The sequence below is a fragment of the Salvia splendens genome, chromosome 16 (genome assembly GCF_004379255.2).
Source record: "Salvia splendens isolate huo1 chromosome 16, SspV2, whole genome shotgun sequence".
Classification (NCBI taxonomy): Eukaryota; Viridiplantae; Streptophyta; class Magnoliopsida; order Lamiales; family Lamiaceae; genus Salvia; species Salvia splendens.
The window spans coordinates 843,191-953,915 of record NC_056047.1 but is presented as its reverse complement, the minus strand read 5'-3'; the positions used below and the strand labels follow the sequence as shown (position 1 = coordinate 953,915).

At 36.9% G+C, this 110,725-nt stretch overlaps 17 protein-coding genes and 1 pseudogene across 26 annotated transcripts; 10 read left to right on the top strand and 8 right to left on the bottom strand.

Annotated features, from left to right (window-relative positions):
* Positions 1-3,125: 3,125 nt before the first annotated feature.
* On the bottom strand, positions 3,126-8,876 carry LOC121770032 (annotated as a pseudogene).
* A 3,257-nt stretch (positions 8,877-12,133) lies between these two features.
* Positions 12,134-14,732, bottom strand: LOC121772499 (translation initiation factor eIF-2B subunit alpha-like). Its single transcript, XM_042169624.1, has 5 exons — positions 14,115-14,732; positions 13,619-13,771; positions 13,400-13,541; positions 12,604-12,845; positions 12,134-12,524 (listed from the first exon to the last, which is right to left on the bottom strand). Exons 1-5 carry the CDS (start codon positions 14,538-14,540, stop codon positions 12,318-12,320), a joined length of 1,170 nt encoding a protein of 389 aa, XP_042025558.1. The 5' UTR covers positions 14,541-14,732; the 3' UTR covers positions 12,134-12,317.
* Positions 14,733-15,513: 781 nt separating this feature from the next.
* On the top strand, positions 15,514-23,292 carry LOC121769804 (1-phosphatidylinositol-3-phosphate 5-kinase FAB1B-like). Of its 4 annotated transcripts, XM_042166566.1 has the most exons (13): positions 15,514-15,858; positions 16,057-16,148; positions 16,265-16,952; positions 17,223-17,966; positions 18,118-18,271; positions 18,354-18,698; positions 18,786-19,589; positions 19,659-19,990; positions 20,093-20,216; positions 20,317-20,487; positions 20,574-22,085; positions 22,347-22,613; positions 22,699-23,292. In XM_042166566.1, exons 3-13 carry the CDS (start codon positions 16,339-16,341, stop codon positions 23,044-23,046), a joined length of 5,415 nt encoding a protein of 1,804 aa, XP_042022500.1. In that variant the 5' UTR covers positions 15,514-15,858; positions 16,057-16,148; positions 16,265-16,338; the 3' UTR covers positions 23,047-23,292. The 4 variants fall into 4 exon arrangements, with proteins under 4 accessions (XP_042022500.1, XP_042022496.1, XP_042022497.1 ...); XM_042166562.1 differs by lacking the exon at positions 16,057-16,148; XM_042166563.1 differs by having other exon boundaries at positions 16,057-16,952.
* Positions 23,293-24,899: 1,607 nt separating this feature from the next.
* On the top strand, positions 24,900-30,691 carry LOC121770772. 2 transcript variants are annotated; one of them, XM_042167545.1, is made up of 5 exons: positions 24,900-25,151; positions 25,254-25,824; positions 26,390-26,873; positions 26,950-27,031; positions 30,310-30,691. In XM_042167545.1, exons 1-5 carry the CDS (start codon positions 25,095-25,097, stop codon positions 30,559-30,561), a joined length of 1,446 nt encoding a protein of 481 aa, XP_042023479.1. In that variant the 5' UTR covers positions 24,900-25,094; the 3' UTR covers positions 30,562-30,691. The 2 variants fall into 2 exon arrangements, with proteins under 2 accessions (XP_042023479.1, XP_042023478.1); XM_042167544.1 differs by having other exon boundaries at positions 24,900-25,157.
* Positions 30,692-32,596: 1,905 nt separating this feature from the next.
* LOC121772556 (proteasome subunit alpha type-5-like) lies at positions 32,597-35,151 on the bottom strand. 2 transcript variants are annotated; one of them, XM_042169696.1, is made up of 10 exons: positions 35,073-35,151; positions 34,908-34,945; positions 34,733-34,814; positions 34,550-34,630; positions 34,048-34,161; positions 33,875-33,976; positions 33,422-33,480; positions 33,154-33,256; positions 32,968-33,033; positions 32,597-32,872 (listed from the first exon to the last, which is right to left on the bottom strand). In XM_042169696.1, exons 2-10 carry the CDS (start codon positions 34,919-34,921, stop codon positions 32,780-32,782), a joined length of 714 nt encoding a protein of 237 aa, XP_042025630.1. In that variant the 5' UTR covers positions 34,922-34,945; positions 35,073-35,151; the 3' UTR covers positions 32,597-32,779. The 2 variants fall into 2 exon arrangements, with proteins under 2 accessions (XP_042025630.1, XP_042025631.1); XM_042169697.1 differs by having other exon boundaries at positions 35,010-35,110.
* A 1,092-nt stretch (positions 35,152-36,243) lies between these two features.
* On the bottom strand, positions 36,244-40,485 carry LOC121771792 (alanine aminotransferase 2-like). The gene is made up of 15 exons (XM_042168674.1): positions 40,114-40,485; positions 39,556-39,606; positions 39,416-39,466; positions 38,927-38,992; positions 38,784-38,845; positions 38,481-38,559; positions 38,280-38,384; positions 38,076-38,186; positions 37,862-37,999; positions 37,710-37,784; positions 37,469-37,589; positions 37,228-37,382; positions 37,078-37,152; positions 36,723-36,926; positions 36,244-36,550 (listed from the first exon to the last, which is right to left on the bottom strand). The coding sequence occupies exons 1-15, from the start codon at positions 40,360-40,362 to the stop codon at positions 36,434-36,436; spliced, it is 1,659 nt and encodes a 552-aa protein (XP_042024608.1). The 5' UTR covers positions 40,363-40,485; the 3' UTR covers positions 36,244-36,433.
* Positions 40,486-40,938: 453 nt separating this feature from the next.
* On the bottom strand, positions 40,939-44,687 carry LOC121772599 (pectinesterase-like). Its single transcript, XM_042169763.1, has 3 exons — positions 44,133-44,687; positions 42,675-43,170; positions 40,939-41,854 (listed from the first exon to the last, which is right to left on the bottom strand). The coding sequence occupies exons 1-3, from the start codon at positions 44,658-44,660 to the stop codon at positions 41,163-41,165; spliced, it is 1,716 nt and encodes a 571-aa protein (XP_042025697.1). The 5' UTR covers positions 44,661-44,687; the 3' UTR covers positions 40,939-41,162.
* Positions 44,688-53,240: 8,553 nt separating this feature from the next.
* Positions 53,241-55,828, top strand: LOC121771871. Its single transcript, XM_042168760.1, has 6 exons — positions 53,241-53,596; positions 53,819-53,947; positions 54,021-54,070; positions 54,324-54,421; positions 54,495-54,782; positions 55,137-55,828. The coding sequence occupies exons 1-6, from the start codon at positions 53,241-53,243 to the stop codon at positions 55,611-55,613; spliced, it is 1,398 nt and encodes a 465-aa protein (XP_042024694.1). The 3' UTR covers positions 55,614-55,828.
* A 543-nt stretch (positions 55,829-56,371) lies between these two features.
* LOC121772154 (ubiquitin-conjugating enzyme E2 34-like) lies at positions 56,372-60,585 on the top strand. 2 transcript variants are annotated; one of them, XM_042169151.1, is made up of 10 exons: positions 56,372-56,603; positions 58,192-58,305; positions 58,422-58,476; positions 58,995-59,033; positions 59,218-59,281; positions 59,379-59,440; positions 59,540-59,579; positions 59,666-59,693; positions 59,836-59,927; positions 60,137-60,585. In XM_042169151.1, exons 2-10 carry the CDS (start codon positions 58,249-58,251, stop codon positions 60,411-60,413), a joined length of 714 nt encoding a protein of 237 aa, XP_042025085.1. In that variant the 5' UTR covers positions 56,372-56,603; positions 58,192-58,248; the 3' UTR covers positions 60,414-60,585. The 2 variants fall into 2 exon arrangements, with proteins under 2 accessions (XP_042025085.1, XP_042025084.1); XM_042169150.1 differs by lacking the exon at positions 56,372-56,603 and adding an exon at positions 57,052-57,254.
* Positions 60,586-60,834: 249 nt separating this feature from the next.
* On the bottom strand, positions 60,835-62,511 carry LOC121772153 (RING-H2 finger protein ATL3-like). Its single transcript, XM_042169149.1, has 2 exons — positions 62,381-62,511; positions 60,835-62,306 (listed from the first exon to the last, which is right to left on the bottom strand). The coding sequence occupies exon 2, from the start codon at positions 62,071-62,073 to the stop codon at positions 61,234-61,236; it is 840 nt and encodes a 279-aa protein (XP_042025083.1). The 5' UTR covers positions 62,074-62,306; positions 62,381-62,511; the 3' UTR covers positions 60,835-61,233.
* Positions 62,512-66,381: 3,870 nt separating this feature from the next.
* Positions 66,382-69,761, top strand: LOC121772589. The gene is made up of 7 exons (XM_042169743.1): positions 66,382-66,636; positions 66,779-67,234; positions 67,312-67,364; positions 67,807-67,844; positions 68,062-68,380; positions 68,494-68,813; positions 69,015-69,761. Exons 1-7 carry the CDS (start codon positions 66,624-66,626, stop codon positions 69,610-69,612), a joined length of 1,797 nt encoding a protein of 598 aa, XP_042025677.1. The 5' UTR covers positions 66,382-66,623; the 3' UTR covers positions 69,613-69,761.
* A 1,360-nt stretch (positions 69,762-71,121) lies between these two features.
* Positions 71,122-73,879, top strand: LOC121770798 (O-fucosyltransferase 36-like). Of its 2 annotated transcripts, XM_042167574.1 has the most exons (4): positions 71,423-71,544; positions 71,621-72,660; positions 72,751-73,000; positions 73,344-73,879. In XM_042167574.1, exons 2-4 carry the CDS (start codon positions 71,621-71,623, stop codon positions 73,518-73,520), a joined length of 1,467 nt encoding a protein of 488 aa, XP_042023508.1. In that variant the 5' UTR covers positions 71,423-71,544; the 3' UTR covers positions 73,521-73,879. The 2 variants fall into 2 exon arrangements, with proteins under 2 accessions (XP_042023507.1, XP_042023508.1); XM_042167573.1 differs by having other exon boundaries at positions 71,122-72,660.
* A 1,980-nt stretch (positions 73,880-75,859) lies between these two features.
* LOC121770582 (uncharacterized protein C23H3.12c-like) lies at positions 75,860-79,488 on the top strand. The gene is made up of 8 exons (XM_042167319.1): positions 75,860-76,256; positions 77,140-77,204; positions 77,365-77,463; positions 78,139-78,186; positions 78,471-78,540; positions 78,643-78,714; positions 78,832-78,960; positions 79,119-79,488. The coding sequence occupies exons 1-8, from the start codon at positions 76,062-76,064 to the stop codon at positions 79,260-79,262; spliced, it is 822 nt and encodes a 273-aa protein (XP_042023253.1). The 5' UTR covers positions 75,860-76,061; the 3' UTR covers positions 79,263-79,488.
* Positions 79,489-80,139: 651 nt separating this feature from the next.
* On the top strand, positions 80,140-83,427 carry LOC121772069 (26S proteasome regulatory subunit 7-like). Its single transcript, XM_042169014.1, has 10 exons — positions 80,140-80,299; positions 80,861-80,942; positions 81,032-81,123; positions 81,199-81,276; positions 81,508-81,569; positions 81,686-81,830; positions 81,939-82,157; positions 82,250-82,431; positions 82,773-82,948; positions 83,037-83,427. Exons 1-10 carry the CDS (start codon positions 80,213-80,215, stop codon positions 83,192-83,194), a joined length of 1,281 nt encoding a protein of 426 aa, XP_042024948.1. The 5' UTR covers positions 80,140-80,212; the 3' UTR covers positions 83,195-83,427.
* A 328-nt stretch (positions 83,428-83,755) lies between these two features.
* On the top strand, positions 83,756-86,531 carry LOC121770028 (desmethyl-deoxy-podophyllotoxin synthase-like). Its single transcript, XM_042166822.1, has 2 exons — positions 83,756-84,782; positions 85,733-86,531. The coding sequence occupies exons 1-2, from the start codon at positions 83,883-83,885 to the stop codon at positions 86,375-86,377; spliced, it is 1,545 nt and encodes a 514-aa protein (XP_042022756.1). The 5' UTR covers positions 83,756-83,882; the 3' UTR covers positions 86,378-86,531.
* A 4,179-nt stretch (positions 86,532-90,710) lies between these two features.
* On the top strand, positions 90,711-94,665 carry LOC121772724 (putative late blight resistance protein homolog R1A-3). 2 transcript variants are annotated; one of them, XM_042169924.1, is made up of 3 exons: positions 90,711-91,344; positions 91,996-93,400; positions 94,224-94,665. In XM_042169924.1, exons 1-3 carry the CDS (start codon positions 90,747-90,749, stop codon positions 94,330-94,332), a joined length of 2,112 nt encoding a protein of 703 aa, XP_042025858.1. In that variant the 5' UTR covers positions 90,711-90,746; the 3' UTR covers positions 94,333-94,665. The 2 variants fall into 2 exon arrangements, with proteins under 2 accessions (XP_042025858.1, XP_042025857.1); XM_042169923.1 differs by having other exon boundaries at positions 90,711-93,400.
* An 823-nt stretch (positions 94,666-95,488) lies between these two features.
* Positions 95,489-96,721, bottom strand: LOC121771276 (telomerase reverse transcriptase-like). Of its 2 annotated transcripts, XR_006043974.1 has the most exons (5): positions 96,694-96,721; positions 96,429-96,509; positions 96,080-96,129; positions 95,800-96,010; positions 95,489-95,712 (listed from the first exon to the last, which is right to left on the bottom strand). XR_006043974.1 is itself a non-coding variant. In XM_042168059.1 (3 exons), exons 1-3 carry the CDS (start codon positions 96,480-96,482, stop codon positions 95,830-95,832), a joined length of 273 nt encoding a protein of 90 aa, XP_042023993.1. In that variant the 5' UTR covers positions 96,483-96,656; the 3' UTR covers positions 95,489-95,829. The 2 variants fall into 2 exon arrangements, 1 of the variants encoding a protein (XP_042023993.1); XM_042168059.1 differs by lacking the exon at positions 96,694-96,721 and having other exon boundaries at positions 95,489-95,998; positions 96,429-96,656.
* A 5,783-nt stretch (positions 96,722-102,504) lies between these two features.
* LOC121772159 (tyrosine-sulfated glycopeptide receptor 1-like) lies at positions 102,505-106,160 on the bottom strand. The gene has a single exon (XM_042169156.1). It carries the CDS (start codon positions 105,839-105,841, stop codon positions 102,659-102,661), a length of 3,183 nt encoding a protein of 1,060 aa, XP_042025090.1. The 5' UTR covers positions 105,842-106,160; the 3' UTR covers positions 102,505-102,658.
* Positions 106,161-110,725: the final 4,565 nt, after the last annotated feature.

Below are 110,725 nucleotides of genomic sequence, written 5' to 3'. Positions count from 1 at the left end.
TAAAGATGAAGGCAATGTGCTACATAAAATACATTAAAGTATTAAACAAATATTATGCTTTAACTATTGTATGAGAAGAAACACAGATAGCTTTTATGTCTGATTTATTTAAATTCCCCACTTATTTGTAGGAGTCCACAAACAAAAAATATAAAACCTCAAGTTATGATGGGTCTTGCCAAGTAAATGTGGGTGGATATAGTCAAATTTAGAGCATCTCCTATGGCGCCCCTCCGGTAGGACGTCCGGTCGGACACCGGGAAGGGCGACGGGACGTCCGCCGTTGGGAGGTCGGAGGTCGGATACGGACGTCCCGTGAGGACGTCGGGTGTCCTCGGACATCCCGGCGACGGGCGGGCGGACGTCCGCCACTGTGGCTTCAACTCGGACGTCCGGTCGGACGTCCCGTTTTTTTTTTTTTTTTTTTTGAAACTCTATATATACGGCTCGTTGAATTTTATTTCATTCGCACCACTTGCGTTAATAACAAGTTTCTCTCTCTACATCTATAATCTCAAGTATATCTAGAATGTCTAGTGAAAGTGATAGCGAGAATGAGTTGGAGGTCGCTGTTTCAGGTGCTATACAGAGGCTGCTACAACAGAGGTTGCAGCGGCGGCAGCAGGCGGCGGTACCTCGGCCGATCCATCGTCGAACTCAAGTACCCCGTGACCACATTGCTGCACATATTCGGTTGTATGCGGACTACTTCGCTCCGCAACCGCGTTTTGGGGAAGCCTTATTCCGGCGACGCTTTAGGATGCATCGTCCGCTGTTTCTGCACATCGTGGGTGCTTTAGAGAGTAGATACCTGTTTTTTAGGATCAGAGAGGATGCAGCTGGCAAACCCGGACTCACGCCCTTGCAGAAGTGCACTGTCGCAATCAGACAACTGGCGTATGGAGGCGCGGCCGACATGTTCGACGAGTACCTCCACATTGGCGAGTCGACAGCAGTCGAGTGTCTGCAAAATTTTTGCGCGGGCGTGAGAGCGATATTCGGGGAGCGGTATCTTCGGAGTCCGAGCCCCGAAGACTGCCAGATGCTGATAGATATGCATGGGTCGGTGCACGGGTTCCCTGGGATGTTGGGCAGCATAGATTGTATGCACTGGGAGTGGAAGAACTGCCCCGCCGCCTGGAAGGGGATGTACACTACCGGCTTCAAAGCCAAGCATCCCACGATGATCCTTGAAGCTGTAGCTGACTACCGGTTGTGGATATGGCATGCTTATTTTGGAGTCGCCGGGTCCAACAACGACATCAACGTTCTCCAGTCGTCGCCCCTGTTCAACGATCAGTGCAATGGCGTTGGTCCCGCCATCAGTTTCGTCGCCAACGGCAACCAGCATAATATGGGGTACTATTTGGCAGATGGGATATACCCAAACTGGCCTGTCTTTGTGAAGTCAATCAAGCATGCGACCGGACAAAAGAAGACATACTTTGCGAGCCGTCAGGAAGCAGCGCGCAAGGATGTGGAGCGGGCATTTGGTGTGCTCCAGAGTCGGTGGGCGGTAGTGAAGGGTCCTGCACGGCAGTGGTATATTCCCAACATCGGCGATGTCATGTACGCATGTATCATAATGCACAACATGATTGTCGAAAATGAAGCTGCGGAACTGACTCAGTGGACCAATGAAGATGATACGGGTGCAGGTCCAAGTCACGGCGTGGCCACCGCGAATGTGAATATGGGGGTACCTCATGGAGAGGTCGAGCGGCTGCGTGCATTTGCCGACATGCGGCAAACAGATGCCCATATTCGACTTCAGCAGGATATTATCGAAGAGGTTTGGACTCGGAGGGGTTGACGTGATAATGTATGAATTTTTTTTTTATTAGTGTGTAATTTTTTTTTTCGAATCATGTATGTTTTTTCCGATAAAGTTGTTAATTTTTCCCGTTCGTATTCTCGGTCAAATTTTATTTCCGTAAACATAAATTGTTTTATTTGTGAATTTATGATTTTTTTTATTGCGGGATGTCCTAGTGGGAAGGGCGATGGGAAGGGCGGATATGCATGGGATGTCCTAGTGATGTGGCAGTGGGGTGGGATGTCCTAGTGACGTGGCAGGAGGTGTTTTTGGGATGTCCTAGTGGATGTCCGAATGGGATGTCCGCCCACTGGAGATGCTCTTAGAATTTTCATTTTTTATTTCCATAGACAGACTAGAGGTGGGACTTACATAAATTAAAGCCTTGATTTAATAGTGTGGGGACTTATATTATATGGGAATATAGATCGATAAAGATATAACTTTGAAGGCCCCTTAAAGTAGGATTTCAAACTCAAAACTACAACTTTAATCATTACAATAGTATGCCATTAAGTTTTTTGAAAGCAAGTTTTTAACTAAATTTTATCTACTTTTGTTTGTGTGTGTCAATAATTGCTCTTATTTTTTTGAAAAAAGTAATCGAATTGTGTTCCCATCTTCTTTTTTAGCGATCCACAATAGTAAAAACTAATGTAAGATTGCTTTCATACTTTCGTAGCATATTTACCATTTGTTGTAATTTTATAACTAAAAACAAATACTTCGGAGTAGTAAGACATTTCTCTTGGCCACGATAGGAAAATTGAAAATAATAATTAGTGAATTAAGTAGAGACTGAATGAAAGAAATAAACAAAGATATAATAAAGTTGAGTGTAAGATATTAAAATGAACTATTGCAAAAAGATGGAATGACCCCCTTAAGTGACACTAATACCCCTAAAAAATAAGACTCAATTACTATGAAATTGAGGAGGAAGTACTAGTTTGATTTCAAATATTCATAAGAGATAATCTTACATACTAATTACTTTACAATTATCTGCTATACTATTTAACCCCCTCAAAATTATAACCATTAATGACATATCTTAGTTATTAATGATAACTTTTCATATTTTTTCTCACTCAAATTGATGAATCAGGAGAAGAAGCAACCTTGTGAAATTATAAGAACTCTATACTGACCCAAAATCTTTAGAAATGATAAAAGAGAGTTCATCATTTCATACAGTATAATACTTTACTTGAAAATTATACTACTCAGGTACCCACTAAATTAAATACTCCAAATATAATTCACCCAAAAAGAAATCTTCCTAACTTAAAGAGAGGTTTCTATCAAGTGCATTTGGAACAGGTGTAAATAACATTTTCCAATAAAACCACAAAAGCTACAAAATATCTTGGCTCAAAAACCATATAATTACAAATTAAGCAACTAATTTGGCTATTATATCCAATTAGCCCCCACAAATTTCCTCTTTTGGGAGCACTTCCTACCACCTAAATTTTCCCCAAATTACATTTTCCTCAAATTACATTTTCCTCCCCACCATGTATTCAATATTTTGCATTTCACCCCTTTCCGAGCAGGTCTTCTCTGCAGTAAAATGAGAGGGGAAAATACATTTTCTCCACACAAAATAGAGTAGAATGTAATAACCCAAAATATGAGGGGGTCATAAAGAATTATGGAAAGACTCAAGAATATCCATTTCCTGATTTGTTCATCCTTTTCTTGTAATTTGAAACACTGCATTGTAGGCATATGTATTCCAGTCCATCTGTCTTGGCATAATCCTAAAAATTCAAGAAATTGTATGTTTTAAGAAAAATACAACCAATGATACCATAAACAATGAATTGGTCATTGAGGATTGGAGATGTTACTTTGAAGGCGCCCAAACCGGGGCGTTGGTCGCAGCCGAAATGCGCCCACTCCCCGCACAAACCACAGTTGACCCAATCTCCCGGCGCGCTACTGGTGAATGCTTAAAAATGTCGAGCATTAGTGATCGACTCAAGGGTTACACAAAATCCACAATAGCTCTGTGTGCACGTTACAAAGTATCGACAATGCTCGACTCAACTGTTAAAAATAAAGTGTAGTGCTTCGTACACACACGAAGGCGTGTGTGTGCGCATATTTAGGAAAGCGAAATCAGGGTGAATAGTGGCAATTGGCGGATACTTTAGAAATATAGAGGTTTAGTGATGGACTCAAGGGCAAGAGTCCGTAGAAGGCGCGCACGCGTGCACATACAAGTCCACGTGTGTGTTATGAAAAATCAAGAAAAGAGAAATAGGGGGACTGTGGAAGAACCTGTGGCATAATAAGCAGCACTCGCCATCCACATCGTCATGAGCCAATTCGTATTCTAAAAGGTATGTTTCATAGTGCCGTTTGAGCGTATTTCCGACCCCCTGGTTCAAGAAACGAATGAACACCAAGTTTAAGTAGGAAAAAACACATATAAGTATCAAAATCAAGAAATCGAGTTTTGGGGCGTACAGTCATTCTATTGGTGACCGTGTGATTGCGCATCTTTGAGAAAACCTGTCCTTTCCAGTTAATGCCGTTCCCGACGTGGAAACCCCCTCGTGTGACAACCTGATCACGAGCCGACAAGCTTCATCAAACTAGCTACTGGTTGTTACTATTCTGATCCTTCAATAAGCATTACTAGAGAGGAGTCTCACCTCCCGGTACAGGTTAAACAGGTCGAGGCGCTTTGCATTTAGTATGGCATCTGGGAACTCGGCAATGCCCCCTTGAGGGATAAGACGAGTATGCCCTCGAAGGATGAGGAATTGCATCACATCTTTGAGAAACTCCTCCTTCGCAAAACAAGGAGCAAAATGATGAAAACTGCGACAATCGAAAGAGAAACGAATGGCAATATGTACATTGAAGAGCTATTTACCTCAGAGCACACGTGCAACGGGCTTCTCCCACAACCATGCTTCTTTAGAGGGAGAGGATTTAAAGATATGACCTGCTTAGCTAATGAAGTTGAAGTTGATTTCCGGTGGGAGGCTGGTGTCGTCCCAGCATTATGTTTTGGCGGAGGAGGAGGCAAGTTAGCCTTCACTGGGCCTCCATTGTGCACATCTGCCTCCGAAATTCTAGAAAACGGAAGCATCTTTTGGTGACGAACATGAGGGATGGGCCTCAAGGCAGCTATCTTGATTCTTTGTCTATGAGTCGTACTTGGCAAGGTGACTCTGTTGGATAACACAAGCTCATTCTCCTCTTTTTTATGAAGGTCCCGTTTGCGACGCTGGTGTTTAGTTCGTGGCATATAGAGGGCCTCTTTCGACTAGGAGGAGGTGGCTTTAACCAGGAAGGAGGGCTTCGGATTTTTAGATTATTCGAGAAACCATTCTCCCCAAGCCTCGAACAGAAAAATAGGAGCCGTTCAGCATCTTCTCTCTCGAATGAAGCTACTGCTAATCCCTGGATGCTGGCAATTCCAAGGACTACTAAATTACGATACGAAACATCCGGTGCTAGTTGCCTCAAAATCTGAAATTGAAACCAAGAAGCAATGAGAAAAAAAATGTGTTTTGATAAATCAGACGCCGCTGTGTATCAAACTGAAAGGATCAATATCGGAAGACCAGCGGTTACTAAAATTTAGTACCTGTGAAGCCCACGACGGGACCTTCATACAGACTTCAAATACTGCTGCTCCACACGCTACCGAGACTGACCTTCGAGGCTCGGATGTGGGCGGTTTGTTTTCGTCAGAATTCGGCAGTGCGTGGATCAGCTCGCTCTTGTCAATGATTTCACTCTTTATATGATTTTCCAACAGCTGTGAGAACAGGTCGAGTATCGTCCAAATTCAGCCAAACTACATAAATAATAAGGCAAAAAACCAGCAAAGCCAGTATTAGTTATTAGAAAAGTTATAACACATCACCTGATCGTCAAAACATGTCTGAGCACTCCCCGATACCAAAAGAGAAATGTGAGCTGAACTACTGGTTGACAGATCACATCGCATTGTCACGACACCCCGAGAAAATGTGCCAGCTTGGAGGGGTGGAGGAAGGGCACTATAATAAGATATGGGTTTTCAGAACTCATCACAAATACAAAAGCATGGATCCAATTTTTTTTCATTTAGAAACGCATGAGGCTCGACTATAGCAGGTCTTGCGGCAATCATTAGGTCAAGTTTCCAAGCTATGTTTAAAACATAGGTGTACGTGTAACAAAACAAGATGAAAAGAAAATCGAAAACAAACAAATTTGAAGACAACTAACCTAACCCGATTGTGGAGTTTGCTCCCTCGCATCTGAATTAGCACAAATAACAAAAGTACACCAAATGAGTACTCAAACAGACCATCATTTCAAGAACAAAACTAGCAATAACCGAAAAATGAGTTTTTCCATCATTTTTTAGGAGGATGCTTACTTCGATACTGAGGAGGGCATTCAAACCATCCTCCAACGGACTCAACAAGCAAGCATCCTGCAAAAATAGTAATCAGTGAGTTCACAGTTTTTCTTCTCTTTTCAAAACGACGCTTAGTATATTTAAAATTTAGTGCCATTACCAAGGAGTTAGCCACTCCGCAGACGAGAAACCTCATTTTGACATCATCGTCATATATCTTTATCTCAGGAAGGGAACCAGAAGAGCTTTCTTCATCTTCCGCTGCATCCTCAATCATAGGAACGTCGACAGTGATCCTAGGAGGCTCCCCGAAAAGATTAGGGCCCAACTCATCATCGACCTCCTTGCCATGAGGGAGGACACAATTATTGCGAAGGCAGTAAAGCCGAAAGGAGGCATCAGCTAGTTGAAATGCATCCCATGTATGGCACGATGAGCTACAGTAGATAAAATAAAATTAGGTCAAGATTTTATGCACGAGAAACCTAGTTCACGTGAATACACCAAAACTTCAACGCAAACAAACCATAAGAGGTGGTGGTGTGGAAAACATAATTGAACCATTTAGCGGTCAAAACAAATATATTTACCTTTGTATTACGGATAATAATGCATTGCGGAAATGGCTAGCTGCATAGCACGAAAATGAGCTCTTCCAGTACATTACATAAGGAACGCCCTGCGCAGACAGAGAGTGAGATCGAAGCAAAATCATCGGTGAACTATTCACAAGCTTCTGCATGCATGTTTCTTTTCTTGTCAAATATTGCAAACATCTACAACAATCGAAGCTACTCCTCTTTGCTTACCTTTGAATGTAGAGACTTGGCCAACTCTTCACCATTTGGAACCTCCAAATAAACCTTCAAAATAAGGGTTTAATCTCAATCAGACTTCGAAATAAATTTGATTATGCAAAGCAGGACATCAGAAAAAAAAGAGAAAAAAAAAGACACTAATAACAAGAGATTCGAGTTCCCTACTATAAACTATTCGTTGCGGTTAGCCTTTCTCATATTCTAGAAGTCATAATTCTTCCGTTAATTATCTCACTCTCACTCCACAAAATCATCTAAGGAAGCTGATAAGAAAATAGAATATACTTTCAACGGGTTTGTCGTAAAATGACAACTCTACCAAATTATATCATGAAACAGTTCTGATTTCAATACTTCCACTAGCGTTATCACTTCTCGGGCGATAATACTACAAAAGTCAATAGACCTAATCCTGAAATAATAGCACTTTCCATGAGTGGTTTCTTGAAATCCTAAATTCACATTTGAAGTCGACCCGTAGGAAATACTCTGAATTCAAATAATTGATCTTAAACTCCTAGGAAAAGCCGTGGATCAAATATAACTTAAACTCAATCAATAAAAGGATAGAACACCCTATGTGGATAAAAGCTACAGAACTTATCCAGAAGGTAATAGCAAAAACGTGGAAACATAATGACAACTTGGTCGACAAAGCAACAACATACAGTAGTCGGCATTGTGGAGCTAAAAAGTCCGGAAACAGCTTCAGGAGAGGATAAATCCACCCCTCCCCACGAGATTGACCCAACTTCCTCATTATCCAGCTGTTTCCCTTGCAAGTAGACGAGATTTGGCTGCCACAAATCAAGAGACTTGCGGAACTCACCTGGTGTCGGATTCTTCAACGTTTGGACCTAACAAGGCAAACATAACAGATGTAAAACTGCAGCAAACAACATCACATTCGACTATATGAGTTAAAGAGCATTGATTTTGCACCTCCAAACGCCCCGAAGATGCAATTTCTGGGAAAGGGAACCTCCTCCTCTCCTCCGAAACATCTTGATTTCGCGTACTCTCTGCTGGCTCCGAACACAAGACGGCGAGGAGATTGCAGGTGTGTTTCAGAGCTCCTTGGGTGTGGAACATATCCAAATCAGTGTCTCTTACTCAAAAAGTGAAGGGAAACTTATCCAAATCACTTATCTCTTCACAAAATCCACTTCAAAAACCACATGATTAATGAAACTTCACTTCAATTCTAGCACCAAATTCACAACTCATTGCAAAATTCAGAAAAAACGATGCTTGATCTGCAGAAAAAATCAAATAAAGCAAAGAACTTTTTCAGCAACATCACCAAACACAGCTTATAAAAACCACACAAGAATAACTTAAAACTCCAACTCTCAAACTCCACTCAGAAAACCCAAAATCAGCAGAAACAGAAACAAAAATTCAAAATTGTGAACACCCAGATTAGAAAACAAGCAAACTTAACGACCCAGATGAAGAAATTGAGCAACTTACACAGCCCAGATGGAGAAATCAACAAAGATCGCCGCTTTCGCAAGAAAACAAATCTCCTATCGCACAAAGAGGGAAGAAAAAATAGAAAACCCTAATGCCACTGCCTTTTTATTAATTTCAACCCCAGCCCAATAAAAATCAACACATAAAAGAAAAGGAAAAGGGGAAATAAAAGAAAAATCGTGTGTTTCAAGAATCTTTATCAATTGATCTTGGAAACGAGTGATGGACTATCTCTATCCACCGCTAAATCATCGCCATCCAGAAAATAGTTGAAGTCTTTAATCATTTAATATAATGTGGCAATAAACTAAATTTCCTTAACGATTTGTTAAATCTTGAATCCTGTTTTTGTTAGGAATGTTGTGTCAGCTTTAATTGCAGCAATTTCCTTTTGTTGGATTATCATAGTCAATTACACTTCAATTTTCAATCGGTAGTTGTGTTTTTTAGTTTAAACACTGTTTAATTCTTCCCCTTTTTAATCATGGTTTGATCGATTTGTTATTACTACAAATTAGATGAATTTTGAATGTATTTTCTGGGCGCTTTGTACGAGTGTCGTATTGTTCTTTTTGTCTCTATATTTCCTTCATTTTTGTTCCTTTTAGAAACAAATTATTTTACTGTATTTATTTTCAGTTTATGTTGAGTATATCTTTCCTCTTTCATCTTATTTATTTTTTAAAATTATTTTAGCTAGTTTGTTTTATAAATTTATGTTAATCGTTGCGTAATTCATATAAACTTGCCTTCCTTCTGTAATACTTTGTTACCTAAAATAGAAAAATGCAATATATTATTTAAATTAATGATTTCATTATGTGATTGTCATTAATTCCAGTTAAAAACATAAAGAACGACTTATTTGGCGTCTCTTACATATACTATTATTCATAGAAAAAACCAATAAACTATGGTTTTTCTGGACTTTTTCTATATATATCAAACGCATCCTAAAAGTATTTCAAATTTGGCAATGGAAATTATATATTATTTGATTTAAACATGGATAAAGTATTCCATAATATGTGGTCGAAGATGAATACTCATAGCTTTAACTATAAATTAGTCGATTTTTAATGTTGATGGAAATAATACTATCGAACAATTTTAAAAATAAATAAAGTTATTAGTAGTACATTTCATAATTTGTACATATTTTATTGGGCTTGGATTTGATAATATATGGCCCATTATATATACGCTAGAATATGTTTTTATTTTTTAATGTGGCACACAGCACACTAGCAAGATTAAATTTATAATTTATCACTTTTAAATAATTATAGATACAACATAACCATTACCTTTTTTTTTTTATCGAAATATACGTTAAAGAAAAACGTTAGACATTGTATATCAAAATAAATTCATATTAAAATAAACTAAAAATAAATAACGTGTTATCGGAATAATAAAAATTTGTAAGAGAAACGAAAACTAACCAAACACTATGATCACAACATTTATTGCTATTAGTATAACATACTCCATACTAAGTAACATATGGCAAGAACCTTATTCCAATTTGTCATTGGAAATACTGTCATAGACAATTATAATTAATTATTATAACGTACTCCTACTTAATTTATTTGTTCCTTATAATGGCTCGAGGATAAAATGAAGTTGGTAAATAAATGGGACTTTGATTACACAATATTAATGTCATCTGCAATATTATTATGATACTTATTATTCAGCAAAAGTTGTGATTTTGATTAACCAAATTATGAACCTTTATGATATCGGGTATTTACGTAATAAATTCATTTGTTTTTAATAATGATAAATAAAGCACCAAAAGTTGAAATGTATATTAAACAAGTAAACAACTATGACATAACTTATTTATTTAATATTTTAAATTTTAATGAATCCTAATTCAAGCGGCAGAAGTGCAAACTAGTTGAAGCACCTTAATTATAGTCCTACACGCAATTATAATAAATCACTATTTTATTAAAGACAGATAAAAGTTTTATTTCATTGTATCAGAATATATGATTTGTTCTTCCTCCATCAAGTCCCATTCTCCGAATGGGCAAGTTACATTTAAATTATAATTAAAAAAAATAAGATGCTTATGGCAAATAGTAATTAAGGTAGAAAATGCACGTGATAATAATAGGAAATAAATTTGAAATTTATGAAATGGATTCTTCGAATAAATCTTGTCAAATCCAGTCTAAATAGATGGAATATTAATATATTGCATTAAATGTACCAATTTTTATCATCTATATATACATAAACAATTTCTTGTTTAAACCCTAGAAATTCAAGACAAAATACATAGCCACCTCTACTTTTTTTCTGAAGCTATGGCGAAGATTTCCAGCAGCCTTTTCTCGATGAGGCAAGTATTAATTAGTTCTCTAATACATTGCAATCTTCCTCTCTTTTTTTTGAATCTTGATTGTTTGTTTGTGTTATGTGTGTGTGAGATAGTTGTGAGTGTGTTCGAGAAAGAGAGTAGATTCATTAGTTCAAGAGAAATTACATGGTCGCGTGATGTTCGATTTGATAGATTAGATAAGATTGAATTGAGCACCACCCTTATACATTATCTTGCACGAACTTATGAATCCACTATTCCAAACCAGAAAAGGGTGGTGGTGCTCGGTTAGATAATCTTGATTGTTTGCTTGTGTTATGTGTGTGTGAGATAGTTGTGCGTGTGTTCGAGAAAGAGAGTAGATTCATTAGTTCAAGAGAAATTACATGATCGTGTGATGTTCGATTTGATAGATTAGATAAGATTGAATTGAGCACCACCCTTATACATTATCTTGCACGAACTTATGAATCCACTATTCCAAACCAGAAAAGGGTGGTGCTCGGTTTGATGAATTAGATAATCGTGAATATTTGTAAGATGAATGTTGTTATATTGACTAAATAGAGTATTGGGGTTCCCACTATCACAAAATTGACAAAATTAATTTTGTATAATCTCATACCAATTCAATCTCAAAATAAATTAATTAGAGCAATTTAACAATTTTTTTCAATTAGAGAACATTTATTTGTTTATAGTAGAGCGAGTATACATAGTTACAATCATAGGAGACATATATGCCCACATTATTATGTTTGGATACACGACATTATTATATTTTACTTTGCAACTTCTCATTCGGTTTATTTAGATGCTTGTTCCTTGTCTGCTTAAGTTTTCTTGTTAGCTTGTTTTATTATTATTTATATTATGCATCTCTTGTTATGTTATTGTTTATATGATGAACCTCTTTTTTATGCTAGCTAGTTATATTTTTAGTTTGAGCATTTGTACTACATAAAAATAATCACATGACTGAACCACGAACTTAAAAAATGCAGCAAGAGGGCATATTCCGTGGCGGCCGAGAACGTCAAAGTCCGTTCGACCGCACCACCCCTCATAAAGGCCGCAGCCGAAGCTGCCAATGCGAAAGAAGCAGCATTCTGGATGAGAGACCCCAACACAGGAAACTGGATACCTGAGAATCACTTCGGAGAAGTTGATGTTGTTGACCTCAGATCCAAACTCTTGTCCAAGAAGCCAACTTCTGCATCACCTTCCAACTAAATATTTCTCTATTTATTAATATAGATGAATCTCATTTTCTTTCAAGAATCAAGTCTACATTAAAGCTGCAATTATCATTTCTGTAACTCTACTTTATTATAAGTAAAAAAAGGGATTCATGTTTCACACTGTTATTCCACCAAGACATCAAATATATTCCAAAGATGTCATCAAGAAAGACTATTTTCAGCAATGGTAATCTACAATCTTGAAGAACCGATAGAAAAATGATGTAGTGGCGAAGCGAATTGTGCAATTAGTCTACAGGTAAAGTTGGATGAGCTCGTCGCTTACAACAGACGGTGATAGGACCCCAAGATCAGTAAATAGCAGGGTAAGATACTGTGGGGGCGTGTAGTCACGAGCGGATGTTTCAACCTCCACCTTTGATGGGATCGGTACTCCAAAATCAATGGGGCGTAGGGCTGGCACCATGTCTTTCTGATCCAACGGGTAAAGGCGCGCAAACTGCAAGAACAGGCGTGCATATGTTACAAAATAATCCGAAATGCAGAATGATTTAGTCAGTGAGGACTGGATTAATCACCTTGTAACTTTCAGCAGCAACGTACATTGGCTTGTTCATGGCTTTGGCAACCAATGCGATTTGGTAGGTTCCCATCATGTTTATAATGCCTCCACTTTCAACAACACCATCTGCTCCTACAAGCACCATGTCCACTTCATCCATGCTGTATGCCACAGCAGAGTCGATTAAGAGCTTAACGGGGACATCCAGTTTGGCGAGCTCGTTGGATACGCGTAACCCTGACCTGTCGGGCCTTCCCTCTGCATTCCAGAGGCATCTCACACACTAAATACCTTGCTTCTATATTGAAATGATAACATAAAATCCATCCTTTCCATAGAAACACGCATTGTTCTCTCCTTTTCTGAATCTTAGATATGCAAGCCAGTTACTACTTGCAAAAATACTTGCACTATTTATCATTAGAAAGATACTCCTACCAAAGATCTTAGTAAATATATATTCATCCTATCATTTTCACCACAGATGAAAGAAAGCCATATGACTTTTGAAATGATAACATAATATCATCCTTACCAAAGCAACATGTATTGTACTTGCACTAATTATTGTTAAAAAGAATCCCAAACATCTTAGTAAAATTGTATTCCTTCAATCATTTTTGCATCGGATTAAAGAAATCCATATGACCTTTTTCAAGTGCTAGGCACTTGGACAAAGGAAACCAAGGATCAAATTCAAATCTATTAATAATAAGGTGGTGTGATGAAGTAAGTCAAATAATTCACAAAGTTGCTGAGTCAAGTCAAGAACTACTCATTCATCCAGATAAGTTACAAGGTTACAAGGTTACCTGTGCAGAGAACTCGAAACACTTTTTTGTTCTCAACTGCTGTTCTCAAAGCTTCGAGCACAACCCTGGAGAAGCCATGGACCAAAATGGTGCAGCCATCAAATATAAAATCTTGACTGAGCATAGCTATTATCCTCCGCGCCTGTCATGAGAAAGGTTCATTAAATCTTTCAATTCAAGATGATGCAGAAAACGCAAAACTATCAAACAAATGAACACCTTATATGATATCTCGCCAAACTTCTCAGCACGCTCAAGTAGTCGGGACTTGGCTGAACCGAAGTCTTCGCGATCTAAAGCTGAAGTTCTAGTCACATAACGCATGAAAAGGTCACAACCAGCCGTTAAGGAGATTGAAGTAGCGTCCCATGACTGCATAAAAATGCAGGAATTTGTAAACATTGTGTACTCCATATGATGCTGATCACACTAAAAAATGATATATCTAAACTCATCGTTTCATTAATCTAATCGATTCAAACTAGTCATTTGCTACTTCTTATGTTCTAAACAATTAGATTAACATTACAAACTCAGCTGCAGAAATCCAAACATAATAGAAACATAACAATTAGCTCAACAAAATTGAGGCAATATGCATTTTTTCAGATACTCAAGACGTTCTTGAGCTCAAATTCATCTCAAGTGGTAAATTGATGCCAATAATTGTTTAATCATCTATCTAATCGATTCAACAGATAAAACATACACATACTTTAAGAGAATCGGATGCCTTTTTTAGCTCAATTTCAAGCTCCATCATCGTCTTGGCTTGGCTGGACCGAATCGCCGAAGCTAAAGCCCTAATCGCCGCCACAGCCTCCGCCAAATCCGGCTGTTTCCGCCAATTGTTAAACTCATCCACCACCGAGAACATCTTATCCATCTCCTCGCCGCCGGAACCGTTGCTCTGCGCAACGTCGTCGTCCGAGTTTCCGGCGACGGCGGTCTGCGCCTGAGCCAGCCAGTCGCTCGTCACGACGCCGTGGTGCTCCGCGCGCGTCTGGTAGTACATCGAGACGTTAGCGCTGGGGTTTTCCTTCATGGCGATGGAAGCAGGGGAGATCGGTCGGCTTTCGGCGGCGTCGTTCCGCTGCTGCTCCTGCTTGTCGAGAATGAATGACGCTGATCGATGCCACATCTGTCTCCTTTCGTTAAATTAAGTACGTTTTTGAGGGGTCGATTCGCAATTAGTGGAAGTAGTGGTCGGGAATTTGTGCGATTCCGCCGTGAAAACGACGTCGCCGGCGGGGGTTTGGAAGTTTCCGGAGATAGGAATTGAGTGGACTTTGGGAATAGTTCTCTACGGTTCGATAATCAAGTGGTGAGCTCCGGTGCTGTCGCCACGTCATCATACTGTAGGGATCGATGGTTGGACGTTTTCAATGTTTAATTTATCTCTGTTTCAGTAAAAGTGGCAATTTTTAATCAAAGCTTGATTTACTGTTTTATTCATTTTTCTGATATGGTAGAGAAAATAAGTAAATTGAACTTTTATTTTCATAAACTTTATAAAATTCAAAGTTTAGAAAATATTTTTTAATATATTATAATCAAATTAAATACTATATAAAACAAACGCTAAATATGCTTCAAATTAGAGTGAAGCTCAAATAATATGTAACATATCATTTCTTATATATTCCCTTATATATTCCACACAGCTAGTATTGACTGTTTACATACACACACAAATTGAATTCATTGGCAAGTTTTATTAAATTCACAAAAGTTAGAACAGCAATGAAATAGGTAGCAAAATTGTAAACCTCATGCAAACCTTGTCCATGAAATGAAACTTCCAAGAACCTTATATACTCCACAATGCATTATCTATTTCATTTTCCTGATAAATTAGAAATAGATTAAGAAGAATCTATAATTTTCTAGTCATCAAGCAATTATTGTATCAAATTGAACTACTTAAAACAATTTTTTTTATATTGCCGAATAAAACAAATTTAGTCAACTTTTTTAGGAAAACGAAGGAAATATATAATCACATCCAATTGGCTTCACACACTCTCACTTTCAAAACTTAATAGTGATATTAAAATAAAAGTTTTAGAACAAATACGATGGTGAGAAATTATTATTTATTTTAAAAATAATGCACACACCATTTTCAGTCGCTTTTCCAACCTTTTTTATAATCATGTAATATCTGACGAGGAAGAATCATTTCGAAAAATTAGTTAATTAATTGTATTAATTCAGGCTCCAATTATGATTAATTTGGTGATTCAACTTCCGATTTCTCATTTATTTGAGGATCAAGGAATTAGGGCAGACATTCGGTGATTATCTTATATGAGAAGGGAACAGCTGCACCCCGAAATCCCGCGTTTTTTTCAGAGTGAATTGTGTGACAGAGAGGATACAGATTGATTGATTAATTTTTTTAATCCTGTGATTGCGTGTTTCTCCGAATTCCCGATTCGGAGGTTGTATGTATAAAGGTTCGTTTTTTCATTGCTCTGTTTTATGTGAGGGATTGATTGATCGTGGATTCCTTTTAGTTATTGTGATTGTTGTAGCTGTGGAATATGTGTGGGTGGAGTTTGAAGTTTGGGTTAGCCTGTGGGTGGAGTATGAAGTTTAGGGCTATTAGATATTGATCAACGAAAATTCGATTATGGGATTTAAGTTTTGTGCAGAATTTTGACTGGATCAAGTTTGTTGCAGCTGTTTTAGTCATTGAATTTGAGTGTTATGAGCTGAAGAAAGCATTTAGGTTTGGCGATTTTGGGTAACTATTGTTTTAGAATTTGCCAATAAGATTGGATTAGTTTGTTTATACTACCTGGGTTAATTTTTTGTGTTGAAGAAGATTCATTATTAATTTCTTGTGATTCTATGTGTCAGGGTTGGGAATGGATGTTTGAGTTGGAAAGAAATGAGTATGTCACGATGAGAGGGGATGGAGGGTTGTTGAGTCGATGGATGAGCCTGATAGGACATTTTCTGCTCTGGTAGGCTTATTTAAATCTTGGATGTCATGGTGGTCGGAACCGGTACATGTGTCGAGGGATTTCTGGATGCCCGACCAGAGTTGCAGGGTGTGCTACGAGTGTGATTCACAGTTTAACTTGATTAACCGGAGACATCATTGTCGTCTCTGTGGCCGGATTTTCTGTGCCAAGTGTACTTCAAATCGGCTTCATAGTGGACATAGTGGGCCAAAGATTTCAGCAGAAGACTGGGATAGGATTAGGGTCTGCAACTACTGTTTCAAGCAAAGGGAGAAAGAGCAATGGGGAAAAGAGTTGATTGTGGCAGCTGATGATGGGCGGCAGGTGGATCTGCCCATCGCCATCTGTACTTCTCCATCATCAGCCAGTTTCCTTAGCACCAGATCAAGTGGCACCTGTGGTAGCAGTAGCACTACATTTCTGTCAGTGTCACAGTCGCCTGCACCCAGCCCGATGCAATCACCGTCGACTGAAGCAGATTTAGATAGGCAGAATGCCGGAGCACCAAAGATCAATGATGCTGATGTGGTCTCGGAGGAGCGAAACCTGTGTGAAGACCAATTTGATTATTTTCGAAACAGGTTATTTCTGATCTTCCTTCAATAATTTTATAGATAGCACGTTTATTTGGGAGCATATAAAGAGATTTTATTAAGTCTGAACAGAGGGAGAGGAGCTCAAATTTAATTTTTGATGAAGGAATTAATTTTGATTACATGATGGTAATGGTGGTGTATATATGTGCATAATGTGGCCAAAATTTTAAGACCATGAATATAAGCAATGAAATCAATGGTTGATATTTCCTGTTGACACTTGCTATATGAATCTCATCATTGTATGTTTAGCAGGAGTGATGACGACGATGATGATGAATATGGAATATCTCAATTAGATCCCATAGCTAGTGACTTCTCCCAGGTTAATGGCTACTATGGTCCTGTTAAATTTGAGGACATCAACAGTGATTACAACTCACGTAAAGTTCATCCTGATGGAGATGTGGTTGATTCAAAAAGTACGACCAGCTTCCCGTGGCCATATATTAATTCTGAAAACACTGAAGAATCACAGCAGATTGCCGAGAAAGATGCTGAGCACGACTTTGGTGACGAATGTGAGGCACCTTCTTCTATATATGTGGCAGAAGACGTCAATACCGAACCTGTAGATTTTGAAAACAATGGAGTTTTGTGGCTCCCTCCCGATCCTGAGGACGAAGAAGATGAAAGGGAAGCACTTTCATTCGAGGACGACGGTGATGGGGATGCTGCAGGAGAATGGGGATATCTGAACAATTCAAACAGCTCTGGGAGCGGGGAGTTTCGTAGTCGGGAAAAATCAAATGAGGAGCATAAGAGAGTCATGAAGAGTGTGGTCGAAGGCCATTTTCGGGCTTTAGTAGCTCAACTCTTGCAGGTAGACAATCTTCTTTCAGAGGATGAAAATGACAAAGAGAGCTGGTTGGAAATAATCATTGCCTTGTCATGGGAGGCTGCCACGTTGTTAAAACCAGATATGAGCCAGGGGGGGCAAATGGATCCCGGAGGATATGTCAAAGTAAAATGTTTAGCTTCAGGGCTTCGAAGCGAGAGGTAAGTACTTTGAACTATTTTTGGATTTCTTGCAAGAGTCAATGCAGATGATTATGGAGGTTGAAAGTAGAACATCATTCTTGTGTATATGCTGTTGTATCATTATGTTTTTCATAGTATTCCTCTGATGGTGACAATTTCACCTTATCAGTTTGGTGGTCAGAGGGGTTGTTTGCAAGAAAAATGTGGCTCATCGACGGATGACATCAAGAGTAGAGAAACCTCGCTTACTGATCCTCGGAGGGGCTCTTGAGTACCAGCGGGTTTCTAATGCTCTTTCTAGCTTTGATACGCTGTTACAACAGGTAAAATTTATTTACTTCACTTCTGCTTAACCGAGTGCATATTTTCCTTTGTCATAGCATTTGACATGTGATTTTTTCACAGGAAATGGATCATCTGAAGATGGCCGTTGCAAAGATAAGTGTGCACACTCCCAATATTCTCCTTGTTGAGAAATCTGTTTCGCGCTACGCACAAGAGTACCTTCTTGCAAAAGAAATATCACTTGTTCTAAATATTAAAAGACCACTTCTGGAGCGTATAGCCCGTTGCACTGGTGCTCAAATCGTTCCTTCTATTGATCACCTATCATCAGAGAAGGTGGGATATTGTGATATGTTCAACGTAATGAAGTTTACGGAAGAGCATGGTAGTGCTGGTCAGGCTGGAAAGAAGCTGGTGAAGACTCTGATGTATTTCGAAGGTTGCCCAAAGCCACAAGGATGCACTGTAAGTTTGGGACAAATTTATCATTTGGAAAATTCATTATTTAAATTTAACTGTCTTAAGGGCATGATGTGCTGTTGATTTATTCAGATAATACTTCGAGGCGCCAGTGGGGATGAATTGAAGAAAGTGAAGCATGTCGTACAGTATGGAGTTTTTGCGGCTTATCACTTGGCTCTGGAGACGTCTTTTCTTGCTGACGAAGGTGCTTCCTTGCCTGCACTTCCGTTGAACTCTCCTATCAAGGTGGCACTACCAGATAAGCAATCGACAATTGACCGATCAATCTCAACTGTACCTGGTTTTTCAGTTCCGTCTGGGGATAAGTCTCCCGTACCACAATCTGTTGGTGATCCACCGAGGTCGAGCGATTTACCCCCTTCAGATCTAATCAGGGAAACAATTGCATCGGTTCACGAATATTCAGACACACATAATCTCCCTGCTTCTTTGAGCTCTCAGTATGGCGAGCCTCCTATATCATCTTCTGCTGAAGAAAAAGCTATTCTAGACTTGGGCTTGTCCACCGAGGCAAACCCTAGTGAATTAGACGAACCTGCTGGCGCGGCTGTTGATATCCACTCCTCTAATCATTTTGGAGATTCACATGTCAAAATTATGGAAAGTGATGACTATAACATAGATACTATGAGCAAAATTTCAAATCTGGCATCTTTGCAAACGGATGGTCTAAAAATTCCTGATGAACAATCTTCTTTGAAAGAAGAATTTCCACCCTCTCCCTCAGACCATCAAAGCATCTTAGTCTCGTTGTCATCGAGATGTGTATGGAAGGGAACTGTCTGTGAAAGATCACATTTGTTCCGGATCAAATATTATGGCAGCTTTGACAAGCCACTAGGCCGTTTTCTACGCGATCATTTGTTTGATAAGGTATCTCTCTCTCCCTCTCAAACTGAACACACTTTTCAGTCTTACTGATAGATCTAACATATGCAACAGAGTTTTGTATGCCGCTCATGTGAGATGGCTGCCGAGGCTCATGTTCAGTGCTACACTCATCGACAAGGCACTCTGACAATTTCAGTGAAGAAACTCCCTGAAATTATTTTACCTGGTGAACGGGATGGTAAGATTTGGATGTGGCACCGTTGCTTGAGATGTCCTAGGGCTAATGGATATCCACCTGCAACTAGACGGGTTCTGATGTCAGATGCTGCATGGGGGTTGTCCTTTGGAAAGTTCTTGGAGCTAAGCTTTTCGAACCATGCAGCTGCGAGTAGAGTGGCGAGCTGTGGCCATTCTTTGCATAGAGACTGTCTTCGGTTTTACGGGTATGATCCATTTCTCATTTTCCTTAATATAAGTACCACCCTTTGAGCATCATGAACGCATATTGGATCTTTTTACAATCAAGTCCACTTGGGTTGATACAGGTTCGGACAGATGGTTGCTTGCTTTCGTTATGCATCGATTGATGTTCACTCGGTGTACCTACCTCCCTCAAAACTTGATTTCAACTACAAAAATCAAGAGTGGATAGAAAAAGAAATAAATGAGGTGAAACAATTGTTGTTCTCTCTTTCTATTCCCTGGGGATCTCTTGTCTCCTGAGATATATCAAATACTCTTTCGTTTACACTTCCTAACTATCTCTCAGGTGGTTGGGCGAGCTGAACTTCTGTTCTCCGAGGTGCTCAATGCTCTTCGCCTCTTGGCAGAAAGAAAATGTGGTGTAGGTGCGGTGAATAGTGTCACGAATGATCATGAATCTAGGCACCTGATTATAGATCTAGAAGGGCTCTTGCAGAAGGAGAAGTCAATATTTGAGGTCTGGTTTCATTTTCAAATCAAGAGTTTCATTTTCAAAGCAATGTTCATGTGCTTCTTATGTTCAGTTTCTTTTTCCTTTGTCAGGAAATGCTCCGGAAAATCTTGAGAAAGGAGGCAACAATAGGGCAACCACTCGTTGATATTCTTGAGCTCAATCAGCTGCGCAGAGAGCTAATCTTCCAGTCTTATGTGTGGGACCGGCGCCTGATATATGCAGCTAGCCTAGATTCCAATAGCAAACCGAACAAGGTGGAGGTCTCCACTTCTGTGGCTGTTCAGAAATCTCTCGGTGACACTGAAAGAATTCTCGATGTAAATGTCCCAGTTCCGACCAGTAAAACTTTAAGCAGTTCCGATTCAACTGCTGTTGATGCAAAGCTCAAAGAAAATCCTGATCATGGCCAAATCGGTCTGCTCAACAATCACCTTGAGGTGGTTCCACAAAGAACTGATTCATCCTCGAATCTCGATCATGGAAAGCAGAATCCGCTTGAACTCTCTCATGAAGTAAGGTTCACTGATTTAACGGATCCTCTGGCTTCGAGTGTTAACGAACATAGAGCTCACTTAGATGGTCAAAGTCCTATATCTCTGTCGGATACTCTTGATGCTGCGTGGACTGGTGAGAGTCATCCAGGTATAGATGTCCCTAAAAAGTGCAGTGTGTCGGAATTAGCTGAAGTTGATATTTCATCTGCTGTCAAAGGAGTTGACAAGTTGGATACAGAGTACGAGAGAGAGGACTCGGCTTCCGGCTCGTCTACCAAAAGTTCTGGTGATGTGGATGACGCTGAAAGCTGGCTGACCACTCCGTTTTCTATCTACTACCGGTCACCAAGCAAGAATTCCTCATGGCCGGACCTGAAGCTGGACGCGTTGGGTGGATATAATCCAGTGTACATTTCCTTGTTCCAGGACCCTGAACTCCAAGGTGAGGCCATGTTACTTCTCCCGATGGGGATTAATGAGACTGTCATCCCAGTGTATGATGATGAGCCAACAAGTGTTATATCCCACGCCCTCGTTTCTCATGAATACTTTGCCCAAATCTCTGATGAGCCCGAGAAACCCAGGGACACTGCAGAACCGATGTTTTCAATGCACTCCCTTGATGTCGGTGCCTTTCCGTCGTTATCATCTTTGGACGAGGTGATGTTGGAATCGTACAGAAGTGTTGGCTCGGGAGACGAGAGCATGCTGTCAAGCTTCCGTAGTTCCTTGAATTCGGACCCAGTCTCGTATACAAATGCTTTGCACGCCAGAGTGTCGTTTACAGATGATGGACCCCTTGGGAAGATTAAATACACGGTCACCTGTTACTATGCAAAACGTTTCGATGCACTGAGGAGGATAAGTTGCCCATCGGAGGTGGATTTTGTCAGATCCCTCAGCCGTTGCAAGAAGTGGGGCGCCCAAGGTGGGAAGAGCAACGTCTTCTTTGCAAAAACTTTGGATGATCGGTGTATCATCAAGCAAGTGACGAAGACTGAGCTGGAGTCGTTCATCAAGTTCGCCCCGGGCTACTTCAAATACATGTCTGAATCAATTGGGACAGGAAGCCCTACCTGCCTGGCAAAGATCCTCGGTATCTATCAGGTATTTCTGTCTCCATCCAAAAAGCTGAATCTTTATGGCTGAATAATTTATCACTTCCTGATATTTGCCACGAATGAGCTATCGAGCTATCTCTGGGGTTCGTCGCTAGTGTAGACAATTTCTTTCAATGGTACATCATATACAGTATATGCTAGTCGAGAAAAAGGTTGATCTTTAGTTTTCTTGGTTTGAAAATGGTTATGCTTCTAGTGATGGAAATCTTGGTAAATTATAACACTATGCTTGAATTTTGTCGAAAAGGTATCTTCAAAACATCTTAAAGGAGGGAAAGAAACCAAAATGGATGTGCTGGTGATGGAGAATCTGCTATTCGGAAGAAACGTGACGCGTCTCTATGATCTCAAAGGTTCATCCAGGTCGCGATACAATCCAGATTCTTCCGGAAGCAATAAGGTGTTGTTGGATCAGAACTTGATCGAAGCAATGCCCACTTCTCCCATATTTGTCGGAAACAAGGCCAAACGAGTACTAGAAAGAGCGGTGTGGAACGACACTGCTTTTCTCGCTGTAAGTTTCCCATCTCCTCTCTTTAACATCCACAGACTCGCACCACCTTGACTTACATTTCATTGCTTCCAATCTCCGGCTGCAGTCTATAGATGTGATGGACTACTCACTACTAGTCGGGGTTGATGAAGAGAAGCACGAGCTTGTCCTTGGAATCATCGACTTCATGAGACAGTACACGTGGGACAAGCATCTCGAGACATGGGTGAAGGCATCGGGCATTCTGGGCGGGCCCAAGAACGCCTCACCAACCGTGATTTCTCCGAAGCAGTACAAGAGGAGATTCAGGAAGGCTATGACGACGTATTTCCTGATGGTCCCGGACCAATGGTCACCTTCTATGATCGTTCGTAGCCAGTCGCAGACGGAGACGCCAGAAGAGAACTCACAGTCACAGAATGCTGCACATATTAGTATGCCATCTGCTGAGTGAAGAAACCTCGTTTGCTTGTATATTTTGAAGCTCACTTCTTCATTCTATTTTTTTTGTATATCTATTCTTCTGTAAGAAATGGCCATTTGAATCTTATTTTATAGGTAGATTCATTATTTTTTTAGGGAAAAATATATTAAAGTCCCTCTTCCTTGTACACATTTTTATTGTGTTGCTCTTGTTTTCTCCCATGAATTGGAAGAATTTGAAGTTGTGGAATATATAATATATCGATGAAGTTTTGCAGATCTCTGGTTTTTCGATCTTTCTCATAAATACTTCTTGTTTAAATCTTGTCAAAATATAGGCAGCTCTTTCTCATCACGCTCATGAAGCCAACATCTTTGAAGCAAGCCAACTCTCTCAGCATCTCCACTGTCAATTTTCAATAAATAGTCAAGTCAAAATACTAGTAGAGTTACTAAAAAACCTACAACGAATTGATTTTTTGGGGCGAGTTTGAACGGCTTCGGACTCAAACTCAAACTCGAAATCGAACTCTTCATGTCTTAAACGCGTGAAATAAATATTAGTGTCACAAGCGCTATGTACATAAGTGTTATGTTGCCTTGAAATTGAATTGCAAGTGAGTCCTGAAATAAATATTAGTGTCACAAGAACGGAATAGAAATTAAGGATTTTATATTTTATATAAATATAAGCTAGGTTATGGTTTTCAGACTTCAGAAGATCGTTTCGATATCTCTGGCATTCTCTGTAAACTACATTGAAGAACGTCTTTGATGGTCTGGAAGATCCATAACCGTTGTAAAGCAATTCTACCATTCAATTTAATACTATGTATTAAGGTACACTTCTCCTTCTTCATTATTCTTGGTTAATCATTATCAAAATATTTATGTAATTGTTCATTCAATTATTTCAACATTTCATATTCATTCACACACGAACGAAGTGATTATGATAACTAATTGATAACAAAATGATTAACCACTAATAAAATTACACCATTAATTGTAAACAATTGATAATGTGGAAAAAAAATGTTTGACAGGGAGAGGAAGCGAGAGCCCAAATCATTAAAATTAATTCGTATTGGGCCAAACACTTTTAAAAGTTATAGGACTTCCCCAAATATTCTGTAAACTATTGATGGACTGTTTCTTTTTATAAAAATAACCATGAACTTTTATTCATAAAAAATCTCTAAAGAAAGAGCTAATTCATTATGAACAAAAATATGACCAAAAATCTGTACTAGATAGACTACATGCAAATTCATTATATACAAAGTTTTCTATTTGTAAATGACAAATTAACAATTATTCGGCCGCCTATTGATGAATTTATACATTGGAATTTTAAAAATCGCGTTTACAAAGGTACTTATTTGGCATCTAATGAAAAGGGACTTGTTCCATCATGTAAAAGTAGTGTTAACCGGTGGGCAAACTCGTAATTTCATAAAAATATTCTGTAATGAAGAAAACAGCCCAAGGCTATGTTTGGAACTTTGGTGACAAGCAGGATAAACTAACCAAAACTTAAGAAAATATATATACAAAAAACAACACAAATAAAAAGAAGCTTCTCAATTCTCAAAAAATAATTCCTCTCTCAACTCCCAAAGCCAAACCCTTAATCTTATTAACAAATTCCATTGCTAAGCCTAAACACAATACTAGTAAACAATAATTGTACCTAAGAAAATCAAATCTTCCTCTAATCAAGATAAAATATTTTATTCCCAACTATACTTCAAACACCCCCTATCTGTAAGACTAATCACATAGAGTTGTAGTAGTATGATTTAGGGGAAAGAGCTTTGGTCTGAACAATTTTTGTCCTTTTTTGCATGTTAGTGATTGTTGAACAGTAATTTAGACCAGCCTCATTTTTTGCCAGTAGTCACCACCCTTTTTACTTCCTCCTCCTTCAAACCTCCACACTCAATTTTCTCTTCTTTTTTCCTTGTGCATTTTGCATAATTTTGAATAATAAGTAAAGCATGTAGAAGTACTAGGAGTATTTATTTTCCCACCCAAATACAGCTTAAAAAAGCTCAAATCTTGACAAGTTTTGCTGCCATGGATCTCAGCAGCACCAAGTATTTAGAGCCTGCAACCTTGTTTTCATGTCAAGGGGTAAGGGTAAGTTTTTTTTCATGCTTGTCATTGTTTCAAGAAATGTGAATTTTGTTCAAGAATGGATTTTTTTAAAGAAATACTATAAATTTGAATTTTTAGGGAGAAGGAGCAATGGAGGGGAATAATGGGTTGTGCATGGGGGGTATAAAGAACCCATTTTTGGATTCCTTTTCTGATCCTCTTTGCAAGCTGAATCTCAAGGAGACCTCGGACTTTGTCAAGTCATTTCCAGTGGGAAATGGGGCAGAAGGCAGGGGCATTTCTGAGATTTCAGTGACAAGGAGGAATGTGGAGGCTCCTCCAACTCCTGGGAGGCCTGTCTTCAGCTTCAGCAACACTTCAAATTTTGCAAGAAAGAGCTTCCCTTCAAAATGGGATGATGCTGAGAAATGGATTCTTGGTGGAAGTTCTTGTAATGACTCCCCTGCTAACAATCATGGCTTGTTCAAGTCACTGGATCATACTACCTCAAGGATGTACTCCAGGCAATGCAGTGGGTACAAGCCTAACCTTGGTGAAATCTGTGCTGAGAAGTCAAGGATCACTGAGGAGAAGGTCTCAAAGGTGATTTCATCTTTTCAAGGGCCTCTGGTTCTTGATCACCATCACAGCAGAGGTGGACCAGTAAATGGGGTTGCACTTTCAGCTTCAGAAGATATACTTTTAAAAGGTTAGAACTTAGAACCCATTAATTCTTGCCTCTATAAGCTCTGTGATAATTACATTGGCCCATGTGTTGCTTCTGTGTATTTTTGGAGTTTTGCTTGAACAAAGCTTAGTTCTTGAAAGTGAAATGTAGCTGTGTTGATAATGAAGTTTGGTTTTTCCTTAAAAGGGGAATCCACCTTTATTGGTTGGGAGATTTTTATTTGATGTTTCTGTGTTTCAAGATTCAGTTTTTATTAGTACATTGCATTGGTCATAATAAACACATAGCCCTTGTGTTTCAAGATTCAGTTTTTATCGCACCCAGAAAATTTACTATTGTGTTTTGCAAGGAAATTTTTAAATAAAATAAGGGCTTGGCTTTGGGAGTTGAGAGAGGAATTATGTTTTGAGAGAATTGAGAAGCTTCCTTTTGATAATGATGTTTGGTTTTTTTCTTTAAAGGGGGAATCCAGCTTTATTGGTTGGGAGATTTTGATTTGATATTTCAGTGTTTCAGTTTCAAGATTCAATTTTTATTACTTTGAATTGCTCATAAACAACATAGCTCATGTATTTAGCCAATGCAGATAAATTCCCAAATGAATTGAATCAAATAATCCCCAAATTTGGATGCTCTGAGCCAATGCAAGAAGGGTTTCTATTTGGAAACAGTTTCAAGAAATCAACTGAAATAACAGAGGAGGTGAAACACAGAGACATTGGCACAGAAATGACTCCTCTTGGCAGCTCCACCACCTCGAGGTGCCCGACTCCGTTCAAGAGCACGTCCCCCGCGCGCCACACCACGCCCGCCAACCGGTCTGGCCCGTTGGCCCCGGGTGGCGCAGACACCATGGACATAACTCAGCTGCAGGAGTGCCATTTAGCAAAGCTGCACCTCGGCACACAGTTTGATTCGGTCGCCTCAAATTGGAGCTCGAGGGAGGAGGAAGAGGAAGACGTCTCGAAGAGCTTGAGGCACTTCGAGATGAGCACCGAGTGCAGGAAAAGCGTATCGGAGTCCAGGAGTGCCGGCTGGCAGGAAGAGGAGAAAACCAAGAGCTGCCTTAGGTGTGGAAATGATGGTTTTTCTTAGTTTTATCATATTTTTGGAGTTTGGTAGCATTAAAATGAGGTGGGATTTCAGGTATCAGAGAGAAGAAGCAAACATTGAAGCTTGGGTGAATCTACAAAGTGCAAAAGCAGAAGCTGAATCAAGAAAGCTTGAGGTAGCTATTTACTTCATGTGTTCTAGAAAATTAATAAAGGCATATTCATGCAATTTAACTCATGAATTCAATAGTATTTTTTCTGCCTATGTTAGTTCCAATAGTTTACATAACCACTCATATGTACCAACATTAATGGTGCAGTGGGATTCCATGGCATCATGTACTGATACAAGTAAGTACATTGGAATCAAGATATTTACCAACAATAATGGTGTAGAGGATGGCCTAGAATTTTATATAATCTATATGCACAAGAGGTTCTTTCATCCGTAATTATGCTCGGGCTTAGGGATGTTTTTCCTTCAATTGAGGCGGTCGTCTTAGGTTCTCGAGTTTGGTTTCTTGGATCTTACTAAAAGCTAGAGTTAGTTCTTAATTTTATTTAATACAAATAGCCACGAGCTAAGAGATCCCTTCTTGCTCATTCCCTCCAATTCTCTAGTTCAAGGTAATTTCTCTTTCTTTCTAGTGTCCTGGACCACATGCTTCCTACTGAACCGGACTTACGGGGATCGTAGTCTTGTATCGACATTTGGGTGGAGGGCAAAATGGTCATTTAACAATGCTCACCCTTCACCTCTCCCCTTTAATTAATCTCAATATTTCGGGCTGGATTGACCATATAGTGGACTTTGGAGGCTTGTTTTTGTCTTCATTGACATCGAGCCCCCCACCGGACAACGACACCCTTTAGTCCCGTGCTGAGCCTAATTTGTTTCTCACCATAATTTAATATGCTTGTGCTTCCGAAGAAGCAAGGAAAGAGCAAGAAATTGTCAGCATTTTTTGCATTATCATAATATTTCTTGCAAGGCCATTAGGCCATCCACAACGCTGTCTCTATACCGTCTCTTAAACCGTCTCTTAACTACTATTTGAGCACTATTTGAGGGCCCCACTGTCCTTTTTTCCTCCATCTCTTAACTAAGAGACGGAGGCTGCAACGCTCCGTCTCTTAACCGTCTCTATACCGTCTCTTAATTACTATTCATTCAATTTAATTTATAATTTTTTTTAAAACCCAATTCAATTTAAACAAACACACTTTATTAAAATTAAAACAAAATTAAAAAACACACAAAATAAAAAAACACACAAAATAAAAAAAACACACAAAATAAAAAAACACACAAAATAAAAAAACACACAAAATAAAAAAAAATTAATCGGAAGGGCTAATCATCCTCCGGAGGCGGTCGAGGTTGAGGGGGAGTCGGAAGGCCAAGTTGCGCTGCCATATGCACAATTCCATTCCACCAGGCCGCGTATTGGGAGTGCGAGAAGCGGGAAGTGTCCGCCATTGTGGCGGTCATGTACGCCACCATAAGTGTGTCCGAGCCTCCTCGCGAGCCCGATCCTGAGGCCGGCTGGCTTGATTCGCCTCGGCCCTTCCTTGCTCTAGCCGCTTTCGCCGCCTTCGTCCCTTGCGGCCGACGGCGCGTACTCGCGGATCCTCCTGCATCGCCGACCGTACCCGCAAACTCCTGGGATTCAGCATCATGTTGGCTGATGCCTTCAGCAGTGTCACCACCAGACGCACCAGCACTAGACGAGTATTGGCCACTCGCCGTATGCTTCGTGCGCTTCGAGTTTGAGCCCGAGCTGGAGCGGAAACCGCCGGCCCATCGTTCCTCGTCCTTGACGGCGCGCCAAACATCAACAAATCTGAATTGATGTCCCTCGTCCTGGTAGTAGGCGCGCAAAGCGGACGTCAAAATGTCGGTGGCCGTGGCGCCGCTTTGGTAGCGCGCCTCTTCCGCCGAGTAGATGCCGCAGAATTTTTTGACCTGTCGGTCGACTCGGTCAAAGTGACAGCGGATCATTTTAACTGTGCGCTTGCGGGAGCGGTTCGGCTTTATTTGGTGGTAGACCTCGACAACCTTTTCCCAGAAACACTTCCGGGTTTGTTGATTCCCGACGATGGGATCGTACGAGACCGTGATCCAGGCGTTGTACACCGCCATCGTTTCGAGGTTGTTGTACGGATGTCGGCCAAGATCCTCTTCCTCTTCTTCCTCCTCGTCCTCGCCCGTCTGGGGTTGTACACTGCCTCGGCCACCTCCACCGCCTCGGCCACCTCCACCGCCTCGGCCTACTCCCGGCGTGGGATCAACTGGAAAATCCTCCCGGATCTGGGATAATCCCTGCGAAAACCGCGGGACGTTGGGACGAACATATGCATCAAGGTCAAAATTGGGTGGTTGGTACCCCCCGGCGTCGCCGAACCCTGGGTCCCCGGCGTTGACGAACCTCCACCGCCCAATGTGTTGATCATGTTCTCCCAATCGCCGAATGAGTTGAGATCCCACCCGCCGGAGCCGGAGCCGCCATAGTTGCCCTCGCCGTCGCCGGACATCTTGAGTTGGGTTATGAAAATTTCAGCGAAAATTTGAGAGAAAATTTAGATGATATGAAGAATAGATGTGTAGTTGTGTGTAAATGAGGATGGGTTTAGGAGTATTTATAGAGTAAAAAATTTAATAAAAAACAAAAAAAATATAAAAAAAAAACAAAAAAACGGTAATAATACCGTTACAAAATTTTTTTTTTTTTATTTAAATTCGATTTTTTTAAAAAAAAAAATATTTATTGCGTCAGCACGTGACGACGCCCACTCGCGGGCCGGCGAGTGGGCGTCACGCACGACGCCGGGCTGCGCCACGTCGCCGAGGCGCGTGGCGAGCCAGCTCGTCTCCTGGCTCGGCGAGACGAGTCGCGCGACGAGACGGGACGAGATGGAGGCTGCAACGCGTCTCGCCGGGGTCTCGTCTCGCTGAGACGAGACGCGAGACGCCGGCGAGTCCCGTTGTGGATGGTCTTAGCATTGGAAACTTGGAACTCATGTGCATTGCTGCAGAACTCTATGCAGTTGGTGGTTTCCACTTCTCACATTTACTCTCTCACTCTCTCACACATTAGGATGTGCATCTTCACACACACACACAACACGCATTATTCTGCATGAATTTTATAATGAGCTATTCTTGTCTCTTGCAATATGTTATCAAAGTGGCTCCAATTCTTGATTGTGTTGCTTGTTCCATACTATATTAGCTCGTCGTGTGGATAAAAGTCGCTGTCGGTTTCTTGTCATGAGCAAAAAAATGCAATCTTTAGAGATCCCACATTTTTTAATTAGACCATTTTTACGCCTTTGCATCGTCTTTGGCCACATTCTTGATCTCGATATCCATGTTTGAGTCGTGTTCGTGTGGATGACAACTAGACTTTTTCCAAGATTCAATTTTTTTGCTGCTGCATTGGTTTTGCATCAGGTGAAGATACAGAAAATGAGGGCGAATTTAGAGGAGAAGCTGATGAAGAGGATGGCGGACGTGCATAGGAAGGCGGAGGAGTGGAGGGCCGAGGCGCAGTTTCAGCATTCAGAGCAGGTTCGGAAAGTCGGGCTGCAAGCACAGAAGGTGATGAACAGAAGGAAGCATAGCAAAGACAACAAAAACAACAATAACTCTCATTTCTCAGGGCACAAGTCTTGTGGCTGCTTCCCTTGTAATAACCATCTATAGATGTCAAATGAGAAGAAGTAAAAAAAGATAAATATTTTAACTTTGAGAGAATCTTGTAGTTAAATGCAAAATCTAGGAGGATGGCACATGAATATTTTTCAGTAAAAGAGCATCACTTTTGTTGATGAAATTTGATAATTTTTTGCATTGATAGGGAAAGGCAAATTAGTCTTTTACACAAGTTTACATGAAATGTCTTGCAATATGACAAATTATTGCAGGACTTAACTTGATGGAAAAGGGCAAAAGGTATCTTCTCATGGGGCTTCTTGTCAAAATATGTCTATAATTGCTATTTTCACTTGTCTAAAAATGTAGAACAATTTTAGTTTGACTAGAAAGAGTGACTGATCATATTTAGTTTCAGCCTTCAGGTGATGATGGGTAGTACTAATTGAATACTGTTCAAATTTTGGTCTTTACTGACATAAAAATCAATGTTCAGCTGTACTTTCCTCATTTATCACTGCATTTTATTTTATTTTGCTAATTTCATTATTGTACTTAAAAAAACAAACTTTTACCCCTTTTATTTATTTTGACATTTACATTTTACTCTTATGTCTTTTTTTGCCACTGTTCCAAGAGCTAAAATACAAAAAAAAAAACACAACTTGGTAAAGTGTGAAAATAAACAGAAAATTTGTAGGTATAGGGGGAAAATGATTGATTGGGGGTAAAAATAATTAAAATAGACGTGCAAAATTGAACAAGAATGCAGTAAATAAAGTGCGTGGGGTAAAAAATACTTACTATACTCCCCTGTCTCACCCGGTCTCATGTTACTTGCAATTTTCATTTTAGGCCGTAAATTTGAGATTATTTTTTAGTGTAATTAAAATAGAATGTGAAGTGTAACGAGACATCACTTAATAAAGGACCTCTTAACTTAATATAACATATTAATTAAATACATTAATTCTAACTTCAACTAAAAATAGTGTAAGTAGTTTGTGATGAGGCAAAAAATAACAGTGTCAGAAACATGGGACGGAGAGAGTTCTATTAAAAAGAAGGTAAAGAAACCCAATTATTTTATTTGAAATACTATTTCATTCGATTATTTTACAATGATAAGTTCCTAAAATGATCTTTAATTGGGAAAGGAGAAAGGAAAAGCTTTTGAAAACAGGTTCTAAATGTAAAAAACAATTTCTAGATGTGTTGCATTGCAAGAAATACACACAGTTCACACAGTGAAAAATGGAGAAAATGACAAGAAGAAGGGTTTGGATAATAGGTGTAATCGATATTTCTTGCAAATCTTTACGTATGAAGATTGTAAAGCTTTAAAGCTGCAGTCATCATATCACTACTAATACTATACTCTATAGTAGTATTTCTTTTTTGCTTTTTTTCCCTCCTTTTGATATATCAAAAGGCTGCATTTCCTGCATTGGATTGTTTGGACTTTGGACAAGATAAAAATCTCTTCTCTCTCACACACACACTACGTTTTCTTGATATTGCATGGTAATTTGTACTAGTATTTTTATTTAGATTGTCCCACTTTTTCACTTTATTATCTCATCATCTTTATACATTTTTTTTTCTTTCCTACTTAATTTTCTCTTCCCTTAATTCATTTTTACCCTAATTTTTTAAATTTCGTGCCAAAAAAAAATGCATCTGCTTCAAAATGACGGAGTGGGCATATGTTTTTTTTTTTTCATTTTCATCCAGGAGTGGGCATATGTTTTTGTTGTTTAGTGTTGATAGAATATGATGGCATTTAGTAATATGCATTTCATGCAACAAAAACATAGCGAAAAAGTGGGGTTGCTTGAATCATAATTAATAAAATGGTGATATTATTTTACATGCATAAACTTTGTAAAATTCAGTTCAGGCTAGCTTCATCAATCCACACTTTTTTCTAATACTTGATTAAATTTTCGTTTTTGTTTGCTTTCCATGTTTGGGTAATCTTATAGGAGTAACAAAATGTGAGTATTATACAATAAACAAGATGCATACACACTTTAATGGATATAGAAATGTGAGTATTATAAAATACCAAATACTACTAGCTTAGTTGATTCTTAAATTTTAGATTGATATGAAAAAGTAAAGTTTTGATTTTAGAAATGTAAGATCACAATGTAACCCCAAAAATAAAAAGTCACAAGAACATTGAAGTTGAAAAGGGAAAATAAAGGTTTAAAACTAACTTATTGCAACAATAGAAAAGCCATCAGAAACAGACCAATCCCTATCCTCATAGGCGACCGATGACTTCTTCAACTTCTGAAGGGGAGTAGAGATGGTATTTTGGCGAAACCTTAGCAATATCGACATTGTTGGCCGTCACCTGAGATCAAATGACATGGCAGTCGAGAAACAATACGTGAGAGAGGGAAGCTTATTCGATGAAACTGATGAGAGAGTAGTATCCATAGTTATTACCTTCTCCTCCATGACTTGCTTCAGAATGGAGAGTGCAATGGTCTCAGCTTCCTTGAGGGCCAGTTCCTGCAAGCATGACGAATGAATCATGTAACGAAAGAAATCTTGATAACCAATTGAGCAGATAATTGTGTTTCTGGGATTTATCTTTGCTGCTTAGATGTAAAATGGGGAAGAATTAGATACCTTGTTATACTGCTCCTGCAAAGAGCTGTCTGCGCCTTCAGAACCTGACCCGATGGCTTTTGCATTGCATTGCCAGAAAGTGCCGGATGGATCAGTGTAGTACCTGTGTGTAACGCAATTCGTGTAAGTTGTAACGAAGGAGAGCTATATTCATCCCCAGTTAGCAAGTATAGAGTGGCACAACCACTTTACAAGCAGCATCATCTTTCGCAAAGGCCATAATATCCGACATATAAGCTGATCCTAATTGAATAAAAACAATACTTACAAGCAAGGGCCATTCTCATCATGACCAGCAATGAGAAGAGATACACCAAAAGGTCTGGACTGCACGAAACAGAGATAGGAAAATTAGAAAAGCACAAGCATATGATTTGTAACTTAATTAGCATAGAAGTAGAGCCTGGCTGGATCATGAACACTTTGACACAAGTACTCCTCATATCAAACATTTAACTTTCATGACACATAAAACAATAGGCATTTATACTGTCGAAAGGCATTGAGATGACAAGATAATCCGGTGATATAGTAATAGTATAGAGAGTACTTTAGCATTCAACTCTAAGATTTTGCATCTTCAAGAATATTCATGTGAAGAGCAATGAATTTTGAATGCTGCAACTGCACCACCTTAGGGTTTCCCGGATTTACAGATAGTAACAATTCTTTGAATAAATCAAGATATCAATATATAAAACTTGCAAGTTAAGAGACTAACCATTGATTCTTCATCACCTTCACCAAATCGCAGAGCAAGATCACAAAGGGCTTGAGTAGTAGACTCAACAGTCATTGGCTCACCGTAAGAGAATCTGTGGTTCTGGAGGATGCAAGAGATTCACATTAACAACTAAGAAACCAAATCACGATAGGATTGTGAACTAAGGGTACCTGAGTTTCAACTCGTGCATGTTCAACAAGTGTGCGGGCATCAGCAATTAAGCCACTCATGGCACACCCTATATGTTCATCAATTTCCATAATTTTCTCCACACTGCTTGGCTCCTATGAGCAGTAAAATGTGAAATCCATTCAAATAAGTATAGATTACCAAACATCACAGAAAGCCTCAAAAAACAATAAAATTCAACTTGGTTTTCAAAAAGAGTGTAAATAACGTGTTCGAGCAAGATTAGATGGTGGAGGAAGCTAAAGCTTTGCCCAGTATCATTTGATATTTCACTATTCTTACTTCATCATTCTTGACTTCAAAGCTACTACTACACATAACAAAAACAGCTGACTCCTTCAAGCATTCAATAATTTACAATATACACTTATTTTTTTATCGAATATAATTCACATAATGATAATATAAGCTCAAATTAGCTAAAACTAAAGCTTCCAAAACAATGATTCCTTCCTTAGTCTTAACAAGGGATGCTAAACATACCAGCAGCGGGGAGGTAATCCGCTTCTCGACAGCAAGAACAACTCCTTCCTTAGTCTTTACACCAATTGCAGTTGAACCCAACTAAAAAAAAGCACAAAAACGACCTTCTTAATTCAGAAATTACACACACACAAAATCATTCCCAGAAACACAATTGGCGGGTTGAAATCAGCATAATAATACCTTAATCGCCTCAATTGCATATTCAACTTGAAACAATCGCCCTTCAGGGGAGAAAGTATTGACTCCTCTATCATACTCGGTCCTAAAATTTTATATAAAAAAAAACTCAAATCAATATTACAATAAAATTAGCTCAAAAACCTCAGTGAAACCCTAAACACCTCATCCTCATCACCTTGTGAGAAACATTTTCGATTCCAACCTCAAACTTTCCTGCAAACAGATCAAATCAACAGCTAAATTTTGATGAATCAAGCAGAAGAGATTGCGTTCTTACAATAACTAATCTTGGCGATTTTAGCAGAAGAAAAAACTTGAAACGGATCTAAATCCGACAAACCTTATCCCACCAAATGAATTTGGATTCTGATAAATTCGGAGTGGATTTCACTTTTATATTTCTGCAACTGAGCTTTTCTCCTTCGTGTCAAGCAAGAAAAATGAGATGATATTCGGGTTACCCGGAAGAGTTACCCGGGTTTGGGCTAAACAGCCCGTTTGTGATATATTTGATCCGGTTCTTTTCGGCCCATTTTTATGAATGTTGGGAGCTACTGGGCCTAGTTAATACTCCAGTCGTCATCACGATTAAAGTGGAGAAAATTTTCTATTTTTAGGAAATATATCACCATGAATAGGATGTCACATAAAGAAAAATGAGTCATTTTAGTCGAAAGGTGGGAGTATTAATTAAAATTTGTAGCAACTTAGTAACTTACATGATTGTTAGTTGTATTAATGGTCGAATCTATCACCACCTTTAGTAAATTTATTGAATCTATCATAATTTTACTCATCTTGATTTCACCGAATTAACAATTTCAATAATTTTATTGAATCTATCATAATACTACCCATCTTAATTTTAAAGGTATTCACACACATTGGTAGTATCACTATTATATATGGATGAAATAACTATATGAATGAAAAAATTAGTTAAATGTCAACTGGTTGTAACACAGTTGGTACACCTGTAATTAAATAAAAGAAATAGTTAAATATTTTAACTGTGGTCAAACCCAAAAAAAAGTTAAATATTTTAACACATTCTTAGCATTATTATATATACTTTCTTCGCCAACTTTGATTTGATAGGACTTTAAAAATGTGTAATGAATAAAATAACTATGTGCATTATAAAGTTAGTTAAATGTAAATTACCTTTTTATAGTAGAATAAATTACCTGTATGTAAAATTCAGTTACTAAAGATAAACAAAGTTGAAAATTTTAAGTTGGGACTGACAAAAAACGACGATTAAGGCTTTTAAGTTGACGAAGAATGGTTAGATTTAGACACATTCTTAGACTTTATAAAAGGATTAGATTTAGACACATTCTTAGACTTTATAAAAGGAGAGAAAATAGTAAAGTGGTGGGTCATGTAATTAAAAATTGAAGGAGATTAAATTTTGTGGACGAACTAAAATGGGAAAATAAAACTATTGGCTTTGAATAGATGGAGTATAAAATATCGAACTAATTCAAACATGAGTCGATATTTCCAAGTTAAAGAAAAATATCAAACATCCAAGTCGAATTCATTTATTACTGTGAGTCAGGAAACAAACAATTTATGAACCCAAAATTCCAAAAGATAATGTTGAGCTACACAAATCTAGCTCACCAAAACCATTTTGTATGGTCCTAAATTGTACAGATATAAACTTGGTGCGTAGAATTCGAAGTACCGAGCTGCTCAGTCGCGATACTCGTTCATGAACGCTTTGTGAAACTCCGTGAGGCGAGACACGATGGCTGGAATCCTGTCCTCTTGAGGTAAAATCGTGCACCTGAAATGCCACGTGCCGGGAACCTACAACGAGACAGGTGCATCAACTGCCAGCAGTCGAAGAGGAATTCGCAATAAAAGAGGATGACATTGCTATTATATGTCGCATTGTTTGGAACTTTTATGGATAATTTTGATTTGTATACTCAATCGAACGTGTACTCAATTTAAGATAAGTCGAGTTACTGGTTGTTACCTGTCCGAAGCCAGAACCAGGAACGACTACCACTCCGGTGGCATTGAGGAGGCGACGGGCATAGAATGCGTCTGGGGCAGTTTTCACTGCTTTTGCAGCTTCGATTGCTTTGTTTGGCAAGGTAATGCGAGGGAACAGATACATTGCTCCTTCGGCCCGGTTGCAGGTTACTCCTTCCAAACTATTCAGTGCATCTTCAAGAGTCTGAAAATGCACAAAAATCAGAGTTAAAATCGAATCTTTACGCCTATTTCAATCGTTACTTGCAAGTTTTATTCACATCTCTTATATTGCTTGTGTTTCTTTCAGGTTTTCATTGATGTTTCATTACTAAGATTCGAGACAAAGGGCTAACCTTGGCCCGTCTCGCTAGGGAGGATAAAATTGCATCTCTCTCAGCAGTATAAGATTCATAGGATTCATCACCGACCTGCATTGCATCAAATATGAACTTCTTGATACAGGGCGCACATGAAACGAGCTGCAATGTTGCGAAAGTACTAACCTTTGGCGGGCTCATGACGAGGCTTGCAAGAATCTGACCGGATATGTTAGAACAAAGATTGACTGATGCTAGTTTGTACATCTGCTCCCTTATCTCGGGAGCGAAACCAGTTACTTCCATGTAACCTCCTCGTTTCCCACATTCTCCGTAGTAACCTAGGAGCATCGAGCAAAAATAAACACATACTTCACTGAGAAAGCTCCTTATAATATCATGATACTAGGTGTGCTCGTCGTCGTACCTTTCGACACGGATTGGAACGAAACTAAGGAAATATCTTTCTCCCCGTAGCCCATGGAACGTGCAACTTTCTTGAACGAATGAAAATGCTTGTCGGGAACGTATACATTTTCTTGGTATACCTGCAGAGGCACGGCCCACATCAGCAAATGACTATTCTTATTTGTAGTTCATTGTTTTCAGCCCAATCAGGCGTGTAAAAGTTGACGAGAAGCAAAGTAAAATATGAATAACAAAGTCACCTCATCGGCCAAAAGAACGAGTCCTTCCTTCTTGCAAAACTCGACAATTTGCTGTTGGTTGCTCTCAGCCAAAACCTTCAGAGAAAGCGATAAATATGGGAATCACGAGCGTCGATTAGATTGAAGAAACACGAGGATCAACCATTTTTTACCTGCCCGGTGGGATTGCCAGGATTTATAACGACTAAAGCCCTGACGTCGATGCCCTTTGATCTGGCAGTTTCCAACTGCTTCTTAACATCAGAGACTTCCAAACCCCATCCTGTTGCCTCGTCGAGATAATAAGGAACCTATGAGACAAAAAAAATGATGTGATGACTTTCTATCATCCTTCATTTTAGAGAAAAAAAAGTATGTGAAACATACGAGAGAGCCTCCATGCAGGGCAATCGAAGCGGAATACAGAGGGTACTGAGGAATAGGACAAAGGATGCCGTCATTTTTCGATCTTATCAATAGCTGCATCATCATATGCACCTGAAAATAAATGCAGACATCGTTGTATCTAGAATCAGTACCCGTTTCGTCTCAACGGTGATAGAATATAGATATATAAGGATTTGTGAATACCGCAGGGCTTGCACCATCTGTCAAGAAGATATCATTTGGATCAGCTGGGAATCCATCACGAGCTTCAATGCCAGCGCATATTGTGTCGCGCAGGCCTTTGATACCCTATTTTGATGAGTACAAGACAATAAACTTCAATATATCAGTGAATGAGCCATAGATTCATCTGGTGAGTTAGGTCTCAAAAGTGCCCGTTATTACCTGGCTGTGGCTATAGGCTCCAGTGGCTCGTCCAGGAATCTGGTCAAGTATCTGAAATGCCCGCTCGATGGAATCAGCGCTAGCCATCCACAACATAGATTTTGTTAGCAAATCGAAGATTCTACCAAAACTAAGTGCTTCACATATATACATTCGAAAAAAACAGTGCTAAAATCTCGTTGGAACTACACATATCAAGATACTTTGAAGAGGGCAGACGCATAACTTAAACAACTAAAAACTTTAAAAGCATAACAAATCTAACCAATAAATGTTAGGTAGATGCAGTTTTGACAAATTTACCTAAATATCCCCTGTGTTTCACCTTTATCCAAAATGGCAGGATGATCACATAAAGCAAGGACCTGAAATAACAGATGATATGATGTTTTAAATACAGTAACGACAAAATTTTGAAGTTCGTTTCACCATTACAGTATACACACCTCTCTGAAAAAGGTGATTGGCTGCTGGCCAAGAGATTGAGGGTTTCCAATATTGCAGTATATGATCTGCGTAACAATGAGGAAAATTAACAAAATCAGTTTTTCGATCAGAGTCATTGCGGTTCTAGTAAACTGTAACACCACCAAACTTTTGTGGAGATTATAATCACCAAAACAAGCACTAAAAATCACCCATCATATTCTATAAACACATTCAAGACCAAAACGTTCGATCAGATGAACAAAAGCAGTTTTTAGATCAATTTCATTGTGATTCTAGTAAACTGTAACAGCACCAAGACCTTCATGGAGATTATAATCACCAAAGCAAGCTTCTACAGTCACTAAAAAACACTTCATACTCTAAAAACACATTCAAGAAAATTCGAAGATCCTACTTGTTTTATCCTCGCTTTTTAATTCATACAACAAGTGGATCAAATTTCTAGCATACTTCACACATCATAGCAACTCAAGTAGGATACCCACCTCATCGAAAGGATGAGAATCCGGATTGACCTTCAAATCTTCTTGCAATTTCTGTCAAAAGGGAAAAAAAATAACAACCAGGCTCAGAGTTCACAGAAGAGATGAAGCATCGCAACACGATAGGGGGCGAACTCGTTTACCTGGGCAAGGTTCACGATTTCACCGCGGACTGCATACTCACACTCCAAAACCTGGTAAAGAAGTTCAATTATTAGTACAAGTTTTCCACCAACATTAGTATTTGAAAAAGCAATTAAATGCAGAGACACTAAGCAACCCCATGAAAAGAAAAGGGAACAAATCTGAGAGACGGTATCACATTCTTTGCACACAGTCACACAGTGGATATTGAATCATAGAACACCTAATTCACCTACGAAACGCTTAGCACTCAAGCCATAACCAATTAACATGGACAAAAGATTACTTTTTTAGTGGAAAGTGATAGTCCAAATTCCAAAAGCTCAGTTAAACAAGAATCTGCAGAATCTAATCAAATTAATCAACCAAGAAAGTAGAAAACCTGTACAAAATAAAGCGGATTGAGATTAGTGGTCAGCTCACTGTACCTCAACACAAAAACAAAGTCAACTCAACTAAAAATTGGCACAAATTCAGAATCATCCCCAAAATCCAAAACACAATTAATAAAACAAACACCAAAAAAATAAAAATAAGGGGAACCCCAATAAAATCACCTTGGGATTGATGGAATCAATCTTCACAGGAGTGGAGGAATAATCAGAAGACATGGATTCAGAAGGGGCAGGGGGATTCGCAGCAGTAGTGGTCAGTAAACGCAGGAGAAGCGACGAATAAGGCAGCAGATTATGATGTGAATGTGACGAGACGAGTGAAGAAGAAGCGGTGGGATGCTGCAAACCGCCAGCCAGGAATTTCCTGTGGGCTAATAAATTTTTGGATTTTTCAGCGGCAAATTTCCTCATTTTGGAGTTTGCGTGACAGGAATTGCTGGGGTATTTCCGCTGCTGCCCAAAGATTTAATCTTTTTTGCCACAGATGCCGAAGAGTGATGAATTGTTTATGGATTTCTTGCCCACCAAACTTGATACCGCTAAATATAATTTTTCTTTGCAGATATGGCCTATAATTTGGGTCCCACTTTTGGTTATACTATTGATATGCTGTGTGTGTTAAAAAACCTTTTTCTACTATCAATATCATAGTGGTTTTTCTATTAAAATATTTGTGAAAATTTATTGCAACTCTATCTCTAAACAAGAGTTATTGGTTTTATACATAAAACATTTTTACCTCACAAAACATGATCCCACCTCAAATATTTTTATTTGGTTTAATTTTTTATAGTTTTTGATAGAGATGTAAAAAATGATCAGATCACTAACCATAAATTGGTCCATGGTGGGCCAAAAAAAAGTCCATATTGTAAAAATATGGGCTTGGATTGGTCCTTCAAGAATTGTACTCCTATAGTGTTTAGCGAATTTTGATGGCCTTTTGGAACAATACTCCAATTAATTATTTCAGTAACAAGATGGGCCTTGAATAATAAACTCACATTTTTTAGTACTCCGTATGTTTATTTTTACAATCCACAAGAGTACAAAGTTATTCTTAATTTTGCCACAAAGCCACTAAAAAGTGAAAGTGAATATACATACTTAGGATTATTAATTCAACTCAAAAAGCCCTTAGTTATGGGCAATATATATGGGCCACAATAATGAAACAAGTCTCATCAAATAATATTTCACACACACAATAATCACAGCCCTAGTGAATAAGGGAAGGTAGTTGAAGGCAACCAACTCCCACCGGCGACGAACTCCCCCGGCGTGTAGCCCTCCGCCTCCGCCGTGCTCGTGATCACTTTGTACCCTTTCCAATCAACCCTGTCCGACGTGGATGCCCCCGCCCCAGTGTTTTGGTACTCTCTATAAGTCAGAGTGTCAAGGGCAAAATCGCCACTCCACACGTGCCACCCGACCGGGTCTATCACGTCCGTTATGGACGACTGCATGATGATGGTCCTAGAATATTCCTTCCACGGTCGTCCCAGATACGTGGGGAAGCTCTTCTGGACGGATTGCAAGTCCGAAGTCGCACCAATCCTACTTTTCTGGATCACGATGCCCGTGTTCTGGTTTGGATCGGTGCGGCCATGGGCTGTGACCATGTTCTTCTGGCCTGAATTAGGGCGGCGGGCATGGATGTCACAATCTTGAAACACAGAGGCTGCATTTCCAAAGATAAAGTCAACCGTGCCGGCTATGAGGCAGTTTATGAAGAAATTGCGATTGGAGTGGACGTAGAGCGTGTCTTGGTAGGCTAATATGTCGCATTTGTAGAAAGCGGATAGATCCGACCCGACACGTAGCGCCACGGCTTGGTGCTTAGAGGGCCCGGCCGTGTTTTGGAAAGTGATGTCTCGGGCCAAGAACTTTTCTCCCACTACCGCTGCAAACCAACAACATTTGAACTGAAAAACGTTAGATTATATTTCAAGAAACTTGTTAAAAAATGGATATCACCTCTCATAAAGCAATGTCATTAACTAAAATGTCTAAAGCATTAAAGCAGGTTGAAATGCAAAAGTATGACATCATAGTAGTACTTACAATAACTCTAAGCATTTAGACTATATATGATGTTGCTAATATTACCTATTTTACATGAACATAACCTATTTTATGCGATTTACATATAACAATTATTCATGATATTACATGGAGTATAATTAAGTTACATTTAAATGTATCGGTATTGACTTTATGGTAAATAGCTATATTTAAGTTAAAAAATCTCAGATTTAAATACATCCCTAAATTCCTAATGCGAACTTCATAAATTACGGACAGTTACGAAATTATTTTAGTCAAACAAAGCAATCAAATATTTTGTGTCGGTGAAATAGGTGGGGCCCCGGGTTTTAAATGTCAATTAAAAGCGTAATTAAAGGAGGGAAATAGGCGAAGAACATGTTTAACTTATGAATCATCACATTGACAAATATATTAGTCTACACCTAAAGTAATGAAAACGAAACGCACGTCCAACTTTATCAATTCATGCATATACGTATACAATTCTAAATATAAAAGAAAAAAAAGAAAATGATAATTGGAAAGTGCAAACATAAAATATGAAAAAAGAATAAAGACAAAACCAAATTAGCAATAAAAGCAATTGATGCTTACCTCCCAAAGTTGGTGAAATATGATAATGCATGCACCGCGCGATACGACTAATAAACAAAAAAGCAAGAACCGTAACTCACCAACTGTAGCGGATTTAAAAGTCGTGCTTCCATCGACAACATTTTTACTGGCGGTGATGATGGTGGTGGTCCGCCCATCTCCGACGAACATTATGTTCGTCTTCTTCTTCGACACCTCCACGTTCTCTTTGTAAACCCCCGCCTTGATCCTAATAACATACCTCGTTTTGCTCTTCTCCGGCGCCGCCGCGACGGCCTCCGCCACGGTCTTGTAGTCTCCGCTGCCGTCGGCCGCCACCACCACGTCTGGCGTCACGGTGGAGGACTGTAGCAGCCGCCGGTCCCCCGCCGACAGCCACTCCGGCCAGCCCCCCTCCGCGAGCCTCCTCCCGCGGTTGAGCTTCCTCTCCTTGTCGATGTCCTTCCTCGTCATGTTGGTCAGCATCGCGAGCGAGTTGCTGCAGAGCTTCTCGACGCGAACGACCTGCCCTCCGATGAAGACTTCTCGTACATGCTTTTCTGTCTCGCTGTACGAGAAGCCGTCTAGGCAGGTCTCCTAAATTGAGAAAGAAAACTTTTGACACATAAACTTCTTGGTAATGAAGATACAGATTTTAAATGTAAAATTGGTAAAATGAGAAAAACAGAAAGAGAAAAAAAAACGGCTTGAAATATTTTTAATTACAATGGATATAATTTCATTAAAGAGGGAAACTTATTAAAAATAAAAAGAGATTAGTGTTTATTATTACCCAAAATTATAAAACAAGAATATTAGTTATGTACTACTCCTACATAAGAATAAAAATTTTAGTCCACATATCAATGTGTGTGGTTTTGACACAACCTTATCTTAGTTTAGTTCATAATTTGGAATAATAACTCGAAATTTGTTGAGCTTTAATCAAATTTTGGTTTTACAACTAAATTTTAAAAGTTGTTTAAGACTAGTACTTACTATAAATATGAGTTTAATACTATTAATTTTCTACCAAGCATAAATTTAGATTTGCGAATCAATTAAAAAGGTCTATTAATTCATGAATATCAAATTTAATATTGTTTTCATAATGAAACATGATGGATGTAAGTTGATAATATGCATGTCAGCTGGAAATGATACTACTAATATTTTGGTAATTAACGTCAACTAATTTGTCACTACACCATTTTCAAGCGGTCATCATTAAATTGTAACAATATTCAACCTATTTGAAAATTTATAATAAGACATTGCTTTAAGTTAGGTGCGTCATATAATTTAATTTCTTATTACTACGAACGACCGCCACTTATATAGGCGCGAATTAATTTCACTATAGTTGTAATCATTAATATCCCAACAAATAAAAACATTTCGGCCGTCGGTAATAACTAAAATTTCCTAATTTTGATCTAAAACCAATTTAAAATTGAAATATCAAGTAATTTTTCTATTTTTGTAATTAGACTATATTCATGTTAGAGTTCATAGTCGATTTTTACAATTTAATATTGCAATTACAAAAAAAAACGTACTTGGTTGGTGATCGCGGAAGAGAGTAGGGTTTTGAGGTCGTCGGCATGTGCCTCGATCGACTTCTTAAACGGATACTCGTTGAGCTCCTTAACGGCCGTCTCAAGCTCGTCCAGCGTTTCGTCGAGTGTCTCGAGGCAGTCGTTCAAGGCCAATTTCTCCCGCTTCGTGAAGTTGCTCTTATTGTCGGCGATCAGCTTCCCGATGGCGGCGTAGTTGCGCTGCACGGCGGCGATCGTCACGTTCAGCGACAGAAATATGACGTCTTTGCCGGATTCCACCTTCTTGCCGCCGTCGATAGAGGCGGCGATGGCGGAGTAGCAGAGCTCGGGGTACAATGTGCTGCTGCAGGAGGATCGAGCGAGGGTGTGGGCGGCGGAGATTTTGAGGGTGGCGCTGTCGCCGGCGGCGGCGCCACCAATCACGGCGGAGGCGAGTATGATTGCGGCGAGGAGAGGGAGGAGTTTTTGCCTGGTGGTTTTGTCGCCGGAAAATGGCTTTCCGGCGAAGAATTGTTGAAAGCGGAACATTTTTTTAATTTGAAAAAGTGGATTTGGTGTATGGATAGAATGAGTGAACCTTTAATTTATAATGTTATTTATACTAATATTTTATAGTATGAAAAGTTTATAACGGACCATTTTGAGAATTGGATTGTTTATTGTAGAGTCGTGTAATATTTTCTATAGTAGTATTAGAAATTTAGAATACATTGTATTTATATGATTATGAAAAAAATATTAAAAATTTATTGAATTTAAACAACAAAATATGACGAATTTGATTTTTCGTGGTAGATAAATGATGAGTGTTACTAACTGAAAAAGAGAAATGACGTACGTAGTATTGATTTATCTAGTTTTAAATATTATAGTGAGGTTTAAATTCTTTGAATAATTTCAAAATATATATATTCTTCGAATATGGAACAACCTGATCAACTTAACAATGCATGTGTGATGACAATATCAATTGTCTATTTGACAATATTCTTCGAATACATGCACCTTCAAATATTTTAAGATGATAACGAATAGAATAATTTAATTTTTATAATTACTTAGGTTGTGACAAGGGTGTGGTTCCCTTATCAAGATCGGCTATGATTAAGCAGATATTACGCCAACCTGTTAAAATTTTAGCAAATTTCTAATTATATCCATTTATGAATGTTGGGGACATGCACAAAATATTTTATGTGATATTTTGCTTAAAGTTTATCTCTGATGTATTGTTAGTTGATTGATTGTCTTGAAATGATGGATTAATAAAAAGTGTTACTGGATAATATTATAATAAGAACCTTTACATAACTTTTTTTGACTGGCTGTTAAATACAAACAATTGTTTTTTAACCCTTTTAAGTAAATCGTAATTTATAACTAGTAAACTGCCTATGGGACACATGATTATGTTTAGATTTGGAAACGTCGCACCTTTTAAGAACTGAAAAAAATGCAATAATCTACAAATTATATGAATAAAATAAATCACACTTAAAAATACTATGATTACTTACTCGTTTTAGCATAAATCAAAATTTATTTTAACTACTATACACTACACGTCTACACGTCTACACCTTTTAATCATGACCAAAAACGTTATTATAGTTCGAATTCGACTGATAGCAGATTAAGAATTTAAGATAAGTAGTTTCAAAAAAAATTTAAAATCAATCACCATGTAAATGATCAAGTAAAGTTAATTTTTTTGTACGCTTTCTTTTGTTTAATGCCTCATTTTCGGCACTATATATATGTATGTAGCTACCATATATTCTTCGCATTGTTAAATTGGCGTATAAAAATGCTTTATTCTCCAAGCCGATTTATAGATAAATTTATTTGGAAGTGTGTATGATTAGTGTACAGCTATGGTATGCTGAAAGAATATATGTTTTAATTTTATTCAATTTAAATTTAATTGTATTTTGAGGACATTTAGTCAAACCTTCACATGCATGGGGTAGTTGAATAGTTGTAGACATATTAATTAATTATTAGACAATATTTTTAGTCATGGCTAATGATTTTCTCTGTCTTATCTCCTGTCTCTGCAGTTATAATCATGTATTAAATTTATTATATGGTTTAAGGTAAGCAGATTTATTGGTACAAATTTAATTTACAATAAATGAGACACTACAACAACTCTCGTCCAATTGATTATAATCGAAATTATTGTTTTTGAAAAAAACGTAATCGATTTTTAGATATTTAATAAAAATTGCTCAATTCAATTAATTAAGTTGACAATATTTTATTAAGGATATTTTGTGCTTTTATCAGCTTTAATTTAAATCTTTATATTATGTTTTGTGGTTTTTCGGTCGCACCAATCACGGCACACGTTGAATTAATTAAATGGATTCGTTTGCCACTGCCCACTAATAAAGCCATAAAGGGGATTTCCTTTATTCGGATTGTAGACTTTAGTGATAATCATTCGACTCGTCATACATAATGTATAAATGGATTAAAGAAAGATCATATACTTTAAATTATAAATTTGCAATTTAAATTTCAAAATTTTAACATAAAAAACAGACCCAATTTTCGAAAGTGTTAATAGTAATTTATAGATCAATGTTATTCGGCTTATAGATATAAAATAATCAAGTACTAATATATTCCCAAATTTCTCGGCATGTTTCTATTGGAAAAAATATATTCCTATACGGCTTTGAGTTTTTTGCTCACAAATCGAATTAATTCTAGAATATATATGATTATATGAAGAATTTTCGACGATTGAAATGGTTTGTGGGTTCTAAACAATTACGCGTTTTCATTGTATTTGGTCACGTATTCTATTTATTTCATGGATTGATCCAAAACAATTATAAACTCCATAAAATTGACCTTTAGCCTAAAAATGACTAATTATACTATTATTTTTATTTTTTTTAAATTTTGTGTACGAACAATAATTTAGATTTGAATTCCTCTTCATTATACAAACTCGGCTTTTAGTCCAAAACGGCTTATTTATTTTAAATCCGGTAAAATAATAGTGGAACAATATTTGTGGTTTTCAGCCAACTTTTTTTAAAAATAATAGAACGAAATTTGACCAGATTTTATAGTTTTTTTTAGGTAACTTGTGTAATTATTATGAGAATATAGTGAATTTTATCCCACTTTTTTATTTGAATCACACATCTAATTAAACAAATTGAAAGTCCCCTAATATGTTACCTATCAAACGTGACCCATTAATCAATAATGGATAGACTTTGGGCTTGTAGATGCTATCGGCCTCATTAATGGGATACTATGATTTTTAAGGAAATAAAATTTAAATATTAAATGTGAGTAGAAAAAAAAAGTCAAATGAGGGCCAAATTTAGAAATTTTGCTGAAAGTTGATTTCTGCTGAAGAATTTCATTTGAATTGTTCATTATAAGTTTTTAACAATGGTTATTTCGAATGACTTTTTCCATGCAGAAAGTATAGGGCTTGCAAAGGACTTTGGGATGTTTCTTATGGTCCGTTGGAAGAATAGAAGAGCGGGTGCTCGATGAGACGGGAATTGCATACTCGCAGAGATGAAATGATCGTTACGAGTAGCCAAAATAACATGACTCATACACATTACATTATACACATTCAAGAGAAGTTGAAGTAAATTAGGAGTGTCCATTTAGTCTATTAACTTATTTGAGATACGTTTCCTTACAATGTAGTCAGTGGCGAAGCCATAAACTTTACGGCGAGACCCAACAATCATTAAAATTTGTTGATTGTGTTCAGTACTAACGACACAAAAACAGCTTGGATGTGGGGAATATAAAGAGCCACGTATGAGAGATGGATAATGAGAAAATTAATTAGTGAATAGATTTTTTAGAGCCAATTTTACTAATAATATGGAATATGATATATTTACATATTTATTAGATCAAATAGTTATTTTTATAATAAAGGACATCACATTAAAATTGATTTTATTATTATAATATAATATTTTAAAAAATATTTATAGAATCAAAGAATAATTTCCTATTCTTATATTATAAAAATCATATTTTATGAACACAATTTAAAATGATTTATATAAAGAAGCATATTACAAAATCTTAGAATACTCCAAGGGAGATTCAAATTTGGTACACGCAAATAGGTGGCTTAAACTCAGACCAACTGCACTAGCATGCTGATGCACTATTTTTTAGCACTACAACTACTTGTAAGTATATAAGGTAGAAATAGTATAGCTAAAGGTCAGTACCGGGATATCGAACTCATGGAATATAATTGCAACTGACTATCATATATACTAAGCGTCATATACCATTTAGAGAAACAAAGTTTTGGATATAAAAACATAAATGAATAAAGAAACAAAGCTAAAATTAAATAATTAGGCAAATAGAGAAATTTCATGGATAATAATTTCACTAACTCTTTAGTTATTCTAATTAGTTCTATGTTCATCCAACTCAAGTTTTACCACGATTTCTCCATATCATGCATCAATACTAATGTCACAATTATTGTATGAACATATAAGATAAACCAATCGAAGCTATCACCGATCAGAGATTGACAATAATCAAGGTAACGGCCAATTAGTCGAACAAAAGCTCAAGAAAAATCAAGTGAAAACGAGTTCTGAGCATTAAACATAAAAAGAACTACATAAAAGTCAAATACTATCAAACCTCAAAATTCTATTGTTTAGCAATCCATAGACAGATGAATTAAAATAATAATTAAAGTACGAGACATGAAATAAACAAACAAAACCCAAGGCTGAATCTTGAAGTCTTCAAGCTCCTCTTGCCTCGCTTCAATCTCCAAGAATGATGGAAGAATTAAAACATGGAGTAGAGAGGGAGGAACCTTGGAGGCTCCCCTTTTGGGGGCTATGGATGGGTGAATATTAGGAATGAGGTTATGAGGTATATATAGGCTTGAAAAAGGTTTAAACACGATAAAAGGTGTCATCCAAGTAATAGGAAAGATGGAAATTTCGTGCTCCATAGGTTAAAGAAAAGAATTAGCTTAACAAGGTAATAGTTTCTTTCCTTCCTTAAATTCTCGTCAGCACTTGACAACATTGCACAGTCTTCGTAGAATGAACATAACTTTCTCCACATAACTCCGATTGAGATGATCTTGGTACCAACGTGAAGCTCTTTAAAAGACAAAGAGAATGGTATGTAGTAAGCACTGATATGACTTCAGACTCAGCGGAAAAATGTGTTTGAACACAGGCTGTCGTGTGTGATCGGGCCCAGCGGGCCGCTAGACAGCTCCAGAACTCTCTGGAATGGTTATAGCGACTGTTGCATTGGGTCCAGCGGGCCACTGGGTTGCGCTTCAGTTCCAGCTTCCAGAATTTGACATTTTTATGCCATTTTCAACTCTATTTTGCACATTTATCACAAAACACGTCAAAATACCAAAATGGATAAAATAGACAAAATATGGACATGAAATGTGATTTTGACATTAAAAACGGACCAAATAATGACCTTAAAACAGTGCAAAATCTGAGTATATCACATGCTAATATGTTAAACATTGCATACATATAAATATATAGGAATTATCCAAATGGCCGAGGGGCTAAGGGCCCCCCTGGTCTCACCATGGCTCCGCCCCTGAGTGTAGTTTATACAACTGATCGCTCTTAAGTATCAGCATCCTCATTGGTCATGATTGACTTTTTTCCTGTGCCATTAGTCAAAGTTGAATCCCATATGTTCTCATTGTTATGGCCAAACTTGTCATATTTGACTCTTTTCCTAGTCCCCATTTTGTGGTTCACCATTCTAAAAGTTGTCTAACTTCTCATTCTCTTAATTCACGAGCCCATGTGGCATTATTTTGAGTTGTCGGATCTCTTAGTGAAGTTGTTTGTTGGCGCTAAGTCAATTCTATAACAATTTATAAACTTAAAACGCAAACACAAGAAAAAATAAATTTTATAACAATTAATATAGAGACATTATGGATTAATGTTTTTGTAAAAAAAAAAACAAAAGGACGACAATTTAATGAGAAACAAAATTGTAAGGAATTTAACTAAATTTAAGCGGTAAGGATATAGTTAACCAATTTATTTAAACATCTACACAAATCGTCTACGGCTATAATCGTCTTTCCCTTCCATTTCATGAATCATTTTAAAAATTAATCGAATTAGTATCCTGGGTGCTGAAAATATCGATGGAAGTTGAATTCTGTTGAAGGCTTTTCGTTCAATTGTTCGCTTAATTTGTTGGTTTTCAAACTCCGGTATGGACTCAGTATGTACTACGCTTTTAGGCTGTTTTGATTTTTCGATTTTTGTTTAAATTTCTAATTAGGTTGAGATATTACCGATTTGTGTAATTTTCTGATTTTGATTGATAATCGATTCTGTCTGTGCATGCGAAATTGGGGTTAGATCAAATTGGGAAATTATATCATCAAATGTTAGAAATGCGAGCATTCGTCCGGGAGTGTTGGGGAATAAGTTTTATGATCTTGATTGGATTCTAGGAAAATATTTGCTTATTCATTGACAAATCTTTGGATTTATAGCCATTGTAATTGTAGAGCAGAAAGTGTTGTGAACATTTCCTCACCATTTTTTGCATCAATTGATCGATCTTTTGTGATTCCTTATGTTATGTAGCTATGCTTTCAAGGAATAGAGATGACTTTTGATGAATACTGATCAGGATGGCAGGGGGATTAGTTGGGGGCAATGGCCCCATGATTAATTTCTTTGAATTTTTACTCGAGACGTAAGAATCTTTGAATATTTGCGCCATTTCATCTTTTAGGGAAAAAAAGAGGCTTTGCTGCTTAATCTTGTTTCGTTCAATTTGAGGAAAACCCCTTTTGGGTATGGACGCAAGAGGTTCCGATAGCTCACCGCTTATGGTAATTAAGAGAAAAGTCAGAATAAGGGTTTAAATTCGCTGACCTTTCGTAATTAGGGATTCAATTCGCTGATCTTTCGTAATTTGGGATCGTTGCATGCGTATTCTTCGTAATAAGGGATTTATGATATTTTAGCTTATTTATGTGTTTTTTTAATATTATTTCCCTATAACTATTTATCAATTGTCTAAATTATCCCTTCAAATTTTTAAGAATTGAATGATCCCTTCAGATTTAACGTCAAAGATCTATGTGATTTTCACAACAAACGTGAGGGAAGTTTTGGCTACTTTAATCCTTTGTCATATTTCTTCACAATAAACTCGATATAAATCCTAAGCGAAAATAAACGAGCTCATTTCATTTTCATTAAATATAAATTTATTATTAGGTTTGATAAATTCAAACGTAGAGTTTATAATGTTTAAAGATCCTAGTTTTTTAAACTCAATTTTTAATAAATAAATATTAAGTTGGTCCCTATTATTTTCTCATATCTGATCGGTGCAAGTCTTAAAAAATTATTTGACTTTGTAAAGGAAATTGAGTGGAAAAAATTAGTGGATTGTGAGACATACTTTTACATACCAGTTTTATATTGAGTTAATAAAATATGAGATCCATTAAAACAAATAGTAAAGTGATATGTGACATTTGTTCGGGAATTAAAAATGAAATATGAGATATTTAATGGGACATAAATAATAATTTTATATGATGAGAAGCTAGAGATTAATTTGATCAAGTAAAATACATGTGTTTGATGTTGATAGTTTTATTTCAAAAATATTTTGATTCACGACACAAAAGAGTAATGCGAATTTAACTAGAAATGAATTAATTGATGTGAAACGAGAAAAAGAAACAGCACAGTATACAAACTGACACAGTAGTGGGAAGATGTTTAGATATCATTTTTAGGTAAAAATTTGAAGAGGGTAATTTAGACGATTGATAAATTATTAGGGAAAAATAATATTAAAAAAGCACATAAATAAGCTAAAATATCATAAATCTCTTGTTACGAAAAATACGCATGTCTCGGTCCCAAATTACGAAAGGTCAGTGAATTGAATCCCTAATTACGAAAGGTCAGCGAATTTAAACCCTTATTCCGAAATTTCTCCGGTAAGTATCTCCTTTTTGTCGTTTTTTTGTTAATTCTTTTTCGTTATTAATATACTTTCAATTATAATTTTAATTTGTTTCTGGATTGCAATGAAAAAGGGAAGCGCCACGGCGGAGGGAGACGATCATCCAGGGATTCCACAATTATTTAGCTCAGTGCCATCTCTGAATGAGGCGGCGGCGTATCTCGCTGGAACCACGTCGATTTTCACCCGCTGTTTCCCTGATATTTCAAGTAAATTCTTAATCGCTATTGACATAGAATTTATGAAGTTGGGATTCAATTTTGTTTTCTTGTTGCTAATACAAAGCTATGTTAGTAGGAAAATCTTGGCACTAGTAGTTATGTGGGCTAAATACTAGAGTTTGATTGTTGAATTTCACTGACAGAAGCATGGTTGCATGATTTTATGATGTTCACTAGACAAGATTTTTGTGTTAGGATGTTGTGTGTTGATTCGGAATATGTTTGTGATAGGATGCTACAGAACATGTTTGTGATAGATGCAACCTTAATGAGAATTGATGTTTAATAAGGAGGCATGGTATTCGAATACGATATCGTGCTAGCAGCATGAGCTAGACAAAAGATGAGATTTGTGTGAAGTTTGAGTCGAGGGATGAAGGATGCTTGTCTGATGCGTCGTCTGTTTAAGCTTTTAAGATGGATAATGGTGAATCTTTTGTTTAGTAGTAACAAATTCCCATGTGTTGTGATTTTGCTATCCCTTACCTTGGTCAACTCAACTAGTTCTTGTAAGTTTTTCGTGCAAGATTTAACTTAGATGACAGCTCCTCTATCTTTATATGTTTCTTGTTGCTCAGAACCCTCTCTCAACAAAAACACAAAAGATAAAAAATACTCTCTCAGTCCTGAAAAGTATGAACTATTTCCTTATTAGTCCGTCCCTGAAAAGTATGAACTTTCTAATTTTGGAATAGTTAACAACACATTAACCCTGCATATCATTTTATTTACAACTTATACCATTACACACTGGTAATGATGTGGAATTCACTCTCCACTAACAATACTTACAGTACCCTTTATATCTCTCTCTTGCTTTACCAATTATACATTAAAATCCGTACCAAACCAAATGATCATACATTTCAGGGATGGAGGGAGTACTTGCTATGTTCATTATACATATCCTAGTCAAACTCTGTCTGGTGCCACATTTACTTCCATACTCATTGCAGTAAGCCCTGCATCTGAAGAACCTCTTGGAAATGAAATAGTTCAATTTGCATCGGAAGATGCTTTAGAAGAGACCAGATCTTTAATAACTAACAGAAATGTTTCTTCAAGTGGACATGATTTATCTGCTTCCGAATTTGATGCTCCGTTAGTCCATGGTGCAATCACTAGGGTCTCGGCTCGAGCGTCTTCTCAAACTTCTAATGCGATTGTGCCTGCAAATACCAACCCAAATGGCAATTCCATTTTTCAGGGGTACATATAGTTTAAACCCACTTGTGGATATAGTATCTTTTATTTATGGACACGGCACTTAGGAGTCTGTATGTTGGCATGACATGCTAAAAACCAATATCTGCAATTGTCCTTTAAAATTGTTTCTAAATAGCTATCTTGGATGCTTTACAATTATACCCTGTTACCATATTATCTTGTTCCTTCGGGGAATTGATTTCTCTAACTATCCTCTGCTACTAGCCTCATTGAAAAGGTTAGGAGGACAGTTCAGGGCTCTGCCGATGATATTGGCTGGCTACAAAAAGATCCAGACATGCCACCGGTTGAAGATGGAACTGAAAGATTTATAGAAATACTTGATGAAATACGGTATTTAGTCTTAAATCTGACAAGTTAGTCCCATAGTCCAACGTTATAACAGGGTGTTGGCCTTGTGAATCAGACATGGTGTGCGCCGGTTGCCAAACACAATGGTTTACTTGTTAGTCCCAGGTACTGATGTTTCTCTCCTTGTATTCACTTTTTCTTGATTTCAATGCAATTTATCAGTTCAGTGTCAATAAGAAAATGATGAATCTTCAGTTTCTATTATATGGTTGGAAAATTGGTCGAGAACGAAATCTGTGAGGACATTGTCAACATTCATACTGTATAAAAGGCTAAAGATAGCTTCTCTCTTGCTGTTATATCATAAAATCTGTGAGGACGTTGTCAATATTGACTGTAGTTTTGCGCTGGTCCTTAGGTCTCTTCAGCAACCATGGTCCTCTTTATTTCATCAGCACAAAGACAAGTTTTTTGAAGATGGGGCTCACTTGTCGTATAGCCAAAATTCACAGTGAGGTATGTCTGATTAATTGTGATGTCCATTGTGTGCTTCTTAGTTCTTCTGTTCCTTGATGAAGTAAAGTTTTAGGCTTCAGTGGAAAAGAATGCCAAAGAGATAAAGGACTATATAGAAGAAATATATCGGGGTTCCAAGAAACGTGTGTTGCTGCTCGGTCATAGTAAAGGCGGAATAGATGCTGCGGCCGCTTTGTCCATTTATTGGGATGAACTGAAAGACAAGGTTGTTGGATTAGCGTTAGCGCAGAGTCCATACGGTGGTAGTCCAATCGCTTCTGATATCCTCCGAGAAGGTCAACTTGGCGATTATGTAAACATGCGTAAGCTGATGGAGATCCTTATATGTAAAGTAATCAAGGTATGGAAATTATACGTATGATTTTAAAGACTTTGGAAGGCTACACCATGCTTGCTCGTATGGTTTAACATTGTGCTACAGCTACTTACTCGAAATGCATTTTTTTAGCTCATCTCACTTTGTACCCGAATAAGTGTCCCATTTCAGAATACTATGGTAAAATGATGCTTAATTTCTCCTAATAATCACAAATTCTATCCTTTTTTTCAGTTTTCCATGCAATAATTTGGGGTAACAAGATTAAAATTAGACACTTCGTAGGTATATGTGTTTTGACAATAGGGGACATTTATTCAGGAGGAGATGGGTAGATCATTGTAAATGTGTGCTAATGTTGCATGTGTTATTATATAGGGCGATATGCAGGCTTTAGAAGACTTAACTTATGAGAAAAGGAAAGAGTTCTTGAGGAAATACCAATTACCAAGGGAGCTGCCCGTCGTTTCCTTCCACACCGAGGCGAGGATCTCCCCTGCAGTTTTGGCCACACTATCTCGTGTTGCTCATGCAGAGCTCCCCATGTTCTCTGGGCAACCTACAACGCTGCCAGTGATCGTACCTCTGGGTGCTGCAATGGCTGCCTGCGCACAGCTGCATCAGAGTAGGTATGGTGAGAAAAGTGATGGGCTTGTCACTTGCCGCGATGCAGAGGTTCCTGGCTCAATCGTGGTCAGGCCAGAACGCAAGCTAGACCACGCCTGGATGGTTTACTCATCATTGAACGATGATCCGTCAGAAGCAGACGCTTCTCAAGTGTGCGAAGCACTTCTCCGCATGCTTGTGGAGGATGTGAAGAAAGAGAGAGACGAAGTTGCCAAGAAGCAGGAATGAGATCTGGTTCTGGACTTCTGGTTGCTTCAGTTTTACTAAGTTTTGCTCTCTTTTGTACCAGTAGGTGATTACAGTCAGATTAAAGTTTTTGTTACTTTCTTTCTTTTCTCGTTTTGAATTGGCTGTGTTCAGCTAATTATAAATTCAAGCATGGCTCACATTTTGTAAAAAGTACATATACTAACAAAATATATAGAATTTCCACTTCACCAAAACATGAGCAATTGATTGATTCTTCCCAACTCAAATGCCAAAATGGCTACTTGCAAACAACCACTCGATTTTAGGATTTATATTCAGCAATGATGATTTATTATACTCTACTGAAATACTTGCGTAATTCTAAAATTAGTACTACTAATAGTAAAAAAACAGACGATGACAATAAAATAAGTAACAAAAGTTTAGGGGCCGGTAAAGAATTTAACTAAACTTAAGGGGTATGTTTATAGTTTACCAAACTATTTAAACCTCTACAGACTACAAATCGTCTAAGAGAAATTTCGGAAATAGTGATTAATTTCGCCGACCTTTCGAAATTTGACATTAAATTCGCTGATCTTTCGAAATATGACATCGTGGTATGCGAATTTTTCAGAATAAGAGATTTTTGTATTTTTTTTGTTTTTTCTCTTTTTTTTTCTTATTATTTCCATCACAACATTTATTAATTGACCAAACTACCCTATAATATTTTCCTACCTAATTCCAATACCTTTGTTTATGAAATCATTCCTCTCGTATTGATTTTGACAAGAGTGAAATGGGAAGTTAAGCTCTGAAAGAGGGCAGATCGAGTGCGATCACAGCCATACATGTACATCGATGCACCACACTCCGGCAGCTTCCGGTAGCCGTCGCCGCCGCGCATGTGGTTTAGGCATATGGAACAGTAGTGCTCAGTCTCTGATCTCTCGTGGAATACGGAAGCCATCGGCATCTGCTCCTCTTTGCCGGAAAATTTCTCAAGGAACGATCCTATGTTTGTTGGTAAAAAACTCTTTTCTTTTACTTTTTGGTGTTGTAATGGAGCTTAATTGTTATTGCGCATATATAATGGTGAGGGCATTAGACTAAGATTGTTACAAACTGGAATTAATTCAAAGGTAAAACTAAATTCATAGATTAGTGGTAAATTATTTAGAAGAAAATACAATGGTGATTTGTGAATGGGAGATGATCAAATAGAGGTACGTCATATGTGTTTAGGAAATATGAGTGATATTTCTTAGCAATTTGAGAGGTTAAACATAAAGCAGTCATGAGAATTGACAATTGACATTTTCCAGAATTCAAGGAATTTCATATTTCATTTGAGATATCAAAGCAGGGGTGAAAACTTAATAAGAAAAAAAAGAGTGAATAAAAAAATACAAAAACACTTTATTCTAAAAAATTCGCATACGTCGATTCTATATTTCGAAAGGTTAGGGAATTTAAAATAATCCATTTTTTCGAAATTCCTCACAATTTAAAGCCCAAATATTTATCTTCCTCCCAAATTCAACGCGTAGATTTCTTGAATCATTTCTCAAAATTAATCGAATTAGTATTATTCGTGCTGAAAATTTAGCTGGAAGCTGAATTCTGTTGAAGGCTTTTCGTTCAATATTTCGCTTAATTTTTGGTTTTCAAACTCCGGTAAGGACTCAGTATGTCCTACTGTATTTGGCTGCTTTGATTTTTTCGATTTTGTTTCATTTTCTAATTAGGTTGAGATATTACTGTTTTTCAATTATAGAATGAGCGAGAAATCACCGATTTGTATAATTTTCTGATTTTGATTGATAATCGATTCTGTTTGTGTATGCGAAATTGGGGTTAGATCAAATTGGGAAATCAAATCATCAAACGTTAGAAATGCCGGCATATTCGTCCGGGAGTGTTGGGAATAAGAGCTATGATCTTGATTGGATTCTAGGAAAATATTTGCTTATTCATTGACCAATCTTTGGATTTATAGCAATTGTAATTTGTATGGCAGAAGGTGTTGTGAACATTTCCTCATTGATTTGGTTTCAGGCTGTGTAAACACCATTTTGTGCAGCAATTGATCGATCATTTGTGATTCCTTATGTTATGTAGCTATGCTTTCAAGGAATAGAGATTACTTATGCTGAATACTGATCGGGATGGCAGGGGGATTAGTGGGGGCAATGGCCTCCTTTAGTGGGGGCTTAGTCCTAAATCACGGGGTTTTAGAGAATAGGAGCAGGTTGCTTAAAATAATGGACGATAGCTTAAATAGGTGCTTGGTGTAATTACCGACATTGCCAAATGCTCCAGTGCACTAAAGGGTTTTCTCTGTACTGTACAATGTGCTTGGTTTGTATGTATATGTATAGAAAGCATCTGAGTTTGATATTCTTCCAATTTGGCAACTGTTTTTTTGTATGTGTACTATCTTATTTTGATTTTCTGATTTGTTGTTTGTATCATGGAATTGCTTCATTTGTCTTCTCTTTGGAACACCTATTGTAGAAATTTCACAGAGTGTCAGTCTTATCGCCTATTGACAATTTATAGAAGAAAGGGAAAAAATGTTTTCTAACTCTAGAGATAAACTTTCATTTTGCAGTGAACAACCCATTAGAGACAGTGGCAAGATCAATATCCCCTGCAAAGCTACCTTAAAATGGGCGAAAAAGCATGTTTAAAGCGCCTCCAAAAGGAATATAGAGCCCTATGTAAAGTAAGTTGTCTTTCACTTCGGGAAATGTTTGAAATTTCAGGCCTCAGGCTATGCGTATTCTTTATGGTGAACTTCATTAGTATTATACGAGTATATTCTAATAATATCACATGCAGGAACCTGTCTCCAATGTGGTGGCACGCCCTCTGCCAAATGACATTCTTGAGTGGCGTAAGTTTCTCCCAGCCTATTCATTTAATTTGACCTCTATTTTTTTGTAATTTTGTAATAGGATGTGGTTCCCAACTCTTTCTGAATTTTCATGGTCTTGTTATCTCTCTATAAATTACAAACATGTTCATAAGCATTGTTTGCTTTCGTTTTTTTCTCATGAATATACATTAGTTTATTTCTCATTTATTCGACAAAATTTGTTTGGCCACAAGTAGCATGGCTAAACTATAAGATCAGCTAATAATGGCAGCTCATCCACATTTTCCTGCAGAATCATATTAGTTGATGGGAGGTTATTTCCCATCTTTTATTCTTGTCTAAGATGTTCTTTATAGTACTGACTGTCGAAAAGACGAAGAGGTTATTTCCTGTGTGATGGGTTTCTTCTTTTCAATTATATGCTCATTGAAGTTTAGAGTTTTTGATGTTGATTATTTTGTTCTTAACTCCTTATGATATCTTATGGCTGTTTCATCTACTAATGATACGGCTCTGGTTCCTAATACTGTGTTCAGATTATGTTTTGGAGGGAAGTCAAGGAACACCCTTTGCAGGTTTTGGCTCTTAACTTTTTTTCATCTTCAGCATGTCCAAGTCTGGATAAAAGTTATAAGTGGGTTGCATGTGTATCATGTTTATCTGCAGATGAACTACTAATTCTTTTAACTCTTGAACGATTTATGTCTTTGTACTAAATTATTGTCTTTGATTTTCTATTACAATCTCTGACCATTCAAGGTGGATATTACTATGGAAAAATAAAGTTTCCACCAGAGTACCCATTTAAACCTCCAGGGATCACGTAAGTTTTTGTCATTATACCATGTGTACTGCTTTAGGCATGATCTGGAAATCTACTGTTTAATATTTTAATATGAAATGTTCTCTATTTTCTGTAGCATGACTACTCCAAATGGACGCTTTATGACACAAAAGAAGTTATGCCTGTCCATGAGTGATTGTAAGTTACTCAGGGTTGAATAGGCATATTATTCCTCGTGTTTTTGGTACTCATTTGGTCATTTTCTTGTGTCACACTACTTACTTGATTCCCTTTCAGACCATCCTGAGAGTTGGAACCCAATGTGGTCTGTCTCAAGGTAAAGGGTAGTCGAGAAAAATATTGCACTTCATTTTCTCTACCAGTTTCAAGTATATTGTGCTGATTTTTCCCATTTCTATGCAGCATACTGAATGGGCTCCTCTCATTCATGGTGGGTTCCATACGAATTTTAGAGGAGAGTTTGTTCATTTTATTATGTATATGTTTGACATTTAATCCCTTACATACTTGTAAACTAGTTTCCACAGTCGAAATTTACAACCAGGTGCTGTTTGTCTCCTATTTTGTTTCAGATGGACAATAGCCCTACCACTGGCAGTGTCTCAAGTACAGAAGCGGAGAAAAAGAGGCTTGCAAGTGCTTCTCTGGCTTTCAATTGTAAAAAGTAAGTCTTACTTAAAGCGATCTTTGTCTGCATAAGATGAATTGGAGGTTGCCACATGTAACTTTCATTTCGTTTGTTGTTGGTAAATCATTAGCTAAATCTGCACTGGTCCATCATATGTTTAGGGGAATGTGATAATTCATTCACCATTATATTGCTATTTTGTGAGAAACAAAAATTGCTTGTTTTAACATCTGCATTCAAAACAGCCCGACTTTTAGGAAACTATTTCCAGAGTACCTAGAGAAATACGAACAACAGTTGGCAACAGAGCAATCTGCAAATCAGGCAGCACAAGAATCCTTCAGGGATGAAAACCCCCGCCCCACTTTAAAGAAACGCGGGTCCAAGGTGGACCAGAATAATATAGATGTCCCAAAAGAGATGAATAACCAGCAGAAACGCCGGTCTTTCCCTACCTGGTTGTCGGTGATGCTTGTTTGCATTTTTGCTGCCGTAATGGCTCTGCCCCTGCTTCAACTTTGATGACATATGACCATCTTGAAAGGGATATTTTGAGTGTGATTTAGGTGTTATATTAGCATCTGTAATGATGTCGCAATCTGTCAAATTACTTGATATCTTATACTAAGCGTAAGGTACCTAAACAGGACCTGTACAGTGGTCGTGCAAATGAAGAAAATGTGATTTGTATCCATCTCCATACTCGTATCGTCCGCCCCAATTTTCTTTTTTTGAGTGCATGTCTGTGCGTTGTTCCTTTCGTTGGGACGAAGCTACTGCACTATGGGTTAGCATGGACACTGCCGAAGGGGCTGATCATCCTCTGATCCCACCTATATCTGCCATTGATTCCGATCTTTTATTGAGCATGTGGTAAGAAAAATTATTGTTCTGTAATATGCACCAATCTCCAACAATAGAGCATGAGAAAAAGAGACGAGGATATCAAAGATAAGGCAAAGAATCAAACTTGAATAATCTTGATAGATATAATAAGCTCTCTGAATTCTTAGATAGCTATTACATTGACAAGATTTCTATCCAAACACTCTCCTGTAAGAGGATGAGGTGGCAGCATCTCCCTCCTCAAACAGAGAAGCCAACCTATATATTTATACAACAATTTAGCATATTCCAATTCATATGCTGCAAGAATCAAAGGACATAGAACAAATTATCCATCTCAAAACCACTCCATCATCAACAAATAGTGAAGCCTCTAAGCAAATCATAGTTCAAATTTTTTGAACCATAATCATATCAATCAATCAAATAGTGAAGCCTCAGTCTCCAATTTGATCATAAAACCAAATCAAAGCTCATTTCTTGAACCATATATCGATCAGCTCAAGCCTCTAACCCCTTGTTCAAGATCAAGATTTCTAGGACTAGAAGGATTCACCCTTCTACTGCCACTAAGCAGCCTCTTCAACGACCTCAGCCTCGTTGGGACTGCGGATTTCTGCTCGTCTTCCTCAGCCCCACTACTGGTGGAAGCCATTGAAGACGAAGACGACGATGATGATGAGCTCGAGGTCTCTGCATTGCCTTGATGGCCCTCTTCAGCACAAGGGCCAAAGGTGCTAACTTGAGTCTCATTCCCCCAAATCAACACATTGGTTGGGAAATTAGGTATCTCAATTGCAACAACCGAATCCTCCACCACTGGAGCTTGAATCACACCCTCCTCGGCATCCTCCGTGGCGAAATCTGAGGTGTTCGCCACGGGGTTTCGACAGAGAGGGCAGGTGGAATGTGATTGGAACCACATGTCAATGCAATCAACATGGAATCCATGGTTGCATTTGGGCAAAAGTCTTGCCTTTTCACCCTCACATACTTCACACAGACACACAGCGCATTCCAACCCCTCTTTGAACTCTTTTGGATCGAACATTGTGATGGGTATGGTTTTGAGGAGTGAAGGGTCCAATCCGCTGCGGAGTGCGGAGGGCGGCGGAGGAGCGTCGTGGTGGAATTCGAGGCGGCGGCGGCGTGTGGCGGTGGTTGTGCTGGTTTCTTGGCGGCGGTACCAGAACCACTTGGCGTAGAGGTGGAGGCAGAAGACGAACACCACGACGAAGAAGAGGAGGACGATAGCAACCACCAATATCTTCCCTGTCAGCTCTATCACTCCCGTGTCTCCGAATCTGCCGCCGCTTCTCTCCGCCGCGTCGCCCATTTTTTCAAGAATTGGCCCAAGATTGAATCTTTTTTGTGATGTGATGGGAGAAATGAAATGGGTTTCTTGAAAGATTGAGAAGTGATCCGAGAACTCAAAAGGTTTCTTGAAAGATTGAATCTTTTTGTGAAGTGATCCAAGAACTCAAAAGGGTTCCTTCAAACGGCTGAGGGGAAATGAGGTGAGTGATTCTTGAAATTGAGATGAGCTCTTGAGGTCAAAGAGGGTGAAAACTGAAAAAGGGGCATAGAATTTGAAAATGACGTTTGAAAATCCAGTTAACTAAAAAAATGCGATATTTTGCTACCTGAAAATCTGATCTTTTGAGGAATGTGACTGGTTTCTAAAAGAAGCTGGGAATGGAAGTATTGAAGGTGATAAAATGGTGAGAGGCAAAGATGGAGTAGAGAGAGAGAGAGATCGGCGCCTAGAATAGGGGCCAAAGACCAACTGCAATTTTGAAGAATGATTTTAAATTTCTAATTGCTGTGATATAGGATGTGTATTACTCTTATTACTCATCTTAATTTTTTTAATAATATACTCTATTCGTCTCAGCTAAACATATTTCTTTTTTGCATATATTTTAAGAAAATAATAAGAGTACTAACATGAAAAACAAAATAAAATAAAAATAATATAAAAGAGACTAGTATTATTTTTACTAATTTTATTTTATCTCTATTTAATTATTTATTATTATTATTATCATTGTTTTAAAATACGGGCAAAAAAAGGTGTCAATTTTAGGTGAGAGAGATGGAGTAATTACTAGTACTAATTATATGAAATGTATGTAGATGTATTTGAGATAAGATTATGGATCTTTTTGTATCCAATAATATTAAAGTTACAATAAATTTATGGGTTTTTATCACATGTACATTTATTACTTCAAATCAATATATTCATATGCACGCAGCACGCATCCCATCATGACTTCAAAGTGATAATATAGAATATATATTGGGGTGTTAGTTTGGTTTTTATGGGCGGATTCAATAAAATTGAGTTTTATTTTTGTTATTCGCTTAAGTGATAAAACTAATACTACTTTCTTGTAATATCGATTTAATATTGACCAGTCGAATACTTAGACCACCATAAAAAAATACAGAAAACAATGCTAAAGCTAAGGTTGGTATAACTCAATAGAATTATACATAAATAAAAAACAGAAGTCATTGAAAAAAATATTTGTGGAGATATCAATTAAAGATAATAAATTTGAACTAAAGTTATTTTCATCAAAATAGCAAATTTCCATTACGATGATGAATGGTGATTCTTGACTTATGCATGGTTCATTACACATAAATTGAGATTAATTATCTTGTTATTAGTAATATCTAGAAGGTTGTTGATAACTAATCTCGCCAAATTTGACAACGACAAGCATACTCTTTTGGCTTCTGCATTGTTCAACCACTCAATTTTTGAATTTTCCAAGATGTTGACATATTTTTTTCAAATAGAAATATTTTCATCAAAATTTAAAATATAAATAAATTATTAAATAGGACAATTAATACTCCATTATAATATGAATGGAGTATAATTTTTTTGTTATTTAAACCTATTGAGTTCGAAACCCATTTTTACCTAACCTATCCCCTTGAAAACTTAATTTTGATATAAATAGTTATTGATATTGCTTACTGTGACCAGAAAAAAAGATATAAAAAAATGATTGTGATCATTGTCTCAACTTATTCAGCCATTTACCTATCATTTCCCCCATAATTTAGGATTTTTGGTCAACAAACTTTCCAAAAGTTTCATTTTATTTTCTCCCACCGAAAGAAATATTTCTCCTAACTTAGGTAAGGTAGACAAAAAAGTCAAAAGTGGTGCGTATATATGAATTCTTGAAATTTATTACTCCATATTAGGACAAAATGATGAATATGAAATCATTTTCCCTTCCCTCCTAATTAGTATAATCATATCATTTTTTTTACTTACTCTTTACTTGATTACGATTTGAATTTAATATACGTTTAAGTACCCTAGTCCATAGCCTAATTATTTAAGTTTGAATAGGAACATGCGACAAGATCTGTGATTAATTATGGGACGAATAGATGTGGATAGGATTATAATAGTTAAAAATGATTCACCTTTCAAATTTTCAAAATAGGGCTAAGCAAATTTTATATGCTAATTTAATTTAAAATTACATTGAAAAATTTAACTGATATCATTATTTGAATTCATAATCTTTCAATTAAAAGGTCATAGTATGTTTCATCGGTGTGTTATAATTATTGTTTGGAATATTTCAATAGCTAAAAGCTGTCGTAAAACAATTGTTACTATCTGTCATGGATGAAATTGACGGATAACACTAGGATATAGTACTATGTGTTAGTGTTGGCCATTTACTCTCGTTTTTTTGTATCTTGGATGTTTTTAGACTATTATATCCCACATTGAAGTTGAATAAAAACATATATTTATCGCATAAATTAAAATTTACCAAAAGATATGAGTACTTTTTATGGTTAATCATATTCCGACTGCATGGCTTTATTCAATACTTACATAGTTACATATGCGATGTGCATTGATAAATGAAACATAGAATACAACATGAAAATGCAATAAGAAAATCGATCACGTATTATGAAATAATACAAACTTGTCATAATGTATAAAGTCAATTTTGTCGACAAGGGTAAAAGCCAGCCCATAAGATGTAATGATAAATCTTAAGCAATGGTTTTGCGACTATAATTATGACATATTTAGTGTATGGTAGTTGGGACAAAATTATAGCATTCTCTTGTTTCTTTTTTTTTCGATTGTTTACTTCTAGGTATTGTTCCACACTACGATTTAACTATAATAAATGTGGCACACCAAAAAAGGTTTCAAATATAACAATTTTGGAAAAAAGTTTCAATTATATCCCAAATCATGAATTTACTTTCAATACTAGTAGTACTAGTATTAGGTAACACTAAAGTATTGTCGAGTAAAAAGTTAATTTTTAGTCCTTTTAATACAAGATTTGTTCAAGTGGTACATGCACTTAATCGACCATATTGAGACGATAGTATTCACAACCTTCTTCGATAAAATTTGTATTTACTACTCAATCAAAATTGACTAGTATCATGTTCAATTTTTTACTTAACATTGCCAATAAAACTTATACTTCAATTAAACGAATCTTGTTATCGATAATTGATCTTGTTAATTATAATTGAAACGAAATCGAAATTGAAACTATAAACCAAAACTTAAAAAAATCGGATAAGCATTATTGTCTTCACGGGACAAGTGACAATAAGCATTAAGCATTAATTACAATGTTGGCAATAAGCATTATTCGAGAAATTATATTTGTAAAAAATTAATGATGGTATGTTGGTTAAAAAATTTTAATGTTTAGACAAAATTAATGTGTATCTCTACATGGGAAAGTGACAATAATCGATTGATGTTGTGTTGTAAACTTTTTGGCATTATACCTTTTTCACGATTTTTATTCGTATATTATTGTCTTCACCCTCTAAATTTGGAGACGTGTAATAATGTCCAATCGAAGTATAGTGGAGTATAGAAAAATGAGTCAGTTGCTCGAAACTAGGCCCAATTAACCATGTCTCTTTATTTCAAGCCCAACTTAATATTGTGAAAAAAGCCCATTATTTTTCAGTTTAAATTAATAGGAGTAACTTGCAATCATTCCTGTACATCCTTATTTAGGAAAAATTAGCTTCAACAATTTTTCATAAAATTTGTTACTTTTGGATCTTATGACCTTAAATAAGTTATTCATATTAATTACTACTATCAAATGATTGTTCATACATTTTGTGATGATATATTTGTATTCCAATTATGACCAATACTAATAATTTTCTCCATAGATATCAACTCGAAAGAACAAAAATATACCCTATAATTTGATTTAATAAACGCCAAATTCTCTCACTTAAATAAGTAGTACTGTAATTATTACTGTATAGTTTTCACAAATGAGGTATCTATTTTTTTTTTTGATAAATTTTGCTTAGAGCTAAAAATTGGCATACCACAGTGTGGACTGTGGAAGCAATCACATAAGTACTAGTAACAAAAATAATAATGAAATTAATGAATAAATAAAAATAACTATTCTATGCAAAATGATTACAAAAAAATATTAGACGAACACAAAAGAACAAAAATATAGAGATAATATATATTCTGATATTATCAGCTAACCTCATTCATTAAAAAAATCAGATCATTAGAAAAACTACTGTAGTAAAACTTTGTAGAAATAACAAAGGATATGAGATGATAAATAAGTAAAAAGATATTATCATTATCCACCGCCGGTCTCCCACACCAAAACAATCACTGTGTGGCTCTCACTTCGCTCCTCCGTTTGATCATATTCCACTTCCTTTCTCTAGCAATTCTCCAACTCTTTTACTTAATTAATCCGAATTCCACTCTGCTTTTCCGATTTTGAAGTTATTGCATGGAATTCCATCAACCGGCGGCGATTTGTAGCTGTACAGTGAGCTTCGGATTCCCGACTTAATGAGCTCCCCATGCCTTTATTAGGTAAATTGACTCGAAATATACCCAATTTATTGTGCTTATGCAGTTGTGCAGGTTTTGCAATGCTTTTGTTTTGGTGATTTACAACTGTTTGTGTAATTGCTTGAATGAATTTGAAAACGTAGAATGTCTGTTTGTGTTGCAGATATTGCTATTTCACAGCCTTGCTCTTGTTTCCTCAACAATATAATAGCATTCAGGCCGGAATTCGATCTTCGTAAGAGAATTGTAGTTGGGAATGATAAGAGATTGGTATTGGCATCCACATTTTCGGGGAGGAGCTTTTGTAATGGAGGAAAATTTGGTGGTGGTTTCACCTCGGGGAGAGCCGGGGTATGGCGGGGTAGGTTGATGATAAAGGCCGTTGGTACGCTCGAAATTGCTAGTGCACCTTGCAAAAGTGGAGGGGTGAAGAGGCTTCAAAATGTGTTGATGATGGATGTTGATTCAGTGAGGTCGAATTCCACTGAAATTGAACCGCCGCAATCTTCAAGTGAAGACTCAACAGACGTGGACGAGAGGGAGAGGTTGAGACGGATGAGGATTTCCAAAGCGAATAAAGGGAATACGCCGTGGAACAAAGGCAGGAAGCACAGCCCAGGTGATGCAATGCTCAGCATTATTAAGTGAATCCTATTATTGAATCGAGCAATGTTTTAAATTGTTGTTTATGTGCAGAAACCTTGAGGCGGATAAAAGAAAGAACAAGGCTTGCAATGCAAAATCCTAAGGTGATGTCATGTAAGAAACTGAGATAGTTCTGTGATAACATCAATATAGGAACAAGAAAATATGATAACCAATTTCATGGTATCATAGTTAAATAAACTTTCTAACTAAATTTTATCTGATTGGTGATAATTTGGTATATATTTGTTTATATCTCTTTCTTAATAGACTTGGAAGTTGTCTTGAATCAAATATAAATCTAAAGGCCTAGCAGTTTTAAAACATCATGTCGATGTGGTTTAATTGTTGTCTAATGGAGTATATAAATCTTTTGGTGATGCGTATATAGAGTACCTATTTCTTGATCACTGCATTATTGCTTTCTGTTGCATTTCTTTTGGTAAGGCATTCTCTTTCATTCTTAGCTTCATCTATTCCACTTATCAGTTCTATCATTAAGTTATCTATTGATTTATGACATTCTAATGATTTACGACAATGTAGGTCAAAGCCAAATTGATTAACCTGGGGCATGCTCAAAGGTAGGCTAATTTTCCTGTATATTTCGCACATTCTTTGGTTCTAGCATTTTAGCCACTATTTTTATTTGTTATCCTTTAGGCTATGAAAATGAATGCCTTAGGTGTTTATGTTAGAGTTCACATGATTTGGGCTGCATTTGATAGATTTAAGGAAACTGATCTCATCTTGTATGACTTCATTGGCTTTGGAGATAATTGCTTTTCTGCATCCGTGCAGTGAAAAGACGAGGTTGAAAATTGGAGCTGGTGTCCGACTTGGGTGGGAGAAGCGCCGTAAGAAATTGATGGTCCAGGATACTTGCTACTACAGCTGGCAAAATCTAATTGCAGAGACTGCCCGGAAGGGTCTTCAAGGGGAGGAACAATTGCAATGGGACTCGTACAAGATCTTGGATAAAGAGCTCCAGCAGGAATGGCAACAGAGTGTTGAAAAAAGAAGAAGCATGCCTAGACTGAAGGGAAGCAAGAGAGCGCCCAAATCTGCAGAGCAGAAGAGGAAGATATCAGTGGCCATAGCTGCAAAATGGGCTGATCCTGTAAGATCTCCGTTCCTTCCATCAAACTTCTGTTTTCTAAGTTTTGTATATGTTTTACCGCATGTCCTAAACTAGCATCTGAATCTCGCATTTACGTTTCTTGTATAAATTAGGAATACCGGACTCGGGTTTACTCTGGTCTAGCGAAATATCATGGCATACCAGAGGGGACAGAATGGAAGCGTAAGAGAAAACCTCCTGGTGAGAGACAGACTCAAAACAGAGGTCGTAAAGACAAAGACAATGACAAAGACGAGAACAATGATGCTTGCAAGACGAAAAACGTAAACCAACGGATTAGAGCAAAGAGAAGCAAAACACCATCATACAAGGACCCACTGGCAAGCACCAAACTGGAGATGCTGAAAAACATTCGAGCAAAGAGAGCTGCTGCTGTTGACGACCCAAAAACTGAAGCCGTCATGAAGGCCAAGTAAGTTCTTATATCCATAGTTGATTGCTTCTATTATATTTCTGGAAATCGTGTATAGTTCGTTATGTGATAGATATATTTATATGTGGTTGTGTAGATAATACTTCTATTTGTTTGTGTTAGGTTAATTGATTTTATGTGTTTGTATAATAAACCTACCCTCGTTTGATCCTCTCTCTCTGTGTGGATATGTATACGCAGGTCGTTGATTGCAGAAGCTGAGAAGGCAGCCAAGGCGCTTGAAATAGCTGCTAAGACGAGCCCTCTCGCGCACGCTTCTTTGATGGAAAGCAGGATGCTGATCGCGGAAGCACATAAGCTCATCGAATCAATAGAAAGCGAAGATGCAACAGCATCCGTTGAAGAAAAGGGAATTCAAAATCTTGAAGACGAAACGTATGCAGACGAGCAAAATTTGGAACTCATAGAGCCAATGAAAGTAAACGGAGTCCACAGCATCTCCGAAGATCTTGAAGAATCCAACAGGTTCAGTTTTGATGAGTTCATTTTCGCAGATTTCATCAACGGCAACTGCTCGAGTCCTTACCCTCTTGAAACAGAAGAAGCAACCGGGCCCAATGGCTCCATCTCATCAGTTTTGGATGGCATGATCAACGGCTCTGGTTCGACCTGCACTGATCATAAACCAAACCCTAATGGGATCTCAGCTCATAAACAAACTCCGGTCGTCCACTGGCTGGAGCCAGAGAATGAAAAGGTGGCAAAGAAAGAGGCGAACGTGATCAAGAAATGGGTTCGTGGGAGGCTTGTTGAAGTCGAAGAGGAAGAAGCAGCCTAGGTTAGTTCTAGCAAGTTTTAGAATTCATGCATAGTTCATATACATTTGTGCTAGGAAGTATAGTGTTTTCAATACTAGGTTTTGATGTCCAAGAATCATCTAAATTTTTACTTAAATCTCAGTAAAAGCCATGAATATGATTCATTCCATCTTCATGTTTCAATTGAAAGATTAAGTAATGCAGAACAGTTTATTGCAAGTGTCAAAATATCATTGCAAGTAGTGTGCTCTTTACTTAGAGCACACTACTTGTTCAAAGTAGAGTAGTGGCCAGTTTTTGAGATGGGAATCAACTGTATTTTCTATCTCCCTTCTCTTTCTTGTCTTTTCTTCTATAGATTTGTGGATCTCCATATCCAATTCCTTCTCCTGCAAAAGCTCACTATGATTAGTAGTATGAAATATGCACTGCAAATTAACTAAGGAATGGTAGACAAAAGCTTAATCAAATGTTTAGCTTGTATGATAACTCGATTTGAATTCAAATAATTTGAACACCATTTATGTCATCCATCAAACCAGAGTTAAAATCTAATACTTCCTCTTTCCACCAATAAATACAAAATACTATACTTGTTCGTCAATAAAAATCTCATTTTGCATTTTGATCCACCAGCCAATAAAAACCTCAATTCATTTTTACTACGATGGTAAATAGATCCACATTCTATTGATCTATTCTACTCGTATTTTATCATAAAATTAATATATTCACGATCAATTAACCTTTTAAACTTCTATTTCAAGAAAATTATATAATTAGCTCCAAAGCCAAAGGTATAAACAAATTTGGATTTATGAGCCGTAAAAACTGAAAGGCAAAAAACTCACCGGAATTGAATTAGGCACCGGGAGCTTAGAGCCGTGGACGGCGGCGCGGTTGGCTGCTTTGCCAACCATCCGCCGCTGCCCGAGGCGGAGCACGGAAGCTCCGCCGTGGTTTCTGCTCAGCACCTTGGTTATTCCCAACATATTTTCGCCTTCAATTCAACTAATTAGTTGCATGTTAGGGTGGGAAAACAATCATAATATTAATATAGTACAAGAGAAGTAAGTAGTCTGGTCTAGAGACATCTGGAATATTGAAAACTGCCACATGGCAATCCCACATTCCCACCGATGTTCAGGATTATGTCATGCTTTTTCTTTTTTACAAATTTAGTTTATTAAAAATTTTAATTTTGGTGATAAAAATAAAAAAAATATAAGTCTGACAGTGAATTTTCCATGAATTTTAAAAAAAATCGAATTCGTACCTAATTCACTACAACGTTTAAGTCTATAAAATTTGAATAAATTTTGAGTTTGTGAAAAATACTCCCAACTAGAATTTATATATTAAGAACTAGTAGTAGTAAGTGTAGTGCTCCCTTTTTAAAAACAGAATAAATTCCGTCATGGGCCGATAGTCTTAAAAAATATGAGCCAAGAAAGCAAAGTTTTGGGCCGATAAATGTAAACAAAGCCCATATAAAACGGGTAATGTAGCAGCTGGCTTATACGGTTGCAGGTCACTTTCCACCGACGATCTTCTTCTCCGATCAACCAGTTATGCAGAGTTTGTTGTGGCTTCTCACTCTTCCCTTCCAACCAAACACGCCTTAATCTCTCTCTCCCTCTCTCTCACACAAGAACGATACGTCTATTACCGGAGAGATCTACACAGCCGGAACTGTCTAAAGCCATAAGCATACAAGCCTAATTGCTACTTCTACAGCCGCATTTTCTCGATTTCACGCCCACTGCGTGAATTAGTGTGTTAAAATTGATGGAGAGGGAGCTATCGGATGAGGAGGGGGATCGCGAGAATCTGATTTCGCAAAATGCGAGGCAGGTAAAGTCACCCGATCACCATAATCACCGCTCGGCTTTCCGAATCGAAGACGAATTGAGGGGCAGAGTCTCCGGCGCTGCGCGCAAATTCAATAAGAGGTACATTCTCGCGATTTTTCTGCCCCTGGTGATTTTGATAGTGTATTTGACTACCGATTTGAAGAACGTGTTCCAGATGCGAGTGCCGTCGATTAGGGATATTGGGGGTGGTGGTCTTTTGGTGAATCGAATGCGTGAGTCTGAGTTACGTGCTTTGTATTTGCTTAAGCAGCAGGAAATTGAGCTTGTTAAGATGTGGAATTATACTACATTGGTTGGTGGATCGAATATTAGCTTGGTAAATGGTAGTGGTTCAGTGAATTTGAACTCTGGTAGTGATGATAGCGTGTTGGAAGACTTTAAATCGCGAGTTTTTGGGCAAATTTCGTTGAATAGGCAAATTCAGGGGACTCTGTTGTCAGCTCATGAGAGTGAGGCTTCTGTGGATTTGTCTGCAAATTACACGGATTCGAGTTTGTCTGATTGGACTAGGTGCAAGAAGGTGGATCAGAGATTGGCTGATAGGAAGACAATAGAGTGGAATCCTAAACCGAACAAGTATTTGTTTGCTATTTGTGTGTCAGGCCAAATGTCAAACCATTTGATTTGTTTGGAGAAGCATATGTTCTTTGCGGCCTTGTTGAATCGGGTTTTGGTGATCCCGAGTTCAAAGGTGGACTATGAGTTCCATCGGGTGTTGGACATTGATCACATTAATAAGTGCTTGGGGAGGAAAGTTGTGGTGACCTTTGAAGAGTTTGCGGAGAGCAAGAAGAACCATTTGCATATAGACAAGTTTATGTGTTATTTCTCGTTGCCACAGCCATGTTTTATGGATGATGAGCGTGTGAAGAAGTTGAAGGGGTCGGGGGTCTCTTTGAGCAAGGTCGAGGCTGTTTGGAAGGAGGATGTTAAGAAGCCAAAACTGAGGACAGTCCAGGATGTTTTGGCAAAGTTTTCTTCAGACAGCGATGTCATTGCAATCGGAGATGTGTTCTTTGCTGATGTTGAAAGAGAGTGGGTGATGCAGCCTGGAGGTCCGATAGCACATAAATGCAAGACTTTGATTGAGCCTAGTAAGCTTATTTTGCTTACTGCTCAACGTTTCATACAGACATTCTTGGGGAAAGACTTCGTGGCTCTTCATTTCAGACGCCACGGCTTCTTGAAATTCTGGTACTTTTTACGCTATCTTTTCAGGCATTGTTACATGTTGGTTAATGATTCTATGTGACATGTAACATGAATTTCTGAATGGTTTCTCAGCAATGCCAAACAACCGAGCTGCTTTTATCCTGTTCCGCAAGCTGCAGAGTGCATCAATCGAGTTGTTGAAAGGGCTAGTACTCCAGTAATATATCTTTCTACCGATGCCGCAGAAAGTGAAACTGGTTTACTTCAATCACTTGTTGTCTTGAATGGGAAGACTGTACCACTTGTTCGGAGGCCAACTCGTAATTCAGCTGAAAAGTGGGATGCTTTATTATACAGACATGGACTTGAGGGAGATTCTCAGGTGGGCTTACCTTTTTTCGGGTTTCTTTAATCTTATTTCATTCCATTTAGTTGCTTCTATCACTGTTTTGGTCTAGTTTCAAACACTTGTCTCACTCTTAAGAATCAATAACTAGGTACTTGATCTTGAATCTATACATACTTGGAACCAGCTTTACATCTTCTTGGTTATGCATGACGTTGTCTAGGGGGTGGAATTTCGTTTTGGTGGATAGGATTGATAGATTTGGAGGATAATTAGATAATCAAACCCAACTTTGGAGTGATTAGTGAGATATCAGAGAGTTTTGGATACTACTATTTGAATAAATTTACCCAACACTGTAATTCTCAAATGTGTGAAGGTTGAGGCAATGCTGGATAAGACTATTTGCGCTCTTTCTTCCGTCTTCATTGGATCTTCTGGATCCACTTTCACTGATGATATTCTACGCCTCCGCAAGGACTGGGGATCAGCATCACAGTGTGACGAGTACTTGTGCCAGGGCGAGCTTCCAAACATCATCGCAGAAGATGAGTGAAACTCGAATCTTGTACATCCATCCCTCCCTATGAAGATTCTTCAGCTATCTCTTGCTGTTTGACATGCCAACTCCTCAAAGTTGAGTCACACTCTACTAATCTAATAGCTTACACTGCTGAATCTTTATTTATTTTTGTGGAATCTGTTGAATATGCTGCCATGTGAAGCTGAGGGTGACGGACGGCTATATTTATTTGGACACTGAATCTATGGTGTAAATGTGATCTTACCTGATTTATCTTGTTCCATAAATGTAATAAGAGCTTCAGCCTCAAATTTTTACTACTACTTGCTATGCAGTTTTGTTCTCTATAATTCCTTAAGAAAGTTAGCCTTAGTTGGAGTCTGTTAGTTGTATACAGTGCGTCAGTGCCATTTAATGTTTAGCTTAGATCTACTTATGTATATTAGAGGTGATGTTGAATATCCCTTGTGAACTACTCTCTATAAGCCAAATTTTGAACTACTATGTTCTCTTGTCGATGCTATACTTGATCAATTTCGTTCGATGATGCGTTTATCGTCTATCTACATGTAAATAGTTTGTGTGAAGAATTCATCGATTATAATTAGAGTGGTCAAATATGGTCTAATTCGAAAGTTCGGTATGTTTTGATTTTGAAAATTTTAGGCTGGCCCGACTTGATTCCCTAATTTGGCCCAACAAGCTCGGGCCCACCCAAAATTTATAGCCTAGAGAATGTTCTCTTGACGTTGCTCATCTGACTCATTTCATTGCTCTTAATATAACAAAACGCCTCTCCAGTCTTCACCCAGACTGCAAGTTGCTCTATGCATTAATTCAATCAATCGATTTATATAATAGAGTGAACTATTCTAATAGTCTCTAATCTGGTCGAAAAATGCACCAATGATCCTAAATTTTTTTTACAGCCTTTTTGGTATCTAAAAATCACATTTTTGATACATGTTGGTCTTTTATACCCCCCTACATTTGAAAAATCCCCTAAATGTCATTGAGGACATTTTTAGTATTTGGAAATCACATTTTTGGTACCTCTTCATTCTTGCAATTTTTTTGAACATATATAAAAAGCACATTTTCGGGCTATATTTTTTTTTACTTTTTGGTACTAGTTGATTTTATATTTTTACAACATAAAACATTTTCTTTTGAATTATAATTCACTTAAATTTTTTCAATAATTACTTGAATAACGTATAGATTGAGCTTTATAATAAAAAAAGTTACTTTAGTTTACTTTAATATTTTTATTAAAAATGTTTGCAAGAGTTTGCTTTAATTTACGGTAGATATAATTCACTTACATTTAAATTGTTATACTTTAAAAACATTGTCTCACTATACTATATTTTAATTAACGTAATTAAAATATTTATTTTTCACATAAGTATAGTAACATTTAAATATTTAAGTAACATTTTTTAAATAAAAAATTTGCTATAGTTCACTATAATATTTTTTCTTCTCAAATTAAAAAAAATTAATTAATTTTTTTAAGTGAAAATAAATCACCGCAAAAAGAATTTTCTATGATTCACTTTAATATTTTTATTAAAAAAAGTTACGGTGAGATTTATTTTTTCCTTCATATAGATTGAATTTTATAATGAATAATATTTAATTTTAAAAATAAATAAAGTATAATTAAACTATTTTAAAGTTGTATTTATTTTAAACTCATAATGGCAATAAACTATTTTAAGTAAATAAAAATATAAAAATAGTATACTAGGAGTAGTATTTAAGGAGTAATTAAAAATACAAAAATAGTATACTAATATTTAAAGTCTAAAATGCCCTCAAATATTAAAAATTTACATTTTTGGTGCCTAGAGTCACTTTAGTCTTATTGTACCAAAAATGCTATAAATTTTTTTAAGGACCATTGATATATTTTTCGACAACATTATGGACTATTAGGGTAGTTCCCTATATATAATAAAATGAAAAAAATGAATAACACACTATCACAATTCATGACGTTTTCCATTCAGAGTGAGTTGTTCACTCTCGTTTACGAGCTTCCTCAGCCACAATAATGCCCCCTTGCAGGGAAGTCTCGTCCCTCGTTTGCGAACCCTTTTCCCGGTGTATTGTTGATGCCTTCGATTAAACTGTTTTGAATTGTATATACGTATTTACTACTTCTTGATTTATGTACACATTGCTTAAAAACTTCAATTGAATTTTTATTCTTACTAGAAAATTATGTTCATATCTGATTATTTTTAACCACAAATCTGAATATTGAATAGTAATAAAAATGACTGAAAAAAATACACAGCATATGTAAAAATGTATTGACAGGAGTCCACGTGGATATATCACTAATTCAGGATTTAATTATATTTTTTAAGCACTCAACAACCGCCGCCGCTTAATTTTGTAAATTTGCAAACATTTTCGCTTTCAGATTTCATTTCTCTATCAGGAATCGAGTTCTTCGTCTCGAATTTCCGATAACAACGTTCCCTCACCGTGAATCTCTTCTCAAACACAAATAGCTCCAATTTCAACGATTGTAATTTATTTTTTTCGTCGTAGAATTTCAAAATGAGGGCTAAAGTTGTGGTGTTTCCGATCAGAGGAAGGAATTGGTGTTTCAGCCGATCGATTGATCCTTCTACGGCCGCCGCTCAACCATCCACCGCTCCGTCGACGGTGAAGGAGCTCTGGAGCAAACTCTCCAGCAATAAGCCATCCGAGGACTCGAAAGTCGAGCTCGCCGTTGATTTCTTCGCAAACAAGGTCTCCTCGTTAGCTTTTGTTTGTTTCTGATCTGCTGCATTTGTTTCAGTTTCATTTTGATTTGTGCGGAATGGTTTTGTGGTAAATGTTCAGCTAGCTGAATAGTTTTGCATTTTGTTTTGTTTGGCGTTAGTTATACTTACTTGCGATGATTTACACTTGTATAAGTGGATATATCGTCGCTGTTGCTTTATGCTGCGTAGTTTATTGCACACTTGGTGTTTCTAGGGATTTTTGGCAACTAATGTGAAAATGCGTGGATTTTTAATGAGTAATGTGTAGAATGTAGATGGTTATGGTCATATGCTTCTACTTGTGTACTGGTAGTACTTATTAACTAAATCAGTTTCCCATTGTTGTTGCTTGACATGCCAATATTTCTCATGAAAATACAGTACTGATATTGCATTTGGCTGGAAATGTATAAGGAGAAGGTTTGTGTGATTTTGATTGATTGCATGAATTATTTTTGGTGAATGATCTCACTGGTGATTGGTGAGTGATAAGAGTCACATAATGCATTATGATTGTGGCTCTCTGAGTTGTCATTGATTGATTTTGGGTTGTTATCTTACTGATCAATGTATGTCTATCTTCTTTGTTCACGTATCTTAACTAGAATACATCCCTTCTTCTCCATTGGATATTGTTGTTCTCATTGAGTAATACTCCATGTAAAAGTTTTTCACATAGTACTATGCAAGATCGGTTTCTATAAGAAGTTAAGATAACATATTTGACATCTCAAAGTAGAAGTACCAACAATGGAATCTTGATATGAAGTTTGAATGGATTAATTAATGTTTGGACAGCAAGTTAGCTATTAGTTGTTACTAGGTTTTGAGTGTGTCAATCTAACTGCTAGCGTTGGTAATATATATAGATGAATGGAGCTTGGACTAAGCTGGAGAAGGCGCCTCAAGGAACTTTAAAGAGTAAACTTCATGGGTATATTTACATGCATGACATTATTCGTGGTCTTTCCTTTTGAGTTTTGATTTGTTGTGAATTATTTTTGCAGCTCACTAGCCACTAAGCTAGAGTTTGTGGAATCGGCAAAATGTGTTCTCAGTAACATTTAAATTTAGCTGATCTTTCTAACATGTAGGTTGGGAGTGAAGTTATTGTCACGTGTGAAGCCATCAGAAATTTTCTTTAAATCTATTCCAAAGGAGATTAATAGAGTGGATATTGTGTATCCATCGAGGTAATCTGATTCCGTTGCGTGTATGATCATGATGATATCTTTAGTCAGTACCCCTCTCTTCTCCACCTATTTTGATGCCGGCCAAAAAACTATGATAAAATGAAAATGCAAAATTTGAGCTGCATGCCTTGCTGGAGAACAGTATGTGAAATTTTGTGAGATCCTCTTTTTACTCAAAAGAAAACATTGGGGAAAGACCATTATATTGGTGCATATTCCAAAGCCCATTTTCATCAGTGCATACTGCTATGCACCTCACAAAATGATAGAAGTAGCAATTTTTAGAATTTAAAAATTCAAGCAACCAGAAAATTATGGGAAAACAAAATTAGTTATTACTCCCTCCGTCCCACAATAATTGTCACTCTTTTCCATTTTGGTCCGTCTCACAATAATTGTCACACTTCATTTTTACCATAAATGGTAAGTAGGTCTCACATTCCACTAACTCACTTCACTCACATTTTATTATAAAATCAATATAAAAAACGGGTCCCACATTCCATTAACTTTTCCAACCAACTTTTCTTTACATTTCTTAAAACCCGTGCACACAATAAGAGTGACAATTATTGTGGGAATGAGGGAGTATAAGATTGAAATGCCATGCAGTTGTTACATGATTTGATTCTGTGGAGATATATTTTCTTTATACTCTGCTTCTACCCGTGGCAGTTTGAATCCAAGACTTGTTCGTCGAAGAGTCCGACATCTAGCATTCAGGTAACTTTATTGAATCTTATGTGATAATTTTTGCAAGCTTGATCGTAATCATCGGTTTTTAGTTGAATAGAAGCACTATGTCTCATATTTTACTCTGGCTTTATTGTGCAAGGCATGACTATCATAAATGTAGCATGGCTGCTGTGCCTAGGTTTCATCGTCTATAGACGTCTTGCTTCGTCATTTTTTTGCTGTTATTTGGTTTGGTTGTTAATCTTTCTGGCAATAAATGCCTACCCCATAAACATTTATCATTCGAATAAAATGGGAAACATGATTACCAGGGGATCGGTTATTCACACAAAATACTTCTACTGCTCAGCCATAATGGTGCCTTTGACATCAGTTTTCATGGTATGCCACTGCACCTAAATATGAATTTGATTTTATCTTGTGCTCTATTTCCAATATTGAATAAGTCATTCCTTTTCATCAAATCTTGGTAATCACATGCAGGTTCTTCCTTTGCCTAACATCCCATTCTTTTGGCTCTCGTTCCGTGCCTATTCTCACTGGAGAGCATCACAGGTATGGGATCATCAGAAAACATTTTGTCAAAATCACAACCTTTTGATGCTCTTTAAGAGCTTTAGTACGTAGTACGTACCCTTTCTTTATTTGCTTACAACTTTTATTTTCCTTTAGGGAAGTGAAAAGCTGATGCACTTAGTTACTGATGCCTCCTATCGACCTAATCCTTCTGATCAGACGTCCAAAACCGAAGATAGTTCCACTCAAGATAAAAACAGTGAAAATTCGATGACTTCTATATTCGTAAGCATCATTTCCAACTTACCTCCACATCTTGGAATAAAAATTTATGCCAGCCAAGTAAATTGATGTTCATTTTTTGTGTGTGAAAGTTTGTAACATGTCTTATTAGGTTCCTCTAGAAACTAATTTCCTCTGGGATGTTTTGTTATCTTGCTTAGGTTTTTCAGCCGTCGGAAGAACTGGAAAAGCTTATCCAAAAGAAGGACAGCGATAATGGTCTGAGTGATTGTGCGATATCGAAGATTTGCCAGAAACACTACCTGATAGCTGCAGATGTGAAGAGATACAGAGATTCTGTTTAGTCATCAGTTTAGTTGTTTTCGTCTGCTACTTTCCAGTTTAGTGAATTACATTCATTCTTGATAAATTCTTTGCTAATTTACCCTTGTTTTCCTGGTTAGAATTCGAGCAAATCTGTATATGTTCCTTGTAGAAAAAACAATAAAAATTGCCCATTAAGTTAAGGCAATGGTGCAAGAAACTATAAATTCGGGCAAATGCTATGGATTTGTTATTTTAGATATGCAATTCCATTTTTGCCAATTGCTTATTTTCTTATTTATTTTCAGTTCATGAAAGAATATCAGTTACTACGTTTTAGTTTAAATGGAGAAATAATGCATAGAGCGTTACTGACAGAATTAGATATTCACAATACAAAAAAAACCATTGTAGATGTTGGATGTCACTCGACATTCTCATTTTTTTGTGATGATTGAATTCAATATGTCTAACGTAAAGTCCACAAGAATGTCATGTTCTAATATACAAAATCAATTCACAGCTAAAAAAACCAATATATATACCGGATGTTACTCAATATTTTTCATTCTTTTGTGACGATTGACATCCAACGTAGCCAACGTAAAGTGCACGGGAATGCCATGTTCCGATATAGATTCAAAGCTTGTATTTTAATTTCTTATACTTGCAAAAGATTCAAAGCTTGTATTTTAGTTTCTAACATTTCCAAAATCATAATATGTGATTATGAATTTAGTAAAGATTGTGTTAAATTTGACGATAAAAAAGTAAAACAAAAAAAACCTAGAATTTCCTAAACTGGGCTTGGGGATATATTAGGCCCATATCATATTGGGCCTGCAATCCGGCCCATTAATAATTTCACATTACAATTCGAATAGTAATAACTTGTTTTTCACTCCTTAAAATTGCTCAGTTCTTCTTTCTCTCCAAGAAAAGTTTCACTTCACCGAAAACCTGAAGAAAATTTTGATTAGAATTTGGGGAGATGGCGCACGATCCAGAGGATGAGATCAAGGACGAGAAGAACCCTAAGCCACTCGATGAAGATGATATCGCCCTCCTCAAGACCTATGTAAGTATTTTCTTTTCTCTCAATTTTGTTTATTAACCCTAATTTACCTGATTCTATTGCTTGTCTGCCTGTATTTCTGGACATTGAATAGCTGAACTTCGGCGCTATTTATCTTTGTAACTCATGCTTTTTTATTTTTGTAGACTGAGGCAATTAGGATCTAGATGATGAATGTTTTTAGTGGAAATTGGATTTATTTAGTTTTCTCTGAATTTAATAACTGATGGTCGGACTAAACCGTAGTTGGATTGAAAGTAGTTTTGATGGTATTGATGATGTTTCGTTTAATTTTTGGTTCTAAACTGGGATGTGCTGAAATATCCGCTTTTTGCTAATTTTTTAGCACAATTAGGAAACTTTCTTTTTCTGTTTTTTTATCTCAATAATTTGTAATTCACCTACTCTTGTTATTTAAACTTGGTTTCTTATGGGAGCTGTGTATTGCACTGGGCAAGTTTTTTTGAAAACGTGTAAGAAGCTGTGACATGCGGTTGGACTTTATATTGTACGCGTGGCATGTTTTGGTGTGGCTATTGAAAGTGTTTATGTTGGTATATGCAGGGTTTGGGACCTTACTCGAACAGCATAAAGAAAGCTGAGAAGGAAATCAAGGAAATGGCAAAGAAGATTAATGATTTATGTGGTATGAAAAAGTACTGGCTTTTGCTCTCATTTATGCGCCTAGTTAGTATACTATTTTGATGCTAATATGCAGTTTTCAATTCATAACAGGTATTAAGGAATCAGACACTGGTTTAGCTGCACCAAGTCAGTGGGATCTTGTATCTGATAAGCAAATGATGCAAGAGGAACAACCTCTTCAGGTATTACTTTCTAGATGCCTACTAAACATCCCTCTAGACTCATATCTTAAGATATAGTTTTTTTTCTTGGAATAGGTTGCACGATGCACAAAGATTATTAATCCAAACACAGAGGATGCTAAATATGTTATAAATGTCAAGCAGATTGCCAAGGTATGTTCCTCCCTTGTTCATAAATTTGCCCCAATGATATTTTATTGTTCGTCCCTGATTCCCTAGAAAAATGAGAAAGAGATAGGTTAACACCACCATATCTATCCAGACATCTAACCTCTCTGGTATATTACTTTATACATGTACTTGATCGGCATTTATGCCTTTTCTCCTTGTTGCTAATGTTGTGTGGTCAATCTTGTTTATCACTTGTGTTTTTTCTTGTTGCAGTTTGTTGTGGGACTGGGTGATAAAGTTTCACCTACTGATATTGAAGAAGGCATGCGTGTTGGGTGAGATTTTCCATCTTTATGTTCATTTGTCTTTCTTGAGGCAGAATGTTAGGTCTGAGATTCTGATTGCTGGTCGTGTGGGCTTTTCTTATGTTTCTTTTGCTGTTTTCTTGCAGTGTGGACAGGAATAAATATCAAATTCAGATTCCTCTGCCTCCAAAGATTGATCCGAGTGTTACAATGATGACTGTGGAGGAAAAGCCAGATGTTACATATAACGATGTTGGGGGATGCAAGGAGCAAATTGAAAAGATGAGAGAGGTTTGTTATATTATGGCACTTGAATGTTGTCTGCATGCGCTATTGTTATAGGTTAAAATTATCAACTGCAAAATTGACCGGATTTGTGAATAATAATTTCATCCTCAGGTGGTTGAGCTGCCTATGCTTCACCCTGAAAAGTTCGTAAAGCTGGGGATCGATCCTCCAAAGGGTGTTCTGTGCTATGGTCCTCCTGGAACTGGCAAAACTCTCCTAGCAAGAGCTGTGGCTAATCGAACTGATGCATGCTTTATCCGTGTTATTGGTAGTGAGCTTGTCCAGAAATATGTTGGTGAGGGAGCTCGTATGGTTCGTGAACTATTTCAGGTGCCACACCCCCTGTCTTGCTAGTTTCCATGTAGATTATCATCTTAATTCCAAATTTACCTGATGTATCTTTTCTCTGTTCCCCTCTGCAGATGGCTCGCTCCAAAAAAGCTTGTATTGTATTTTTTGATGAAGTAGATGCCATTGGAGGTGCACGATTTGATGATGGGGTGGGTGGAGACAATGAGGTTCAACGCACCATGCTCGAAATCGTGAATCAACTGGACGGATTCGATGCTCGTGGGAACATTAAAGTTCTTATGGCAACTAACAGGTTAGTACTGTATTTTGGCTTGATTTGTAGCCTTTTCACAGTGGACATCACTTTTGGCATGTTAGGATCACAACTTTTTCACTTTGTAGGAGATGTACTTACACTGGTTCATCATCCCTTCTCCATTTGATGAATCATAACAAGTTATAGCTTCTTTATGAACTTTTGAAGCTGGAGCTGTATGTTTTCTTAAATAAAGGATAGAACCCACAATTAAATGCTTTATTGACTGAAATCTTTGATAAAGCAATATGTTTGAACATAATATGATTTCTTTTGGTCATTGAGCTTTGCATAAATTTGTCAAGCACTTCTTCAGTTAACATGTTCTCTCTATGCAGACCTGACACCCTTGATCCAGCGCTTTTACGTCCTGGACGACTAGACCGGAAAGTTGAATTTGGACTGCCAGATCTAGAGAGCAGGACCCAGATCTTCAAGATTCACACACGCACAATGAACTGTGAGAGGGATGTTCGATTTGAGCTTCTTGCTCGGCTCTGCCCAAATTCTACTGGTAAAATTTTAACTAATGCTTGCATTGTACACAAAATAAAGTATATGGCATTGTCATGGATGCTAACTGGTTCTCTGTCAACATTCAGGTGCCGACATTAGAAGTGTGTGCACAGAAGCAGGAATGTATGCTATCCGTGCTAGAAGGAAGACGGTCACCGAGAAAGATTTTCTGGACGCTGTCAACAAAGTCATCAAAGGATATCAGAAATTCAGTGCTACACCTAAGTATATGGTTTACAATTAATCACTCTATCACGTTACTCTTTCTGTATGGTACGAGATACACAGCTGGAGCAACATATTTTTCGATCTTGGCTGCCAATTTGAAATGGTACGCAGTGGCAAACTCTGGCTTTATTCACCTTTATTTCAGTTGACATTGGCATTTGGTATCTCTGCTCACTCTGTACTGAACTCTTCTTGTTAAAAATGTAATTTGATCAGAATGAAAGTGAATTTATTTTGTGGATTTGTTCATGATTCAGTTTATTCAGCCAATCTATAGCTGCTATTCTAGATGGTTTGGATGAACATATCTAAGGCTTCCAAGTCAAAACGTGTATGCTGGGGTGCTACTTAATTTATACAAACTATTTGACCAAACAGATGCTTTGATTTAGTCTTTTACTTTGATAATAAAACAATCTTTTGTCAAAGCTACAAAATAGCTAGACACAAATTTTATCTTCTTTGCACAACTAGCTTTCACTATAGCCAAGACATTCAATCATCACACCTCCTACTTCAATATTAATAGTATTTTTTTAAACCTTAATTTTCACCCATCTTTTAACAGCATCTAAAATTGTCAACCAAAACACAAATTACCAACTAACATGGTGGGACATATTTAATCTTGACAGCTGAAATTTTCTACTAGTACATAACAACTACTACTTCAACTCAAACACGAGAAGTTTGAGCACAGAACTATGGAGTTGAACATTCCATCAACACTCATACCTCTACTTCCCTTTCTCCTCTTCCTCTACATGTTTATCAAATCTCAATCAATCTCAAAATCAGCAAAGAGTTACTCACACTTCCCAGGCCCCAAACCCCTCCCTCTCATCGGAAACCTCCACCTCATGCTCCGCGCCTCCTCCGGCCCCCACCGCCTCTTCCGTGACCTCGCCGCCGCACACGGCCCCCTGATGCATCTCCAGCTCGGCGAGCTCCACTTCCTCATCGTCTCGTCCGTTGACTTGGCGAAGCAAGTGATGAGAACTCACGACGCCAACTTCGCCAACCGCCCCGCGCTGCTGGCGTCGGAGGAGATCTCCTACAGCAGCACCGGCGTCGGGAGCTCTCCCTACGGCGCCTACTGGCGGCAGCTGCGGAAGATCTGCAGCGCGGAGCTTCTGAACGCGAAGCGCGTGCAGTCGTTCCGCAGCATAAGAGAGGAGGAGAGCATGAATCTGTGTGAATGGATCGGTTCCCGCGATGGATGGCCGATTGATCTTTCGGAGAGGCTTTACTTGGCGCTGTACGATATTACATCGAGGGCGGCCGTGAAGGCCAAAACCGGAGAGCGCGAGGCGATGGTTTCGATAATTGTGGAATCCTTGAAGTTAGCTTCGGGATTCATGATGGCGGATCTTTATCCTTCCATTAAATTGCTGCCGTTGATCAGTGGAGCACGGTTCAAGACCCGACGGATGCGTCGCAAGTTGGATGAGGTGCTGGATGGCATCATCCAGCACCATAGAGCACCACGAAACTCCGATGATGATGATGATGATGATGCCAAGTTTGAAGGTTTCTTAGATATCCTTCTCAAGTTTGGAAAAGATGGGACTATAACCACCGACAACATCAAAGCAGTGCTCCTGGTATGTGTTTGAAGGTTTTTTAGTCAATGATGCATAAATTTAGAATTAGAATTTAAAATTCGAATACCCCTCCCAAGTTTCTTGAATCGTATTCTATTCCAGGCGTATCTCGTTAGTTGAGTAAGAGTTGTCTATTGGGCCGACACGGCTCAAACCCAGTCTGGCTCAGCCTACCACTGAAACGAAGTGGGCATGATCCATGCTCATTGGTTGACCTGAGCTCCAATTGGATCATTTTTTACACCTAGCCAACTCAGGCTCAGCACAAGCCTATCCCAGGCCCAAGACCAGCCCAGATAAGACCCACAACTACTAATCCTATGTTTTAATTATTTCTACTATGATTTTAACATAACTTTATGCATGTTTAACCTAAATTTTTAATTTATATGTTCGTCCGTTGCCATTAAATGTCTCATTTCACTTTTAGTTGTTTTCGTTAGTGGACCCCACATCTCTAATAATTCATTTAACTTTTATTTTATTATAAAACTAATAGAGTAGGATCCACGTTTCATTACTTATTTTTTACCACTTTTCTTTATAAAGTCATCGGATAAAAATATTTAAAAACACATTAGAAATTAAAAGAAGACTATTAAAAAATAATTTATAGTGTAGCTCAGCCTAGGCAGTTCCTTTACCCAAGTGGGACTAAGCAGAGTCCAATTTTATAAATAAAAAAACCAAGGCCCATCCCGCCCCGCCCAACCTCATTCAGTTTTGGGCTTGGATTGGCCCAACACATTGAAATCTAGATAAATCACTTTATTTTGTTGAAGGCATATTCAGAAATCCTGTTGATACCATGTTAAAAAGTTTATGGAATTTCATTTTAAAGCAGTTGAAGACTAGTAGAATTATGAGAAGACTTACATAATTGTTATAGTTCTCCATTTACATAGTGAGACATTTATTTCATTTTTGCCAACATTTTTTTTCCATTTAAGGATATGTTCCTAGGTGGAACGGACACGTCAGCTGCTACGTTAGAATGGGCAATGTCGGAGATGATAAGAAACCCTTCCACACTCAACAAGGCACAACAAGAAGTAAGAAAGGTTTTCGATGAGAAGGGATACATAGACGAAGAAAAGTTTGATGAGCTAAAATACCTGAAATTAATCATCAAAGAGACTCTGAGATTGCACCCTGCATTGCCGCTTCTAGTCCCAAGAATGAGTTCCCAAAGATGTGAAATTAATGGTTACGAAATCCCAGCGGGAACCAGAGTGATAGTGAATGGATGGGGACTAGGAAGGGACCCTGAGTATTGGAACGATGAAGAGAAGTTTGTACCCGAGAGATTTGAGGAAAGCGAGCATGATTTCAATGGGAGCAATCTTGAATACATACCCTTTGGCGCGGGGAGGAGAATATGTCCCGGCATGTTGTTCGGGTTGGCCAACGTGGAGCTTCCGCTTGCGATGCTCCTCTTTCATTTTGATTGGAAAATGCCATATGGGATGAAAGATGTAGAGTTGGATATGACAGAGGGTTTTGGCGCCACGGTTAATAGGAAACACCATTTGCGTCTCATTCCCGTTGTTAAGCGACCTTTGCGCCGGTGCTCTACTGATTTAGGGAGCCTTTAATATTTGTAATTTTTATATACTTAAATCATATGTGCTGATTATCACAAAAAGGAATGATTTCCATTGTTAAATCATCGTCTACTCTTTCTTTTTAGATAAATTTTGTTTGGGAATTTCAACGAACACCTAGTGGGCCTAAGTCAAGAGTCAGCATTTTTGTGAACTTTTGTCAGGCTCTCGGAAGGGGTTTAGATTCTCAGCTTTTTTCCTACATCAAGTACCGCATCTGATTTCGTTGTTCATTTAATCAAGCACCTTCTGCACGTCTTATATGAATTCTGACGCAAATCGTTGAAGCAAATCGTTCCGTTACTGATTCTAGTGAAAAAAATTCAAGTTATACTACAAGTTACCTCATGTAATCGGATTGAACCTTAAATTAATTCTATGTTATTAAGGATCATGATTATTTTATTAAGTGGTGTCCATGCAAATAACGTTGGACTGATAAAATGGTTGCAAGTAGTTGAAATTTGAATCTTGCCTAGCGCATGTTTGAATAAAATCACCCACTCTTTTGTGAGATAAATTTTTTACTCGGGAATTTCAACGAACACATGGCGGACCTAAATCTGGAATAGGCTGCAACAGTTAACATTCTCGGTAAACTTTTTACTACTTTTTTCAGACTCCTGGGAAGCTTTTAGATTCCCCCAGCTGTTCTTCGTTTTGGTCTTAAGGTTGACTTTTTGACTATATTATGCTGGAATTTCAGCAAACATGTGGTGTGCGTGCGTGTATTGGCATGCTTTCATTATTCTTCTTATTTTATTTGGATGGGACTTTAAGCAAACTCCTTTTAGAGTGTGGGATAAAGCGGGCTAGATATTTTTGCAAACACTTGTTGTGCGGGACGCTTTGTTCATTTTCTCGCATTTTCTTTCTTAACGACTGTACTAGGAAATAGCTTCTGCATGAGATCGGAATATGTGTGGATATCGACAATGGTGAATTCCACTGCAGCTGATCAATTGCGAATTCAAACAACATAGCGAGTAAGTATTTTATGTGTTATGTTTAACTGCTATAAATTGCAATATTAATTATGAATAAATATCTATTTCTACTGTGTATTATTAGACGATAACAGTAACATGGGATGCAGAAAGTGCATTCCTTAGTCTTAGTCCTAGTTTATTAACTCTATTGGTCTATTCTAATTTTAAAAACTCCATTAATCTATTTGAAGTAATAAAAGGCAAAAATGAAGATATTGAATGGCTAAATGTACTACTGTACTACCTTTAGCGATGTTCCATTAATAGAAAATCGTGTCATGACATCCTTTCTCTCAAGCGCAGATTTCAACTTCTGCTACTAATACTATACTAGTATTCATTTATTCAAGTATTGAAAAGATTCATTAAAAATTAATTTCTTCTGCTATCATCACTTATATTTTCATTATTTAGAGGTCAAATTAGAATTTATACATCCGACAAAAATAGATTAAGTTTCATTTATTTAGTTTTTTAATATTTCAGACATTTCATGTATACTACTCCATAAAATACTGCATGATGGTAAGATCAATAGAACTTACCATCATAATATTGTTAACATTTAATAGTAATATCTAAGAAGTACAAAAGGTATTGTATAATCTTCAACGGGTCCGTATTTTATGTTGATGGATTTGGGCCTACATTAATGGGCTTTCGGTGATTGCTGCCTCCTAGTGAGACATATTCCAATTGGAATACAAAATATTCTGGGCCTTAAAATCTTATATGTACATGTATGATTTTTTTATAAAAAAAGATAGAGTTGTATCACTAATCACTTTCACTCTCTTACTGAGATCTCAAGTAAACTTAGATCCAAAAATATTATAGACAACTACGAACAGATTAAAACAACTCTTTTAGTAATCATCGTATTTTTAAGTGAGGCATTTTTTTCTTTTTTAAACACGAAATTACTTTATGTTAAAAACAGGTAGCTATCTTATCCTATCAAAATTACTTAATATTACATTGAAATTAATAAAAGTAATCTAAATAGGACACCTAAATTATGAGATACCACAGTTTGACCGCAGCTTTCCATTTCAGATTTGTTTTCTTTCAGTGATAGTGTGTCTAATTATATTATATAGACGAAACTTCAATAATTGAGTTGAATTATTGTAAATGCTCAAACCATGCGTCATTTAAAATGAGACAGGAGATCCCTTTTTTCAGCAGTATTATGTTCACTTGCCACCTATTTTGATAAATACAAGGTGAAAAACGAATAAAATAAGTGACATATATAGTGCTTATATTAGTAAATATTAAATCAGTGACAGAAACTAATAAGTTGAAAATTCAAATTTTATAGGAGTATATTAAAGTCCATGGGGCCGGCCGACCTTGACTTCACGTTAGCCCTATTTGGCGGCTAATTGGATTTAATTTTATGGAGGTTAAAAATTTTAAATCCTAATGCTAAATATAGTTCCGGCTTAGTCTATCGGGCTAATCATATTAAAAGCTAATAATGAAAATTAAGTATTTTATTAGGAACCTAAATTGATAGGAGTAATACATAAATATTAAGTTAAGCTAAAACAAATCATACGAAAAGAGTACAATAGGAAATGTATGATCAATGCGAGAAAAATTACTCATATTAAGTACTATGTATATTAATATGTTATGATTGATTTTGGTATGTTTATTTACATAATTAAAATAAAATATAAATATATTTGATCCAGTTCATGAACCGGCGGTTCACGGTTCATGATTCCCATGAACCGGAACAGACATGCCAAGGGTCCTGGCGGTTCCGGTTCCGGTTCCGGTTCAAAAAATCGCCGGTTTACGGGGCGGTTCAAAACCGCCGGTTTTCGGCCGATTTGGCGGTTCGTCTAATTTTTTTTATTCATTTTTTTATTTGTTTATGCATGAAATGTGCGTAAATAAAATTCAAAAAAATACGATGAAAGCTGCAATTTTATTGAGATTACACGTTACAACAATTACAAATCACAAAAACCTTGAGGTCTTGAAGTCTTAAACAGAAAATTAAATACAACGAGACTACTAGTCAACAACGAAACTAATTACAAACTACAAAAAAGACTTAGAAGTTCTTATAAAAAAACTTATAAGTATATATATACTCTTGGTCGGCGAAGGAGATATTCCTACACAACTAAATTGAGGACATCTTTAGCAATTCAACTTTAAATGTTGAGTTTAGTCTAACAATCAACAATTATGGTAGAATTGTCACAAGTTTCCTGAATTTAGGCTTATAGAGAAATCTACTTCATCGACTAGAGTATATACAAATACAATTATTTAATTGTATTCTTCCATCTTCTATTAAGTTCTTCATTTAATTTGTTTATTTGTTCGTACTATCATTATTTTAAAATTTTATTCTTAATTCGTTTTATACTTTACTATTTAATTTATTCATTCGTACTTTCATTATTTTTAAATTTGATTTTCTATGTTAGCAACATTTTTAATCAATTTACTCCTATACTAAAATAATTTTAACAAAATTAAATATAATATTCTCTTTGCCTCCATAGTTTTTTATTTTCTAATTCTTTTATCTATAAAAATGTCTGCACTTTCGTTTTCGATTGATTTTTATTTTTAACAAATTGAGTTCATTCTCTACAAAATATTAAATTCATTGGGTTCAATTTTATTACGTAGTGTACTAGTAAGCAATAAATTATTCTCTTTGTCTTATTAAAAATGAAATGTTATCTAAAATGGAAATACTATTATTTCTATTTTTTCTCTCTTTCTTACTATATTACTGCCTCCGTTTCACAATAAGTGTCACATTTTATCATTTCGGTCCGTCCCACAATAAGAGTCATATTTCAATTTTACCATAATTGGTAAGTAGACCTCAAATTCCACCCAACAATCATACTCACATTTTATTATTAAACTAATATATATATATATATATATATATATATATATATATGTGTGTGTGGGACTCATAATCCATTAACTTATTCAACTCACTTTTCTTTACATTTCTTAAAACTTATGTTCAAACTAAATGTGTCGCTTAACGTAGAACACGCAGATAGTATCTTTTTACTAATTCATAAAATAGCACTAAGTAAAATCTCATAGAAAAAAATTAAATCTTACAACATGAAAGTATTATTTATGATGTGACAAAACTATGGCAGCCATTTGACAACGGTAAGAAAAACAATGACAGCTTTAAACATGAATGGACAATTACTTGGTAGGTAGGAAAATTCATGATCCAAAAGTCAATAGTCCAACAACTTCAATTTATTTTCAATTTCAAAACCAGCACATACTGCATTTCTCTACCACAATATCACATTTCTCTTCTTCTTTCATCTCCGCAATTTGAACTCATTTTCTTAGCTTTCATGGCGGCTTATGCAGCTCTGATTTCTCTTATGAAAGTCATAGATGATATTGAAACTCATCCATCCCCTCCCATTTTTCTCGATAAACAACAAGTTGAATCTCTCACCGAAAAACTTATCTTTTTGCAGGAATTTCTCGAAAGCTATAACTCTCCTTATGCATACAGTGACGAAGCAGATCCGTTGGAGATGCGCATTGTAGATGCAGCGCAAGCGACCGAAGATGTGATCGAGTCATATATAATCGACACTATCCAGCTCTCTGCAGCAGCAGCAGCAGCAGCATCTGAGGATGGTGGTGATGAACAAATCAGTTGCATCCACTTCTATGAGGATGTGCAGAATGTGATAGAAGAACTTGATTTGCTCAAGAAAGAGGTGGCTGGGATTAAGAGGGAGAAGGTAGTTCACCAGAGAAACATGGGTTCTGATGATGGTGGTTTAAGATCCAGGAGTTCCACAGAGAACAACCCTATCATGGTAGGGTTTGATGATGTGCTTCTTCAACTCTTGGATAGGCTAACTGATGGAAACACCAATCGCCAAATCATCCCTATCGTAGGGATGGGTGGAATCGGCAAAACCACTCTGGCAAAAGGTGCGTTTGAACAAAAGCTTATTAAAGAGCATTTTGATATTTGTGTGTGGACTACCATTTCCCAAGATTATAATATAGTAGAAACTCTTAGAGAAGTTCTCTCTCGAGCAGGAGGCAGTATGGATGAGAAAGATTTGGTAGTAGGATTACACAAACGTTTATGGGGTAGGAGGTATCTCATTATATTGGATGATATGTGGAGTATAGATGTGTGGGATAAGTTGAAATCTTCCTTTCCTGATTGTGGTAATGGTAGTCGAATACTAGTCACAACTAGGATGTCAAACTTGGCTCTCCACTTGACTCATTCCTATAATGTCTTTAAGATGGGATTTCTAGACGAGGCTAGTAGTTGGATTTTATTCTCCAACACTATCTTTGGAGAACAAAGTGTTCCTACTCAACTTGAAAAAATTGGAAAGAAAATTGTGAAAAAGTGTAATGGACTTCCTTTGGCGATTGCTGTGATAGGGGGTCTAATGGCAAAATCCAAACTTACACTTGAATATTGGGTGCACATAGAAGAAAACTTAAGTTCAGTAGTGAATTCGGAGAATGATGATTATTGCTTTAGAATATTGAAACTGAGCTATAATTATTTGCCTGCCTATCTGAAGCCTTGTTTTCTGTATATGGGTGTGTTTAAAGAAGACTGCGAGATAAGATCTTCGACAATAGTCGAGCTATGGGTTTCTGAAGGATTTCTTAAACCGATAGATAACAAAAGTTTGACAACGATTGCGAAAGAGTACCTAAAGGAGCTAGTTGATAGAAATCTGATTGTAGTTCAAAAGGTGGGTTTGTATGGAAATGTAAAATTCTGCAAGATTCATGATTTATTAAGAGATCTATCCATGAAAGAAGCTCAAAAACAGAGGTTTTTTTATGTTTTGAGAGAACAAAGTCCTCAAGGAGTAATTAGCCAACACCGCATTGTTAATCCAGGAAGCACTTCAAAGGAAAAAATCTGTGATGCCTTGGACTCTATGTCACATGCTCGGTCTTATGTATGCCGTACACTTGAATTTCAAGAATTGCCAAATTCTAGATTTCTGAGGACAACACTAAATGCACATGATTCCCCATATGCACTATGCAGGTGTTCCTCTGAACATGTATTTCACTTGGTGAATACACGATACCTTGCTTTTGAAATTGATTTGAAGTACGTGATTCCCTCAATCAATCTGCTTTGGAATCTACATACACTAATTATTCGGTGTTGGGATGATTTTATTGCACCAATTGAAATTTGGAAAATGCATAAGCTTAGGCATGTCAACTTCCCACACTGGAAATTGCATCTCCCAGATCCTGTGAGCATCGACAATGATATTATTATCATGGAGAATCTAGAGGTGCTCAAAGGACTGGAATATTTCAGTTTAAGTGAAGATGTTAAAAGAATTCCCAATATCAAGAAATTGAAATTGAAGAATAATCCGGAGCTGCTTGAGAGAGTTAACTATCTCAGCTATCTTCAATGTCTTAGTAAACTGGAATCCTTGGATCTGAGAGTCTCCTTTCACTGTAATGGAAAGTTTCAGCTGAAGATGAGCTTCCCACCCTCCCTTACGAAGTTGTTTCTCCTTCTGCCACTTGATTTTGAGTTGGAAGACATACTACCAGCAATAGGTTCCTTACCACTTCTACAGAAGCTCGGATTAAAGCATGGTCGCTTCAGAACAGGCAAGTGGGGAACAATTGAAGACCAATTCCCCAGCCTCAAGTCACTAACATTGACCAACTGTAATGGTCTGGAAAACTGGACAGTGTTAGAGAGCTTTCCACATCTTCAGGAGCTTCATCTTGAAAAATTTAACAAATTGAAGGAGATCCCTTCAGAAATTGGAGAAATACCAACACTCAAATCAATTAGATTGAGATATTGCAGTGAATCAGCTGTGTTGTCAGCTAAACAGATATTAGAGGAGCAAGAGGATTTACAAGGAGACCAAGCAGATCTTCATGTAGACGTTAGAGTTTCGGCGGAAGATGAAGCGCTGAAGAAGTTGGCAAGTCCCAATTTTGAAGTTACTTCGGATGATGCCATCTTGTAAGTTCTTTTCTGTTAAAGTCTTTCTCTTTTCGTTTCTGTGACTGCATATTATTTTAACCGTAAACTTATTCGGATCAATTTTCTTGATCTCATTTTTCGAAATCTGAACAGTTGTGATAGATATACAGTTTTTGAAGCGGAAAACACAAAATATGCATGTTGTTTTAAGTCTGGCATTTACCTTCTATATTATTGAGAGTGGTCGATTTCGACTATGCATATTTTTTCTTTGAAATTGTTGAGTGTTAATCTTAACTTTGGTGGTCTATTTCGACTATGTACTCCTTCCGTCCTTTAAAATTTGTCACTTATTTCTATTTTCTGTCCGTCCTTAAAAATTTATTATTTTTAGGAGTGGACTCCACGTTACACTGTCTCATTTCCGCTCATATTTTATTATAAAACTAATAAATAAAAATAGGACTCACGTGTCCCTAGCTTTTTTTAACTCACTTTTTATTATATTTCTTAAAATTTGTGTCGGTTCAACGGCTACCAAATTTAGTAGGGACGAAAGGAGTAGTATATTTTTTCTTTCAGATTGTTGAGGGTTAATCTATTAACTTTGATGATATATTTTTTCTTTCAGATTGTTGAGGGTTAATCTATTAACTTTGATGAAATATTCTGTTTGATTCCGAAACGCTAAACTCTCAGATGTTTGATGAATTGCTCGAGTCGACTTTTAAAATTGAATTCCATTTCATTTGGCTACTTTGATAATGATAGGTTTTATCAAATATCAATCGCCTATTTGCAGGTCAAAACGGGTTTTGTGATTAAGAATATTATCTAAAAATACAGTAATGTTTTTTTTAAGGAAAAGGATGTTAAGGGTTCGAGAGCAACATTTGCAACGGAGTCAACAGACAACAGAACTGCCCGAGAGCGAGAAGCCACCAACAGGCAACCCAGCCCAAAGAGAATAATCAAAGGCCTTGTCGCCAAACCACCCTGGAACGTTGAGACCAAGAGAGCAACTCAAGCAGCCGGATAGCTACCAAGACTTCGTCTCCAAGTAGACGACCCGGCCAGGAGCATGGTGTTTTAATTAGTCAGTTTAATTATTGTAATTTTGCATTTTTTTTATTTTAATTATTAAACTTATTTGAGTCAAGCGTTTTGTAAGCTCCTGTCGGGTTTTCTTGGTTGGTTCTTTCCCGATGTATAATATTAGGTCGAACCAACCCTAGGGTCCTAGATATATAAATACGGCTATTCATTAATTCCGTTCTCAATTAATGAAGAATTATTTGTCCAAATTACTTGGATAACACATCTCAACCCTGATATACTGCCGACGGAGAACTTCTCCGCGCCAGAATTGCGTGTGGCCACCTACCCTTCTGCTAGGGCGCCGGATTCTTGTGTTTCGTTCGTTGACGGACAGGTTATTGCTTTGTTAAGAGTAGGCGACTCTTACCATCTATGCTTTCATTGAGAACATGTTAATACTAATTTTCATTCATGAAATAACAAATCTCTTTAATTATTCCTTTATTGTTCTACTACCCTCGAGAAAACCTAATCGCGCAACCTCTCTATGCTCGAGGAGACTTCTCCCACAATGGAACCTTAGATCATCGAGCACGCCGCCGACGACCATACCTTTTTCTCTATTTACTCCTATGTAATACTCAATCTGTCCCACGTTACTTGGGCATTTTTTCGGTGAATAAAGTAGATGATAGAATAAAATAAAAGAAGGTATATAGTAGGTTATACTAGATATTTTGTTTTTAGCAAAAAAAAATATAAATGACTCAAATAATTTAGGACAACCCAAAATGAAATATGACTCACGTAACTTGGGATAGAATAAAAATAAAATACAGAGTATGTATTTTTCAATTGTTTGTGCTATAATTAATCATCTATCATACTCCATTCGTCCACAAAAAATAGTTTCATCTTGTCATTTTGGGATGCATACAAAAATTAATCCAATTCCTAAAAATAAATAATTCATTGCTCATACTTTATCCATTTTTTCTTTATCTCTAGTACTTTACCTACTTTTTCAATTTCTCTCCTAACAAATTTCTCATTAAAACTTGTGTCATTTACAAATGGAACTATTTTTTATGGATGAAGGATGTATCATTTAATTATTCTCATTGGTGGATCCACATGAGTCCTTAGAGCATCACTAACAATTGGTCCTTAACCATTCAAATTGGCAAAATGATTATTTAAATGGTGGATAGAGAGAGTTGATGTTATCCCATGCCAAAAACATGCAAAAGAAGAGGCCATCCATCCTATGCCAAAAACATGTAGTACAAAAGAAGACGTCTTCCCATGCCCAACTGCACATTGATGCATATTACAAAATCAATATCTGATGCTCCAGAGCACAACAGAATGCGCATCATCAACAGCATATATGAGCTCACCTGACATGTTCTTCATACCACCATAAGCCTTCAACTTGGCCCCAAGAAAAAAAAAAGCAGACTCTTGTGCTTCGAGTTCTTCTTCAGCAGCACCCGTCTGTAAGCGCGCAACCCCAACCAAGTGACATCATTCCTTTCCACGTCGTATCTGGGACGAAAACCAGCACCTTTGAAAGAATACATCCCCCTTCCGATTAGCCTGTTCATTTACCTAAAGAAGTGGAAATACATCAGGCCTACAGTAAAGCCAAATATCAAACAGGGGACATTTGATACATACCTTATACTGTTATACAAGTCTCTTAACCCTTTGCCTCTTAACCTCGTGTCCTGATCAAAGATAAAGAGGAAAAGCATAATCAAATTTGTCTATCTTACATTATTCAACATTCATTTCGATCTATTTTACTTACAAAATAACGAGATCTAAATATAATTATTTATGAGATAGCAATGTTTGAGAAGAGACAGTAATCAAAATTAATGTACTAAATTGAAGCATAAAATCCAGAAGAAAATTTTCACCACTAGATTCCAAGAGCAGAAATTGAAAAATCTATGTCATCGTCATCGTCACCATCAGCAACCGCTATTTGTTTGAGCACAAATTAGCTTAAGAAAACACTCACTTTATCATGACTGACGCATATGAGATTTGAAGAGGCCTGACGAGATTCACGCATTATTATTTCGATCGTTCTTCTCACAAGCTGAAACCATACACACACGTCAAGCTCTTAATAATGAAATCTACAGTATTGAGTCTTCAGAGAAATCCTCTGTCTAATACTACCCCCGATTTCCACTGAATTTCTCACAAAATCAAAAAAAATCCCGCCGAAATCAGTCGAAATTTCAATTTTCCCGCCAAAAAAAGGATAGGCGTCGTCGTACCTGGAGTAGCGACCAGCGGCAGCTGGTCAATAGTCATATTTGACTAGCTTACATGGCTTTTTATGATATTTATCGTATAATTAAATCAATGTGACTTTCTAGGTGGTTTTTAATACTTGCCTCGAATTTTAAAAATAATCTAATTATCACAAAGGCTTTCTAGGTAGCTTTTTAGTACTTGCCTCAAATTTTAAAAGTAATCTAATTATCATAAAATATTCTACAATTGCCTACTAAAAATAAGTTTTTAGCAAAAATATTTTAATTGAATTGTGATGAAAAATAAAACACAAAATACGTGTTTATTGGGCTTTAGAAAAATAAAGCATAGTAAACCACGATTAAAAGCCCAATTAAGCTGATCAAGGCCACAGATTCGGGGTAGGTTTTGGGCTTTGAAAAAAATTATGTGTGTGGAAGCCCACGTATAAGGTATAGATTCGGACTAGAAGTTTATTATTGAGTCAAGTCCACTAATTATGAGGTGATCTATGAAATAATTTATTATTTATCTAAATAAAATATGTATTTCTCATCGTTCATACTACAAAATAAAATTTGAAGTGATCAATTGATAAATGAATTTTTTTTAGGCATTAGATCCAATAAACTCCTAAAACAACGTTACTATGTGTATATTTTGAAATGAAGTACAAGTAAAATGTTTGCATTATTACTGCATATTTGGACCCTAAAAATTCGTTTTATTTTTATTTAGAAACAAAAATCCAAGTTTGTAAAGTCAACTAATTGGAGAAAAAAGAAGCAACCTAAATGGAGTATTTGTTTAAGTAAAAGATTAAGGTGGTTGCTTTGTTCCAACACAAACTACTCAACTCTCAAGATTTAAGACTTAAGGTACATTTCATCACAACCAAAATAAAAGAGGAAATCTTGAATCCATTTTGCACTGCAAGGAATGTTCCTCCAAATTAAAGTGTATCATGGATTATCAGTGTAACATTTAATTGTTGTCATGTATATGTGATATTTCCTTTATCTTTTGTAATCATATTAATCACCATGATGTATTCATTAATCCATATAACTATTTACTAAATTTTTAATATATGCAAATTGGAAAGAATGTCACAATAATACTTCAGTTACCACCAAAACTTTTTTAAGACCATTTAAGGAATGGTTAAGTTACATTACACCTACATTCCTCGTAGGATTATGTAGCTATGAGTTGCTTCATGCTACATTTCTACAATGATTTCAAAATTGAAGCTTGAATCCAATAATCTTAAGTAAACATTTGAATTGTATAGTATAATTTATAGTGGAGTACTTGTTAGTTCACCTGTTTTAAAATAATTGGTATTTTAGTAACGCATAGCTAGTGAGTATATATAATTACAAGAATAAAAAATGAGAACGAAACTTAAACAAGATAACTCCTCACAATCTCAAGGAGCACACACACAATAATATCAAAGTTATGAATTAAAAAATAACAGTTCGAAATAAAAAAAATGTGAGTATAGGAATAGCATAACTACAGCTGTACTATCTTAAGATTCTGGTTTCACTTACATACATAAAACATAGACACAAAAAAATTAAATAAACAGCAGATTCTTCAGTTTGAAGAGATATTGTTAAGAACAAGTGAATCTATAGAGATTTAGGTTGTCTTAAGATGAAAATCAGTTGAGATTGGTCAAAATCAAAATAAAATCAAGAATGACAAACACTGTAAAATCTTACAGCCCACATTCACATGCAAAAATATCACCTCAAGAGATTGCATGAATCAGAATTACAATCTTTTCTTAGTTACATTCAGATTTTGCATCTGTATCTGTACACTCAAAATTAAATTTCTTTGATTTTTGCTAAGATTTAGATTCTTGAAGTTGAGTTGAGGTTGTTGAAGATCTTATGGTTAGATTCTTACATGTTCTACACATGTTTATAAAGGCCTCCTACTCCCACGCCTTTCTTTAAAAATAAAAAAATATAAATTCTACTAAAATTTAAATCGTGGCCGGCTTGCAATTTTAAAAAAATATTTTAAAACGTTGCAACTACAAACTAAAAGATGGCAATGTAATTTAACACTTTAAAAGTCATTGAAATTGCAAATTTGAGTAAAAAAATACCTATTTTCCAGAACTCATGACATTTTATAAGTAAATTAAGTTAAAAATTTAGAATAGAACATAAACTATTGTATATGTGCTCTAAATCAGCATGGAATAAAAATAGCAGAAATGAATTCAATGTGATTTATTTTTCTTTGGGAAAATGTTTAGTATTTAGTTAATCAATAATGCACTTGATGTTTATTCATTTATGTACCCAAATAGTGAAAATTAAATATTTATATGTGTGGAAATTATCCAGCCAGCCAATTGCATATGCCTGACTGATAACATAAATAAAATGCTCGGTGACTGGGAAAATTTATTGAAATTCAATCGCAACATGTATATGTATATATTTATTGATTTAATTTAATAATTGAAGCACATTAATACTATAGTAATTTATTAGTTATCTATTTGGTCGAGATCTTCGGATTTTGCCACAAAATATCTGGACCAAATGTTCTTTGAAAACTTGTAAAAACTCTGGGTTTTTCAGAAAACAAATCAAGAAAAATTAATTGGGCCACAGCACAAGAATCTCAAACATGGCATTAAAATCTCTTCGTCTATTTTAATCTTGAAAATCGCTTAGTTTTGAGTTTTTTAATATACTACTAGTATAATTTTTGAAAAGAAATATTACAAATTTTACTAAATTTAATTTGATGATAAGAATTTAAATCATAAATCGTGATATGAGGAAATATATAATCTGATTTAAGAAGCTTACAAAAATCATAATATGACGCGCAAATCTTGAAATATTGGAAATTAAAGCTATCAAAATCTGTGCCACCATAAGCCAATTAAATTTGTCTGCTGCCCCATACAATATATTCCCACAATCACGCTTTCTTGCCTTGTCTTCTTTTGAACACTTCTCCATTTTCAATTCCACTTTTCTAACCCAACACACCTCATTATTCCAACCATCCCTTCAACCCCAATTTAACCCCAATTCTTTACTCCATGTTGTATTATTTTTCTTCATACTACAAAACAAAAGGTTCAATTTTAAATTTTTAATAATTTCTATTGGAAACAGAAAATCTTAATTTAAAAGAAGAGGAAAATTATCTTAGCAAATACAGTAAGTAATTAAGTACTAGTATACTACATACACATTACTCTTACAAGAATTGGTGCAAAAACTTCTATGGACTAACCAAATCATCCAAAACTCACATTCAACAACAAAATTCATAAAATATATAGCCACAACAAAAATTCACCCCTCCCTAGAAAAAGTAGTAATAAAAACAAATCAAAATTATTAATCCAAGTTATCCCAAATTCCCATGCAGATCCATCAAATTTCGAACTTGTCCACGTACACCCTACCCTCCAACACCAAGTCAACTTAATACTCATATAAATATCACTACCCTTTTGCCATTTTCCTCAAGGGTCCAGCTTCACACATCTTGTGAGCTTTTTTCTCCCCCAAAATCTTGCAATTTTTCAGGTTGATCCCTAAATCAAACTCCCAAAAGAAACTCAAAAATTGAAGAAATGGCTGAATTTCACTTCAAGAGAATTTCCTCCTCAAAGAGATCATCATCATCAAAGAGCAACAATGGCTTCACAAGAAAGTGTGCTTCTTTAGTGAAGCAACAAAGGGCAAGAATTTACATTCTCCGCCGCTGCGCCACCATGCTTCTTTGTTGGTACATTCAAGGAGATGAATAAGCCCAAAAAATTAAAAAATTAAGAACCCCTCTCTCTCTATATATATCTCTTTCTCCCAAAATATGATCAAATCCTACCAATATCAATATTTTGTGCAATACCTCACCACATGTCATTATCTAGGCCGGGTTCAGTATCTCAAGGGCCGGTCCAACCGGTCAGCCCTATAACCCGATTTTAGCCTATGGGCATGTGGCTAATTGAGGGTATAGTGGTTGGAGCACTCATCTCTCCGTTATTCTCATCTCTTGCTTCCTTTGTCGTATGTGTGGCTCATTACCAAGACTAGAAAACCAAATTGATGCTTTTTTGGTTTAATTTCCACCCTCTTTTCAAATTTTCTCTCCTTAGGAAAATCCCATAATTTTGTTTACCTAAGTGGTGAAATTCCATTTAGTTTTTTTTGGGAAAAAAGGAAAGAAAATTAGCACCTTTCCACAACAAATTTGGGCTTCTTGGAGAGCTAATGATGCACACAATCAAGGGAATCTTTGATGAATGAAGGAGGACATTTCAAGTGGCAAAATGGAGAATGCAATAATGATGTTGATATTAGGAAATTGTGGTTATGAAATAAAGTGGAAGGTGTTACTAGTTAATTATGTGATATAAATCAATAAATCTATGGTTTTTTTTATTTTTGCTAAATATAGTTGGCTAGCTAATTACGATGTATTTGATGGGGATGTTCACAAATAAAATGTCAATTTGTTAGTTCTTTTTATTGTTACACTAATATTAGTGTATTTGTATCGAATATATTTTATCTTTATTTATGATCTCATTTAATTGGGCCTTAAGCATCTTAGAAAAATATGTACACACAAATCTATATTCAATTAATTGGGCCTATTGTAGGTCCAGGTTAGAACCATTTGATCAAGCTTCTTGAAAGATTTAACAATACAAAAGAAAATTTGTAAATTAAAATACATATAGTTTGTAAAATAACCCACAGCCAATTATTTAAAAAAATGAAATTATGTATGTGGAGAAATTTATGCTAGACTCCTTATGTGATCCGTGAACGTTAATCTCGTTTAGTTAATATTAACATTATTATTTTTGTTTTAACCATTTACTTTATTTGATTTTATATCTTAAAATCAGTATTAATTTTACGAATACATAAAAAATAAATCTCAATTATTTTTTTTATACTTTTAATAAATAATAAAATAATATATCAAACTTTAATTTATACTATTATTTTTAAAATTAACTAAGATTAAGAAAAAGCAAACATATTTTCAAAATAAAACGCTGGAACATCCATAACCCTTTTAACATCACCAGTTTCAACCGTCACTACAGTTTTTACCAATGCCTCAAGCTGAAATTAGAATGAAGTTATGTAAAAAGAAATCATTCAATCTTAAGAAAGTTTGGTGTTTTTATATATCGGGTGTTTGCATTTTTATAGAAAAAAGTTTAAAAATTGCCTTTTCGATGTCCCTACTTTTTATTCTTCAATATCAGAATCATTTACTAGGTTATAACTAAACAAGGTGTAAAGCAGCTTAGGTGCATCAATTTTGCTTTTTATTTGTTCATTATTTATGAGTGCTTCACTAAAACTGGTGTGACAATGAAATTGAATATAGATTAGCTTAATTTGGAGAAATGGATAAGTTTAACATGGCCAAGAATTTTGTCAAGAGTTTATAGTTAGGAATGTTCTGGTACAAATGTTGTGGGACTTTGAACTTTGGAGGTGATGAATATGTTTGATGTTTTCCACATTTTGTTCGCATTATTGAAATAGCATTGAAAAAGAGACAAGTGTTACCTATTAAGTCTTTATCACAAAACATGGTAGACCACTAGCAAGTGTATGTGGCCATTATCCTTAGTGGGATTTGATTTGGTTGAGCTGATTGACTTAAAAAACAAATGTCGATGGTTCTAGATCTAAAGCAATGATTTAACTGGGCAAAGTGTAGTAGTCATTTTGCCTTGATGAGCACAAAGACTTTTTCAATTCTTCATACGTGAGCATGTGATTTCGTTTTCGGGTGAAAGCTTGTTTCAGAAGAGAATTCTTACTTTCATTTGTTCATGTAAAAGAACTACATTAACTCTACCTATCAAGATTTTTTTCCTATGAACAAGATTGGTTGCATATAATGTTGGAATTCATAACTGCAGTATCATAGTTCTGTATTTACAAGTTCTTTACCTTAAGTTGTCTGTCTGTTGGATCCCACATCTTCCAGCCAATCAACGACTTCTTGTATAGTCGGCCTCTTGAAAGGATTCTGGTTGACACACATACAAGCAACATCAAGAACTTGCAGCATCTCTTCCTCGAAGCCTTTCCCTCTCAAGAGAGGGTCGAAGATTTCCTCTTGCCTTCCCTCGCTCCTCATTTGATGCACCCATACAACTAATTCTCTCGACATCTTTGGCTTGAACATCTCAACAGGCCTCTTTCCTGTTAACAGCTCGAGCATCACGACTCCAAAGCTATAGACATCGCCTCTGAAAGTGGCTATCCACGACTGGCTGTATTCGGGTGGAATATAGCCAAGGGTGCCAACGAGCTCCGTTGTGACATGAGTGCGGTAGGGAAGAATCGGTCTTGCTAGCCCGAAATCAGCTACGTGTGCCACGAAGTCCTGATCGAGGAGGATGTTGCTGGACTTGAGGTCACGGTGCACGATGTGTGGCTCGCATATTTGGTGCATGTAAGCCACCCCACAGCTGGTTCCTTGGACAATCTTGAGACGGATTGGCCAGCTAAGCTGAGATGCTCCGTCGGGTTTCTCATGCAGCCAGTAGTCGAGGCTTCCATTCTCCATGTAAGAGTATATCAACAGCCTAAACCCGTCGTGCACGCAGTAACCTTGCAGAGTAACTAAGTTCTTGTGTTGGGCTGTCGATAAGGCTTCCACCTCTGCTTTGAATTCCTTGTCCATCAACCCCATGTCTCCTGAGAGCTTCTTGATCGCAAGCTTTGCGCCGTTGGCCACAGTTGCTTTATACACAAACCCGAAACCCCCGCAACCAATGATGTTCGACTGGTTGAAGTTGTCTGTGGCTTTCAGTATATCGAGTATCGTCAGATCCTCCACTTTGTTCATGTTGTTCCTGAACAGTATGACGAGGCTGGTGTCCCTCACTACCTCAGGGAAAACCCCCGAGGAGTTGAATGACATCGTGTCGAGATCCTTCTCCTCACCATTGCCCTTTGAATGATACCTCCTCTTTGAAAAGATGAAATATAGAAGCAGAATCATGGTGAAAATGCTTGAAGAGATCACAAGTGTGAGTATTATGGTTTTCTTCCTATTCCCACTTCTTTCTCCCGAGGGAACCATGCTGCTCGACTCGTTGTTGGTGCAGGGCCGCTGTAGGACGAGCCCACACAGCCCCGGATTCCCATCAAAGCTCGTGTTTGGGAAGGTGTCAAACTGCCCCCCTGTAGGTATTGCCCCCTCAAGATGATTGTGTGCAACGCTGAAAAATGACAGAAAATGGAGATTCTGCAGCGATGGTGGGATTTGGCCAGAGAGGAGATTCCCAGACAGGTCCAGCTTCTCCAAGTTAGTCAAATTAGATATCGTATCAGGAATGTTTCCGGAGAAAGTGTTGTAGCTAAGATCAAGGGCTATGATGAACTTCAACTGACCAATCTCAACAGGGATGGTGCCACTTATATTGTTATAATCTAGATACAATGCAGTTGGGAGATTCGAGAGGTGACTATATTGCAGGTTGGAGGTGTTATCAGGCTTCACAAACACAGGAAGCTCTAAGCTCGTTGCGTCAATTTGATCGGGGTTCTGCTTAAACGCTAGCCTCTGCATTTGAGTAAGCTCCATGGGGAAGTATCCTGTTAACAGATTATGCGACAAATCTAAGTAGAAAAGGTTTGGGAATGTCCCAAACCAGCTCGGAACAGGACCTGTCAAGTTATTGAAAGATAAGTCCAGAACCTCGAGTTTAACCAGCGTTTTGAGCCACAAGGGGACCGGGCCGGTGAACCTGCACCCGCCCAGTGCCAGGATTTGGAGTTGCTGAAACATCGCGGGGGCAATCAGGCTCTCATCCCCCGGCATTGCCTCGTCGTAGAAGTTCATTGAGAGGGTCAATGTGCTCAGATTCTTACACCCTGCGAGAACCTTCATTGCAGTTGTCATGTTTGTTAAGCTGTTGTTGGAGAGAGAAAGGAACGACAGCGATGGCAGAGACGCTATCTCCGGTAGTATCTCTCCGGTCAGCTTGTTGGCAGCGAGGCGGATTGCAGTGAGCATCTTGCAAGAGAAAAGGGTTGCTGGTAAGGTGCCAGTGAAGTGGTTGTCGCCGAGATCAACTGATCGGAGGTGGGTGAAATTCGAGAAGTCAAAAGACGAGAGGTCGCCTTCGAGGAGATTCACCCTCAAATTCAAGGTTGTGAGGGATGTGCAGTTTGCTAGTGAGGGTGGGATTGTGCCACTGAGCATATTTATGTGGAGCTGCAGCTCTTCCAATTCGGACAGTTTCCCGATGTCGCGAGGGATCCCTCCAGTGAAGCCGTTGCCGTACAAGGCGAGGACTTTAAGGAGGCGAAGATTGATTATCCTGTCATCGATTGGTCCAGAAAGCTGGTTCCCAGGCAAGTACAATTCTTCCAATGCCATCAAATCATAGATATCCCCAGGGATCTCTCCTGATAGGAGATTGAATCCTACCCTCAAGCTAAGCAGATTATTGCAATTCCCGAATCCCGGCCCAATCGGGCCGGTCAGGTCGTTGTTGGTGAAGTCCAGGCGCGTGATCAAGGGTGCGTAGCTGCAGACAAATGCCGGGATTTCCCCGGAGAAGCTGTTGTTGCTGATGTCGAAGTGATCCAAGGCCGGAGCAGGCTGAAAGAAGGACGTCTGGATTGTTCCACGGAAATGATTGCTTGACAGATTAAATGTTTTGATTGGAGCAGGGAGTTTGTCAGGGAGGCGGAGCTCTCCAGTGAGGCGGTTCCAGCTCAGATCAACGACGCGTAGGCGATCCAACGAGGCAAAAAATCCGACCGGGAGGGGCCCGGATAGCCAGTTATGTGAGAGGCTGAGGTCAGTCAGGCTTGTGAGATTGGTTATGCTAGGGGAGATTGTTCCGGAAAGGCGGCGCGACGGGAGCAGGAGATTGATGACGCGGCCGGAGGCGTCGCAGCCGACGCCCTCCCAGCCGCAGCAGTCGTATGACAGAGACCAGTTGAGTGGAGGAGAGGCTGTGATGGTGAGATTGAAGGAGGCGAGGGCGGCTCGATCGTCGGGGCTGCAGGCTGCGTGGGAGGTGTCGAAGAGGGCGGCGAGGAGGAGTGGTAGCAGTGCAAAGAGCATGGCTGGTCTAACAAGAGGTGGACTGGATTGGATGATGGTGATCATTGTGTGAGAGAGAAGAGGAGTAGCATAAGAAGAGGAGAGAGAGGGTGGGAGCAAGAGCAATCATGTGTGGGATTAGTGCACCACTTTTTTTGATCCGAGTTCGTGCAAAGGGAGATTCTAGTCTGCCATTGGAGTTGGAAGAGATAGAGATAGAGATAGAGATGAGATGAGAGAAGAGAGAGGGTGATGTTCACATGGACCAATATTAAAAAGTTGGAGTTTGAATTATCAAAAAGCGTTTACTTTTCGGACGGCAGGATGGAGTGGTGGACTTTCTTTATTTGTTTTTTTTGTATCTACAAATTATAGTGTGTGTGTGTGAAATGATAAGTACGAATTTTATAGCAAACTGGATTTGGGCATAATCTTGAATAGGAAATGCGTGTATTGTCCGTGGTTGAGGTCAAAAGTCACATTCCTCAGATGCTCTATCCACTTATAATATAATAATTGGAGACCATTGGATGAAATAAACGGAACTCATAAGGTTGGACATACCGAAGAAGGTTGTCATCGCTGTTGTCGACAACAACGGCAATGAATGACGAATGAAGATTGGAAGTGAACTAGGGTCAGGCGCCGTACCGTGGATTAGTGGCAATTCCAAAGGCCAAATTTAATCAATATTATTAAGACATTAGCAGTGGGACGCCCTAAAGCCGGCCCTATGCACCGCCACGTCAGCGTTTTATCCTCCTACCCTTCCACCTGCAGTGGGGCGCCCTATAGCCGCCCTATAGGTTTCACTATTGTTTTGTTAATTAATTTAAATGTTTTCAAATATGTCAATGCAAAATAATTAAAAAATACCACGATTAATTAAAAACGGCAAATCCTACATTGATTAAAAAAAGTTTTACACAAGTTAGAAATGAAAAAAAAGTTGACTACTCTACAAAAGTCTCAACTTGCGGGGCAGCTCATCGACCATCCCCTAGAGGTATTCGGCTTTGGTCGGGTCCTGACATTGCATGAGGGTATTGTGCGTGTCCAACAACGTCCGCCGGCTTCATCAGAATCCATTTTATAGTGAAATTTGAGTGTGGAAAAGTGAATGAAAAGGTTACAAATGAAGGTGGGGTAGGGGATATTTATATAAATAAATTTTTTGGAATAAAAAAATTTAAAAAAAAAACGCGTTGCATCATCCGCGTATCGTCCGCGGACGATGCATCGGGCGCGAACGATGGCTCGCCCGAGGCATCGGGCGGCCTATCGTCCGGCCCATTGCGGATGCTCTAACATAATGAATTTATAAGTATGATTTAATTGGGAGTATAGTTTAAAGGATTTAAGAGTCTTGTATCAGTGTATGTGGAGTATCTTTTTACCCATATAATCAATCAAGAGTCGATATTTTTTTATTTACTGTGGTGCATGAAAACTATTGCAGCTGCCACTTGCAATTTTGCAAAACATGGATATATTTTAGTGGGTATTGACTTTTGCAACTTTAATTGATTCTTTACAATAGAAGAAAAATAATCATCATATATATTTCATTGATATACTCCTTTTGTTGTAAAATTATACTGTTCATTATTGTTTTAAAGAAAAGTCGATGGGTCTTATTATCAAATTCTGAAGTATCAGTATATAATTATCTGGGAATTACATTATTTTGTTATTATAATTATATTGAAGTATACAAATCCAAACTGATGTGGATTTGCAAATATTTAAATTCGTGTGCTTAATTAGAATTGATAAAGTGAAAGGTCACATGAATACAACAGTGACTTACCTAGTTATTTGAATGTTGGCTAAGAGTTATAGGTGCAACTTCTTTCATAAAGTCTTGATCAAATTTGTAGGTATTATAAATCATTTTCCAGTTAAAATGCCTATTGTCATCCTCTTTTATGTCAACTTAATTTACTACATCAATTTAATTTGTATCGAATTTCACATAGTAATAGTATTTTTTTAGTAGGTCGGAAAATTATTGGTCAGGTCATGTGGGTACAGACATCACCAAATAAAATAATTTTCAAAACCAACTTGACATTAAAAATTAACAGTCAAAAATTATAAATCAAATTATAGTCCAAGGAAGAGTTGGTACTGTTGCATCTTTGCCTTATAAAATTGATGATGGTTGTTCTTTTTTATTTGAGTTATTTAATACTAGTAGTATTCTTAACTTGTCCCTATGTTGTCATCAAAATCCTTTTTAAATGGCTAATATTTGTGAGTGTAGTTGACATTTAGCCAAAAAAATAATACTCCATTATTTTCTTTTAATATCTCGGAATTTGCTATCAAGGCAATCAAATTTATACGTACATTTAGTAAATAATAGTAATATTATTTGTGAGTAAATTTGTATTGTTCAAATTTCACTTGTATAAAACTAAAACTTAGTGTAAAATAGAGCATTCGAGGTGTTTTGTGGTATACAGGTGATGAGATGATCTATTTGATGTTAAAAAATGGATGAATGATTTATTGTATAACTATAATAAACGTATTTGAATTGTTTATGTATCCCAAAAATTGTTCACACATCATTTTAACATTACATATATATGCAATTTTTTTCATTATAAGAATTAAATACTACTCCCTCCGTCCCGGATAATTTGTCCCATTTTTCCATTTTGGTCCGTCCCATATAATTTATCTAATTTCTTTTACCTTTTTTGGTAGTGGACCTCATATTCCACTAACCCATTCCTACTAACATTTTACTATAAAACTAATATATAAAAGTAGGACTCACATTCCACTAACTTTTTCAACTCACTTTTCATTAGGGGTGAGCAAAAAAACCGGAAACCGAATATCCGAACCGAATCGAAATTTTGAAATTCGGTTCGGTTTTTCGGTTCAGTTCGGTTTTAAAAATAAAAAAATTTCGGTTTTCCGGTTCGGTTCGGGCGAAGAAAAAAACCAAAAAACCGAAAAACCGAATTATATATTTTCTATTAATTTAATATATTATATTATATATATAATATATATTCTTTTAATATATTCTACTGTATAATATATATTATATGTATTATTAATTTTATATTATATATAAATATTCTATTAGTATATATAAAATAAAATAAAATACACATATATAAATATATATTTATATTATATTTATTTTTTTCAGGTTTTTCGGTTTTGTTCGGGTTTTTTGGTTTTTTAAGTTCGGTTTTTCGGTTTCGGTTTTTCAGTTTTTCGGGTTCGGTTCGGTTTGGATTTTGAACTAAATTCGATTTTTCGGTTTTGGTTCGGTTTTGATTAAAAACTTAACCGAAACCCGAATGTACACCCCTACTTTTCATTACATTTCTTAAAACCTGTGTCCGGTCAAAGTGAGACGAATTATCCGGGACGGAGGGAGTACTTTATAATTATTGCGTAATACTCTATAGTTATTGTAATTTAATTATACTTATCTAATTAGGAACAAGTTCTTAATGCCAAAAATTCACATAGACATCAAAATATGCATGGGTTAATATTTTTTTAGCTCCATCTTAGTCCATATTTTATCAATCTAGTCGTGTTATTATATGCAAGGAGTCCCAAGTATTATATTCTTCATGAAATGCTATGTAAAGTTATATAGTCCGCATATCTATAATTTTTCATAAAGAATATATCTTATCAGAATTAAGCACAAAAATATAATAATACCAAAATACAAACATATATTTGTGTGTGTGACAAACCCAACCCACTCTGGATGTTGGTTAGACCTTAAAGGGAGCATTATCATAAATAAGTGGCTTTCATTTCACTAAGAAAAGATGAATAATTATTTATTATTCACCCTATCACTTCACCAGTCATTAACCAAGAAATCGTCTGCCAATGATATTGCACCAAATCCCATTAATTAATTTTTTTTCAAATATATATCTCCATTTTCAACAATGTAATCACTACTGGGAGGATTTCAACAATGGATTTCAATATATCTTTAAAAAGTAAAAAGAAATTGATACCATCCACAGATTTTTTTAAAAAAAATTATCTTTGTTTCCTCTAGGCAAATGTCATCAATAGTGATCCAGTGATGCCCCCTTTTGAGAGAATACTTTAGGAACATATCGGGTTCCAAATATTATCATTTTCAGAAAATATTATTGAACTCATAAATGTCATTGTATATTTCATGATATTATTGATCCCTTAAGTAGGCCTAATGATTTTTAAATGGCTTTTACCTCTATAAAATTAACAATTGATTTTGTACACAAATTTCCTTTGTCTCAGAACCTGGGCTTTTTTTTAAAGGGCTTTTACCTCTATAAAACTAACGGCTCAACTTCAAATAAGGCTATATTTTCTTTCTCTCTCTTTTTTTCCTTCGATGTTTTTTTTGGCGAACAAATATAAGAAATTGATAAAAATAATTTTAAGTGTGTTTAAAGTTAAGTAAAGATGGTTTCGTATGCATCTTGAATTTGTTTGCTTCCAATTTGAAGAAAATTATTTCAATTTCATTGGTGCAACTTTCTTTGCAATAAGACAAGTGCCCATATCTCATTTGTTTACACGTCATACTTTTAGGGTCCCTCGTGGACCCACCAGAGTACGAAAGTCGGGATCTTTCAGAAAACATATTCCTATTCGAAGGGTGCATCATTTTATAGATAAGCCGTCAATTTTGGATCATCTAAAAAAAGGAACAAGATTTTCAATTTAACCATAATGAAGATTCATTTTTGAGACAATCCAATTCAAGAACATGCTACAATGTCTTTATAAATGCTTACGACAAACATTGATATCTGAGTAGATGATCCAATCGCAACTCCAATAGTTATGTACTAAAAATGTGACGAAAACAGAGTGCTGTGATATTCCGACGCTTACAAGCTTGTCCTTCATCGCAGACATGATAGCACTAGCGTGTTCCGCGGCATTTCCAACGATTGG

Coding starts and splice junctions, on each gene's coding strand:
- LOC121772724 (XM_042169923.1), top strand. CDS start 90,747: ATGGCGGCTTATGCAGCTCTGATTTCTCTTATGAAAGTCATAGATGAT. Junction 93,401..94,223: donor ACTTCGGATGATGCCATCTT/GTAAGTTCTTTT, acceptor GTTTTTTTTAAG/GAAAAGGATGTTAAGGGTTC.
- LOC121772556 (XM_042169696.1), bottom strand. Junction 33,257..33,421: donor GATGAGAATGGCCCTTGCTT/GTAAGTATTGTT, acceptor CGTTACACACAG/GTACTACACTGATCCATCCG. Junction 33,034..33,153: donor TGCAGGAGCAGTATAACAAG/GTATCTAATTCT, acceptor TCATGCTTGCAG/GAACTGGCCCTCAAGGAAGC.
- LOC121772153 (XM_042169149.1), bottom strand. CDS start 62,073: ATGGGCGACGCGGCGGAGAGAAGCGGCGGCAGATTCGGAGACACGGGA.
- LOC121772159 (XM_042169156.1), bottom strand. CDS start 105,841: ATGATCACCATCATCCAATCCAGTCCACCTCTTGTTAGACCAGCCATG.
- LOC121772589 (XM_042169743.1), top strand. Junction 67,845..68,061: donor AACCTGGGGCATGCTCAAAG/GTAGGCTAATTT, acceptor GCATCCGTGCAG/TGAAAAGACGAGGTTGAAAA. Junction 68,814..69,014: donor GAAGCCGTCATGAAGGCCAA/GTAAGTTCTTAT, acceptor ATGTATACGCAG/GTCGTTGATTGCAGAAGCTG.
- LOC121771871 (XM_042168760.1), top strand. CDS start 53,241: ATGATCATACATTTCAGGGATGGAGGGAGTACTTGCTATGTTCATTAT. Junction 53,597..53,818: donor GGCAATTCCATTTTTCAGGG/GTACATATAGTT, acceptor CTCTGCTACTAG/CCTCATTGAAAAGGTTAGGA. Junction 54,422..54,494: donor TAGCCAAAATTCACAGTGAG/GTATGTCTGATT, acceptor GTAAAGTTTTAG/GCTTCAGTGGAAAAGAATGC.
- LOC121772499 (XM_042169624.1), bottom strand. CDS start 14,540: ATGTGGCATCGATCAGCGTCATTCATTCTCGACAAGCAGGAGCAGCAG. Junction 12,846..13,399: donor GTTTCGAGTTCTCTGCACAG/GTAACCTTGTAA, acceptor TCTGGAATGCAG/AGGGAAGGCCCGACAGGTCA. Junction 12,525..12,603: donor TTGCTGCTGAAAGTTACAAG/GTGATTAATCCA, acceptor CTGTTCTTGCAG/TTTGCGCGCCTTTACCCGTT.
- LOC121771792 (XM_042168674.1), bottom strand. CDS start 40,362: ATGAGGAAATTTGCCGCTGAAAAATCCAAAAATTTATTAGCCCACAGG. Junction 38,846..38,926: donor CAATCACCTTTTTCAGAGAG/GTGTGTATACTG, acceptor CTGTTATTTCAG/GTCCTTGCTTTATGTGATCA. Junction 38,000..38,075: donor CCCTGCATGGAGGCTCTCTC/GTATGTTTCACA, acceptor TTTGTCTCATAG/GTTCCTTATTATCTCGACGA.
- LOC121770582 (XM_042167319.1), top strand. CDS start 76,062: ATGAGGGCTAAAGTTGTGGTGTTTCCGATCAGAGGAAGGAATTGGTGT. Junction 78,541..78,642: donor CTTTGACATCAGTTTTCATG/GTATGCCACTGC, acceptor AATCACATGCAG/GTTCTTCCTTTGCCTAACAT. Junction 78,961..79,118: donor ATTCGATGACTTCTATATTC/GTAAGCATCATT, acceptor TATCTTGCTTAG/GTTTTTCAGCCGTCGGAAGA.
- LOC121770798 (XM_042167573.1), top strand. CDS start 71,381: ATGGAGAGGGAGCTATCGGATGAGGAGGGGGATCGCGAGAATCTGATT. Junction 72,661..72,750: donor CACGGCTTCTTGAAATTCTG/GTACTTTTTACG, acceptor ATGGTTTCTCAG/CAATGCCAAACAACCGAGCT. Junction 73,001..73,343: donor GACTTGAGGGAGATTCTCAG/GTGGGCTTACCT, acceptor AAATGTGTGAAG/GTTGAGGCAATGCTGGATAA.
- LOC121770772 (XM_042167544.1), top strand. CDS start 25,095: ATGGATCTCAGCAGCACCAAGTATTTAGAGCCTGCAACCTTGTTTTCA. Junction 26,874..26,949: donor AAAACCAAGAGCTGCCTTAG/GTGTGGAAATGA, acceptor GTGGGATTTCAG/GTATCAGAGAGAAGAAGCAA. Junction 27,032..30,309: donor CTGAATCAAGAAAGCTTGAG/GTAGCTATTTAC, acceptor GTTTTGCATCAG/GTGAAGATACAGAAAATGAG.
- LOC121772154 (XM_042169151.1), top strand. CDS start 58,249: ATGGGCGAAAAAGCATGTTTAAAGCGCCTCCAAAAGGAATATAGAGCC. Junction 58,477..58,994: donor AAATGACATTCTTGAGTGGC/GTAAGTTTCTCC, acceptor TACTGTGTTCAG/ATTATGTTTTGGAGGGAAGT. Junction 59,441..59,539: donor ATGCCTGTCCATGAGTGATT/GTAAGTTACTCA, acceptor ATTCCCTTTCAG/ACCATCCTGAGAGTTGGAAC.
- LOC121772599 (XM_042169763.1), bottom strand. CDS start 44,660: ATGTTCCGCTTTCAACAATTCTTCGCCGGAAAGCCATTTTCCGGCGAC. Junction 43,171..44,132: donor CTTCCGCGATCACCAACCAA/GTACGTTTTTTT, acceptor TTCTCAATTTAG/GAGACCTGCCTAGACGGCTT. Junction 41,855..42,674: donor TTTTAAATCCGCTACAGTTG/GTGAGTTACGGT, acceptor GTTGGTTTGCAG/CGGTAGTGGGAGAAAAGTTC.
- LOC121769804 (XM_042166562.1), top strand. CDS start 16,339: ATGGATGAGCCTGATAGGACATTTTCTGCTCTGGTAGGCTTATTTAAA. Junction 16,953..17,222: donor TTTGATTATTTTCGAAACAG/GTTATTTCTGAT, acceptor TATGTTTAGCAG/GAGTGATGACGACGATGATG. Junction 19,991..20,092: donor GACTGTCTTCGGTTTTACGG/GTATGATCCATT, acceptor GGGTTGATACAG/GTTCGGACAGATGGTTGCTT.
- LOC121770028 (XM_042166822.1), top strand. CDS start 83,883: ATGGAGTTGAACATTCCATCAACACTCATACCTCTACTTCCCTTTCTC. Junction 84,783..85,732: donor ACATCAAAGCAGTGCTCCTG/GTATGTGTTTGA, acceptor TTTCCATTTAAG/GATATGTTCCTAGGTGGAAC.
- LOC121772069 (XM_042169014.1), top strand. CDS start 80,213: ATGGCGCACGATCCAGAGGATGAGATCAAGGACGAGAAGAACCCTAAG. Junction 80,943..81,031: donor GAAGATTAATGATTTATGTG/GTATGAAAAAGT, acceptor AATTCATAACAG/GTATTAAGGAATCAGACACT. Junction 82,158..82,249: donor TGGTTCGTGAACTATTTCAG/GTGCCACACCCC, acceptor TCCCCTCTGCAG/ATGGCTCGCTCCAAAAAAGC.
- LOC121771276 (XM_042168059.1), bottom strand. CDS start 96,482: ATGCGTGAATCTCGTCAGGCCTCTTCAAATCTCATATGCGTCAGTCAT. Junction 96,130..96,428: donor TATGCGTCAGTCATGATAAA/GTGAGTGTTTTC, acceptor ATCTTTGATCAG/GACACGAGGTTAAGAGGCAA. Junction 95,999..96,079: donor GACTTGTATAACAGTATAAG/GTATGTATCAAA, acceptor GTAAATGAACAG/GCTAATCGGAAGGGGGATGT.